Source organism: Anguilla rostrata, chromosome 7 (genome assembly GCF_018555375.3).
Source record: "Anguilla rostrata isolate EN2019 chromosome 7, ASM1855537v3, whole genome shotgun sequence".
In the NCBI taxonomy this organism is placed as follows: Eukaryota; Metazoa; Chordata; class Actinopteri; order Anguilliformes; family Anguillidae; genus Anguilla; species Anguilla rostrata.
In genome coordinates, this window is record NC_057939.1 from 39,521,297 (window position 1) to 39,665,475 (window position 144,179).

Consider the following 144,179-nt stretch of genomic DNA (forward strand, 5'->3'; position numbering starts at 1 on the left):
TGCGTGAGGAAGGGCATCCGGTGTAAAACATATGCCAAATCAAATATGCGGTTCGGATGATCCGCTGTAGCAACCCTCTAACAGGAACAGCTGAAGAGAGAGAGAGAGAGAGGGAGAGAGAATATGCATTTCATAAAGGGTTGTGAGTCTTTGATATCACAGTGATTTAATTTGAATCATGATTCATTGCTGGTGATTAAAAATATGACTCACTTACCCCAAAGGGATTCATTAGAGATGAATCATGGACATAACGTAATCATGGAAAATGTGCTCTTAACTGAAAATAATAAATGTGAACATGGACAAAGACACACACTTGTCTATAAAGAAACCACAATTTTCCATGGTCCAGACTGGAATATGATATTTTACTGGCCCAGTTTAAACAAATAATTTCAAGAGCTGGCAGAATCCCCCTAACTGCACAGGAAAAACCATAAGCACCGTGGACAGCGATAATCCCATTCATACAGGCTTCAGCCCCAAGGGAAAGAATCCCCTGCAGCTCAAGTCCCCTCTCTTTCCACCTGTCCTGCTTGATGAATCAGCTCAGCTGCTCTGCTGTGGTCCAGAATAAGAAGCAAACAGCATAAAGCTGGCGCATGAAGCCTCTGTGTGCCATTGTAATGCACTGCTTTCCTCTCAAGAGACTGAGTTCAGGCCTGTACACCCCCTTGCCCAAAATAGTCTCCAGATTGGCTCCCCAGTTCCTATCCTCCGTCTTTCACGGGCCCTATCCTCACTGGTCACTTTATTAGGTCCACCAATAGGGTACTGGCTAAGACCCCCTTTTGCCTTCAGAACAGCCTGAATTATTTGTGCCAAGGATTCAACAGGGTGCTGGAAAGATTCCTTTGGTTTATTGGTCCCTGCTGACTCAATGCCATCATGCAGTTCTTACAGATTTTTATGCCACACATTTGTTTGCTATTTAGAGCTCGTGTTTCACCTCTGACTCGTCTCCTTTGACTCCGTTGCTTGCCTTAGCCCTTCTTTGTTCGCTTTGTGATTTTGTGTGTTTGACCCTTCACTTGTATTCAGTTCTGATTCTTGCCTAGCCTCTCTGCTCTGTTTGCTGATTGGATCTCATGTTTGACCATTTGTTCTTTCTCAACCCCAACTCTCGTTTTTCCCTCTGCTCGCCATGTAGTGACTCTGGTTAGTTAGTGTGTTCCCAGCTGAACTATCAATTCTTCCATCAGGACACGATTTTGTTATTTCACTTTGTTATTTTTCCTTTATTATTTTTGAAGGCACTTTTAGGGAGAGTTTTAACAGTCCATTGGGAGCACGCTATTCAGACTTTTGGTTTCAGACCACTGATTAATAGCCCAAAGCTCAGTGTTCAAAGTCACTCCGTGCCCAAAGCCCGTTTTAAGTTAGATTTGGATTGGCAGATAGGGACTGAAGTTACTGGTTGTTTTGCAGTGCATTTCCCTTACCAATTACCCACACATTTCTCTTATCATACATCCTGTTACGGTCTGACCCCAGACCAGGTCGTAACATTCTCTGTAAACTCAAGAGACTGTACTGCATGAAAATCCCAGGGGGCAGATGTTTCTGAGATTCTGAAACTATCACATTTGGCACCAATAATCATATTGTGGTCGATGTTGCTTAGATCATACATCTTGCGCATTCTAATGTACGGTTGAACAAAAATAACTTTATGCAATATATAAAGCATGCTTTATACATTACAGCCACATGATTCACAACATCCAGGTATAAGAAATCTGTCAATACCTATTCTTGTTTGCACTCGTTTGTTATTGGCATTTGTCAACATGAGGACCAGAGTTGGGCCAATGAAAGTAAAGGAAGCCACTGTGAGGTGGATAAATAAATAAATAAATAAATAAAAACAGACAAAGACATTGGCCAAATCTTAGGCTTAGGCTCAAACTCAAACTGTTTCGAGCATCATGAAGAAGAAAGCAAGCACTGGTGAGCTCAGTTATTACAAAGGGCCTGGTAGACCAATGAGGTTTGAAGAATTCCCACCATAATGAAGAAAACACCCATCATTCACATCTGAAACGCTCTTCAGGAGGCAGGCATGGATGTGTCAGTAACTACTGTCTGCAGAAGAATTCACAAATCAGTAGCAGGGTTCACGCATGAATGCAGCTGCGGTTGAGGACAGTTGGCCATTACAAATTATGGTAGGAATTGCTTTTTGGGTGCATCTTGGGTGCTGTTTAAATGCCCCAAATTTTATGAATTAGAATACTTTGTTATGGTAGCTCTTGATTTGTAGGTATATGAACTTTGAAGTTAAAAACCTTCAAATCAAATCAGCCGTAATTGGGAGTTCATTGGAACACAGGCCTACTTTTTTCTACAACATTTTTCTGAATGGTACTTATCATTAAAATATTATTTGTGTCATTTGATATTATTGTACAGCATTTAAAGTTTTTATATCATTAGGAAATTATGACTCATATTCATTTTAACGGCATGTTACCCTTAGAATGAGGTTGATGTACTGTAGCATTACCACATATGCTACTTCTAGTTTCATATACATTTGGCTCATTGGTTAATTAGCTGTTTCCAAAGAATGTACACTGAGGAAAATAATATTATGATGTTGAATTTTGAATCTATTGTTTTTTTCACATTTCCAAATGGCTCAAGTGTCTGTTTGAAAAAATGATTCCGCACGTTTGCCCTTTAAACCACGTAGCCTCTCCTGGGAGTACACAGCATGTTAATGGTGGTTGTACTGTATTTCCATACCAATATTGGGGCCAATGACTCATGAGGTGGCAACCAGGGCAAGGTTTGAGGATGACACAGAGGTGTGATGCATCACAATCAGAGCCGATGGAAACCAAAGAATACCCAAGAATACTGATCATTAAAATAAATGATCTTTAAGGCTTTTTGCTTTACATTGGATTGTCCATGTAAACACAATCTTATACTGTATGTTACTGTCGTGTTGTGCAATCGCGTACTTTCCACATGCAGTTTGAAACTACTGTAACCCCTCCACAATAAACGTATGCACACGCAGAACTGATTTAATCTTTTCTCAATGTGTCATATCTGTATTTTAAAAAATCTAAAATGAAAAATTCAGAAAATGCAGGACTTTAATCTGGAATGCAAGACAGCCAATAAATTGTTTCTCCATTTTATGATCTAATTAATTATTAATTAATCTGGCTGTCAATTTCTTCCCAATTTCAAACAGTATCATTGTTCCTTTCAACTCAGATTCTTCAAATTCCTGGTTTGACAACACACCATATATAATCTTGAACCTTCCTTTTTCTGGACTATACTTTATTTGGGCCCTGTTATTGACAATTCATTACAGGTATGGAAGCAGAGTAATTAGACACTTCAATTTTTCTTGTGAAATTCAAGAACATTCCACAACAAAAAACATGCATAAATATGGAACAACAATCAGTTTCTATCTGGCTATACGCCTTTCAATTTTCCCAGTGGCCTCAGAGACCAACATATTTTGCATTACATTTTTAATGAGGGTTTGCATTCTTTTAACCATATTCAATTTTTGTTGATCTGTTCCTCATGGTTTCCCTAGCATCAATTCAAATTGCTCTACAAACACACACAGCCCCATAAGGCTCTAAATATAATTCCTCATCCTGTTTTTATTAAGCTTCTCCTGACAACTAGTAATTCATATTTTGGTCTTTATGGAAAACAAACATCAATTCTCTATCTGCTACTTTGATGTGGGTGAGAAAAGGTCTGGGTCCTGAATTTGCAGTGGCAGATTATTTATGACATTCTTTTTTTTCATCTTAGAATTCAGCCCACCAACATATATTGGAAATTTATTCATAAAGCATATATTACCCTACTTTGTTGATTCAGATGAAGCTCACTGATGACAAATCTTGCAAGATCTGTCTCCTTAGTGCTGCAGGGACTTGTTTGCATATGTTTTGGGATTGGCCAACAATCCGGGATTTATGTAAATATGTCAGCTCATTGCTTATTGATCTATTAATAACTGTGAAAATACCTCTTTGGCCTGCTCTACTGCTTCTAGGAGATGACTCAATACTACACTTAGTAGACAACAATGGCAGCCGTGATGCAGCTTTTAATGGAAGTTAAAAAAAAAATCCTTGGGGGGATGAGTCTGGAATTAATTTAAAAACAACAAAGCTCAATAAATTTTTGAATATGTTCATTCTGGTGTGATCCACAGCAAAGACACATGGGGCCAGATCAGCAACTATAATTACCTGGTCTAGGGCCACTGACTCTGTGGAAAAAATCAGAAAAGTCATGAATTTTTTTTTGTTTATTTAACGTTAAACATATAGGAATTTATTAGACCTTCTCTTTCTTTGATATACTGCCCTCGTTTAAAAAATTTAAAGATTGTACCCATATACTGTACAGCTTTTCTCTTAAATTTTCTCTCTTTTGGTTTTTCATGTTTTACGTCATGGCCTCATTATAATTGCTATGCGTGTTTTACATACAGCTGTCATACATTGATTGCTTTCCATTCTGTTGCATTTTCCTTATGCTTGCTATTCTCTTTTTTGCAAAAAAATTTGTATTGAGGGATCAGTCACCAATACAATTGTGTCTTGCAATCAGCCATTCTCTTAGTAAAAAGACTCCCGATGTTGTTGTTTTTGTTGCACTGTGTTTGTTCTATCAGTGTTGTGTAATTGTTTAGAATACATTTTTATTGTTTTTGTCTTGTTGTGTTTTGATTTTGTAAGCTATTTACAAAATGGTTTACTGCGAACACAACTCCTTGATGACTGTGTAGAATGGTTATTCTCTATCTCTGTATTTATACCTAATCTCTAGTCATGGTATAAGCAGAATTGATTTTGTTTTAGTATTTTGCTCAGTACAGCTCCACACAGGACTTAAACCAGCAATATTCTGGTTACAAGGCCAGTTTCCCAGCCATTGCTATTACATTACACTGTCAATCCATGAACATAATAAGAGACATGACTGGATCTGACCTGGAAGCAGGTTTAAGGCCTGAGCTGACCGAAAACAACAAATTGGTAATAAAAAATAAATGGACAAAGGCAGCAGAAGGAATTGAGTTTAGAGTAGCTTCCTGTGGAATGGGGAGAGGAGGAGGGATAAGTGTTATAGACTAACTTCTAAAAAGAGGCAAAGGAGGGAATGGCAGGGTCACGCAGATCACAGAAAGCAATCATGTGCTCTGAAGTGGGTATGTTGCACTGCACCCCCCCCCCACACACACATTCCTTGTTTCTCTCCTCTCACTCTCACATATAAGAAAAAAGAAAAGTGAGCAGATAGCCACACCCCCTGATGACATCAAAGCAGTTTGTTATTGTTAGTTAATTCACCTGCTCCCTTTCTTCATTAATTACTTCTGCAGTATGATCCCATTGTAGACCAAGGTGACAGAATGTTTTCCTGGGATAGCCTGGTGGAAATCAGCATCCCTCTGAATTTCAGTTATTGTGATAGGAGTCAACACCCACATCTGTCTCTGCAGCAAATCTACTGGTGTAATGCATGGGTGCTTTAAAATAAATACATAATTACACACAAACACAAATATAGCCCCCCCAACCATTCACCAAGATACATTTTTTGGCTATGTATATAAAGTGCCATTATTTCTACATGGCAAAAGCATATAAAAATACCCTTAAATAAAAGCTGAGAGTATGCATTTTAACGACATGTGAATTGTTTGATTATAAATCTAAAATTGTGGAGTACAGAGCCAAATCATTTAAAAAAAAATGTCTTTGTCCCAAACATTGTGAAGCTCACAGGAGATGTACTGTAATTAATCCGCAATCCTCAGGTGTTTTGAAAAGCGGTGACCATGGTAACTGGTACATTTGTTGTCAGATTGAAACAGGATGTTAACTGCATGTTTTGGAATTAAATGTCATTTTAAAAATGGCAAATCCTAAAAAAAATAAAACCTCTCTACATATTAATTAGATTGCTGGGGAAAGGGTTTGGCAAGTTTTGAAGCAAGGAAATATTTTAGATGATGATAATGTATGTGTTATATATATATATTTTTATTTTTTATTTTTATTTTATTTTATTATTTTTATTTTTTCCCCAATATGTGGCTCCAAGCAGAATGCACTTTCATTAGTTTCTCCCCTGTTACATTATACAGCACGTGAGCCCAGCCCCAGCCGGCTCATCTCACACTTCGATCCCCGATGCGGGCGCCCGAAGGCTCGAAGCCTGAGTGGGCCTTGCGCACGGCGCTCGTGACGATGCGTTTCACGCCAGGGCGACTGCGGCGCCAGCGGCGAGCTGAGTCACAGCCCCGGTCATCGCAGCTGATGACACACGGCGGCCGCTGACGCGCGAGGACGCGCCCTTCCCCTTTTCCCTCGGAACGTTCCGCCCGTGTCTGCATTTTCACGTCCCTTACGTTCCCCTGGAATTGCGTTGAAAGCGCGCGAAGCTGTGGTGTGCGTGACTGCGCTGACGTGCACTGTTAGTCGTACTGAAAGAAAAAGACGAGCCGTGATACTTTTCTTCCCAAGAGATTCCGTCTCTGGAAGTAAATTTTGAATTGGCTGTGTGCACTTAGCAGTTAGGCTGCTATGGCAAAGAAGAGTCCACTCATCCACTTGTCCAAAAACCAATGCCACCCCCATACTCTGTTTATACATATTATTCTTATATTCCAGAAGTCCAAAGAGGAGCAAACAGAGCTGAAAGAAAACAATTACCAGCATGAGACCTGGCAGAAAAAAGGATTTTATTTCTTTGACATAATACAAGTGCTTTGGATGCTGGGGGTCAGGAGAATATTATGCTATGATTTTTGTATGCTTATGAGCTAAATAAACCACTTTCTGAAATTGCCTTTAAGACGGAGGGGTTTCCAAAAGCACAAGTTAAGTTCCAAATGAATTTTGAATGTGTACACCTAGAAATTTAAATGAATAATTAAAAACCCGTTGGGCTTAATGGAAATCAACAAAGTAATCAATTTTTATTTATTTCATGTATTTGTCTCCAACAAAATACATTATTATTTACCTTTTCATGGTAATACATACTTGGAGCTCAGTGAGTCATTCTTTAATCTACTTTGACAAGCATACCACTTGTTTTTAATCATTCAGTATGGGCTTGATCCTGCAGGAGCTTAAATGTTTTTTTTAAGCACTCACAGCTATTGCACACATCCACACTTAACATGCACGATCCACTGAACTCCAGCAAAGGTGGTCCATGCTCAGTTGCCCTGAATATAATTAAGCTAAATTTACACATTCTAACCCAGGCGACATGGCGGTGCTGTGGGTAATGTTATCGCCTCTCTGCAAGAAGGTAATGAGTCTGAATCCCAGCCGTGGGTCTTTCTTCTCTCCCAGAGTTCTCGTGGGTTTCCTCCGTGTACTCCGGTTTCCTCCCACAGTTAATTGAAGAGTCTAAATTGTTCTTGGGGTTTAAATGTGTGTGTGTGTGTGTATATACATTTAATTAAAATACAACGACCACCATTGAATGAAATTAAACTTAGGTGAGTGGTTAATCCACAGCATTAAGCATTGGGAGGTTGCAGTCCAATCCTTGGCTTATATCTGTTGCAAAAGCATGTTGCCAGAAAATGTGAGATTGCAAACTAAGAGTGAAATACACATGGATGACAATGAATAATTTTCAGTTTGGCAGTGAAGTGCTTTTGTCACTGAACAGCGAATGTGCTTGTAGCCCAGCGCGTCTTAAAATCTACAGCTTGCTTCAAACCCGAGACCACGCCAAACCAGTGAGGCGGTTGTGTGACTGAATTAAACTTTGGACATTGATATTGATATTGATATTTGCTTCTGATCATACAAAACAAGCATGAGGACAGTGCTTAGGACTATACTGTTTCATAATTGTGACAAATGCTAGGAAGCTTTGGTGTCAAGTGTAGCATCGCTACTTAACACAATCCAGGTGTGTGTTCTCTCTACCGGTTCTCTCTACCGACACAAATTTGCTTCTCCTCCAGATTGAGTACCACAGTATGTTTAGCATATGGCCTAATGGCCTCATATGTTGATGTGTGCAGCCTATAATTTGACATTCAATGAGTTCTCAAAATTCCATTTTTCAAAGAAAGAGGAAAATGCACCTAAAATAATATTCATTTAAAAAGAATAAGCAACAGATTGGCATCCTTCACTAGCCAGTTGATAACACACTTACCATGATGAGTATTTAAATGTAGGCACATACATAAGTGACTTTTTAATGTCCCTTGTCTAAGGTCAAGTTATCTAACTTAAAAAAAAAAAAAAAAAAAAAAAAACGATTTCACTTGAAAAAGGCACAAGTTGGGTGGTAGGATCACTGCTGATAAGAATGCTCAGTTCTACAGATTAAAGAAGTTAAAGGATACAGGAGAACTCACTAAACTTCAACCATGAATCATAGAATAGACGGTTGGATACTTTCTCAGCTGTACCACTGTGAAGTGTTATGACCTGGTCTAGGGTCAGACCGTAACAGGGTGAATGATAAGGGAAATGAGTCGGGAAACATACTGCAAACCGATAAGTAACTCCGGTTCGAGGAGCTAGTCTCTGGTGGTAGGTGGCAAATGGTGGCTTTTTCAAGGTGCACAACTGGATACGGAAACGACCAATCAGATGACAACTGGAACAAATAAACATGCACAAAAGTAACAAATGTAAACACAAGCTTACTACTGGGGTTGTAACAGAAGGGAAATCATTCATAAGATAAACCATTACAGATACACATGAGTTCAGTAGCAGTAATCAGACATAAATATTACTGAGGAATTATGTGGCCAAATCAACATTTAAAAATACATTATACTTAACATGTGTATTATGTTTGTGTTGATAACATTATTTATTTGAATTGTATTTGATGTTATAATTATTCACACCCCTAAAAATGATTTTAAAGAATATCAAGCTAGAATAAATCTGCAATAACATTCTGCTTTTTTAAAGTTCATCTTGGGTAACTGTATTGTGGCCTCCCATGGATTCCTGTTTCACAGGGGTATAAAGAATGAGGAATAAACATGTAAAAAACAATGTTTCATCCATCGCCTTGGGGAAAAGAAAAGAACTCCCAGAAAACTAAAATAAAAATGGTTGGCCTTCACCAGTCAGAAAATGATTACCAAAAAAAAAAAAAAAAAATCACTATTATTATTTCACACTAGGTCAATAATAAGAAACAAATAAACTACCAAAACAGCGGTAATCATGTCTGGTAGAGGACAAAATTGCATCTTGCAATGAGGCAGATGGATTGAGGCAAAGAAAATATCAAGGGCCAGAGGTGGAGATCTACTGTACAAACATTAGTTGAGTCTTGGGGACACAAAGTCTTCAAATCCATCTTCAGATGCCACCTTCATGCCAAGAGGCCTTTTGGAAGAGTTGTCAGAAAAGAAAAAAAAACCTCTATTGAGGGCCAGAAAAATAAGTAATAATAAAATAATTTGTCAGCTCAAGTAAACTATCCTGAACCTGGGTCTCTTCTCTTTTTCTATACTCAACTTGGAAAACACTTCATTATGGTAACTTTAATTTGGCACAAGTGTACAGTAGCTTGTGCTAGTCTTTATTGGAGGTGGAATAGTCAATTTAATATGGAATGTGTGGGTGATTTCAGCAAACATGGATATTAATATAGTCACAATACATCCACACATGTACACATGTACATACATGTACACAGAATTTAAAAAAAAATCAATTACTGATTATCATTCATTCAGAAATTTTGGTTAATGGATTTATTCTTATGTTTGAAAGTTTTTTTTTATTTTTTATATAACATTTGATACCCCACCTAGCAAAAAAAACAGTCGGAAGTTGAGATTTTATGCCAAAAATGAGATTTCTGACCATTTTGGGATTCAACTGATTCTAATAAAATGAAGTCTTGTCTTTCAAAACTTCTGTATGTTATTGACAAGGACAGATTGTAAACATTGTTTTGAAGCTTATTTAAAAAAAGGGTAGCAAGCTAGCAGAATGTGTAAGCTTGCTTGAAAAGTTGGAAAATGGCCAGTTTTAGTCTTGCATTCCAATAACTGCTTTCGCAGTTTTTCTTTCTCACCTCGTAAGTTTACCTAAATAATCTCAGATCAATCTTGTCAACAACATCCAAACATGAATGCCTACAGGTTCAGTGTTTACACTATAGTTGGAGCTAAGGGTCGAGCATTTGGGGAAGCTAATTAGTAGACCTTTGTAATAATAATAGTAGGTAAATTAAAATGGATTGAGCCTTTTAACAGAACCGTTGTCTCCACAGTTAAAGCACTGCTTTGCAGAATATCCCTCCCTTGAATAAAAAATTTTACGCATAGCACCAAAGTACTGAAGTACCGAAACCCAAGGCTGTTTAATCTGCAATGCACAGGCAATTTTCAACCGTTGACCACAAGGAAATAGAGCTAGCTAACCAGCAGGATAATTTACACTTCCATTTTTTTTGCATTAAAAAAACCACATTAATTTGCAGGAAAACAGTTCTAAAATTGCATAATGACTTATTCATATGACTTCATGCATTTAACCTTATTTCTGTAAAATGTAAATACAACATAATGAAAAGTTGACATTGCTGTTTACCCTTTTCACTCACATTAACTGACATACATTCTATGACAGGAAGGTGTACGTGCATATGTTATCCTATTGATTTAAAGATTTCCTGGCTCAATCACTGGGTGAGTCTGCTTGCTGCCTAGCTAGGTCACAACTATTGCTACAGCCAAAAACTATACTAATATCAAACCATATAGCTGGCTAATGATCTCCTTACAATATAAAATCCACCTGTTGCCACCTTGACACTTGCTGTCCACAAAGAGTGAAAAGCTAGGTTTCTAGGGGCAATATGCGGTCTATATAGGCTACCAGCTATAGGAAGATGAAGCGGAAGCCCCTCTTAATGGCATTTCCAGTATACTGCTGCATGCTTTGCTAGCGCATTTCATCATACACGACAGCTTCATATAAACAAATTAAATGCATTGTTCCGCAACCACAAAATCACAAGGCTCCACATTATCAGCAAACGATCGATATGTAGCTTTTCATTACTTTTTAAAACATCATGTGTTACAATTGAATGGTGAGATTTGTGTACCAAATACCACAAGGATGACATTATCCATCCTCTGCAGACCAGACTCTTGGACAAGCCAAAGAAATTGTTTATTTTGGAAATTGTGGGATTTTTAAATTGTGATTAAATTGGGTTTTCAATCACTACAGACACAACTGCTGGTGGCAATGGGGTAGGGCCAATTGAGGAAATTTTGTTGATATGTATAGGGAAGCTCATAATGGGAGACTATAGTTTTAGATTATTTTGGCAATCTAAAATAACAAAACAGGGCATTTTAATAATTTAAATCCCCTGGTATTCAGCTTATAGCAATATATTTAAACCTTGAAACACATACTTTGAACCCAGACTAAAAATGCAACATAGATACTGAAAGTATCATTCCCAAAACTTCCGCTTCACCTCCCTGTAGCCTATAAAACTCCTAGAAGACAAAAAAACACATAATACCCAATATTGCTATAATGTGGGATCATAAAAATAACTGTACAACCATTTTATCCGCAGGTTAAGTAATCTTCATGATGAAAAATTATATTTTAGCTCACCTTGCTGTTTTGGAGCCTGCTAAATTATCTGGTTATTTCACTTTAAGAAACAGTGCATATAGATTATGGTTGTCAATATTTCATGATCGTTATTTCATAACTTTCCATAAAGACCTGACCACCTTTTTCTGCTGGTTTGCTTTCTTTTTTATTTTCTGAGATCCACTTTTGAGCTTAAACGTAATTTGATTCACATTGTGGAAGCTATGACTCCTTATTGGTTGTTTTCTCCAACATCCATACCTAAGTGATGTTCTAAAGTAACTACTGTAACACTAGTTACATTCAGCTGCTAGCAAAACTAGAAATTAGTTAGGCTACATCATTCTGTATCATGATATGTTAAAACACAGACATATGACATTGGACAACAACATATGCTGGCTTATTTCCCAGCAATCTTTGCAGAGAAAAGAAAACCGAACAGCTACTACCATCAAATAAAGACCACAAATTTAATGAATGGGCCAGTGTTTACAATACATTCTCTGAACAAGTTTGGCATGTTCGAAGGCTATTATAAATTTTACTTTCGGACAGTCTTCAGTTTTGTTAGATTGACACTTGTGGGGGGGGGGGGGGGGGTGTAAGGAAAAGGAAGAACTGAAACACCATTCATGAAACATTACAAGAGCAGCCAATTTACCCTGCATGGCTTTATAATTCCACACGTTAAATGATCAATCACCTCCAAAGCATGCTGCTGTGTTCAACAGTGGGCCACTTCACACTACACATCAAAACAATGTGATAATCTAAGGCAACACTGAAGTATTTTAGTAGCTTTTGTAACCTAGAGTCCCCCCTGGGAAACATAAAGCCATTCTATTATATTAGGGCCACAAAAAAGGCTGGGGTCCCGCCGCTGCCTCAAGTACTTCAAATAGATTCCCGAGTATGGCTGAGGTACGGGCATTGGTTTCGGCGAGAACCCCAAATCACCAGGCCTTGGACTAAACAGGGTTCTGCCAGTTATCTCAGTCTCTACATGTCTACATGTATCTGATGGACATGATCCCACTACATTGCCAGACATACCAAAAAGGATGCCAACCCAGTAACTGACCAGCTGGACTCCCAATATGGTCTTTAACCAATTTAGAGTTTAAAAAAATAAAAAATAAAAATAAACAGATGTTTGAAAGTATAAAATAAGTTGGTGACCTTCTTTGGAGGGAAACCCTTGATCCACTACTGACGTAAATAAATTGTATTCGTAATGCAACAGCATTACACATACAGTACTTGCAAATTATACATTTTCAGTGGCTGGAAGTGTTGGGCTGATATTGTGGTGAACTAATATATGAAAAGAGAAAAATCTTGATTCAGTTTTAATACTTTATTAAGATCGGTTGTCTAGCCATTCGGCCCGAAGCTTTAAAACAAAAAAACAAAACAAAAAACAAAACAAAAAAAAAGAGAGAGCAAGTAACAATGCTTATAAAATAGAACCTGACCAAGCAGGGATAAGACATCAGGTGGAATCATTTTAGACACCCGCATTCCTGTTAGTAAACAATTATCTGGGTTGCTTAAAAAAATAAATGAATAAACAAGTTCATCTGCGTAGGCGGACTCTGCTGTGGTTGTGAGACCATTTCAAATTAGCAGGCAGGTTATGGAAAATGTTCCAAGAAGGACTGGTTTGGAATCTATTTTATTTTATTTTTTTTAAATAAATAATAAATATAGGAAAGAAAAAAGTTAAAAACCAAGAAAAAAAAAACTATGTTCTTTTCTTGGTTTTTAACTTGTTCTGAGTTTCACTGAAAATTATTCAGATAACCATGATTTAAATAATAATAATAATAATAATAATAATGGCATTCCACAGCAGAGAATATTACAGGATATTTTACATCTATACTAGAATAATTTTCCTGGAAATGCGCTTATTTCACAAAATAAGCCATTACATTCCTGGCATGTACCATTCCAACAAGCAACATGTACAACTCTAACCAAATGTGTTTTTTTATTGCTTAAACAAACACTGCATAATCCCCACAAACTGCGCAATCCTTTCAGATAACTGGAAGAAAAAGAATATGTACAGCAAGCGGAGAAATGTTTTTTTGTTTTTTTTTTTTTTTTTTTTTTTTAACCAACAGCCCGCCCTCCCCTCCCCAAAGCCCCCCTTTTAAACAGCAAATTGGTACCGCCGGTGATATTCTGGTGAAAGCATTCCCTACTCCAACACGCACAATTATAAATTTTGACCGTGGTTGGAACTGGGGGTTTGAATAAAGAAATATTTAGTGTTCAGGTTTTATCATTTGTTCTTAGAAAATAGAATTGCTGTTATTTTGACACCAATATCATCATGCAAAGCACTAGATTCATTCACAAAAATCCATTGACCTCCAAAACAACACACCTAAAAAATCTTTCTGGTTCACAGATCAAATTTGGTTTTACTGATTTAAGAATCAGAAGTTTTTGTTTTTGTTTCTGTCGAGCAAATGGTGTACCGAGTTATGTTGTGTGCCACACCTTTAATGTAATAAATTACTGTACACTACTGTAACAAGTCCCACTAAACTACATATTTACTTACAATAGAAATGTTCATAACAAAGATCTTCCATGTTCAATTCAGCCAATAAAAAGGAATGCTAACATATTAACCCTTTTGTTTCAAAACATTTATCATAGATACTTCATGAGAGCTAACCATAAAGATACAGAGTAACAAAAAAAAAGTACAACAGGGCTCATTCTCAAAGATCCATCATGAGTAATACAGCCACCTGGCAAACTGTAAAAAAAGAAAAATCACAAAAATGTTCCCTGCAATGTTAGTTTGGCTCTGTAGATAAAACAAAAGTGTATACACTTATTCGGAACCATCATGTTTCAGACAATAGTTGTATAATGAGTTGGTATTACAGCAATGCATGGAAATACTGAACTCACATCAAATGTAATTTATACACAAATTGAGTATTTTTTTTTTTACATGTTTGCAATGTAAATAGTAAATCAGATACAAATTCAAGGTAACAAATGTATCTTAATAAAGATTTAAGAAACACGTATGCCCAATATACTGTATGTATAATCGGAGAAAAAAACAATATTTTAAAACATCATCTACATTAAACTGTAAAATATTGAAAACAAATACACATACATCAAAAAATATATGTTTGCACATTCCAAAACGTCCATTTACATTACTAAAAACTAAATATAAATATAAATAAAATATAAATACTGCTCAAAATATTTGTGTGAACTATCTTTAAGTGAAGCACTTATAGGTGTTTTGGTCCTTTAAGAGTTCACTAACAGAACCCAAGACTAAGCCTTAAAATTGTGGCCTACAGGAATTAATATTAAAGGGCATTTAGAGCCTTTTTAAATCAAATTATTAAAGATTTTCCTTGCAGTTATTGAAAATATGATGTACAGCTAATTTGACATTTGTTTTATGGATAATTTTTGTAATTATCCAAAAATAAATTGCAAGGGCACAATTTATTTGGGCATTGCCAGCACGCACCAAGTAAATAGCCTGACTGACTTTCACGCTTGCTGTGTCCAACAAAACATTTCTCCTCATTTTTATGTCCATGTAGAACCACTGTAGATGTCTTTTAAGAAGAGCAAAACATTGGCAATTGGACGAAAATAGAAAAAAAAGATTAATTGAGAAGCATAATTGCATACAGTACAGGGATTTTACCTTGACCTACATCTTACATTCCAAAATATTGAAAAAAATATTTTGGTTTTCCATTTCTAGGTTTTCTAGCATATCCAGCTGGTCCAATGCAGGGAATAAACACAACTGTTTAAAAAAAAGAATATATATGAATATATAACCATATCACCTCCCCACAAAATTAAATAAATAAATAAATAAATAAATATTAAAAATACAGTACACAAGAAAATGAATACATACATATTTACAGCCACATGTGTCATCCCAAAAGCACTGCTCAAATGTGGAGTAAAATAAAAATAAGCAAAACAAATAACAAATAAAATAAAATAAAAACAAGATCTAAAAATAATTGCAGTGCGTGGCCCATCCTACACCACTTCACCAAGGCTCGTAGCTCAGCAGTTACTGGTTGTATTTGGCATGTCTCCAGTCCATTTTAAAGGATACACTGCACTGTGATGGACCGCCTTACCGCTCTACTTTGAGGGCACCATATCCTTGATGACAGGTTCTCTGTTTAGGTACGTGGCCCAGTACACCAGGTTGAAGCTCCCAAAGAGGACGGGGAACATAATCCGGGACATGCGGTCGATTTTGCTCACGCTGTTGAAGGTCTTCTTGTTCTCCACGGGCTTGGCTTCGGGCTTGGCCTTGTTCGGGTCAGTGGCGGCGCCGCCCTTGGAGATGGTGGGCAGGACCGAGTCCTTGGTGATGTTGGGCGCGTAGTTGGCCACCGCGACGGCGTACGCGTTGTTCTTCTTCATGACCGAGGCCTTCTCCTTTTTCTGCGGGGAGGAAAAATACATTTATCAGAGAAGGACAATTTTTTCTTCTTCAGTTTTTTTTTCTTAAAGCCATTCACTGGAACTGCCATTGACAGATGTGACTGAGGGTCGGACTGAGTGATAAACCGTAACAATATTTTCCATTGATATTTTTTGAGGGTAATAACAATAATAATCCTTGCTGCCACGTCCTGCGTCAACTCTGCTTTCATCCTTCTTTCCATCATACATTTTTTCAGTCATATTTCTGTCAGAAAAGTTAGGATTACATACATTATGTTTCATTTTCCAAACCCAGCTTGCTTTTTTTCACTTATCCAACATGTAAAATATATTTACTTGATATAAATTGTCAATTAAATTGCCAAATTCATTGATAGGCAGATCAAACTGTTGGATCGACTTTTAGCAAAATGTACAACTCGAAACCAGATTAGAATTAAGAAATGTATTAGGTTGCGACAAATATTCATGTCTCACCTAAAGACAAGGTTCAACTACCTTAATAAAAATAACATGGGTTGCGAACATAGACAAGTTGCAGGCACACAATAAATAAATGAAAGAACAAACCATAGGGTGCTTGGTTAGAAATCCCATAGCAATCCAAAGATGTGCCAAGACCAAAATTTAAAAAAACTAAGATAGCAAAATATTAAAAAAAGACCTGAGATGAAATGTAGAATGCCAGACCTAGATGCAGAACTCAAACAAACCCATTTCCAACAAACTGTTACAAACTGACTTAGTGCCAAGCTGCTCAAAAAAACTGACTGCTGACTAATAGATATTTTATCTAGAGAAAGATAAGAGGGGGGAGGATCTCTTCTTATGACTTGTGTGCATACTTAATTAATGATCAGGGAGGATCCAAGGAGTAATGATTTATTCCCTTATATAATCATTTTTTCAGGTCAATCTACAATAAAAACTCATATTTTTAAGGTTATAGGTAAATTAACCCTCTATTCCATTTATGGGACATTACATATTAAGGATTTTCAGATCATTCTGGGAGGGACAGCTTTGGTTTCAATGGGAATATTGGTGAGCTGCTTTGTGGAGACACTAGATCAAGCAATAATTAAGCAAAGTTACAATGTCAGTACTGACACTCTATTTCCTGCTCTATTCTGTTATGACAAAAAACATAGTGCCTGTAGGTGTATTAACACATTTAAGATACAGAATCATATGAATATGAAGAATGCCAGGCCACCCCTGTTAACACACACACACACACACATGCATGCAGACCTACACTCACACACATTCAGACACCCCCCTCCGCCCCTCAGTGTTCCTGCTTTCGTATATCAAGGGCCCACAATGGCAAATGGTGAATTTGAGGTTCTTGACACTTGAGCTGAAACCTCCAACCGAATGCATCAAGTCCAGTAACCAATAAAGACCTGAGAAGGCTGCCATGGCATAAACTGAAAATGCAGACAGCTGAAGTCTACCCACCACACGTGCCCATCTGGTCTCAATCTGAGTGAGAACAATACGCCTGCCTGCTATCTCAAGATTCTAGTGCAGATCAATTAAGACACAAGCTTTCAGGAACCTTGAAAACATCTCAGCTGTAAAGTGCACTGAAGCGTGGATGTTTTCATAAGCAGGCACAGCATTATAATGAGCAGAAAAGTGAAGTTATCTAAGTGATCATTTTTAACACGCAGCTGACAAATGAGAATATTCCCACTCGGCATACTAACAAAGTTAAAGAAAGAAAAGCATGTTCTCTGAGTCATGCAATGAACCTGAATGGTCTGTAAAAGTGGAAGTAAAAAATCGGCCTACAACCGATCCAATTAATTTTTTTCTTTCTTTGTTTGGTGATACCTGGCCAAATTGTTTTCAACGTGATGTAGTCAAGATCATTTTGAAAAAAAGAAGGTGCCGGCACCTATTTAGCAACACCCATTGGAAGGTGATGCAGGAGCCACAGTATTCACATAGCAGAGACATTAGCAGCATAAAACCAGCATAGCCCAGCTTGTTCTAGCAAAAGACCAGTATTAACCACATTGGGACTCATGCCAGTCTTTCTTTTTTTCAGCAGGGCTTCCAAAGACAGAGGATGGACATTGAGCCAAGAAGAACACATCCACAGCTGGCAGCGAAGGCAGTTAGGCACACCCTGACTTTAGAGCTGCAGCAAAACATGACAAAAGCCCTCTCCAGTCATTTTCACGCACTGTGAAGCAAAATGGAAGCTTTCATCATTAGTAAATTAAAATGGAGCATAAATACACTCTATTCACTGAGCGCTCCACAAAGTAGTTCACAAAAAAAATAAAAAATAAAAAATATATGGTTGCACCGGCATTGAGTTTAATGGTTTACCTTTGTTTAACACAAATGGGGGACATGTAAAGTAATAGCATGTTGTTGTATGCACCAATGAAACCTGATTTTTTTAAAAGTTCTTTTACTAAAAGTACAGATAAAACCTGAAATGTGCAACACTGAAAGACACGTGTTTACCAGCGACCCATTTAGAAGGCAAGTTCCACACTGCTGACGTTCACTCTTGACAGTGCTGCTGAGATTTAGCTTTGGATGCAATGACTGTGTCAATGAAATTAGTTAAAAAACGGCAACTCTACAGGAAGGTTCCATGTGCCCTTTGAATATACTGTAACTGCACATAAAACTGGATGGAACAGGATGCCTGCTGGCCCAGCGAACTGTTCCTCACTTATGCTGATGTGTGTTCTGACTCCCCATTAATAGTGGGGAGAGAGTCAGCCCTTTTATTCCTTTATAGACTGTCAGGCACTTTATAGAAAGTAATTTTGGATGTCAACAATTTTACAACAGACTAATTCAGCTGTAAACCGTTGTGCAGCATACATTGCCCATGGGTACCCCATAAAAAGAAATAAATGCTTAACTTGTGATTCCTGTAGTGTTATTTTTTTCTATTTTGAAGCAATATTTAAGATTTGGGAATGCAGCAATAGTATTATGGACTCCTGTAGGTGAAGTACTATCCACCAGATTAACCTATGAATAACCTATGTTTGGGTTCCTTTGCTACTCTTAAACAAGTCTATGCTGTGCACCGGCCACAGAACAGAATAATGATGCTCATACTAATCTACATTTAAGTTGAGTTTATATTGTTTTTATTGGGAAATTTTAGTGACAATGAAAATTAATACAGGCTGGTTGTGATGAAGTGTTTCCCAATATGAAATGATCAAACATGAGAACTGCTAATTCTAAACATTCTAATGTAACTATGCTGGTATCTGGAAATGACACCCCTGAACTTGATCACATCTTGCAGATACTAATTTTCATGTTTCTTTTTCAGGTAGCATACCCTTGGTTAGCTCACCAATTAAAGAGAAGTGACAGAGGTGACCAGTCCTGATTTTAAACAGTCACTCCCACAATTCCTGTGGCAAGTGGAGGGTGGGCTCCCCCTCAATATTCAGATTCCTCCTGACATTTCTTCCCATCTGGGAGTTCTTTTTTTCTCACTAGTGTGTCAGTGTTTTATCTTCTTCTTCTTCTTCTTCTTCTTCTTCTTCTTGCCACTGGGGAGTTTTTTCTTCTTTTTTAAGTATGCAGGAATTACCACACTGACTAACAAGGGCCTATTCTCTATCAGGGACAGAGGACAGGAAAAGCTGCCTTTTTCATAATGTTCAACAGAGATCTTGACATACTTTCATTAAAATCTATGTTATTTACAGGAAAACGTAAAGGTGATCTGGCCAGCTGATCAGTTATTGCCCCCACCATTAAAATCTGGGATTCTGGTGGAACGCCAATTTTATAAATAAATTTTAATTGCAATTAAAGGCGCTACGTACATGGAGAAAGAGCTGATAAAATCTTCGGTCAGAAACAATTATATCACTATCTGTCTTCACGGGAAAATGGATCCAATGTAATGATATTCCAATTATCACTCATTTAAAATGTCTGCAGGCTCTGCTTTAGGGATGAAACAAACAGTGTTTTAGAACTGTTCGGTTAAATAAACAACAGGGTCAGCCCCAGAAATTTCTGCCAACCCAAGATGTAGGTAAACTGGCTTCCCTGACCCCATTTAGAGTTTTAAAAAAAAAATGTCTGCAAGCCTTGCTTGTGCTGAGAGCTAAAAATAAATGTCTGAAAAATGTCCACAGTCAGCCTACAATGCTACACTATTCTTCAAAGGATCCACAGACAATGTATTTTCCCATCTTTTCCTGAACGCTAATCCTTAACTATTATGGTAAACAAGCATGAAATCAATAACAAAAATTAATAATAAAAAATGCATTTGTGATACTTTATCCTTTTATTTTTATTTTTTTGACAATTTCATTGTACAAATGTCTGATTTCCAGAGGGAATCAAAAGTCCTTTAACCAAGAGCTAACTGAGGTTTCACGAAAGAGAACACTTTTCATAAAGAAGGAATCTTAATTCATCTGAGGGTCAGTGAACTTTTACGGGCTGGGGTAGAACTCATTTTAATCTGTTTTATATATTTTTTTAAAATATATTCGTCGCTGATGGCAGATTTCTGTATCTAGGTATTGCACTTTCAGTGCAACATAGAAAACTGAACAGATTATATTGTAGATTAGGAAAAAATGGCCTTTAACAGAAAAAAGTATATCACAGTATACTGAGCCTCCTGAACTTGAGGAGATCTGAGTCTACCATGAGACTTACACTAGACTGGCCCATATACTGCTGGATTCATATTATAACCTAAATTATAGCAGAGCATATAGGATTGTGAAAACAAGTTAGGGGTGCTTCATACGAGCAAAAAAAAAAAAAGCATGTGTGTCATGTAATGCTGTCCCTTCTCCCAGGGTCTGATTTATCTGGGCGGAGGGATAATGCCACCTCTGCAGTGAAGCTAGCTTTGAGTAGTTCTGAAGTCACACTCCTCTTTCCCTGCTGTCACTCTCTTTTAGCTTATTCCTGTTATCTTCCCAACACTTTTTTTTTTTTAGCAAGGTCCTCATTTTGACTCCGCCCACGGCAGGAGGGAAGAGAAATCACGAGGCCGCCGTGATGTCTCACGCCCATCACTGGCGTCCGGCGGTGGAGATTCTCTGCGAGGGAGAGTCAGTGTGCGGCTTGTTCCTGGAGGCCGGGTGCCAGCCCCAGGCTGCCAATCAGAATGTTTGATGGTAGAAGCTAATGGACAGAGATGGAAAGTCCAGGGGTCAGAAATAAAAGTCCTGCCATGGCAACGGTGGTAACGGTCAAGTTTTACTGTATTACTCGTTGTAATACAGAATCAAATGGCCAGCCACTATATAGCAAATATATTTAATTGCAGTGAAATACACTATATAAATAAAATTTGATTTATTGATACTGTGAGTGAAGAATTGGTGTAAATCACATGGGTAGGGTGCACAATGAACCAATGGTGTACACTCTTTTCTAACATCATCAGCCTTACATGAAATACCGAAACCCAAAATAACACTGCTATATGGGTACCCCCAGAGACAATGTCCACTCCACCCTCTACCTGCAGGCAGCTGCAAAAGGGCGACCTTACCTTATCATTTACCACACTTTTCCCATCCCAGGCCCACCCGCGCTTGGTGAAGTAGTTGACGGTGGCAAACTCAATGAGGGCAGAGAAGACGAAGGCGTAGCAGACAGCGATGAACCAGTCCATGGCGGTGGCATAGGCCACCTTGGGCAAGGAATTGCGGGCGCTAATGCTCAGGGTGGTCATGGTCAGCACCGTTGTCACACCTGAAGGAGAGAGACAAAAAACAAAGGCAGCGTTCAGCTATGGGGAAGAGACAAGTTACCAATGATCCCCAGTTACAAATAGTGTGTTTTTTTTCCAAACCAACTTAGCTCCCATGATGCAGGGAGACTTTGCCATTTTGCTCGTCTGTCATTTTTCTTGCATTTAATAAATTAAAATGACAAGCATAGGGAACCCAGTGGGCGGAGTCAAAGCTGTGCATACTGCAACAGTGAAAATGCCCCCATGGAAGCGATTATTTTTCTGAGCAGATGTTTCCTGTTGGAAATATACGTATGCCTGTGTAACTGTCATTTACATAAACTACCCAAGCTTGCAGCAATGTTGCAGGGCTGGCTTTCCCCCACCCCTTGGATACAAACAGATTTTCCCTTTCCTCCTGATACCCCAAAGTTTAAGTATTTGCATTCTTTTGACATAATACAAGTGTCTTATATTACTGTCTGACAAAAACATTCTGCCGTGAAAATATTTTCAAAAATACTATTTGTTTTATTTTTTATTTAATGTCCCAGCATTAGCATGTTCAGAATAGTACAGTATGTGGTTATTAGAAAAAAAAAGAAAAAAAAAAAGACCAGAGATTCATGACAAACATTAATTCCTGGATTTTAGGAGACTAAACAACATGGAATCACATGGGATCCACCTTCGTCACCCTATCTTCATGTGTCAATCACACATTATAGATTTCAGTAAATGATAGCAGGGCACCCAGGGCTATTAAATGAAACAAGATCACAAGGAACTGTGCCCCCTCAGACTGAAGAACAGTCTGAAGACAGCCTGTATGTAAACTCAAGGAACTGACTTTGAGCTTAAGGGCTCTGTTTTCTGGAATCAATGTCAAACGGTGCATGAGCGCAGTCAATGGCGCGGCATGTGGAGCACTGGGCGTGGCTTGTGATTGTTGGTATTTTTGAGACCAGAGACAAGCAGTGCACAATGTAAGGTGCGTGGCTCGCCTGCCAACGGGGCAGGATTACACTGAATATACTATCAGTGGGTGTGGTGTATCTGCATTTGTTAATAGCCAATCAAATTACCTCTTTTCATGCCCATTAAAGAGTTGCACACATTGCTCAAGGTGTGTTTGCCAATTTCTGTAGTCTACCGCTGCAATGGAAGACATGGATAATGATATAATAATCAGATGTTTCTCACAAGATGAGAGTTGAATCTCATTAATAAGAGAAATGTGTTCAAACTCGTTTCCTTTTCTTCCATCAGAACTAGTATTGCCTAAATGCTTATTGTGCGTTAGTTTTAATTTCCTATTAACCCTGTTGCTAATTAGCTTAAATACACTCTGCTATATCTAAGAAATTATGACAAGAGTATCTCAAATTTTTATTAAACACAATAAAACCACAGGAAATCATACAATGCCAGTGATCCCAGTCACAAAAGTAAAATGTTGCCAATGTAAAAAAAAGAAAGAAAAATTATTCACAACAATGGCACGGCTTAACTGAACTGTGCAGGATTGTATGAGTGGTAGTTTCATCATGATTTAAACACACATATTTCAATTATGTATCTCCTGATTTCAAATCAGCACAGGTTTGACACCTATTACTAACTCACAGACAAATGACGTACAGCCTACGTGCATGAATCGAATAAACTCATTGAAATGTGACCACTGCTGCTGATTTACACATGGATGCCAATCAAATGTTGTAATTTGTGTACAGTAGAAATCCTGTTGTGCACAGTAATACATGCCTGAACAATAGATGACCTTCCTGTACAACTGAAGGACACTGACACAAACACTAGCAATATTCAGTTTGTTTACTGTCAATTCTCGGCCATATTTCCCTGCTGCTTTATCAGATTGAATGGTATCAGCTATAGGCTGGGCTGTGGCACTGCGGAAAATGACTTCATCATAAAGCCAGTCAGATACAGGAGGCTAGGTGGGTGAAATCTTTCATTAGAATCCACAAAAATAGACCAGTTCTCAGTTCACTTGGGACACCATGCTGCAGGATTTGTTAACAAACTCCAGTCGTTAGAAATCCACAAAAACAGTCAGAAGTAGTAAAAGGGAGGCTATTATACATTTGCAGACCCAAATGTGCAGTCTAGTTGCATCAGACTTCATAGGTTCCCCAATCACTCAGGGAAGTCACATTCCTTCTTGTCCATCACAGCAAGTTATGCTAGTATAAAATTGTGTGCCAATGTGCGACATATAGCATAAGAAAATGAATTGTTACTCAGTATAATAAAAAAGGTGTTTATCAATCAATAAACAAAAGTGTGGCACAGTGGTGCAGTGGATAACACTGTCGCCTAACAGCGAGGTCTTGGGTTCTCTCTAAATTGCCCTTAGGTATGAGTGTGTGAGTGAATGGTAAGTGAATGGTGTGTGTGCCCTGTGATAGATTGGCAGCCTGTCCAAGGTGTATTCCTGCCTTTCGCCCAATGCACGCTGGGATGTTGCTTGTGTCTGAGAAAAAAAGAGCAATTAAATGGCTCGTAGCCTAATTGTTTTTCTTTAATGAGGGTTCTTTTTCTTTCTTTGACTTCACGTCATTTGTCAGTAACTGCATACACAGCTCACTGCATTTATGGCACAGCAGTAAAGCTATCCGTTTATATTTAAGTGCTAGCTATGCTTCTCTTAAATAATGTAATTATTAAGAATATGATTTCTTAGTCATTGTAATCATTAGGCCCAACAGCATTTATTACATCATTACATTGTTTGTTCAAAAGCATAAAAAGAACTATGATCACCTACTGGGACTATTCACGATGAATATCAATGAGCAGAATTTATTAAGCATTCAGATGTTCACGCATGTGCCCACTTGTTCCCACTGTAACAAAATGAGGCAGGGGAGTAATAATGATGACAGCATGACTGATTGGGAGCTCCATGGAAAAAAAATTTGCTCTTTCTTTGCAAAAGTTTAGACAAAAAGAAGGACAAAATGATCTTTTCACAGCTTGCAATTAGACCTTTTTTTCATGAAATGAGCCACAGCTTTTCAGGAGAAATTACTGACTTCTCCACCAAATACAGTAATGTGTTTCATGTTGGTAACCGCTGTTTAAATAAACACATGGTTGGTGTTTGACAGATTTGGATAAAGGAAAACATAAGCCAACGATTAAGTGCCTGATATACTGAAGATGATGTGTTCATATCGATCATGGCTTGTAGTAAGTTGATGGTCACATCAGCCGGGGGTGCCATATTGGAAATGGGGGGGGTGGTTTGGGGGGGATGGAGTGTTGGGGCCCAGTGTGAGATCTTTTCATCAGGCCCTAAATCCTTGGTAGCACCCCTAGTGGCACCTTTACCCCAATTGATGACAGCACACGGTTTTAAACTTCACAGATTTCCAATAAGCTACACACTTCAAAAGTGAACAGGCCTAAGTCAATAAATAAAACCATAAATAAAGAAATAAACATTTTTTATTATTTGAGTTCCTGTCACATTTTTTGTCCCATTATGTTTATTTATGACCATAAATGAAAGCCTCCCTTATTCTGTCAGGTGAGAGATCACTGCGAATGCCATATGAGATATATAAAACTGAGCAGATGATGCTAATTAAAGCATGTGTACTGCAGATATAAATTCAAACTGACATTCATTATGACTGGCACATAAAAGATAGCTGGCCATATGCAACAGAATGTTCTGAAAGCAGATCCCAGCATTTTCAAAATGATGCTCAGTGGTTTTAAATGAAACGGCATACATTCAGTACATACAATGAATAATATGTTTTTCACTCAGGAACTAGATGCTTTTTGTCCATAAATGACATGACTCATTTGATCATTTTCTGAAAGGCTTGACAAGACATCATTAGCACCCATTCATGCTTTTCTCACACACCCACACAAAGAATAATTCATCAATGCCATTGCTTAATGGATTCTCTTCAGATTAAGGTGGGGCAGCTCAAGTCAGGCTGAGGATTCAAAGCCAGACTACTGGATATGAAAAGTTCACATTTCAGCTGAGCAATTGATTAAAAAGTTTTGGCTCACTGATTACTCATCTGAATAATACACATATCTATCGTGTCATTTATGCAATATTTTTGTGTTTTTATTGTTAGAAAGGTGCATGTATGATTTTGGCTGGACCGCAACAGCGGGGCTAGCTCTACAAACGCAAATATCTGTGACTGAGTGACTGAGTACATTAATTAATATGGATTGGAACCTCGAGCAACACAGGCAAGTGAGTGAGTGATGAAGTTAAACCATTGGTCGGCTGAGTTATGAAGTCACACCATTGCTTGGCCGGATCACGTGTGTTAGGTCCAGCCATATACTAGGTTTCCTAGTCTTGTTTATCAGTTACACTGTCTCCTCTGTACCCCTTAAAAATGAATAGTTCAGATATTTCACTTAAATGTAACATTAGCTGTTCAATTGTTTTATTTGTTCAATATTGTAACAACTAATTAAGATTGGCAGCTGACCAAATGTACGTAAAGCGCAGATTTTTAACGAATACAAAGAAGGATACTATTTATTTATTCATTGATATAATTTATAGCTTAAAACAACAAAGCTATTTTTTTTTCTAATTCATGGTTAAGCATAGAAAAATTCAGATATTATTATGAAGCATCTCAGAGTAGAAGATATGTTCAAATCATGATATTCTGGAAATTTTATCATATTTTTTCTGGCCTATAATTGTCATTAGAATCACAGAATTAATTACTCTGTGGTTAACAGGCTTTTTTGAAAAATAAAAAATAAATAAATCCAGCCTCGCCTTGGGCAGTGGGAGTAATTTATGGAGCTTATTATGCCTACATTCAAGGTTCAGACCAGTTCTCACAAGTGGGTCTCAGCTTCTTTCATGGCCAGAGAAGTACTGCAAACATAAGGCTGTTTTTATGGTTTCCCCAAAGTGTCCAAAACATAATATTAAAAAGAATTGAGGCCTAAACATGAGGCCGTAGAAAGAAGTAGTGCTGTCATACTACTACAATTTGAGAACATGGGGAAAAAATAAGTGCTGCCACTCATATGAGCAAAGTCTAGAAATCCCAGTATGGCATACTGCTACATGAATTGAATTAGTTAGGTGTTATGCCATTTTATGAAGCAACTAATTTCACTGCACTTCCAGACATAATGCTGTACTGAAAATCCAACAGGGTCTACTTACATCTGTCACTTAAGACCAAAAAAGGAATAAAGGACAATTAAAAGTTATCATGGCTTCAAAGGTGAATGATGCTTCACTATTATACATACAATAGCCGTAACATTGCAATAACAATGCAATCACATAGTTTGCTTGTTTGTATTACATTGATAAAAATTTCAGGTTCAACCTCCTTCTTATATTGGAGCAGGTTATTATACAGCTTATTGTAAAAATGAAATACGTGATAAATCAATGCAATATTGGCCTGCATTCAAACAACCATTATCATTCACTGACTCTGGGGCTTACTTATTTGTTTATTTATTTTCACAAACACAGCTTGCCAAGTTTATTGCGGTGATTCCAGAACTTGCCAAATATTGAGCGACCACAGGCCATTGTCTCTATTTTCATGGAAAACATTATTTATTGCAAACATTTGTTAATTCACTGTGATCATGTTTATATCAATTAATGGCACAAAAGCAAATCTGGGCAAATGGGGGAGGATTTATCAAGGCTTTAGAGCTTTACAAGGCTCGTACTGCCAGTAGAATTGGGAAGTATGCAGTCTAATAAAATGGTGTATCTTTTGAAGTTGTTAAATGGGTGAAACGCAGTACTGCTTGTTTCTGCATTTGTTTTAATGTAAAATAAAAATAAAAAAGTTCAGCCATTCCTAATATAGGTCTGCAAGGATGTGTGAGGAGTGAATGCAACAAACTATGAGGTGCGATTTATCATGGCTGCTAACAATTGTGACTTACTTCATTGCACCCGATCACATAGATTTGGCAGCTGGTATTAGTGTTTACAGGGTACGCTGAATGAGTCTTAGTGCTACAGTGGGAAAGACAGTTCTCGATTCAACTATTTTAAATGCCTCGGAAACAATTCAGTAGAACCTCTGAAAAACAAGCGCGAATCCGCAATAGCTGCGACCGCACACGCGCACGCATCCATGTGTGCATGCATCCACGCACACACCCTCACACAAACACGTGACCTCTTCTTCGGCTCATGACCAACCTTTCCACAAAATCTTTTTGTGATAGGCCAAGCCCATCGCCACGCCCCCTCTTGGTCAATCGGCCTGAAAGTTACTCAGCTCTACCTTCGGTCATGACCAACCTCCATGCCAAATTTTAGCCTCCTGGGGCGAAAACTGTGGCCGCTACGGAGCGGGACACTTTTGTGGACCAACCGACCGACCGACCGACCAACCAACCGACTGACCGACAGACAGAGCTATAGAGCTGGGGTCGCAGCTAAAAAAAAAAAAAAACACTAGGAATGGTAGCTGGAACTCAGCTCAAAAATTTGAGTCCTTCATTCATTGAAATTAGAGTACAGAAGCTTTAGTTTTTTTGACTACTCATCATGTAGCTATAAATCTTTGTTTCAATTAGCAACAGTTAAACCAGCAGTAATACACACCTAATTAGAACATTAGTCTGCTGTCTGAACAATGTGTCTTCGTTTCAGTGATCATATTCAGGTAAAACCCATTCTTTGTAAAACTGAGAGCCTGAGAGTATGAAGGCTCTATCCTCCCTATCAACAAATAAAAACCCTCTTCTGAAAGTGTTCATTTCCACTATAATATCAAACAATATCAAGGGCGATATTTTTTATTCAGTCCAACTATTTCAGTTACATGCTTTCTTTCATTTAAAAAAATATAGAACTGCAGACAGCAATTTGGGGTCCCAACAAGTAGAATCTAAGCTTATGAATGACATTCAGTATTTTTACGGCAACACAAAAACAATTTTAATTTTTGTATTAGCGTAATTATGTGGAAATTTAAATTATACATAATTGGTCATTTTGCTGAATCAGGTGGTTGGTGCTTGGCTGGTATGACATATTCAAATCCTGCAAGATCAAGGCTTATAGCCCTACAGAAAATCAGTTGCACTGAATGCACTGCAGGACCCTAGCTGTGTCTAGAAATAAAGCCTATAATTTCAGCCAGATTTCCTGTTTATGTGCAAGCAGAAGGACAGTTTATTCAATTTATTTATTTATTTATGTATTCATTTATTGTCATAAATAAGCTGCAATACGTTTATCTGTAAATGTTATGACAGATGTTACTGATACATCATTTACCGCTAACAGTTTTATATCATTTGACATAAACTGACATCATCTCTTATGCCATCTTGTGAGTGCTGTTATGTCATGTGCATGCCAGCGCTATGTCAGCCTTGCGTCAAAGGGTTCAAGTAAAGTGTTACCATAAATAACAATGGCAACACATACTTTCCATGTCTTGAATTCACATGGATGGATTTCATTTATTTCTGCAGTGTAAAAATGAGAACGGTAGGACAGGCTTGCTCTGGGCCAAGTAGATGGAAAATCTTGCTGCACCTAAGAGCTGACTGATTTATACCCTGAGAGCACGGCCTCTATGACTGAGAGCACAGCCAACCTGGATGACAACAGCAGCGGGAAACCATTTTCATTTTTTAACCTCGCCACAGGTTCAGATCTGCTATCCGCCAATATAAGAACTTAAGCAAATGTTGGGAATGGTCCCCTCTTAATGCGCATGAAACGGTAAATAGTGAACGGATCAATGCGTAATCATGAAATGCAATTCAAATGCAGCGGGCCTGGCGGAAAGTGAATGGATCATGAAGGTCTATGGCTGCTTATGTTCAGTCAGCAATAAGTTAGTTCTCCTGTCTTGTGCAATCAGAGACTTGTGGTCCCATTGTAACGGTCACACACTGAATGGTTTCAGATCTATAGACAAAATGTAATGTTACACAAAGGGAAACTGAGTCAAAAAAAAAAAAAAAACAAACAAAAAAAAAACACTCATATAGTTATTATTTAATTTATTTAATGAAAAAAGTTTTCAAATATAGTACACATATCACCCATGTGGAAAAAGTAATATGCAGCAGCTTTAGCAGGAATAACTGCAACCAAGCACTTACTATAATTAGATATCAGTCTTTCACATCGCAGTGGAGGAATTTTAGCCCATTCTTCATCGCATAACTTAAATTCAGACAATTTTGTGCTCATTTCCAGTCCTGCCACAACATCTCTATTAGGTTCTTGTCAGGACTTTAACTAGACCACTCCACTGTAACTAAAGGGGCAATTGTTCACATGGATGTTGCGGGTGTTTTATAACTTTTTTCATTAAACATATTATTATTAATAATATAATAATATTATTATTATTAAATAATAATAATAAAATGTCTTTTGTGTGGAGATTGTTGACTATTAGGTAGGGAATTAAACAACTTGAAATAAGAAACGTGTTCTGAAGTGACAGTGCCTATCCATTGCATCCATGAATCCTGACACCTATCCATAACCTGACTTCACCAGCAATGGAGCAGTACAACAATCTTGCTTTCCTGCCATACGCAAGACTTAAATATTGGCAGTGCACTTCTGCGGCTGTGCTCATTACATCTTAGTAAATACCCTGCTAAATTGAAAACATGTGGCGATGCATAATTTTGCGAAGGTAATACTGAAGGTAATTTGTGGCATGCTTAGTGAATATAGCCCTTGGGCTATGTCCAAACACAGATGTCTCAGGACTTTACACAAATTAGCCCACATCACATAGTAAAACTTTCTAATTCTCTGCTTTCGATGAGCCTACACCTTTAAATTTCTCTGAACTCCTCCCAGGAGCATGCACAAAATGGCGGGGAAAACATGAACTCTGAACTTCGGGACAAGCAGGAGACCAGCTGGGGATCAGCTGATACAGAAGTCAAATTGAACATTCAAATCAAGATCTTCTAAACTCAACTAACTTTGAAAAGCTGTCTTAATATGAATCTCAGTACTAAAAACTGAAGGCACACTGCAATCAACCCCAGCTGACTGTAACAATATACTCTATTCATCATATCATAAATAAGGTATATTCATCAGTAATTCACATTGACGTAACATGATTTTATTTTTTATTTTTTAAATAAATAGTTTAAATGGGGCATGATTCAAATAATTGTATACCACTCCGCAAAAGAAAACTTTCTTTAAATGCTTTGCAAAATAAAAGGGAAATGAATATCTCTTTCATGGTAGGGCAATCTATAAGATAGCTTTGGACTTTTTTTAATGAAGGGATATCTATTCCACAAATGCACCCTGATCTGGAAATTCAAGATAATTTTGTAGTGCTCTGGGCAAGGCTCTGTTGGAATTAAAATGGATGGGGATGGGGAGGAGGTACAAAGAAAGGCAACCGATCTGCCAGATTAAATGTACCCTTAATTACCCAATTTACTTTAGCACTATGGTCTATTAACAAAATGTATATTGCAACCCTTGAGGATCTTGGGGGGAAAAAAAATAAAGGCAATTAGCTAAAATCCTACCTCATTTGACTTTTTACTTGTGTATACTAATACATTTAATGCTGACAATAAGTACTTTTGATAGTGACCAACGTGCGCCTAACATTGCTACTCTTGTTACTTGACATCATTTGCAGCTCTTGGCATTTACTCAAAACATGCGCCCACACCACTGTGACCCCCACCACAATATATACCAAGCAACACTACAGTAAAATTTTCTGAGAGTAATGATAATGGATCAGAGTGTAAATTACACAGCGCAGAGGTGGCAGTTTTGTTTGTCTGGGTTTGAGAAGGTTTTAGTTGGAGTACTGCCTCTTCACATTGGCACTGACGGCTGGGTCACTGGATTGCATTACACACATACAGCGAGCTCTATAATGTTTGGGCATATGGACATTTTTTATTAGAAAAAATATGTACTAAAATTTGCAATGAAACAATTCACACATGGTTATTCAAGTGCACATGCATTGGTTTTATTTAAGGGCATTTTACATACTTTTGGTCCACCATGTAGAAATGACAGCACTTTTTATGCATAGTCCCCTATTTTTGGGCACCATGATGTCAGGAACATATTAATGTTAAATGAAAGTAGTCATGTTAAGTACTTTGTTGCATATTCTTTGCATGCAATGACTGCTCAAAGCCTGTGACTCTTAGACACCACCACATGCTGCGCATTTTCTCTAGTGATGTTCTGCCAGGCCTGTACTGCAGACATCTTTAGCTTCTGCTTGTTACAACGGCTAGTTGCCTGAAGTTTTCTGTTCAGCATATGAAATGCATGTTCAATTGTATTCAGATCAGGTGACTGATTTGGTCAGGAATTTTCCAGTTTTTGGCTTTGACAACTCCTTTATTGCACAGAGTGGAGTGGAGTGGGACACATCAGCCAGTAGTAGCAATAGCAGTGTGAGGGGAAGAAAGAAATGTATTTTTGCTGTCCACAATAAATAAAACAAATAAATAAATGAATAAATTGAACTCCTTCTGCTGTCCTTCATTTCATAGAACATGCATAAAATTTAAGATGGCTGTTACGTCCCAGTCTTTTTTGGGCTTTGTGCTTTGTTGCTGCCGCATTGTTTCTGGCTCCCCTACAGACGGACATAATGACGTCACGGTACCGTGGCTGAAATATGGATCCACAGATGCGCCTGTGAGACGACGCACGACATCGCTTGGCAACCAGGCCAATGGATGCCCGTTGTGAGGATGCTGGGACCGTCGCAAAACAGCAATATTAGAAAGATGCAGGACTATGCAGTCACATATTTGTGATGCGCATCTTTCTAATTTCATCTCGGTCTTGATCTTAGTTTTGGTTAGCATACTGCCTACAGACCATGTTGTCTATTCTCTTCAAACATGTTAGATTGCTAATATTAACCTTCCTTGCTATAAAAATAAATAAACGCCCGAATAAACGCCTTCTTGCATTTTAACATATCACTTTATGCTTGACTGGGTCTTCTTCCAGGCTGTGGTTAATATTGAGGTGGCTTAGTATTATGCCTGATAGTGTACACCGGGCTATTTAACATAGTGTGTTACGGGACGTGACAATGGCTACTTCCATGAAAGCAGTTAAAATAATAAAAAAGATAGGAAAGTGTTCCATGTCATGTTTCACACATCATTGCAGCTTATATCTGAATGTTGCCTGAATTTCTATCCTCACTGACCAGAGAAGTGATCACTGCCAGCCTTTTATTTACAAGGCCTAGCAAGGGACACTTCCATTTAACCTTTCATCACTACTATAGAGAGTAGGAGCCTGCCACACACGGTCCCAAGAATAGCTCACCTTCCTCCTTTTAATTCTGTACTAAGCAGAAAGGCTTTAAAATACTATTCACCCATTAAATAGAATGACCAACATTAAGATCGTAAATTTACAGTTGGCTGTAGGCTGATTTCAGAACCTGAATGAAGTCCTATTTAATTGCATCCTGCACTTGTCATAAGTGATACTCAATGGAGCAGTGAGTTTAATTTATTGCTTTGTAGTTTTATTTTATAGCGTTTCATAATTTGTGATTATATTGTATATTATATAAAAACTGAATTAAATCCTATATTTTTGCATTTTATTATTTTTATTTTGTGATACCCTGTATTAATTACTGGTATGTTTTGTTCGCAGGGCAAATAATTTAAAGGATAACTTAGTTCTCATTGTACTACCCTGTTTAAATGAAGCTTATTAATAATAATAATAATAATAATAATACATTTTGTCTGGCTAAACACCAGAAAACTGTTCAAGTAGCAAGATCAAGAAATTTCTCCAATATTATTTCTAAAAATCCTGTTTACCACAATCAATGCAGTACTTCATCCCTCTTCAAGTAATAGTCCTCATGTGTCCTCTGAAACCTGTGAAGGTTTTCTGAAATTCTTTTTTAAAAAGATGAATGACACAAGGTCTCACATCTCACCTCCTGCTCACGACCCCCCTGATTCTCCTATGTACACTGCTGTTTTAAACCAGTTTTAGCCAGTGCCTCTCTCTCATCTGAAACATTTTCACATATGAAGCCCACGACATGCCCCCTTGACACCATTCCCTCACACTTTCTGAAAGAAGTACGACATAATCTGCCTCAGTATTTCATCAATTATTGATTTCTGTCTTGTTTCAGTCACTGTTCTCTCTTGCTTTAAACATGAAGTCCAGCCACTCCTCTGACAACCCAACTTTAACCTTACAATTCTCAGTGATGTTCAACCTGTATCCACAATTCCATTTTTATCCAAAGTCCTTGGAAAATGTTGCCTTTTCTCATATGTCTTTTCTCATATGTCTTTTTTAACCAAAATAGCATCCTTGAAAAAAATCTGTCTGGTTTTAGAGCACTTCATAGCACATAATATACTACCCTGAAGGTGCACAATGATTAACCAAGTGATTGACTATTGATACAGGGATTTGGGTTTTTTTTATTTAGTTAGACCTCAGTGCTGCTTTTGACATGGTCCACTATGATATATTAACTGACCATCTTAAGCATGGTGTTGGCATTCAGACCACAGCCTTCAAGTGGTTTGCCTCCTATCCTAAGAACCAAACCTTCTCTGTCAATATCAGTTTCCTCATCCTGATTCCTCATCCTCCTCTGCTCACATCACTTGTGTAATTCCCCAAGGGAATTTTTATATTCTTTTCTCTACATATACTCTCCCCCTGGGTTCTATCATTCAGAAATATAATATCTCCTTTCATTGCTATACTGATGATACCCAGCTTGACCTCCCTTTGAAACCCAGCGACAGGTATTCTCTAAAGCCCCCTTTTGATTGCCTTGTGGACATCAAATGCTGGATGACAAATAATTTTCTCTAGCTTAATGAGAGCAAGGCAGCTTATTCTATTTGGGCTGGCAAGCTAGGGCCGTTGTCTTCATACAAATCACATGCCAGAAATATTGGCATGATTTTTCATTCAGGCTCCATATTTGATAAACAGATAAACTGAAAGGCAACCTATTTCAGTGCAAAGCTATAGCCAAGGTCAAGCCTTTTTTCTCAGGATTTGGAAGAAATAATGTATGCCTTTAGCTCATGCCATCTAGATTATGGTAATTCTCTGTACATGTGTTAATCACTCATGCCTGTCTCAACTGCAACTAGTCCAAAACAATGCCGCTAGGTTCCTGACTCCCATATTGGCCTCCCTCCAGTGGCTCCCAGTTACTTGAATCATTTTATCTTGCTCTTCGAGTCCTTGGAAAATGCATTACAGTATATCTTGAGGTACCTTTAATGATTCCTATGGGAATGTGTGTCTGTATCTTAATGTTTTTTATTTTACTAGGTCTCTATTCAATCTTGCACATAAGTACACCATGGGAAATTCCAATGAGAAGTGTTGACATTCAGTGAAGTATTGATTTAAATGTGCTTTATAAATAAAGTTGGCTTATCTTAATTGCCACTCTGAGTAAATGAAATGCTGGAAAAGTATATCATTTGTGAGGGATATTTACTACATTTGCTATGTACATTGAAAACTTCAAACTGCTAAGAGTCATTTTCAAACACTTGTTCTGACAGTCCAATGCACTACTTATATCCACAAGTTAAATGACAAACTAAATCAACCTCTTAACAGAGCTTCACCTCTTCCTTAATTAAGATAGCTGATGTCGTTTCCTCTGTGCCGAGAACATGCCTTCCTAAAATAGCCCTGTTTATTCTGGGGTGAGAATATGAGAGGAGACAAAGACAAACCTCTCGATTGTCTTTGGCTGCGAGGACTAAAAATACTTTTCATATTTCATCCAGACCAAAATGAGTAGACAGCAGCTAGGAGAGTGTTAAAATAGAAGCTTAAGCTCATAGTGGTATATAATTCTGCATATTTAGGGGAGGACAAATACATTTTTTTTTTTTAAGTATGTATTAAAATATATATATATATATATATATATATATATATATATATATGCTTTTATTAAATATTTAGGGCCATATTTACTAAGGATTTGTGGGCATTTTCTAGATGCTAATGAGACCAATAGCATTCTTTCATATTTAATAAGGTCCTGGACCTGAGGTTTACGCTGGGAAAACTTGAGAAATGTGGCATCCCTAAAATTTGCATGTCTGGGTTAATGCATATGTATTTTCGGGCGTTCAGATGATAGACCGTAAACATATGGGAGGGGAGAATGGAAATGTATGCATATGACCTAATAGAGGTGATTTATCATGGCTGGTGGCCATTGTGACAAAGGCATCTGTTTTTTTATCATCGGCGACAAGAGGGTTTATTCATGAAAAAAAGCCTGCACGTAAACACTGATGCACAACCAAACTTTGTAACTTACCATGACATCAGTGGTACAAGTTTAAAGTGATCCAATAGATCTGATTGCCACACTTGCCATTGTCTTTCTGTAGCCTTGTGCCAAGCAATATGGACCAGAAATGATTTGATAACTGACATCTGTGAGCATAGCTCTGCAATACACAGTATGTTCACTACACATAACAGTGCATTTTCTGAGGAAATACAGTTACAGTTATAAATAATATCATTATTACACAGCAACTGCCATGCCCCATCCTGGGCTGACATTGGGAAGTCAACAAGAGAAACTGCTGTGCTGTTTAAGCTGTTAAGCAGCGCATCTCATTAAACACTCATCATTTAAGATGCTGAAATGAGCTCCCGGCACATATTAACCCAAAGCAAATTAAACCTGTCCAAACAAATAAACCAACACGCAAACAAAATGGATACCGGAGCATTACTGTTGAGAGTGGTGTGTACCACGGTAATCCTTCTTTTGAATTTTAAATGAAAGCAAAACTTTAGGGGTCCTGTAGTTCAAAAACTTAGAATGTATATAAGCATTGCTTGGAAAATATCAGACTTGGTGAATAAAGTTATTGTCTTGAGTTTAATCATAATCTTGGCTTTACTGACAGTATATCAGAAAAAGAAAGAAAAAATAATAATATCGGAATGATTTCACAGACAAGAACAGACAATGTTCATTATTTTCACGGGCAAAATTTCAAGTTTTTATGAAAGGAATGAAACCTCCAGCCATTGCTGTGGAGGTTAGTGGCAGCATTCCAAGATCATACAGCATTGATGTGTGACAATACAGTCTTCAGCTCCCGTCCTCACCAAAAATTCAAAGGCTGAATTACACTTTGCTTTAAAAATGCTGAAGAGACAGCTTACATTATGATAGCAGAACTGGCAGTTAGCTGTATTCCACTGCTCTCAGCATACATTACGTGAATTACCATCATGGCTTAATTAGAGTGAATATGTGTAAGTCAGCAGAGACCAACATTTCAGACTTTTAGACCCATAAGATTTCTCCAGGGGTCACTATTTAACATGCCCCTGGGCTCTTAAAGGAGGAGCTGTGAAATGCATTATGGGAATGTGTTGGTAAGAGAGACACATGGGAAGAGTTTTGCTTCATCAAGAGCCTAAAAATGTGGAATTAATTTAGCAGCCCTAATATATGACTTTGTAGCATGTAGCTTTGTGTTGGGTAATTGCTTCTTCCAAAGTTAAGAAATATCACCTGCTGCAAGCAGTTAGTGTCTCAAAGCAACACACTGCTTTTTAATCAAAAAATGTCTGAACACCAAAACACTATAGTACTTTTTCATGAGGTTAGATTTATCGACTGTTAGGGACTGAGGTGCTATATGGGAGATGGTTTTGCCCTGACATGCGATACAGCATGAATCCATGGATCCGCCCTGCCTTGTGTCAATGGTGCAGGCTGCTGGTGGTGGAGTAAAAGTGTGGTGAATGTTTTCTTGAAACACATTAGGCCCCCGAGCATCATTCAAATGCTACATCATACCTGAGCATTCTTGCCGACCACACGCATCCCATTATGAGCCACAGTCTACCCTCTTTCAAGCGGATACTTCCAGCAGGCTATTGCATGATGTCACAAAGCATCCATCATCTCAAGCTGGTTCCACAAATATTACAGTGACTTCAGCTCCAATGGCCTGCACAGTCCCCAGATCTCAATCCAGTAGAGCACCTTTAGGATAAGGTGGAACGAGAGGTTGTAGCATGAACGTGTGGCCAAAAAATCTGATGCTATCGAGTCAGCGTGGACCACAATCCCAAAGGAATGTTTCCAGCACTTTGTTGAATCCATTCTGAAAATAATTCAGGTTGTTCTGGAGACAAAAGGGGGTCCTGCCCAGTACTAGATTGCTGTGCCTAATAAAGTGGCCACCATGTGTATATTACATTGGAGCTACATAATAAACAATTTAACTTTCTTTACAATGTTTCTCACATAATTCCTCAGTTTTACTACTATCTTGGCAATATATCTTGTACACACCAGCTTGAGCTGGAATTATTTCAATATGCTGATACGGCATCAGCACACATTTTCAACCAATAAGACAATACGTTTTAAATGAAATATTCCAAGGTAGAAAAATTGCCAAGACTCCCATGACAGCACAATGCTGTCCTGACAAAAATGTGAACAGGAAAGGATTTAGTTCAGTCTGACTGTTCTCAGTGCTCCAGGTTCAAGTAATACAAAACCAATTAATCTGAAAATGGTGTTGTTTACACTGACCCGACCAGGGACCATTGATCATAATGACTGAAGCCAGTTTAGTTCAGATCCTGATCTTTCTGACATACCTTCATGAAAGACTTCCCTAAGCCTGGCAAGGTGAACCTCCATACAGCTTCAGTGAAAGTACTGAATAAGGAAAGGAGAGCTGTCTCATTTTTTTATAAACAGGCTAAGATCAAACAAACCAGTCATGCATATGCACACAGACACACATACACACACACATTCCCACACAAACACACATGAACACACACACACACACACACACACACACAAATGCATGCATAGACGAGCACCTGTACACACACACACACACACACGTGTACAAATGCACACACACGGCTGACAACCTATAATTGCCCTCACTAATAACAGCAAAGTGACTGTTTTCATTTTCGACTTCATCTAAGTAGAGTAGGTGCGCTGCTGATGTTTCAATTAGGTTTTTGTGTAGGTTAGACTTTGAGCTGGTGTTACCAAGGTGAGAATAACAGACTCCCAAAAGACTTAACCTTAACAGGGGATTGGCTGATTACGCTATGCATCATCACTCATTACGCAATATTAAGTGGAAAGAAAGTAGACAGTTATGCATGTATGAAACATATCTGTATTAGATACTTGTACTAATAAAACAACAAAAATTGGAATGATTGGTAAGGAATATAACACTTTAAATACAAACAAAAACTTGAAAAATGAACCTGCTTATAAACAGTTCCTTCAAAACTAGTGCCAAATTTGAAGAAATTCCCTCAAGGCGTTCCTGAGACATCGCGTTCACGAGAGAATGGGACGGACGTGAGGTCACAGTGACCTTGACCTTTGACCACCAAAATCTAATCAGTTCATCCTTGAGTCCAAGTGGACGTTTGTGCCAGATTTGAAGAAATTCCCTCAAGGCAATCCAGAGATATCGCATTCACGAGAATCGGGACAGACGGACGGACGGACAATCCGAAAACATAATGTCATTTCCAAATATGGTCTTTACAGGTGCACCCATATACCACTGTTCCCAAATACACTATTTTTCAACATGCAGAGTATACATTTAGGATGAGGTCACCCAGTGTAGGTTTATGTGCAATAAACCACTTTGTCCAAGTCAAAGTCATTTTCGTATATTTATTTCATAAAGTGAAAAACCTGTGGATTTGAGTCTGATCCTATATTGTGCGCTGACCTTTTCACATTAAGCTTTACAATTCAGGCGCGAGAACAATAATGGCTGCGGGCATAGAGCTGGATCAGTCTGGCCTTTCGTGAATTAATCATCCAGGTGGCACTATCCCTCCCCTGCCCGTGTGTCCCGTAACAAGCTCAGGGGCTCTAATGACGGGCTCCACCTGTGGACGTTCCTCCGGGGGAAGCGCCGAGACAGATAGACTCATCTTTAGTTTTGAGGACAACTTAATTCCCCTCCGCTCCGTAGAGTGCACTTAAGGTTAGGCGGATACATGTCGCAGGTTGGTCCCTCTCAGGCTGATTGTTTCACTCAAACATTTTCCCCACGACCTACAAGGCACAGGGGGAATGGGGTCACAAGAAAACAGACCCCAGGGAGAGAATTTGATTGAGTTTTTTGTTGTAATTCTTCTTGTTGCAGTTATAAATTTAGCACTGTGGCTTGAGGGAAGCTTGATACATCAGATTTTTTTTTTAACAGTGACTTTTCATATTTGCACAGAAATACAGTTTACCAAAGGCTATAATTACACACTTGTGTGCCAGTGGTCCTTTAACCAAGGAGGGACTTGTTTGTGGGGACTGGAGCCAGATCTGCTCACAATGCAATAAATCCAAGACCCATAGTGCAACATTTCCTACATTCTCAGTGCCTGTTGGCACCAAAAGCATTACTCAGCTACTCATTTGCCACAAGCACACGCTTAATTACCACACTGCAAGGCCACGGGGCACCCCATGGTTTTTACTCAGAAGTCACAAGCTCCTATTTGGAGCGGTGCTGGCATGCTAGGGATTGTAGTACCAGAACCAAACTGAAGAGGGCAAACTTCTATGGACAGATAAGAGATGGAATGATGACAGCACAGGGGCGTGATCAGCAGTTTGATCAGTGGAGTTGGGTGGGGTGGGGGGGGGGGGTGTTATGTAGGGATAACTGGGTTCAGCCAGACAGGCCAGTTAATGGTATACATGCACACAAGGACCTGTGTCTGATTGTTTGATCTCCAGGTCTCCTGGTCAGGGTGAACACCGCATCACCCCTGTTAATAAGAGCGGAGCGAAGCTTTGGTTGTCTTCTTACTCCTTAAAGAGCCGCTTCTCTCTCCCTCATTCCTACTACCTCTCCCATTCTTTTCTTTCCTCCTGTGATTTTCTATCACTCTTCTCTCAATCAGTCATGCTGATTCTCTCCCGCCTTTCCTTCTCCTGCTCCTCTCCATTCCTCTCTTCATTTTTTATCCCTCCCTCCAGTTCTCTAGCTCATTCCCTTTGCCTCACTCCCCGTCATCTCTTGTCGGCCCACTGTCTCATTATCCCTGCTAATTATTCAGTCTCATCAATCTCCGTTCTACTGCACTTTCCATTGACACTTCTTTCTAAACTTATGTAGTATGGGCATTTGAATACAATTTTATACATTGTACTGATGACTTTCTGTTTGTCCAGTTCACATGCAGGGGCTGCCAACCCTAGATCCAATCTTAAGACAGAAATTAAAACATAAGAAGAGTGGCCAAGTCTCCTTATTCACACATCCAAGAGTGGCAAAGAGGGGCATGAGTCTTCCTACATGCCATAGAAGGCCAAAAATAAGTGGGAACACTGAGGGAAAAAAAGGGTTGACACTGCAAATTGCTAAGGGCTGCTCATGAGGATAAACATGATAATCAGGGTGTTGGAACATGAACTGAGGAGGAGATGACAAAAAGGAAATAAAAGGTGCTGCAGTGCTGTAAAATAAAGGAATAAAACAGTATGGTTCAAAAGTATTAAAAAAGGTCCTCTTGGCTATGGGTTGTAGAAGTAAACTCAGTGGGGTGGGTGCGGGGGGGGTGGGCGCAAAGAGGCTTAGCAATGCGTTTCTGCAGATGTGCCTTCATTAGGTTACACAAGCAGATTGTGGCTGCTAAGTTAAATTGCAACACACATACTCAATCAGTACCAGGTGCAAACAATCATCAGTATCACTAATGGATAATAGCTTTTGTTTCTCACAGTTTCTGCTTGACTTCAAGACGGAAGCCCTGGCCTGTTTTCATCCACGTCACTTAAGGAATGTTGTGCTGCGGTGACAGCTCTGAGACAACGCGGCCACTTCAGGCTAGAGCTCATCTTTGTCTCTCAGCGTCAGGAAATGATGTCGCAGTGCACATAATAACTCCCAGAGCAACAGACCATTTAGCTCACGTCACCCCCCTCGTGCCGAGTAAACAGACTCAGTGTGGAGCCACTGCATTTGCCTCACAAGTGTAATTGGCCTTGACTGCAATTCCAGTATTAGGAAAATGAATTATAAATGAGATGAAAAATGACATCATGCAGAGTCTCGCTATTCCTAAATGACTGATCTATGGAGAATTCCCTTTCATGTGTCAATAAGGAATACAACTTTGATACTGCTTCATGTTGTCTTTGACACGATATTTATGTGTGAATGAACGCACCCACACACACGCGCACACACAACCTACGGGTGGTGTAGGTGGTGAGCCGTGCCAAGGATAGACCTCCAGAAAAACAGCCCTGTAGAACATGAGGAGGCATACCGCATGCGTGAAATGCCAGGGTCCCTTAAGGACAGCATGCGTACCTTTGAGCAATACTTTACTATGATTCACAGGCAGGGCTGCCTCATGCTTCAAATCCCGGAGGAAAAAGCAATAACATGCTAAGTCAGCCGAGAGCTGTGTGGCTATTTGCTCTCAGAGCAGGCTAACCTTTCTCTTTCTTCATTAGAGGGCAACTGAGGTCTTCCTAGCAGAACAAAAGGTTCCTATGTGCCAAGGCAGACATCAAGTCTGCTTTATGGTTGAGTAAGGGAAATTTATGGTTGAGCAGTGCATACCGTAGGTCCACAATGGTTGTATTGATGAGGAAAACAATCAACCTCAGCTGTGCGTGCATGTTGCCAAGGCTGAGGCTGATGCCATACACAATCCTGGAAGCCTCCAAAGCTTTGCGAGACTGAAAGAGGCCAAAGAGTCTCTGCTCTACCTCCATTTCTTCTGACTACACACAAGGGAAAAGGGACACGGGACATATGGGTCATGATAACTATTCCTGCTGACCAAGTTAAGCCAGTATGGACAGTCCCATTGAAAAGTAAATAGAATATATAAGTAGAAAAATACATAGAAAGTTTACTCCCACCCAGAACAACTTACAGTAAAGCAGGGGTGTCAAACTCCAGTGCTGGAGGGGTTCAGTGCCTCAGGTATAGTGTTTTCTTTTCAATCAGCAGCCAATTAAAGCCTTGAGAATAAGGTGTGTTGATTCTGTAGCCAATCAAAGACCTAATTAATTACTCATGTTTAAACACACCAGAAACCAGCAGAAAATTCTCAATTCACATTATTGAGAGGATCATTTGAAGTTTAAAAAAAAATTTTTTAATGAATGTCATTTGTCATATTTGTTTGTCTCAGGATGAAACGAATTACAGATTTTCATCATCATAAGAATTTCATCATTTTGACGCAAATGTGTTTTTTCCACTGGGTGAAGTGCTGGCTAACTTGTCATGAATTACTCATGATGTTGTCAACTGTCAAGTGAATCATGAAAATGGGTCAGAAAGTTAGACAGATGATGAGCTGTCAGAGTTTGGCATCTTGATTGTTAGCAGTGAGTATGGAAATATGGACTTCATTAACAGCCTGACGGTAATTAATTTTAATGGTGTATGTGCGTGCACGAGTGTGTTTATGTGTGTGTGTGTTTTGTTGAATCTCAAAGTAAAAATATGCTAACACGAGCTCTGCAGGGTACAAACAAATATGACACACTGTATTTCCGCAAATGTCAATGCACAATTGGTATTAATTTCCTAAATATAACAGTTTGAAAAAATAAAATGGTAAATGCAGCGTGTGTAGAAGTTTAGGCACTATACCAGTTGAATCCATTAGTATTTCTTTAAGGTCTCAAAACTTGATTGACTTGTTAGGCTATAAATAAAGTCAGGTGATGACAGTTCCAGAGCTCGATACTCCAACCCGTCAGGATGTGCTTGCTCAGTACAGCCAGCTACTCTAAGCAGCTGATTGATGACTTGAAATAAAAAGGGAAAAGCTATCAGAAGATGTCTAAAAGTTTCCAGCTTGGAATTTACACTGTCAGAAACATAAGTGGAATTTAAGTGGAATCGTTAAGTCAATGCAAGATCTGGAAAACCTAGAACAATTGGTGCTAGAACTGCTCAGACTGATCAGGGTATATAACATGAAACTCACACATCACAGCAAAGGACTTGCTGTTTAGCTGACACCTAACTAGTGATGCACTGGACTACTGTGAAGCATTGCTTACATAAAAGTGATCTACATGGAAGAGTTGTCAGAAAGAAACCTTCCCAGTGATCTTTTCACAAAAATATTGTAGGGTACACAACACATAGATAAGCCAGATTCTTTGGAACACAGTGTTGTGGACTGATGAAACAAAAATGCAACTCTTTGGCCACCAAAGATACATTTGTAGAAAAACAGGGGAGTCATTTGAAGAAAAGAACACCTTGACAAAAATTGAGGGTGGATTTATTATGCTTTGGGCTTGTGTGGTAGCCAGTGGCACAGGATTATTTTGTGGAAGGAAGAATTGATTCAAATATATTTCAGCAAATGCTAGATGTTAATGTCCCAGAATCAGTAAAGAAACCGAAGCTGAAATGAATTTGGATATTTCAACAAGACAATGATCCAAAACATACCCCCAAACCAACCATGAACTACTTAAATGACTAAAAGATTAAGGTTTTAGAATGGCCCCCTTTGCAGTTCCCAGACTTGAATATTATTGAAAATCTGTGGGAAGAGCTCAAACGTAGTGCGTGTGAACAGATCGAAGAATATTTCTGACCTAGAAGGGTTCTACAAGGACGGCATGAGTGATTTCCTAAAGAAAGACTATAAAGACTGTTCTCTGGCTACAATTATTGCTTGGAAGTTATGATTTCTGCCAAAAGAGGTGTTACTAAGTATGAATTGACAGAGTGCCCAAACTTTTGCATACGCCATAGATATAGACTGTCTCTCCTGCAATGGTTCAAACAGACACAATCTCTGGCAAGGTGAGTAACATCAATGCAAATTCAACCCGTAGCAATATTAGTTAAAGTCCCTGTGCAGCCTCCCTTTTCTTACATTAAATTGTTCCTTTAGGTACAATATATATGCATTTTTCTACTTATTAGACATTGAAAAGATAAAAAACCTGCTTTGATGTAAAACCTAAATTTGTTAATATAGCAGACTCAAGACTGGTCAGTTCTGTCCTAATTATTTATGCATTCACTTTTGATTGACAGCCCGGGCCGCTCACTCCCACTGACCTGGATCAGCGCTCACTCCACGTAGCGTCAGTTGTTAGCTAACGTTAGCTAGTTATCATACGACCGTAATAATGGATAACGAGTACAGCAATAACAGCATTAGAAATATTGAGCCGTATATGTATGAGCCCATCGCTTACAGCCTACAATATAGGACCCTAACGTTATAGGATAATCTACGTTAGCTACAATTGTTTTTTGCAACAATAACAGTCTGGAGAATAAAGTAACGTTACTATCAGCTAACGTTAGCTATATTTACAAAAGATAAGTACAACTCAGTGCTACATTAGCAAAATACAGCAAGTAAATAGCCAGACAGTAAGTAAAATGGGGAGATGAGGTTAACGGTAACGTTATCGTTTGTAGGCTTGATTCGATTAATAGAACGTCATCTAGCCCGAACGGATGCTTACCAGTACCGGTCCGTTCAACCGGCTTTCAACTTGGGAGCGCACACTACATAAATATTCATACTGGGTGAGTGTTTTTGCCACCGCACATTGGTCAATGCAAATTAGAAACATTTGCGACGTCACAAATTTGGTCTCATAACCACCAATACCAAATCCTCCGCCAGGCGGCAATGTTGAACATTGTACAGTTTTTAGGAAAAAAAATCTAATTCATTACATACATGTATGAAACACTTAAAATCAATGTGTAAGTAAACTTACAGTCTTTGGTCATAATATAAGCATTTTGAAAGCATGATCTTGACTGCACAGTTATTATTTTATAATAATAACTAAACCACCAAAATATCTAGTAGTACTAGCGGAATAACAACAACTGCTAATAATTTCTAGTACAATAATTAGTCTTTTTACTTTATTTCTGCTAGCATGCTACCATGCTTGGCTTTTCAAAGCGAACTTATAATAAAAACTTCCTAGTTGCACGTGTTTTTCAAATAACTATATATAACCTTTCAGAGACAAGGAACATTTTTTTATTGACAGAACATGTGTTGACATGGACTAGTGTGGGATGATCTTTACTCACCAAAGACAGTCCTGGCTGGGACCGACTCCCTATTCAGCCAGAAGGACACCTGGGACAAGATGACCGTCATGATGCAAGGCAGGTAGGTTTGGATCACAAAGTAGCCAATCTTGCGTTTCAAGTGAAACTGGGCCGTCATGACCGTGTATTCCCCTGGAGAGAGAAGGCAGAAGCGGAATGAAAAGCCAAGTGACACAGGGCATCATGTCTGCCCAGTGTGCACCTCTATCATTGGTGGAGAAGATACATACAGCTTCAATCTGCAATGTTATGAGCGATTTATAAGCTCTTTGCTAATGGTCACAAAATATAATGTCCTATCTCGGATTCAGACCAGAAATCCATTATCATTGAACTCCGCCATTACCATTCTGTCTTGGACCAGTCCATCAGTAAAGTGTTGGAAATTCTGACCACGGGGTCCATTCATAACTGCAGAGTCATCTTTAACTAAAGTGTTTCTTAATTAAAATATGAAAACTTTGCAGACCCATTCTGTTGTGAATTATAATGTAAATGTTTCCCCCTGCCTTGAATTGGTGGTTCTATGCAAATTGAAAGGTTACTTTATTATGCATAACTCATGCAGGATAGTCCCCCCTGCCCCCATTCTTTTTGAATAGAAATTCATCCTGGACCTGGACCTTTTTAAAGAAACACTTCATCTCTGTATCAATTTGATTATGCTGCCAACTTCTTATGCATCCGGAATATGAAGTAATGATTGGAAGTGGTTTGATGTGCTCCATGTGATGGGCGCCAACCCTCAGATCTATGCTGCACTACTGTTAGTTCACATAAAAAGTTGATTGGCTGAGTATTCAGTATAAGGTAGTTCAGAGCAAACAAGGAACATGGGGGTCTTTGCCCCCCAGTGTAAAAAAAAGAGATAATACAAAACATGTATAATACAGAGATACACGATAATACAGGAAGTCAAGTACACTGCACAGTACCCACATTACAGTTCATAATACAGTATACAAATTATGCAAGTTAGTGAAATGCCAGTAATGTAATATGATCCTACAAGTAAGATTTCCTGCAATGAACGTTTTGTATTGTTCATATAAGACGCTTAATATTGTCTCAGATGGAGCATTCGCACAGTTTATTCATATATAAATGCAGGAACATGTATGCTTTCCATCACTGGAATTGTGGTAAAGGTTCTGAGCGCATGCTCGTTTTGGGACATTTTCATCAGGGTGCTTGCAGAGAAAAACTGTATTTTAGCTTCGGGGAGGGTATCACAGGGCTAGGAAATGTTCCCATATGACCATCTGAAAGCCTGAATATTAATAAGCCAGATGGTATCCTGGCTGTATAATCAAGGTTCATGCCATCGTTGCTTGCTATCCAAATATAACTCATGTCATGCAAAAAAAAATAAAAAAAAAATAAATAATAATGATGACAATTTAAAAAATATATATATAGAAGGTCTATTATGTTTTATGTTACATGAAATTGGACTTGTATGTGATCCTGCTGTGAAAATTTGTCACAGATTTTAAAAAAAGCATGGTAGTTGCATATGCAGCATTCCATGCCCTCTACACTACTCTCTCCCTGAAGGAAACACGAATAGTGGACTTCCCCTGCTACCATGCTGGAGATGGCTTCTTTACTTTCGGCACTGGGTGCCATCACTCAGTCAGCCGGCGGAGGAAACTCCCCCTCTGCAGGGTGAGCCGCACAATTTTCTGCCTCATCCCACCGGATTTAGAAATGTCTCTCCGTTTTCGTGGGTAGCAATCTCCCTCATTCCCCATGTACTCTTCTCTCTCTCTCTCTCTCTCTCTCTCTCTCTCTCTCCCCATTAACCCTTATGTGAAACCTCTCTCTTGGAAATCTCCTGCACTTCGTGTGCCCCACAGAGCCCTTATCTCCCTGTAATTGAATTTTCGTGACTGTCAGCCCTGACCACACCTGCCCCCACTACCCTCTCCACCCGTCCTTAGTGACACACACACACACACACACACACAGACACCCTTCCCCCCTGCACTCACACATCGTACACAATCACATAAACATTCTGTCCCTGTTGTTTTGCGTGCTTCATATATATATATATATATTTTTTTTTTTACAACGGCTGCCATGAATATGATAAGTCAATCCTGATGCTGTCGGCGACATTTGTAGAATGACATCCCATAGCAAGAAGCTTGACACTGGGCTATATATAGCGTCCATGAAAGCCACAGCAAACTCTTCAGTTCTTCAAACAGAAAGGAGGACTCTTAAGTGTCACTCGAACAATCCTATTTCACATTCTGCGGTGTAGCTGCTCCACAGTTTACCCTGAAGACACTGCAGCTGTCGAGCCTCAAATGACACGCCATTATCTATGTGGACAATTGCCGACTCGCTTCCCAGATCATCGGAGAGCTCTGAGCGGGTAACCGTATGGAAAGGCAAAAACCAGACGGCAAGACTGTCAGATTCCCATTTGGACGCACTCATACCAGAACGGAATAGCAACACATTAGAAGGGTTTTGGCAAATGGATTTCACCAATTTTGTTTAAACATTTTGAAGTGGCTTTCACTGCAGGCCAGCATAGCAGAATATCCGCTATACCCATAGAACTAGATTCAAGAATTTGAGCAAACTCAATATTTTAGATGTGTACTAGTTATTGTCCTTCACAAAAAAAGGTATATGTCTTCAGATTTCAACACATTTTCAGATCTATTTGCTTCACTAGTGTTTCTTGTACTCTGCACTTGACTAATTACTTTGTTCGTCGGAAAGTGTCTGCTAATGCCGTAATTAATGTAATGTAATATTTGGCTCTGGATGTTCTTCTTTCTTCTTCCATTCTTTCAACTACACAGTAACTTAAATAATTAGCATTCAAAAAATGTTGAGGTGGCAAAGGTATTCTTTCATTTGTGGTCACATGCTATCACATTTAGAAATGGCATATATTACATCAAAAAGTAAATGTACCGTTTTCTTGTTTAGAAATTTAAAATAAAATCATCAGGTGGATTTACATGTAAGAACTCTAAATGTAAGAAATAAGCACTTCAAATGAAATGAGAAAAAAATGGTTACAGGGAGTTTATGTAAATCAAATTTTTAAGGATTATCCAGTGTGACTGTCACTGTGTTTCATACACAACAAATATTAGGCAACATTATATGAAGCTCTATTTGTAGACTTAGCTAAAGGAAGGCTACAGAGCAGAAGTCCCCAGACAATACAGACAATAGAAAAGACAGATATTAGCCAGTAAATAGGAATAGGCTACATCTACAACTGAAATAATATATTCTTATCTAGCAAACAAGTTGGAATTATTAGCACCTTATTGTGTACTGAGTCCTGACAGCCATCTTATTGAAGACATTTTATTGTCGTGTCAGTTTTATGACCAGTCCATAAAAATATAAAAACATGGTCAGCATGTCTTTTATGGGTCAGTAACATGCAGAGTAGGGACCACATTAGCATATACCTAATGTATTAACAATGCGCAGTTAACCTGTTAAAAAAAATATTCAAGGCTAACTTTTCTGGGCTTGGCATTCCATAAAGACTATGCCACGAAGAATGCTTTAAAATGTATTTATGCATTCGAAGTCCATATAACATACACTATCTCAGACGAACATTGCCCTTTGTTTCACATGGCAGAGGAACAACAGCACCTTGCTAGACTAATTAAGTAAGGTTTTTACTACTTCTTACCCTTCATAAGGGGCTAAGGGGAAGCCATTTGGGTGCACCATAACAAATTTCATCTTATTGCTAATGAAGACTGGGGAGATGTGCTCTCATTAACAACAGCTCTCAAACGACATCTCCTGGGTTGCGTAGGTGACTCTGTCTCTAACCTCGTTTGAGATGAAAATGTTACATAAGAGCAAGCCTGATGCTAGCGATATGCTCGGCTTCAAAGACACATTCTTTTCCCACATACTCTGTTCTTCTGATTAAGCCCAAAGCAAAGCACGCACGATCCAATTAGACGGGACTACTGTAGCTCCCTCACACGATCAGAAAGTCTCTGGGTGACGAGGAAGGGGGGGCACTGACAACAGGGGATTGAGAAGTTCTCTAATTTATGTGTGTGTGTGAGCGTGTGCGTGTGTGCGTGTGTGTGTGTGTGTTTGGGAAGGGGGAGGAGGGTAATTTAATGTCTCTTCCTCAGTGCGGTGCACTTTCTGAACTTGAGTTTCAATCTGATTTTCAATTTAACAAGCTACATGCTCCAAAGGTAATGAGGAGTATGTGGAACATACCAGCGAGACTGCGTTCTCAGGCAGAGACAGAGTTTAAGTGTTAACTGTTTGTGTTTCTACAATAAGCAACAAACAAACTTCTGGACTTACTGGTTACCATTAGCATGTGACATATTTTGGTCTGATGTAGCAGCGCTATTTCTCTCCATGCCATATGGCCAACTTTAAATTTTAATGAGTAAAATCATTACCAATAGCACAATATAATGTGGAGCACATTGCACCTATATAGTCTACATATACATACAGTCTCCTCCATAACCTGTGGCTCCAGTCAAAGTTCCTTTTAGGTTGACTGAAACAGGATTTTACACTCTGGTGAGATCAGAATTTATCTTTGAGGCCATGCACACCAGTTGCACTTTTAGCATCGGAAGAAAGATGCTTACGTTGAAAAGGACATCAATACATAATAAGAGTTGGCAATGCCAAAAAAGCCAGGAAAGTCAAATAAGCACAACAAGGCACAGTTACTTCACTTATGTCATGACGGTGCTTTCCTACTGTAGCTATCATATATACCCTACATTTCAGGCAAAGTTGGCTCACCATTCTGCAGTTTATTGTGGTGAGCTTCTGATGATTTTAATATCCCCCCAAACAGCCTAGTGAAATATTTTTATCAGAGTCCTCGGCATAGTAAGTCGCTAGCATTTACTTTTCACATGCATCGTTTGTCTTGATGATCCATGTTTAAACAGTAATACTAGGCTACATCACGTGCAAAACCAGATGAACTTTGTGTTGAGCATTCGTATTGATAAAACTGTTAATTATTTGTACCTTTTAATTATACATGCACACATACAGGTTGCCGGTGTATTAATTATTCACGATTGGATGCACATCTCCATTGCCATTTCCCCATTATACTAAAACATTCATAAGGATTGCTTGCACATCCAAATTTGTTTTCCTTACCACATGTTTTGGTGAATTTAGTTGTTAGTTAGTTGTAACTTAGATATACCTGCAAAATTACAGTAGGCAGTTATATAAGGCTAGACTGTTGGAAGTAACCATTCTCATAATGGCTTCAGATATATAAATCACTGTATTTTGACTTCACTTTCAAAGCCACAAACAATCCAGAGTCCAAACAACCCCTGTTCGTTCCTGCAGTGTTAATATTGCTGAGGTACTGCTCTATCAGGCTGGAACAGATTCCCTGTCTCCATCAATGCGAGAGGGGAGAATACATTAAGGAAGAAGGCTTTTCTGATTCGGTGATTGCCCTTCGGACTTGAGACTCCCCGAGGCTTTCCTGTTGTTCACGAGCTCTGGCAAAATGCTTGAACTCCTGTCTCTTGTGGTCCACATACTGTGCGGCATGGCAGTTTAATTACGGTACATGTGTATCACACACCAGACCACGGTGTAGGCCAGAGCAGCTGGCAACCTCGGTTTCTCAAGCCCCGGTGTGTCTCAAGAAATCCAATACATGTGCTGACAAGGTCCAACACTGCAAGCTGCACACAATGGGGCTGTTACTGCCAACTAAATGCTGTTGTATCAGATATCGCTGATATGCACCTACAGAATAATCAAGTCTGGTATATGGATAATTGACTTGGTTTTCTGGGTTCAATCAAGATAACTGAAGGATAGACACTATGAGCTGTAAATAAATAAAAAAACAGGAAGCATCTCAGAGACCTATTTTTTGAGATCCGTCCTCAAAATGGTAAATAAAATGTGTGTAGGAGTACATTATCAAGGGCTAACTAACTGTGACAGATGGACTTACCATTCAATTAATTCAATCAAATTTTAAATCTTTAACAATCAGTGTGTACTCTACTCCCATATTATACAGTTTATGTTCTGTTTAAAAAATGACTTCCCAAAATTGCTTATAGTGGTAAAAACTCAAATTTCATGGACAACTACTTGCTTTATTTATTTATTTATTTTTTTTAATATTCCATGTTGGATGCATTGGGAGCAATGGGTAGGACTTTTTTATTACCAAGCATTATAGATCTGTAAACACAATATCCATTCCAAGTCCGAGACATTTACTGTCAAATTCTGTTATCTCTTGATAGACAATAAAAGAAAATGAATACATCAATATCCTGGCTAGACAGAGGTACAACAAAGTAAACACCGTAAAGCTCAACCAGCTTGCCGAAAACAACAGTGCCCTCAGACAAAACAAAATGGCCCAATCATTCAAAAGTAATCTCCTCACCTGGCTTCTTCTGGGGTCTTTTCAATTAAAACTATACACATTCAAAGGTTTCTATTATAAAAAAGCTCTGGTGCCCGGAGTGCAGGCCCTCCCCTGTGCAGCATGGGCCAACGGCTGCTCCCCTGAGCCAGCCTCAGCCAGAGCGGTGGAATTTTCCGGCAGAATCCACCGGGACGCTTCCCTGCAACCCTCTCTCCTACGCCTTTGTATGCCAGTGTGTGTCCGCGCTGGTTCATCTGAGCGCTCCCACACTCAGCAAAGTGGAAAATCCTGTCAGGGCCGCACATCCACCAACAAGCCGTTTCAAGCCAGAGGGTTCATTTTATACCAGAGCGAAATGTGTCAAAGTTTGGAAGACTGTCTCTACAGGGCTACAGGGTTTTTTCCCCCCTTACACGTTTTACAGTGTATTTGGTCTCCTGCTGAAGACCCAGACATCCGAGAACAGTGACTCTTCCAAATCTGACTGTAAGAGGTATACTGGAGGTGGGTGTCCATTAGTTATTGTCCACTGTATCCACACCAGCCCGGGTTTGTAGGTGTAGATCTGGTGTAGCCCTGGGGTCTATGAGGATGTAACCTTGACACTTAAAGCATGGTGACCCCCAAAAAAATAAAGAAATAAGCTCCGCTAACACACAGTCTCCTGTTACCAAATCATACTTGTTACAATGGCTTTTTTAACAATTTACTTTCCTGCTCTAGATGTGTTTGCACCCCGCTTACCTGTGCTTGATTTAATGGTTTCCTTCCCAACCGTCTGTCCAAGCAGATCGTACTGGTTTAACCGCGACCCATCCTCTGCGACCACGACCGACTTGGAGGCGTTGTGGGTCCACGAGTATGTCACCTCTGCCATTGTGTAAGCATCTACAGACAGCAAGGAATAGAATGGGAAAGATTAGAAACAAGGGAAGTCTAGCAAAAAATGGGGGGGATGAGATGTTAACATTACAATGACAACATTCAGGGAATATACACATTCCATTTTAAACACCATATATCTTTCTCACAATAAATATTTTATTGAAATGCTTCAAAGCATCTAAAAATTGTATACCAAATAACTGTACCCATTTAATGAATAAATCTTTAGGCCATTTACCTGCCTGACATTTCTTACAAGGATTTTGTTGACAAGTTAGATGTGGCAAGCATTAACACTGAAATGTACTGTAGCATAATGCAATTAACTGAAAGTCGTTACTTACTCCTTTAATGCAAGACAATTAGCATTATTTCCATACTCATCAAGCCATTCATCTTTGCAATGAGGGATTTAGCACACTGCAACCCTTCTATAATACCCATCTCTATGTAGTTGTCGACAGACTGTTCTTGCTGATACAGTCTGATCACGTCCTGCACTGGCATTCTCAGTCATCTGAGTAAGTAATGCACGAGCATCACGGTCATAAGATGTCCGCTTTCGACCACGATTCCCGACCCTATCTACCGATGTTTTTCCCATAGATGTCAATGCAGGTATCACTTTAGTCACTGGAACAGTTCAATCCATTTTCAAAGTCTCTGTGATGCTCACATTATAAAGCCGTAAATAGAACACCTTCTATAGGGGCGAGGATTGCCGAGATTTGGCATCTGCGCGACGTGGCTGATGCATTTATCACAGGCCAGAGGCAGCATCACATTGTGGTTTCTGCTCTAGAAATTCTTCCTAAAAATTGACATGAGTAGCTTACAGTATTTTTTATTTATTGCATTATTATGACATTTAATCCAAACATATGCTAGAAACAATCATAGCTTTGTCCACTGCCATTTTGTTAATAAACCACAGCCATAATTGAAGGGTGTATTTATTTATTTATTTATTTACTTGCACAAGTTTGCTTGTTCCATTAATTTGAACGTACTCTGTTTTATTCAGGGATTTATTCGCTTTACTTGGGACCAGGTGACACTAGAGACTGGGCACGATGATCATAGTGCAGCATTTCTGAAGGATTAAATCCTATTTTTACAATATCATATTGGGGGTCGGACAGAAATTGCAGATTGGCAGTATCAGCAGAGCGATTTTCAAACATTTTCATATACTGTTTTTGGCTCAGGGACTGAATATTGGTCCTGATTTGATCTGAGATCCACTTTCCTCTGATATGGTGCAAATTGGATTCAAATGTGCAGTGGCACATTTATTTTGGTTTAAAAAAAATAAATCCTATTTGGCATCCCAAACGTACCGACACCCACACAGGCAATGTTTCAAAAATGTCAAATAATAAATAAATAAAACACTGGACTGCCTCATATAAATCAGCATTTCACAATATCCTGCGAGTTGGAAATATGACCCTCGCACCGCAAAGATTTATAAGGCCAATACACCTTCATCATGCTCTTGAAGCGAAGAGAACTCCCAGTCAACAAAACATTTTAATAGCATCTGTGTAACCAGATGTAACAGAACGCAATTCCCTTTCAAGCTTTGACGGGTTTCACCTTACAGTAAGTGTGCACTACGGCATATAAGATAATGAAATGTACTAATAATAAAGTGGTGGTATACTGTCGGCTGAGAAATAGGCTATAATTTAATATCCGTAATGTGTGATGACAAAATAAAGGAATGCTAATGGCGGTACTTCACGGCTGAAGTCTGTGGTAAAATGCTGTTAAGGAACTACCCTCGTGCTCTCTCAGCTCTGTCTGGGAAGGCTTATTGAATCCGTGAGCGTATTCCCAAACAGGCCCCCCCGGGAATGGGAGGAGGGGGGGAAACTTGTGCTCAGACACAGCTCCAACCCCAGCCTCTCACTCACCCCAGCTTTTTCACCTGTTCCTCTGTTTTTTTTTCGGACCGGACTGCTTTCGGCGCCCCGGGGGATTCCGTTTAACCGAGGCAACCGGCAGCAGTGCCCGTGCCCTTTTTTAATTGCAACCCAGAGAGCCCCCCCCCCCCCTTCACCCCCCACCCACCACCTTCACCCACCCCCCCCCCCCGTTCACCCCCCCTCTATGAAAGCAGCCTCAGATGCCTTCCAGTCCGTACACCTGCCTCATGACGGAGAAGGTGGGATGGCAAAGGGGGGCGAGGCCAAGGGGTTTCTTCCACTTGGGTGAAGAGGATGACATTTTCTCTCTGGGCGAGATATGAGCACTAAACAACACAAGCACAGGGACAGATATTTTCAGCTCGTGCTTCCCTTCTAACTTGTCGTGATTTAGCTTTTTGTTCTTTCTACAAATAAAGGAAAATGAAAAATGCAGAAAAAAAGTATTCTGATGGGTAATATTATTATTATATTTTCAATAAAAATGTTTGTAGGGCAGAGATATTGTGTAATTCCCCTGTGGGGAGACAATAGAAAAAAGAAAAAAAACACCTGCCATAGAGCGAATTCATTCTTATTTAAAGGGCACATGGAACTTTTATCTGAAAAAGTCATTTTAAAATGAGTCAAAGTGAAAGTGTCCAGTTGCACTTATCAAGTGCAAAACCCTTATAACACATTGGATGTTAGTTAGTACGTCCAGCCAAAGTTCAATCTTATCACAGTCATACATGGTGCTATTTAATCACTGTAATCAACACCCTCAATTAATGCAAACTGTCCCTCCACTTCATACGCATTTTATTGCCCAATGCACCATAGGAAATAATTCTGGGATCCAAGCAAAAGGAACCTCCCGCATCACAGATTATTTTTGTGAGCTGTTTTAATGTTATCACCTCCTCCTCCTCCACCTCAAGAGAGCTCTTTTGTCCAGACACACCACGACTACTCACAAACTGTTTTGCTCGCACCTCTCATAACACGCCCCCAAAAGTGTTAATGTTTGTTTAGCATCTGAGAGGACATTACAGTACATTTGTTCTTTTCTGTCCTAACATTGTACTCGTTATGTAGCATTTATGCTTCACTACTGACACCTGAGAGTGCGTGATTCTGCCCACCACATGACAAATATAGATCATTGGGTGTAGGTAATGATTGTGCTATTTATTTGTTAGTGGGAGAGCTTGGCTTTATTAAAAATGTCATCCCCCTCCTGCAGGCTGAACTACTTCAGAAATACCACGACTACACTCATGCATAAGGTATTCTGAGCTGTTTAGGAGATTGTGCCTGTAAGTCAGGGCCGCAAAATTCTACCCTTGCAGATTTCCAGGCACTCTTCGAACCCAAGAACTGGTGAGGATAGATAAAACGGTCTAATGGCAACGAAGATGAGATGGATTATTTGGTTACCAGCAGACTGGAATGAAACCCTGCAGACACTGTGACCCTGGACTGAACATCCTTGCTGCAAGCCTTTAATATGGCAGTATAAATCTTTAGAAGGATTACAACTAAAAGAAGAGACCATGCCTATGAAAGTCTGGATAAAACAGAGGATTGGGATGGCAGGTATGTAATTCGCCAAGTTTCTGCTTGGTGGGGCATGCCCCATACTGTACCTATACAGCACAGCAGGTTTGGCACTCTTCAGAGATTCCGACAGATATAACCCCAATGATTATCTGACCTAACGTGAACACACAGAATTCAGAATCTGAATACGACTTCACGTCGACTCGAGGGCGACATAGCTCAGGAGGTAAGACCCATTGTCTGGCAGTCGGAGGGTTGCCGGTTCAAACCCCGTCCTGGGCGTGTCGAAGTGTCTTTGAGCAAGACACCTAACCCCTAACTGCTCTGGCGAATGAGAGGCATCAATTGTAAAGCGCTTTGGATAAAAGCGCTATATAAATGCAGTCCGTTTACCATTTACCATTCACATGCTCACCCAATAAAGCCCCAAACTTGGGTTATTTGGTGTTTTCTCTTTCTTTTCCCTGGCAATTTTGTCATCACATATGCTCCAGTCTCACAATCAATAATTCTTCCCACTGGACTTTCAGCTACATTTGTGAATAACAATATCTGATCAAAGTAGCTTCAAAGTTTGAATGATCACATTATCTTCAGATAGTAATATGGAAACACACAGGGCCATGTTACATGAAATAATTTAAGAAACATTGGGTAGCACTGCTTTGGACTATAGCTTGTTTAATTTGTGTGAGCTAAGATTGTCAATGTTGTTTTTTCGTAAATTGGCCAAATTTTGATATTAATAGTTTTATCTTCTGACCTAGAAGTTCTGATTAATGACTTATAGACTGTGCTTCGGGTGCGTGAGTAACTTTGTACAATGAAAACATGTTTTTGTTGAGATATTATGTAACTGGCCCAGTGCAACGAATCAGATTCTGTCAAAGCCAGTAAGTGGCAAAGGTGACACATTTCTCCATCCTGGTCTAGTGCTGAAGATAGCACGGTGAGGTGGAAGGTCTCTAAATAACCAGAAATCATTGTGAGCCAAATATGCAACACAATGGAACGTAATTTGGCTTAGCTCAACATCATTGGGCAAATCTGTTTTTTTTTTTTTTTCCCCCAGTTTAGTCACGGTGCGGGGGTAGGCACTAGTTAGGGGTTTTTTAGGGGACAGTGAGAAGATGTTGGGGAATGTAAGAGAAATTAAATGCTTTCTGTAAAGGTAAACTCTGATTGCAGATTAACTGTATCGCATTGCTACCACTGCAGCAGTGACTTCCAGAGCCGACGCAGACTCTAGTGTTTATGGGTAGCTGCTCTTTTTACAGCCACCAGGAGACAATGACTAAAATTTGCCAATGACAGAGACATCGGGCATCTGCTTCTCCTGGAATGGAAGGTTTTGGCGCAGTAGCCATAACAGAAGACAACAAAACCAGGGAGGATATTATCAGTCAGCTCACTGCACAGTTTTACTTTGATAAAGACAAACTGAAACGTGACCTACTCAGTGTAAAAATTCAACAAGTCTATATAATTCCTATTTTTGGAAATTATATAGCAGGGGTCATAGATGGTAGTGTATGTGGCACACACACATAAAAACACACCCAGTAGACATACTATAGGTCATAACAGGTCATAGACAAATATAGTGCTGAAATGTTGATCCAAATAACACATCACAGGCAGTTAAAATAGATGTAGGATCATAAGACTTTAGGATTTCTTGACTCTAGATTGTGATATCCAACTACACCAATTTCAATCTCAAACACAGCTCCAACACAGAAACAACATAATCAAGACTGCCTGTTTATAATAGACCAATCCTTATTTAGGGTTTGTATTACAATTTGTACTTTGTATTCATTTGAATTCATATTAAGCAATGTAACATGCTACTTGAACAGACAGGCTAGGACAAAAATGCATGTGTATAAATTAACAATTGGTATTCATCCATGATTTGATTATTCGGTACAATGAGCCTTTCATGGTTCAAAGGGGTCAAATGGAAGTGTCAGAACTAGCATTTTTTTTTACAGCATTCAACTACAGATTGTTTTTTTTTGTTGAGAAAAATGAAAAATGAAATTGGCACGGTCAGATTCAGAAGAAATTAAGCATTAATTACTAATGTGACACATTTCGGTCTTATTTCCAATTCGGTGTCTCTTCTTTGTAGGTTTTAGTGGGATGTCTGCGGGGAAGTGTGTGGCTAATACATAAGAAAGCCATTAATCTTGAGAGCTTGGAGACTAATACATTTGCATTAGCAAGGCCATTTACTGAGGAAGTCAGGCCATGTGGGGGCTCCAGGCTTTTCAGGGGAATAAATGGTGCGTTAGAATAAAATACTTGTCATGAACGGATGATTCCCCCCCCCCCCCCCCCCTTTTTGGGGAGTCAGCAGGACCCTGATACACCTACAAGGCTCTAAAAGGCACAAAGACTATACTAATGTGACATGTGACACAGTTTATCAAAAAAAAAAGAAAAAACGAATTACTGGCTATCACGGTTACACGGTCATTGGTAGTGCAATCAGCTAGACAAGCAAATAAAGATTAATTCACATGTAAAACTAATTAGCAACACACCTGGGTATAACTACCTCAATCCCACCCAAGCCTCCAAGCCCCCAAATCCCTTCCCCCACCACCCCACCCCCACCCACGCACCTGCCAATTATTTGGTATTATCTTGTCCCAATTAATATAGTGTTTAACCAACTGTATTTTATAGTCATATAACAGTGCAAAGCCTCAGTTTTGATGAGTGTGTGTACTGTGGCTGTCATGGATACTTACAGCTGCCAAACTTCAGGGGGCAGGAGTGAGAGTCCATGGGGAAGTCCTCCAGGTGCATAGGGCACTCTGCCTGGACTGTCAACCTAGGAACAAGCACACAGACATACGTTGATGGTCCCTCGGTAGCACCCAGAAAACTTGGCTCAGCTAAAGTTAAAATCATGGTTCTACGGGTCAACTGTGCAGCATACACTGTACCTTCATGCACTGTGCATACCACAAAATATGTTTTTGACATTTTCCGATGGAGGAATTTCCGTGGAGGTAAAATGCATGTAAACACCTCTTGTTACAACAGTTTGTCCTTCATCTTATTAAACTTATGTTTCAGAGCAAAAAATAACCAACTGACTTTATTTATCAATACCTATATAATGCAAAAACAGTGACAACTAACAATTCATTAATGCTTATCATGTGCTGCATAGCAACTACAATCCCATCTAGGAACTGGGACACTAAAAATCTGATCTGAATCATAACTCAGAAAGCTACAGTTATCTAGTTTAACACCATCTATGCCAGAAACATGCATAACAGCTTTATCCCTTACAAGCATTAATCATGAAGTAGCAATCAACAGTAAGAAAGTGGTACTGGGCAGTGAGGGGCAGTGCGAATTAGCATGCTGCATTCTTATTGTATTCATTGTAGCCTGTTTCTCAGTCAAAACCTTAATTTCACATTGAATTAATGACCACTGTCACTGTTACCACTGGAAAAATGTCATTTATAAATTCCTTAAAATTGTGTTTACAGCACAGCTCCAGAAGTTTTTCAATGTCCAACAGCAAACTTCCATCGTAGGTATAGCCTATATGTATATTTTGTTTAAATTGTAAATTCACGAGATATTCTATGCACCTTGTTTACTACTGGAAACCTATTGTAGCTGGAGGTGTCTGCCTACCATGAGAGAACTTTCTGAGGGTGCTTCTGCTGAGGCTGAGGCCAACAGATGCTAAACAATCAACGGAGCAAAGTGCCTCCGTTTTTAAGTGCCAGCAACAAAACTAAAGGGCTGCAATCCAGCGGGTAAAACAGAGAGAAACAGGGAGGGAAAGTGAACTGGTTCAATGAAGACCACAATTGGTTCAATCAGGCAAAGTACGTGCCTGGAATGAAAACTTCTAAACAGTGCACCAAGACAAGGGTTCTGTAGTAGCACAGAACCAGCAGTGATTCATTTTGTATATTCAACATAGAGAGAGCATACAGAAGACAGAGTAAGACAAACTATCCATGTTATAGAGAAATATAGAGGTGGAGAGGAACAAGAGTGATACTGCATATGAACAATACAGACAGTTTATTAATGATGTGTTGGGCCTGATTCAATCAAACACACCTAGACTATTTAAGGACATATGCAATCCAAAAAAAAAACCCTAATTTTATTCTGCCATCTTATTTTCGATAGACTACTTGAGCGACCTCAATAAGGCCACCAAAAGTAGGAGATTCTCACTAATTAAAATTGAACGGAGAGATTGAGACTCACGGTTACAGTTGTTTCTTTATCTTTGCTATATCTATGGTCAAGAGAAATAATCAAGCATGTGACCTTTCATGTCAACCTGAATTTCAGCAATTATCCTACATTTGTAGCTGTAGGCACTACAAGTTCAGAAATAATTTTGCAGCATGGGCAAATATCTAATTGCACAATTGTGGACTATTTTATGGGTTTTAATCAGTTCATAAACTGATGATGCTATGGAAAAGTGTAGAGAAAATGGTACATCAGAAACAGGTGGATTTAATTTATTTTACACATGTTGCTACTCATCTGTCGTACAACATGGCATTTGTCAGGATAGCAGAGTTCACAAAGCAAATTTGAGCAGCTAGGATCTACCGGCAGTACAATAAAACAGAACAAGGATCTGCTAAGGTATTACACGTTAAACAAAGTAACAACCAAAACAACTGAAAAAGAAAAGATCATTCAATCAGACATCTCAGAAAGGCTGTGAGGATTTTTGACTATAATGCAGAAAGACCTCCAGTTGATTCTATCCCATACCATCACTCTTCAAAATATGAAACTTCAAAATAAAAAAGCACACTGAGAACAATGCCGAAATGCCTTTGTGTCAGTTCAGTTGCTTAATTGTATCATGCAGTACACCTGTATAGAAGCATCTGCATTTGTTTTGTTTCTACACACCTTTATTCAGGTTTTCTTTCCTTTAATTTGTCTCCCATTTGTCTATATACAATATTTATGGAGGGTAAATAAAATCGAAAAAGGTGGAATTGGGTTGTACAGTTATCATATAGTGAAATTCCCATGTCGCACACCTAGATCTTTCATTATCTTGTTTTGTTTGTTCTCCTTGCAATATTTTAACACCGTGGAGCACACTGCTCATTTGAAATCAACTCCCACCCCCTCAGAGAAAAAATGATTGTATGCATTCTCAGTGGACAATTTATCGAGGCATTGTCTAATTTGCCAAATACTTTGACACGTGATGAGCCTCAACTGGCATAAACATTTCAGTGTCATTCCCACACGTCTGATAAAGTACACATCGAGTGGTTAATTGAGGTGATACCTGCAATTAAGTAAAAGATTATTTGGCTTAAAATATGAGACTCTGTCAACGCTTTAGTTGTGGAGGACTGCAATGCATGTGGAACAGCAGCCCAATTGTTTCTCTGGACCCTATATGTGACGCACATCTGCCATAAGCCGTACGATGATCTGAGATGATGAATGAGCCCAGCAGGCAGGCACTTCAAATACGACAGCAGCTGGATTTACACACGTCTTCCCCTAAACCACTTCAGCTTGCGCGGTGCTTCTGTCATAGTCAACGGATGCCCGCTTGTCATTATAACAATCCCATCAGCGAACCGACGGAAGGGCTTCTGGGCCGTCGTGCGCAGTAAATCATATCATTACTGAGGGGCTTTGTGACTAAAATACTAGATTGATGGGAATCGGTAAAAATAAGGCAGGTGCACAAAGTGCACAACTGGATTCCTGGATTATGTGGCCTGCCCTGGTTAACAGGGGTCTGCTTACAAGTTTGGTTGCAAGTGATCTGTGCAGCATTATTCACTAGAAGCAGACAAAGCAAGTCCGTTCCCACAACCTTCAGCAATTTGTCTCCTCTTTTCGCAACATACAGGAAGCAGTTCAATTTGTCAAAAAAAGCAAGTGTAATGATGCAAGCTAATGTGTGCCAGGGCAGGCATGTGCATGTATCACTGCAGTATGTTTGCCGTGATGTGCGGTTTTTCAACGCGAGCAGTAACTTCAAGGCAGTCTCAGTCTCCCGGTTTGAGTGCTCAGCTGAAACACCCATAGACCCAGCTGTTAGCAATTCGCAGGCACGTAGGTCGAGCCCAGCGAGGGGGGACACAACCCCACATCTGTCACAGCACTCAATAGGCCCCACTGTAGATCAAGCTAATTATCACTGCCACTTTATTATAACATCAGAAATGTCAGAAATCTAGTTTTAGATTATCACCGTAGAGAGAGAGAGAGACAATATCATTTCATATGGAAAGCTTGGTAATAGTCCACTCTTCTATGCAGTATTCCATTGTTATTAAGTGGTCTTTTTTTGACCATAGGAATGCTGCCTGCTTCTCTCTCTCTCTAAAAAGACATGGGATATACAGGGAAATGGAAAGCATAAACAACATGGTAATGTAGAAACGGAGATAGGAATAAAATTGGGGATAGATATTGAGACAAGGATAGACACAAAAACCATAAAGAATGTCGTGGTCTGGAATATAAGCCCACTAGGGAGGAGTTGAGAGAATTACAGGGAGCCATTGAAATGCCAACAAGGTGTTTCCCTGTTATAAGTGCTGTGACAGCCTTGAACGGCGAGGGAATTCCAGAAAGGGCTAGCGACACACCCATCCGCGTGAATAACCCCGGACCCCTCTCTCACTGGGTGGGGGGAGGAACCACCTGCGACAGATGCAATGACAACAGAGAACTGTGAAGCCACTACGACTGCTTGCTTGTGAGAAATAGATTGTAAATACACCTCAAAAGGAAATTATCACTGTGTATGACCGGTATGTCATATTTGGGATAACTGCATGGATCCAATGCATGCACATCAGACAGCTGCAGAGAGACACAGGTTCGTGTAAAGACACTATGTCTCTCAAATCAGTTCAGCCAAAACTAGATAGTAGGTCTTTGCCTTAGACACACTTAGACACACAGTATGTTGAAGCTGAATGACAAAAAGGTAATTTTTTTCAGTCATTTATCTTGGTTATTTTACTCTGACATAGTAATCTATAAAGGTTTATTTTAATTTAGGCTCTTGATGCCAAAAGTGTTAAATGACGGGGTTCAATTAAGAGTCTGGATAAAGTTGGTCTTATGAACTGTGTTTAATTAATTTTTGTTTACAAGGACTGATGACTTACCTCATCACCCAGAACAAAAACAGGGAATGTAATAATGCAACTGTACACGAAAAAGTTTCTGACATCTGCTTTCCTGACCACAGGACTGACCTCCGCTTAGTCACATTCACAATTAACATTTCTGGTCTGCAATAAACTCACTGCTTGATCGATTAGGCACCAGTTTGGAGCAGAAACTCCGCCATTCACGAAGGAAACAGAATCTGATTTAATGCACCTTAAACATTAAAGCAATAGTAGTAAAATGTTTGATTGACAGCTCCAATACAATGAGCCAATCAAATGTTCAGGTGCCCAAAATCATCTACCAATGTGGCTCATCTTGGTGGTACACCACAACCCGCATCTTGTTCATCTTGATCAATGAGATTGACAGAGTTGGCCTGCTACCATCCAAAATAAACCAAACCGTTTTGATGAACAAGCACATCCAAGTCCTTTTGACTGGAGCTCCATCACGACCCCAATTTCAAGGAATACATTTCCGAGGAGTCTATGCACCTGTCGTGACCTTGGACCAGCTGACGAGCTGACACACATTTTATTTAGCACTGACATCACACGATGGGATAGTTTGAAACTTGTAATACCTAATTAGGACATTTTACTGCTGATTGTTGTTGTGTTTTGATTTGCTATGTTTGTGTTGGTCTGAAATAGCATATTCCCTGACCTTGTTGTTTTCCCTTGTTAAATCTTTATTTTATGAGACTGATTAAATGAACAACCACATAAATATAAAGTAGTGTGCCACCAAAACATAACATGAATTAACCTTTGTTAAATGGTAGTACTGTTAATCACTATATTAATAATTTCCTCTGATTAAGAATCGTATAATATCACCCCTCATATTATGCAAATTATTGTTTTAAATTAGCCTATTCATATATTCATTATCATAGACAATAAATATGTCATATTTCCAAACCATTGTTGTGTCTGCATTTTTTCACTAAATTTGGCTCTACAGATGTACAGAATTCTGATTGGTTGTTGAACTTACTTTGTTCTAAATATACCTGACAAAACCTCACTACAACCGTATGATGTTTTTGTGGGCGTGCTCCCTCTTGTCGAGTTATGATGCGGCCTATTAGCCTGATAGAATCCAGACCTGTCATTGCTGCTTGCAGCAGGGACTCCTGGGGAGTGTGGTATATTTGAACATAGTATAGCCCAGGGATGAAGGGCTTCAGTCAACAGAGTACCCCCCTCCTCATTGCTCAATATCACCCCCTCTTGAGGATAAGGTTCCTGCAATCTGTTTGGCCCAGCTGCTCAATCCTTTGGGGCAGCAGAAGGTAGCAGATTCCAGTGCTAGCTAAGAAGCAGCCAGCTTAACTCATATGTTTTGGGGAATTCAGGCAATTCCTTGCCCTTCCAAATTGATGAAGGACATTACACTGATTGCACAGGTCTACAGTTGCCATTGGCCATTCCAAATTTGGTAAAAAAAAAAAAAAAAAACAGTGGAAATGAAATATGTGTTTCATACATGTTTCATAAGGGAAAAATGCATTTTTATGAGATTTGATGTTTCCCAATAAGAATTGGCATTTAACATTGTAAATGTATGTTTTTTAATTGAGTAAGCCCACAATATAACAGTTTTATTTATTTATTTATTTGTTTATTTATTTATTTATTTATTAATGGCTTTGACAGTTCATTTGAGATTGGAGGATTAACTGAGCAGGCCTGTAATTTGGAGATGCCATCTTGAGTATGCTCAGTTGATTTAAAATGATCACTTTTGACTTCTGACTGTGCTACACTGAGATAACTTGGATTAGAAACAGGGTTTTCACTCAACAGGGACAGTTATTTCAACCAACATAACTATTATACTATCAACTATAAGCATAACAAGGCTGGAAAACATGTTATATAGTCTGCAAGGCATGTCCCGCCATGACTATTCATAAGAGGTGTCAAACTAGAATATTTTGGCTTCAATGGTATGCAGACACAACTGTCAATGTTAAGAATAGACCTGAGTATTATAGTAGGTCTATAGACTCCATGATGCCAAGCCCATGTTAGTAGCATCTCAGGTTTTACCTCATGGTGTACAGCAAAGTCCCATCCTCCTGGATCCTCAGCAGCTTGTTGGGCATAGTCATGTTGTGGGCCACTGACTTCTTCCCATTGTGGAAGAAGGTGTCCGGTGTCCATATCTTGCTGGCCATCAGGTTGTTCAGACGTAGAATCTCCATTGGACCGTTGAACCGTAGCCGCTCATCTTTCCAGCTCTGACGGAAGAAAACATCTATAGTGTACTCCTGTTGAAAAAAGAACATGACACAGGCTGTCTTAGTTAACCTTTAAGCGGATAAATATGGGTTCTGAAGCTTTGATCCACAATGGTACCATAGGACTATGGGTTTAAGCATTTAGGGTGACCCTAATACCTGAGCAGAGATTGAGCCTGTGGCCCTCACACAGCAACACATCCCATCTGAAAGGGAGTCTTTAAATAGCTTTGATGAGAATTTATTCTGCCAGTAAAAAATGCTATAAAATTGGGTAGATGGTAAAAAGTAAAGAACAGCAGACATTTTTGTCTTTTCTCATTTTATAGCTGAGATAAAATGTAATTACATATACATGCACAGCCATACATGTCCTGTTGAAAAATAATTTTGACTGGATCAATAAATGTTTGGAGGGAAAATAAATCACAAAATAAAAATGTGAGAGCTAATCTCGACTGTGTGTAATGCAGTTTCATATATTTATTTATTTTTATTTTTTCTAATTTAATTTACTGTATATTTATTGGAAATACATGGAGTGAAAGACAGGACTGAGATGGGTCAGAATCACATGCATAAAATGACAAAAGCCTCTATCAAGATACTTGAGAATTTTAAAATCCACAAACAGACAAGTTTCATAAATATGGTCACCAGCTAAAAGATTCCATACACCTATATGTTCTTTATAAAACCACTGATATTTGCATTTCAATGACAGATATAAAAATTTTGTTTCAAATACAGAATATATCTCTTACTACATGATAATACACACACGTGAACAGAAAAATGCACTTTGTAAATCTGCGTTATATTAAAAACAATTACATAATAAGAGGCAACAATTTTTTTTACTGATCAAATTAAAGAGTGAGATGAGTCAAAATGCTCCATGTATGTTGTTCAACACACATGTTCAAGTTCTTTCATCCATAAACTTAACACAATGCAGGTTTGGCTCGTTGTCTTTTTCTTTGTCTTTGAATTCTTCATTTTCCACCAAATGGCTAGTTTCCGTGGCCATGTGTCCACACTAACATCAATTAGGACCCTATTTAATCACCTCGGTCCTTAATTTGATCAGATAAATAGGTTTGCTGCCTCTTGTTGTAATATTTTGAAATATAGCACAATGTGGACATGGAACTTTTATTGTTCAAGGAATCTATAGGTATTTCTGACATAATGAGGCTTAAGAGGGTAAAAATCCCTCTAAATACGAAAAGCACCTAATTAAGAAAAATTAACTGCTTTTTGAAATGCTGGTATAGCAATTGTGGCTGGAACGAAAACCAGCATACACAGGGGTACTCCAGGACTGCGGTTAGAAACCACTGATCTGGTGTACATTGCAACATTGTATTGCAATTATATCCCTTGTTTCCTCTGCATCAGTGGAAAAAGATCAGATATTTTGACAAGCCTTCATATTCACATTGTCCTGGTCATAAACAACAACAACAAAAAAAATGAAATTCAATCCTTGGGAAAAAAGGTAGTGGTTTCTCTACTGGATTTTTCAGAGGAGGTGCTGTGGTTTTTAAAATGCACAGCAGACAAGCTGATCAAATGACAAAGACTAGAAGTTAAGGGAAGAAGAGCCACAGTCTGTGAGCTGTAAAAAGGACATTGAATCGTAATTTTCTCCTGTTGCTCTCAGACTGTTGCTGATGAAAATGCACCAGCTTTGTGAATTAAGCTTTCCATTAGCCATTATTGCACTTCCCTTCCCCTCAAAGCTGCAGACGGAATAAGGCAAACCTTATTCTTTCAGGGTAAAATGCTTATCTTTAAAATGTTTAACATTTAACTAAATTGGACTACTGGCCAATTTAATTATTTGCTGTGTGCTATTGTGTGAGACAAACATATATTTTCAATTTATAAAATGTGTTCCAATGATTCTTTTGCCTCACAAATTTTAAGTTTGCAAGCTGCCATAAGCACCAAGTGAGCTGTGCCAATATTTACTTAAACAAAATAATTAATTCTAATATATGAAAGACTGACCAATTTACCATTATTTTAAAATAAAAATAAAAATGTATAAAAACAATATGTTTTCTGAGGTGATAGTAAGTTAGGGTGAGGATAGCTGTAACATGAATAAAAATAAATAAAATAAAAAAAACAGACACACTTGGTTAAGGAATTGGTAATGCTCAAAAGAGGGCTAACATAGGCCTGGGACCTATGAGAGGGAGAGGGAGAAAATAACAACGGAAAATAGCAACAGAAAACCAACACAAAGCAGCAGAATAATTCTGAGAAAAAATAGGAAGATATAACAGAGAGAGGGAGAAGAGATACGAGAAACCGGAACATTCACAAAACCATTCGATATGGAGCATGTTTTAAAACGGCATTGAATTCTACTTTTAGCATTTTGCCTCGCCTTGCATTTTCCAAGTAATTTTGTGATATAATGTTAACTATGAAAACCATACTGATAGGCAAAGTGAATCATGAAACCACAAATTATTTCAAAACTTGCATACAAAAATTGTGCATTAGTCATGACTGAAGAAAAATACAACTGTATAACAAGTGTAGCCTATTGGAAAACCCAATGCATAGAGAGTGTAAAGACATGAAGCAAATGGAATTGGTGTAGGCATGCAAGCTCTGTTGCTCCCGCTTGCCTCTTATGAGCCACAGCTGCCACATATAGATGTAGATGGTGTGGCAATATTCATTCAAACAAAAAGTGTACTACAGAAACTGATGTTTGCATCATTTAATAATTTAATTTTTATTTAATTGCCAGATCAGCAGTTAATTCAATCAGATGTATTAGTTTTTTTCTAATGCTGTATCTACTGTATCAATCAACCCAGCCAAAGAAAGGGGAAATAATGTTTCCTTCACATTTTAATGCATCACACAACACATTGGCATATGCATTTATCAATCAACCCCTTATGTAGCACACCCCTTTTTAAACACAAGCCTGAAAATGATATGTCCAAAATAAAAAGCTTGCTAGTCTTGAACCGTTTAACAGGCATAACCCTGGTCTCTTCTGAAAGGTAACCCTTGGTGGTTTGTTTTTCAAAAGTCAGAATTGCTCTAAATATTACTAAAACAAAGAAACTCAAACCCAGTGGAAGTGAAAAAAATTGTTTCACCTACATTTTTTTTCTCAACTAAAATCGTGTGGCTGTGCCTGGTCAGAATAAAAACACAATGGAGCGTCTAGTGTCTCATCTAGTGTCTTGTGTCTCGTGGCGACATAGTGTCTAGTGGCGACATAGCTCAAGAGGTAAGAGCGGTTGTCTGGCAGTCGGAGGGTTGACAGTTCGATCCCCCGCCCTGGGCGTGTCGAAGTGTCCCTGAGCAAGACACCTAACCCCTAATTGCTCCCAACGAGCTGATTGGTACCTTGCATGGCAGCCTTTCACTGTTGGTGTGTGAGTGTGTGTGTGAATGGGTGAATGACAGGCATCAATTGTAAAGCGCTTTGGATAAAAGCACTATATAAATGCAGTCCATTTAGTCTCTAATGCACACTATTGGACAGAAATCACTCATATCTAATTAAAAAAACCCACTGGACATGGGGAGCATTAGTTAGAATTAGACCAATAAGATTTAGAAGGATCTTTAAAATGTATATGGGTAGGAACAGTAATGAATTAGCTTAAACCCAGATCAATACAGGTAGACTTCAAACAAACAGGATGAGGACAACCAACTGAGGTCAAGATCTCCAAAAATGACTAGCTCAGAGCATATAAAGGTATATAAATGTTCTATTTTACTGACTAGCACTTGAAACTGTTTGGAACAGAAACACTAAATGTGTTAGGCCATTTACAATGTAAGTTGCCCCCCCACAACCTTTAGGCGTATCGTATCTGAAAACATTACATGCCTTTAGCACAATGAAATCACCTTCAATATAACTGTTTAGCCAAATTTCAGAGAACACCAGGATTAGTATTGGTGACCCAGACGTCCACAACATCCATTTTGGCAAGAATGCTGAACACATTAAGGTGCATCAGTCCAAGCCCCTTCACCTTCATTTTTCTGGAAGTCTAAGGGTATATGCAAGGAGGGGGGCAGGTTAACTGGAGTAGAATAATTGAAATGAGTTTGCAGTGTCTAACACCACTGGATCTGTATACAGTACTCTTCTGAAGGTGTGACAAGACCCAGAAACAGTAGATAAAAAACACCTGGGATCTTTAGCTAAATGACCGGAGGGAAGTTGTTGAGCCAGGGATGTGGTTGGGCCAGGGATGCACACTAGAGGCCCAGGGCCCTGGCGTCAATAACTCAAATAACGCATAATTCAATCCTAGACTAATATTTCTGGATAGGATGTAGGAGCCATGGGGGCTGGGATGAATACCATCTCTCTTCAATAGCCCAGGTTGTCTCCAAAAAGAGGGCCAGTAATTTATAAAGCAAAGCCCCTGAGAAGCCCACCATTTTGAGAGCCATGGGTGGAATATACTGTAGCATACTGCAGTTGAAATACCTTTCACTACTGAGGATACATATATTTTTTGAATTTTTATGTGTGTGTGTGTGTTTGTAATCACCAGTGCTTTTTTTTAGACTATAATATGAAAAACTTTCGTTTTTTTCACATATCACATGCCATAAATGTTAGAAACAGACATTTGAAGCAACAATATTAGTTAATAGCTTTGTCATTGTTATACCAAATAAAACATTTATAATGGCATTTCTCATTTTACCTTTTTCTGGAAATGTTAGATTGTATTGATTTTTTATTGAATGTTTTGAAAAAAGTTCACTTGCCCTTTAAAAAAGCTCCCACCTGCAGCTGCTATGTCGACCACTAGGTTGAGCATAAGCCTGACACTTATGAACACAAGGTTGATTGATTGAGTCTGAAAAAGACAAGTCTTATTTTATTGAATTGCATATTCCCTTTCCAATCTGTTTCACTGGATTCGTTGTCCAAGCAATCCAGAGAACAGATCCACATTCAAACTAGTAGTTCTCTGCCCAGCCTTCCCCATATTTGATTCAAAGACCCTTGAGGTTTCAGTTGCGTCCAGGACACAAATTGTACAACTGTCACATACAAAAATGTTCCTTTTTGCCAGACAAATGTTTTTTTTTTTTGCCTGTCGCCAAACAATTTGACTGCACACCCTCTGCCTGACCCAACTTCTTGCCGCAAAAAATGGGATTTCAAACAACTACTTGCGCCATGCGAAAATTAGCTGAACAGATCTTGTAATGCCTGGGGGTGACACACACACACACACACACACACATGCCCCATTGTTCTAAATCTGAATTTTACAGACCTTCAGATTCGGTAGGGGTAATTCTACACTTTATCTGTTAGCAGCAGGAGGTTGAGAAACCAAACTAAAATATTGCGTACAATAAAGACATAACATAACAAAACAGGCCATTCTGCCCAATGCTCGCCATTTTCCTGACTAAATTAGTGCTTGGATTACCTACAGACTAGAGAGTATCTAACACCGTTTCAAGCCTAGTCTTGAAAATCCCCAGAGTTTATGCCTCTACTATGTGACCTGGCAGGCTATTCCTCACATTAACTACTCTCTGCATGAAAAAAAATTCTTCCTAATGTCTGTATGGAACTTACCTTTTGCTCATTTCCATTTATGTCTCCTCGTTCTACAAACATAACTCAACCTGAAGAATCTCTTGTAATTCACTTTGTTGATCCCCATTATGAATTTACATGCCTCAATCAAATCACCCCTGAATCTCCTTTTACAAAGCTTTAAGAGATTAAGCATCTTAACTATTTCCTCATAGCATTTATCTTTCATATCAGGAATCAATTTGGTTGCTCTTCTTTGAACCTTTTCCAGGGCCTCTATATCTTTCTTGTAGTACAGTCCCCAGAACTGCACATGATACTTCAAGTGTGGTCTAACAAATTTATTGTATAAGATAAGTATAATTTCCTTGGATTCATACTAAATACTTTGGCTATATATCCCATTATTACAAGTCTTTCCAAATTGAGCACATTCCAATTTTGTTTGTCCCATAAATCCATTGGGGTGACCGCTTCTTCAACCTATTTGGAATAAATTTACATTGTGCCTCAAGAATAACCCGTTTCGAACCTGTCCCACTTTGTATTCAGTCTTGCAGTTAAGAAGTTGCACCCAGTCAAAATTACTTAAATGTTCTTGCATCTTGTTGAAGCATGTCCAGTAGGGCTTTCATCATTCCCGCACAGTCTAAGTAGTACTGGACATTTTAGCATTCCCTCTCACGTGGCTCCTATTATGATAATACAACATGCTTCAACATCTGGGACAAGTGCCACATATCTCAAGACATGCTGATCTCATGAAACATTAACCGTCATGCCTAATTTATGCCTCCCTATTTTATTAACTAGACAGAAGCCTAAGCCATTGCTTAGACAGCTTCAATGTTTCTTTTCGATTTACAACATATGTTCATATGCATCTGGAGGAAGGATGGGTATTATCTACTACCAGAGGATCTATTTATTTATTTATTCATTTAACAGGTCACTCAAGCCGGATTATGGCCTCTCTCTAATCAAATACAAGAGAAATTGGGAAAGGTTGAAGTGACCCAGGCAACATTTAAATAATTCCGTGGACGATACCATCCATGGAATACAAATCTTCTCATCTGGTAGCAAAAGGCATGAGAGATTACATTTCATAAGCCTAATTTTTCTTTAAAAGAAGTCATACTTCTCAAAAGACAGGTACAGAAAATGAGAAGGAAAAAGGTAGAGATGTACAAAATGCAAAAAAAAAAAAAAATAATAATACAGGCAGATCAGCTCCTGGGAACTTTGGAAGGGGAAAAAAAGAAGAACAAGTCTGGCTTTGAAAAAGCACTGAAAAATATATCAAAGGGTATCTGTTTCTGACGTGAAACTTATTATGAGAGAGACAGATAGTGTGTGTGTGTGTGTGTGTGTGAGAGAGAGAGAGAGAGAGAGAGAGAGAGAGTGAGAGACAGAGAGAGCAAGAGAGAGAGAGAGAGATTATCCAGGACGAAGGGAGAAACCACACAAATGGTATAAATTATACATGTGCCTTATCTTTCTGAACATATCTGATTTGAGTCTTCTATCTTCTTACCCTACCCATACTCCCCAAACCTCTAAATATTCAAGTGCAAAATCAACTGAGTACATGCATGGACTCCAATTTGTTACGCCAGTGCGGAGTCCCAAAGACCTGAAAAAAAAAAAACAAGCAGGTAACGGTCTCCAAGAATAGAAGAAACAAATTGTCAGGAGAGAAGAGGTCCCTTGGTTAGGGCTGAACCAGGAGTCTTTGAACACCGGCAGGCGAGGCGCTATCTGAAGAAGGCAGGATCACCGTGCTGTACAAAGCCCTGTTTTTTTTTTTTTTTTCCTTTCTGAAATTCACAGACCCAAAACACTAAATGGCCTAGGAGGAAGAAAGGAGCCTTTCTACACAATTTAGAGGGTCACACTACGAAAGGCTCAGCCTGCAGTTTACAGTGTCTTTAACATGTGACTGGAACATGGAAATGATAAGCCTTCCAGAAGGCAGGAATATGCAAGAGAATATGAAGAGATGTGTTTCTGTGTTCACAATTGGGAGCGTAGAAATCGAGTGGACAGTCCCTCAAAGTGCTGGGTACACCCCCCACCCCCCCCCCCCAAAAGAAGGAAAAAAACAATGTTCCTCCAAGGTGCTTTTTCTGAACAAACGAAAGGATGGAAACACACAGAGGATTTTGGTTGCTATCTTTGAATTTCCTTGTTTTGCAGAGAGGGGGAAATAAAGGTTGGACGCGTAGAAGTGAATGTTCGCCATTGCGGAGTGGGATGGCCTTGATTTCCCAGCAAGCTTAAAAAGAGGCCAAGCAAAGGAGCCATTAAGTCCATTTCTGACAGCTCAGAGACATGTTTTCTGAACAGTTTTCCCTCTTTTTTTGTCTTTAAATCTACAAAAATAAGACTGCAGAAGGACTGAACACAGACACAAACACACTCCCACACCTGCACACTCATCCACGTGCAGACACACATACATTTGATGAACAATTATCAACTCTGAATTACACATACATGTGTGTTACAATAAAGCAAATTGAGAAATGTAGATGGGCAAGTTGAAAGCATCAGGTGGAAAAAAACATGACCAGATGTATAGAAGCCAAATAATTAAACATTAGAAGAAGAACGATCAAGAAAATGTAGCACATAAAACAGACTAAATAAAACAATTCAGTAAAGGCAAACAATTTAAACCCTACAAGAAAAGCAGGACTATAAAAATAAGTCTTCAAATGAGATTTAAATGATGACGCTGACAACAGTTCTAATGTTAAGAGGAAAGCTATTCCACAGCCTAGGAGCCCTGATTTTAGTCCAAATTTCTAAAGATTATGTTATTTTCTGCTTATTATTTGATGTGTGCATGTGTGTAAGACATCACAAACTGTAAAATGCCTTGTAACCAACATTTTAAATCAATGTCAAACTGTATTGGGAACCAATGTGGAGATGCTAAAATGAGGCAGTACTATAGTCTATCCATCCATCCTTTATCCTACCCGGTTATTCCTGGTCAGGGTCATGGGGAGGCTGGAGCCTATCCCAGCACGCTCTGGACAAGAGGCAAGAATACACCCTGGACCAGTCACAAATCCACTGCATGGCACACACACCATTCACAGACACACACTCATATGTATGGGCAATTTATACTCTGGTGCACAAAGCTCCAAGACTTTGGACTGTGGGAGGAAACCGGAGCACCCAGATAAACCCACGCAGGCACGGGGAGAACATGCAAACTACACACAGAAAGGCCCCTGCTGGGATTCGAACCCAAGACCTTTCTGTGAGGCAACAGTGTCATCCACTGCACTAGAATCCCCAAAAAATTGTTATTTTTCTATTTGAGTAGGTAATACCATGCCTGAATAAGATTGATACATTATTCAATCCAAACATAATCCAAAATTATGTTTTGGATTGAAAAACACACCAAGGTTTCTGGAAAGAGGCTTAATGGAAAAGGTCTTACAAATAAATGTGGGTTACCTTTTTTTCAATACAGAATTGTTTCTTTAAAATCAGTTCCTGGTTCAGGCTTTTGTCAAGTCTGTGAAAAACATCTATTTCCTTGGCTGTGTCTGACTAATCCAGTATAATGGGTTTGTATCAGCTTTAATTAAAAAAAGTTTACATAAAGGGAGACATAATGAAGCACACCATTGTAACCCTTTGTATACACATGAATCATTCGAGGAGCTCATAAAATCCCAAGCTGATCACCAAAAAAGCTGTTGATTTTTCAACAATAGCAAGCACATTTGTGGCCCGCTTTCATGGTAATCCATAGCTTCATGCATTCCCACCACACCTGGGTCAAATACGTATTTGTTTTATATTCAAATACCTATCTGTGCTCAATTCATCTTGCCTGGTGTAATTGAGCCAGCCAATATGACCAGAAGGCACAGCTTGCACCTTTTGAGTGTATTTCATTGGTTCCAATACACCAGCCAAGATCAGTAAAGCGTAGAAAAGTATTTGAATCCAAAACAAATACGTATTTGACCCAGGTCTGATTCCCACGCAGCGATAATTGAAAACACTGCCATGTGTGAACGGCTGTTTTCAGCCGCGGTCCCACATTATACCTTCCAGTACATTTTCTCTCGACTGGATAGCCAATCAAATTACAGACCAGCGCTGAAGTGTCAAAAAATAAAAAAAACTGCGAGCAACGAGGCACGGTCAATGAACGGGGAGGGAAAAAAAAACAAACGCAGCGATTTATCGTTTTTTAACCGACGGCGAGAGTTTGATGCGTCCCGCTCCGCTGGGAGCAGATAAGCGCCTCCGCGGCGCACCGGGGCCGCGCGGCGGAGAGAGCGAACCGGGGTGACCGTCGGCAAAGTGGGCCGCTGATTACTCCTCCGGAGCGATAGCCGCCGCTGTATCCGATCGATGGCCACGAAGCACAGCGACGGAGGGGAACCCCTAGCCGAGTCGCTCGTCCTCACTGCTGCACGTGGCGAAAGCGGGGGTCGCGCTACTTTCACGTGTGGAGGAAGAAAGGAAAGGGGGGGAGGGGGAGTAAAATCTAGTTCTTCGGGGAGGAGCGGGAACATTCGACGGGGAGCCCTGCTCTGCCTAAAGTCACTGAGCCTTTCGTAAAGGACCTTGTGAACAAGGAAGGTCTGTTAAAAGCCCTGAGGATCCTCTTGGCGAAAAGATCACAAAACTGGATTACAAGATAAACAAGGTTGTTACCCAAGCTCTGTGAAATACACAGACCGAATTATTGTGCACTACTAAACACGCCTGCCAAGAAAAAGAAACTTTTTTTTTTTTGTTAATTGCACAAAATGTGTCCCACTAAATTCAGGATAGATGGTTATATTTTCATTTGCAGTAAACTTCAAGTAATATTTATATGTTTAGGTTTACTTTTATTTATTTTATGTTGTCACAGTTTACTCAACTAATTGCAAAAAAAAATAAAAATGCTATTCAATACTGCCATGTCTTACCCCCAAACAAATTAAAACTGCCATACTTTTTCCACAGGCAGGTGAAAACTGTACATATTATAGCCCACAGGTTTCTGAAAATGACATTTGCTTCCTCTGTTCAGAAATGTCTTCTGAAATTATGCACCTTCTGTATGACCAGGAATTCTATTTTGACATTCTGGTTTAGACTTACCCTGGTTAACTGCTTGCTTTTCTACTGTATGTCTGAGATTTTTTTTTTTTTTTTTTTCTGATACACTGTGGTTTATTTGTGAAGCATAAGGCTTTCAGGTGAGAGCACTGGACTTGAGGGACTCTTGCTCAAGTGACATCTGCTCAAGTTGCAAAAGTAGCATAGTATTTATCTGAACATGGAGGACATATTAAATCTTCATGCCATTATAATTTCCAAGGCAAAACAATGGTGACTTGACCTCCTCAGGAGAATCATCCTTTTGCTAATTAGTCAGCAGGTCTGCTGCTGTGGTATAATACATGCAAAGGGATTATGCTGTGTCTGAAAGGCCTTGACCCTTTACAACAGGCTCCACCTCTTTACAACAGGCCCCGCCCCTGTATGGCAGGCCCAACCCACACATTACATGGAAATATCTGTCAGTCATTGAGGCATTTTCAGAGACAACTGAGACATTTTAAAACAGATCTCACCATGTCAGTGTCCGAGACTGGGCCAAAGCTGGTAACGTAGATGTTCGTCTTCACTTCCGTTACACGATCTGTAAAACACACATCAATGTATTAGCATTGTTGTTACACAGTAATACTACACTAAATGGCAAAAGGGACTTAAAAAAAATCCCCACAGTGGTTAAAGAAATGGGATGTGAAACCATGAAGCGTTGACATCCAAAAACTATGCATGTCTTTTAGTTAAATAAATAACTGTAAAATAAATAAATAACTGTAATAACTTTGGTTGGGTAGTCAGCTGGAAAATTAAGCTTTAATAAGCCCTTCTCTTGCCGGCAATGGTTATCCCTAACATTAAGGTTATATGACACTACACAGCCATGGTAATATCATGTTCATAAGAAAGCTTTTGAATTCATGGACATCCATCTGCCTCCCTGCTCTGTACATTGGGAGGTCTCTCTCTCTCTCTCTCTCTCTCTCTCTCTCTCTCTCTCTCTCTCCCTCTCTCCCTCCCTCTCTCTCTCTCTCTCTCTCTCTCCTCCCTCTCTCTCTCTCTCTCTCTCTCTCTCTCTATTTTTTCCATGTTTATTTTATGAAAAGTCCTCTCTAATGAAGTTTGTGCCCCCGCGAGCTGGGCTAATCCCGTGAGCTCTCAACGCTTTCCCTTTGTTCCCTCCCCTCCCACACGCAGCCACTCGCAACAAATTGACCTACATTTTTAGCAGGATGTCTGTTTGGCACGAACAAGCATGGGTGCTCCTCAAAATAAAACATCGAAACTCAGAGAAACAGGGCAAGCCTCTTCATTTCTTAATTAAGTAAATGTATATGATGGGTTACAATAATTATTATTTAAATTTTTTTTTTAATTTTTTTAATGGGCATCTGATTTTCATGGACATTTGGAGATGCTCAACAAAAAATGTGAGCTTGGGTGCTTGGGCGCACGTCTTCACTGTTCTTATAAAAATATGTTGAATTTGGTCAAAGTTCAGAAAATGTGGAAAGAAAACCAGACATAGAGCACAATAAGGTTTACCAATGTTGTCCTGCTATGTTTTCAATGCAGAAAATTAAAATAGAAGATTTATGCCACTATAATTGACTCCAGTTCAAATTCTTCAGGCAAAACAAAAATAACAGAGGTTTACTTCTATTATTTCTATAAACACAGATTATAGTTTGTTTACCAAAAGTATAACTGATTTTTTGTAATTCATCGATTTTCATTGGAAGCAATCAAAAGTGAGTGCTTGAAAAAGAACATTACCTCAAGCTGCAGCAAATGGCTACAGCAATGATGCCAGTAAAACACATACTGAAATAAACAGCTAATAAAATGCCTACACTACAATTCAGCCTTTCGTCATGTTTGTTTCTTGGTGAATAACATCAAAGGTAATGTTAGGGAATACAGGACGAACACACGACTAACACGTGTACGCTAACTATTTGTTTGGATGATAATAACAGAAACCCTCCGTGTTACTGTTTGTGCATGAACACGCTTTCCAATGGAAAATAAAATGGACATTCTCACCCAGCAAGTATGCAGTGGTCCTCTAGTGGCCAGCTGTCAATCATCTGTCAGTCTGGCATCATTTTACAAATCTACACTTAAGCAGCCAGGGAAAATGAGGTCCAGCTTTTAAGAGGATGTTAAATGGCTTGAGAATAGTCCTGGCACCAGCAGAACTGACAACGCGGTGGCGTGATGGCGTTCTAATATGTGCTTCATTGCCAGGTTCAGTTCAGAAATGTCATTAAATGGAGCCCTCTGATTCCTGTTTTGCCCTTTAAAAGGAATATAAAAAATTAAATTTTGAGACAAAGGAAACATTAAAGATCAGATAAGGCCTGGAATTGGATCTTTATCGGTGTATGTATATGCTGTGGGCTACATGGCAAGGTTCAACATACAAATTACGTACACAAAAACCATTATAAATGCATGAAATGCACACACATGATACCAGGAGGGTAAAGTGTCTTCTTTTTATATTATGGGAGGTTCCAACTGTAAATATTTTGCACGCAGCAGCAGAAAGGTCACAGCAACTTTACAAGAATATTTAAATTCCAGACCCTACATTTGGTCAGGCACATTAAGAATTTGTAAACCAGCACTATTCATTTAACACGTGTTTGACTCAAAATTAATCACCCCAGAAGCTCATTTCAATTCATATTTCCAATCAGAAAAACTAAAGATCTATTTTGAGCTCCAATTAGAAATGCAGTAGGAATCATATCCGTCAGTTAAAATACTATAAATAGTTTAGTTAACAGCCGTAGATGTCCTATAAACAGGAGACTAGGTGTGCACACACAAATAAACACACAAATTAATAAAAGTCACCATTACTCAAGTACCTTTACATTTTACCAACTGCATTTTACATAAATGCTACATTTAATGAAAATAAGGGTTAGTAGTTGCTACCTGTACAACACAGTATTGTTATTTGAAGTACCGGCAAGATACAAGAAAAAATCCATTAATAGCCAAATAAACATAAGTATGTACATGCTATACTGTATGACTAATAATAGCAACAGAACTGAACACAGCCCTTGGGATTATTTATTTATGTATTTATTTATTTCCTGTTTAAGAGTCCATAGAATTGTCAAAGCCTGGGGATATGAAGCTCTTTTTTTTATCTGGGGTCATCGATCGTGTTGTGAGAAGTAATCTGGTTATTCAGCAGTGGAGGCTGTTGAGTGAAATAAGATAAGGAAAAATATGCCTGCAACAATTTAAACTGCAGATTGCTTTGAACCTATTTTTGATTATTTTGTGTGACTAACAATGTACAATAGGCAGATTCCCTTCCCTTGACACTCTCCAAACAATTTCTCTCTGGTCAATTATAATTATATTATAGTTTCATACTGAATTAATATTCTATAAATTGCAATAAGTAACGTATTGTATCAAATACAAAACTAGCTAGCAGTCAGCATCTAATGGTATGCTTACAAGATCATACCTACTAGGCTAGTGTTAACTAAGCTAGGGGTATTGTATAATTAACAGGATGTCAACCAGGAAAGGTAAAATAGCTACGCTAACTTAACTGCATTGGCCATAGCACTGGGATGCAGTCTGTATTACGCCCATTGGATTGCTTCTCTTCTGATACTGTAGCCTTACTTGCTCTCATATAAAACGGCACATTTATATTTTCCCACACAATTGTAACGAACAACACGGCATCTCTTTACCATATCTATTTACTCATAATAGAAATTCAGCACTTTTCCCCCCTCCTTGTCTTTTGCTAAGTGTCTCAAAGCTAAGTTACCCAAATGTCCAACATCTTCCATCTCTGGAACATAAGTGTCTACATTCTAACAGTGATTCAGCAACTTAAAAAGCTTTTTGTACTTGTTTCATTAATGAGATCCCCGTATCTTTTGCAATTGCCTTTAAGCACTTGTCAATTAACTCTCATTTCCCTGAAGGAAGACTACTAATACTCCCTCAAGAAAGGAATCAAAGCTTTGGAGTTCAGTACTGCCTTGGTACTGAGACCATATACATCAGATAGTCATAACAGTCAAGCTGATCGATGTTATTGCTCCCAACTCTACAGTCCAGGTGCTGAAACCTCAGATTGTATGCCCTGTAGGCAATTACTATTTTGTCAATCATCAAAAAAGAAAAAAATGTGCTGCTGGCGTGGAAACGCAAGAATCACAATCTGAGAGACAATTAATTTCCATTAGCACATCACAAATGTTGTTTAAAGAACACTTTCCACACAAGCATAACAGAAACTGCCCCATAACCAATTGGTACAAACTACAGAGCCTGTATATACATCCATATGGGGTAATCTCTGTAGGAATTACAGCCCTTTTGTTACATAGTCCCTCCCATTTTATCCAATGCGCTGGACTACAGAACCAAAAAAAAAGTGTCACTGTCCAAATACTTAGGGACTGCACTGTATGTCCATTGACATGGTTTGTACCAGCGCCACCACAAATTGCAACTCTTTCCCGGAACCCACATTTGCATATTCATGATCGGGTCCAGGGCTGACAGATGTGGGTCGTGGTGCATTCCTAATCTGTGGGGAGGCTGAGGCAGCAGAGGTGAGGGGGGCCAACTGGAAATGAGGTAGCCCACTGTGACGTGAATACAGGCGTCTGCCCAGAGGGAGCAGGTGAGGATGGGTTTCCATGGCAGCGGGCCTGGTGTCAACGAGAGATAAAAATGACACCTCGTACAATGCGCACGATTCTTCCTCCCCCGCGCAGTTCACACAGATAAATCTCAAAAGAAATGTATCGCGCTATTCTAGTTGTCTAATGTCCAATACCTATCTAACGCCTCAGGCCAAGGCTCAGAGTGAAACTGCCTCGAATGTCCTCAATGTTGGGCAAGGAATCTGAGCAAGAATGACCTTTTCAAAACATTACGTACCCTTCCACAGACTGCAGAACATGTGGGTTTGTTTAAGTGAGACACATGAGCATGTGGTTAAACAAGTGAAGCAGCTCTGAACAGAGTACACCACACACCCAATCTGGACCAGAACGCCTGAAAGCTTGACACGTTGCAGCACCATCTTTATTTCATGGACGCTCACGGTCAGTAGGGCACCACACAAGGGTCTGGAAACGTAGGCTTGCGAGTCAGAAACTTGTACATTTTACTAACGATTTCATAGGGAAGGAACCAGGGGCATTGTGGACCTGGATTTTTTGAGGAGACACAAACTCAACGAGCAAAATGTGGGTGTTTAATGTTCGTATACCAAATATCTTTTCTTCAATCATTAGTTTCAACTCTGTTACTAAGAGTGACAGTATTACACTTCCAGCAGTAACAATACATTGTCACATGGGCAGGTGGGGAGGAGGGGGAGAGTGGTTGTTAGGGTTGGCTGGAGCGATCGAGGACCAAGAGCGGGAACACGTGCTGTTTCAATGGGCACGATGCTCCTGGAATGCACAGAACCATAAATGTGCCACAGAACTGGGACAAACGGGAGCTTCCTCCTTGTCGGGATGCCAGAGGGCATGGCAGAGCTCAGAAGAGTGCATTAAGTATGGATATCCCTCCTGTCCTGACAATGGAGGCAAGGGCTCTCCCAACCTGCACCTCTTCTTCACCTTCACCATCCTCCTCCCCCTCCTCTCTCTCCCTCTCTCCTTTCTCTCTCTCTGTTCCCTATCTCTCATCGAGTTCCTTTTCTTGTCAATATATTGTGTTCTTCTCACTGACACGTGCGTCTGCAGATTTTCTGTTACTAGTTAACAGTGGTACTTTAGTGGTACTTTACATATTTACCATTTCTGGACGAGCAACCTGTTTCTCATTTGCAAACAACTACCGGTTTCCTCAGTTCACTGATAAGTTCCTCCTGTTCTTTCCCTTTGTTCACAGAGTTATCCGTTCATGGACATCAGTTTGTACAGAATCTTCCGTTCTTTCAGCATGTCCATTGATTTGTTAAGTGAACGCATGAAACGCATCGACGCATCAAAGCTGGAAATGTGTTCACTGAAACTGCTCGCTCATTTGGGGGTATAAATATTCAGTGCGTCTTCACCAATGAGATTTTTAATATACACAGCCCACTGCATGCAAAGGTATCTGTCTTGGTATTGACTGTGTCTATTGCCCCTTCACACAAAATATTAAAAGAATGCATGCCTGCTTCAAATGAAATTAATTACATGAGTATGAGTTCAAAAAGATCAAAACGCATTCAAACAATGCACCCATTGGAAACTAAATGTGTTGTTAGGAGCTCAGCTGGATTGAACACCACTGAACAAGGCCTATCCTCTGCCCCAGATTGAAGAAATTCTGGTTAAAACAGCAACATTCTGCCTTGCATACTGTGAATACACAGGGTACATGATACAAGATATGCCACAAGGGTCTGTGCCCACACACAGCCATGCAGAGTGTAGAGTAGACTGTATGCTGCCTCACTCACAGAGCCCCCCCCCCCATACAGATGAATATAAATTGAATATTCCATGTTTTCTCTCTATTGAGGATATTAAGAGAGAGAAAAAAAAAAACACATTCTACCTGCTTTTATGAGCTAGATTTTTAATAACAGAACAGCTTTGGTGTGGATTTGCTGTGCGCATCACAAAAGTAAATTACCCAGAAGGATAAAAAATGCAAATGCAGACTAAACACACATGCACACACAGCATGATGACAGACTCACAGATTGGACAAACACAAGAGCATGTTCCCACCCAGGACATCCCCCAACAGACGGACGCACACACACGCACGCACACGCAAGCATCAACAAATCAGCAGCTCAGAACACAAACAGTCTGTGTTTGATGTAGAAGCACAACCAATAAATCAATAGCAAATCAAGGTGATCATGATTAAAGCAGTTGCTGAAATCCACAGTAGTGCATTACTTGCATTTAGAACCCGCGCACAACGGCACCTTACGGTACGATCTGAAACCCTTTAAAACACTCAAGGCTTTTTGAGCGGCCACGGTTCGTAGCAAGAGTGGCACAGGTTAAATACAGAAAATCGGCTAATGGGAGATAAGCAAGCGCTGGAAAACCTGGAGGGTCTTCAAAGTGTCCGCTGATATGGATGCCGCTGCCTGCCGTCTCACGGGAATATTGACCGGTGCATTCCGAAGCACAGACTCCCGCCTGACCCAACGCCGTGTCTTCATTGACAAACCAGCCCCTTTTAATCCCTGTAAATTGGCCAGACAGTTCAGTGGCAAGGAAGAAAGAATATGCCGGCTGCTGTTGCACAGATCTGGGGGCCTATTGCTCTTGCAAAAGAGGGAAATAGCAAAGTGTTGCATTAAATTGCCACACATTGCTATTCTCTTTTGAAGGAAGATCTTGAAAAAAGAACAATTGGACTATCGCCACGGAGAATAAGGATTTGATCCCTTGGTTGAAAGTAACATAAATTGAAGCTAGACTAGCCTTAGAGCCAGTAGCTGTTCTGTTGTTCTCAACATCAGAGATTTACCAATACTCTCTAACTTCCATTATTTCTATTTCTTAAGGAAAAAGTTTAGTAAAAAATTAAGCTGTGCATACTGGTGTGGGTAAGGGAATCCGCTAAGTAAATACATAAATAAACAAATAAATAAAAATTAAATGTCTATGGTTTTTGAAGGGATACCCATTTTCTCATTTTCAAGTGGATACTTATTACTGATAGTCATCTGTCCATCCTCATCAGTCAGCAGAATGATTTCACATTGAAAGGCTCTACCTTCACTGACAGCCACTTTATAGTAAAAATCTCTTTTGTCATTTCTCATAAAATTACTCAAAGGCTTGAAAACATGGGGGTTCCCTACTTTCTTTCAAGTTGATACACTGTGGACAAAGATAAGTGTGTTAACAAATCTCAAGTGATACAATATAACATGGGAGTTTGAATTGAATAATATAAATAAAAAATAGTTATCATATGAGTTCAAAATAGTGAGTTCCATAATAACACGTGCCATACAACCTCAGAAATATGAAGCTCATAGTTATGGACTGACCCACCAACCACAGCAGATAGGAAAAAGGATGTACCATGTGAAATGCATTCAGATGCTCTCAGATTCTCACTCATTGTCTCAAATGCATTGATTAACTAAAAATGAAAGCATCCCATCGACTTGCCTGTTTCAGCAGTATTGTTAAATTATGCAATGTGGGAAAGCCCAGGGTTTGATATAAACCAAATATTTATGTATGAGATCAGACATAACACTCCAATCAAGAAAGGACTGAGTCTTAAAATAGGTATATTTTCATCTCAGTTATGAAAACTTTAAAAATCCAAAACCTCCATTCTCTGTACCAAAAAAAAAATTGGCAATGTGAGTTAACTGCAACAAACTGCTTCAATTGTTCACTCAAGAGTAACAATATAACCCTGCAGATGCTGTGGCTCCCCAGAACCAGGGTTATATAATAAAAATCAAGATTAATGATACTACCTGTGGAACAAAAATGCAATTCTTGTGAAAATAAGCATAACATCACTGAACCACAGGCTCTTGGATAGCTCATTCGGTTAAGGCACCATGCTGTGGATGAGCCTCATGGCCTCTGATGGAATTTGAACCATGCCAGTGTTGACTGTGGTCAGTAGTTCCATCGGGAAACGTGTAATTGGCAATTATGACATCCAGAATATGGGAGGTTTCTGTTTGTCAGGCATCCATGTTTATCGCTATCTAGTGACCCTCGCTGGTCACTCGGGTGCCTGTGAACTACACGTGAAAGCCGCATACAAAAGGTACTCCTCCGACTCTGTTCTGTGTGAGCTTAGCTGTAGTCTGCGATGGGAAAAAAAAGCAGCTGGTGACACCATGTGTTCAGGAGGGGAACCGCAGATCTTTACACGCTGCCAAATCGGCAGTGGGGTTCAACCGCACAATGAATGCGGTAGGCGATTGCCCATTCCAAACTGCGGTGGGAATTGGAGATTCTCTGCTCTACGGTGGGTGCAAATAAAAGAACAAAAAACAAATAATTATTTAACACACAGGTGATTAGTTGTGGAGAAGGGAACAGGGAGAAATGATGCAACAATGTCAATGTGGAGAAGCTGGTTGGAAAACATGTTCAGTTTGGAGCGACTTCTTAGGAAACACAATCAATATGAAGCAGCTCACTGGCAAACCTGGTCAAAGAGCAGATCATTGGAAAAGTTCTCAATGAAGTGCAGCTTGCTAAAAGACAGTCAGCTCAAACACAGTTGGAAAACTCCACCAACAATGTGGTCAAGAGTAGATTTCTGGAAACCACAGTACTTGTGAAGCAACTAATTACAGCCCAGACTGAGGCAGGGAATGAAATGGGCTGCCTCCGCCATCATCTAAATAAATTAACAGTAACTGTCTGAAACAATACCTTGCACAAAACAAAGCCACAAATTAGCATTTTCTTAATGTAACATAATGCAAGACAAAATCCTTTACCAAGACGTATTTGTTATTTTAAAGGTATCTTACCCATTGAGAACAAGGGTTGGAATGAATCAGAGTTAATCGTGTTAATAATCAAGTAGGAGGCCATATCTCTGAAGGTGAAGTTCAAATTCTCTCCTGACAAGGAAGAAAACCCATGAGCCTTTGCATAGGTATGCCGTTCTAAAGTAACAAGATGTTAATGTATGCATGCCATTCAAAATGAATAAAACAGTGAGGTATATGTGCCTTTAAATTACCAGAGTTCTAAGGTAGTGCTGCACACTGTGCTAAATTAACTGGATTGTACTGTATGCCCTTCTATAGTAATTGAATGATAATGTATATACTTTGTATACTATCTATAATGTGTATACTATCCTTAAAATAAAGTTGGGTATGTGCAATGCCAAGGCCAAAATCATCCATACGTTTGATAAATATGGACAAAGAAGGCTGTTTAAAACAAACAATACAGAAAATGAGCTGTATTGTATGTACCATAGTGGCTAAATGATCAAATTAAAGAGGGAAAATATATATTTGTTTATAAAAATAGTCCATTTTTTTCAACTTGTCAAAATAAAATCCAACAAAAATAATTAACACGCTACCTTTGTAAAGTCAATCTTGGGGAACTGCATCGTGGCCACTCAAGCCTTCCAGTATCACTGGGGTAGAACAACGAGCTGACTCTATTACCATGGGGAAAGGCAAAGAGCATGCAGAAGAAATGAGACAAAGGGTTGTTCATCTTCACAGGTCAGGAGATGGTTACAACTAAATAAAAAATAAACATACCACCTTCCATTATTAAGCCAATGATTAAGAAGTTAAACTGGAACAGTGGTAAAACTGCCTACTAAAAGACATAATTGCATCGTTCTCCCAAGCACAGTGAGCAAGACGGTTTGGGAGGCAAAGAAAAATACAAGGGCCACCGCTGGAGATCTACAAAATTTGGTTGCATCTTGGGGACCCAATGTCTCCAAATATACCATCCAACAACTACATGCCAAAAGGCTGGAAGGACTGCAACAAAGCGTCTATTTTTCAAAACTTTCAGCAAGACAATGAGTCTAAACATACCTCAAACAAGAAGTGATTAACTGACTAGAGCATTGTTCTATTATAATGGCTACTTAGTCTCAAATGTGTGGTTTAACTGTAAGAAGGCTGTCAGACCAGATCTGAAGTACCTTGAAAGATTCTGTACGGCGCCGTGGCCAAAGTCCAAGAAGTGAGGGTGAAGAAAGAGCTCACAATAGGGCTATGACTAATTTTGACACATATCTTTTTGCAAAAAAACATTTTTTTTTAAACTTGTAAAGAAAAATATTTTCCTCTACAATATAGCTCATTGCATCTATGAATTATTTTATATAGTCCTCTGGGCTTATTTTTATCAATGTTTAAAACAATAGGTAATCATACTTTGGTCAAGTATGATTGCCTGTAAAGTGTAAAAGGACGGTATTACAAACAGACTTGCGCAATTAACAGGATAACCCAGTGAGAAAATGTCATAGCCATAAACAAAATGTGAATCTGAAATGTACATCTGGTTTGTATTGGCATATGTGCACACGCGTGCACACATACACAGACACACACACATATGCGCACACACATGCATCCTCTGTATTATTAAGAAGAGTGTAGCTATGCACTCATGCATATGCCTTGCGCTAAAGATTTCACAATGTTTAGATGGGATCAATTCAGTCACAAGGCAAAACATCCTCAGTACTCACTCAGTTCACAGTAACATCCTTTGAAAGCAACGGCTAGCCTAAGCTCAAAGGCAAAGTGCATGTCAATTCTTGTAAAATTTATAAGGAAGACATGAACACACCGTACACATTATGAAAGCCTTCACGTACTTGTCAGCCGCAGATAACCATTCAGCGGCTCAATAGCGAGAATGCAGAACGTGCAAATTATTTCCATTACAAGCAGCAGAGACACGCTCGCTTTCCACAAACGATGCCAGCAGAAGCAGCTCTGAATAAATGATGAGGACGAGGCGCACTTCCATCCAAGGTAAAATAGGCTTTTGTCTGGACTAAAACTGCATTGTCATTGATTATAATATAGATGGCCAGCACTTGACAGGGGCATCAGATGCTGAAATGGAGAGTGAACATCCTGATGGGTGCACTCCACGCCATTAGACTTTGGGTATTTTTTACTGGCACTGGGTTGCCTTTGGGATCCCCCCATATCATTCCCGGCATTCGAAGCTGTCCTCCCACATGTTCAGTTGAGGTCAGTCATTACAGCACAGCCCTGTTAGATCAGGCGTTCCACAGTATTTCACAGCTGAGCGACAAGACCTGCACCACTCACACCGGTTACGAGACACAAACTCGCATTTTGTTGCCATTTCCCCCATGCGGCCATTTCAAATAATTATAATTCCATTGGCAAATGAACATGTCTCTGCAGTGTCCTTCAAAAGTATGGTCCGCTAGTGTGAACTGTGTTATTTTTGATACATACTTATGTAATTTGGATCTGAGATCAAAAGACGAATGTGAGACATAAAGGAAACATTTACCAATTGTTTGTTTCCCTGGACAAAGACAATGATCTTGGACTGACAGCCTGAGACAGACCAGTAGAGGAGAGTAGGAACAATAAAGCTGCTTCAAGAGGAAGCTTTCTGTCCATGAAGATTTTGGGCTTCCCAAGAGAGCAAGTGAAGATCGTCACAAAGGGGAACAATATTACCATGAAGGCAGTCACCTCTTCTACTCTGCGACATTTCACGCACCTGCTGTTATGAAAGAGTACATTTGTTCTAATGAGGTATCAGGCAATGTTGTGTATACTGAATGAAGCTAAGGTTAATGGACCCATTAGATATTCCAGTACTTGCAGCCCACATCTGAGGCACAAGCTGGTTACAGGAAATACGGCCCCTCCTAACAGCACCCACCTATCCCAGAAATCACATGCAGCTCATGTGATCCTCAGGTTAGTCAAATTTTACATCAAAAGACAATTTTAAAGAGTGAAGTCGTGGGTAACCTGTGAGTTCAGAGATGTTAGCAAGTAAGCACATGAACGTCCACTATAGAACGTGATGTCACACCTGAAGATGCAATAATGGTATGATTAGATCTCTTAACTAGGAACTACAGATCTTTACCTCTGTGAGCTATTCGAATGTGTGATTTGAAATTTGGAGCAGGCCTACCCATATTATGCTTGCAAGAATGGAAAACAGACTGAGCCAGATCACTGATCCATTTTCAATACCAAAATACCTCATGGCCAGTAAAACCCCAAACTAAGAATTTTAAAGTCATAGTCCTTTAAAGTTCCTTCAGAGGAGATGAATCAACATATGTTTGAATCCAAAAACTAATGTTGGTGCCCAGCTTTCAAAATTGTGCATGAAACATTCTGGGTCACCATTTATTGTGTTTTTTGTATAAGTAAATGTACAGTAAACCTTCTGGAATGGCATTAAACTTGTAATACTCAGGACATTGGCAATACACAGTAAAATGTCCAGTATTAATTCAAAAGTGTTAAATCTAACAGTGTATAATTCAACTCTTAACAGATAGCATTTGGTCCCGCTTTGGAATGTGGGACCAAATGTTATCTGTTAAAAGTTAAATTAACACTGTTAACGCTGGACATTTTACTGTGTACCTTTGGACATAATATAAATGAATCCATCTTCACAAAAATCTAAAATGAAGCGAGACACAAGCAGGTTTGTTTTTTGTGGATGATTGGGGACAGGTTTATGAGGTTTATGATTCAAATCCCAGGTACTGGGGAGCTTGCATTCGCTGTCACCTCCCACCGAGCTTCGCGTTTGTGGTCCCGGAGATCAACCGACAAACAGCATGCCCCGGCTTCCCAGCGGGCGTGCTGCTGGTGTCTGAAGAGGGGGAGCCGCAGTGTAGGAGGCGGGATAGCAGCCCTGAATATCACATGCACCAAGTCTGCCCACAGGCTCCTACATTCACAGCTTCGCACAAGGTACTGCTTCAGCAAATGGCAGCAAATTGTGAAAACAATGCACATGCCAAAGTATGGGTGAAAATGCCACTTATAGGTGCAGTATTTTTCAGTTGCATTTGAGAAAAACAGGGTGGACCTGATGAAACTGCTAGATGAACTAGCCAACCTACTGTATTCAAATTTAGTAGTATCCTGAGTGGTCACAGCAGTATCAACAGTATCTATAGCAGCAGTAGCAGAAGAGTACTAAGAGCAGCGGTACCAGCAGTACTAGTAAAACCAGCAATAGCAGTAATCAATCAGTAGCAGTCCCAGCAGTATTAGCAGTAGTGTTGGTAGTAATAGCAGTGTTAGACTAGTAGCAATAGTAATAGTACTTTTATCAGTAGTTACAGAAGCAATACAGTAGTAATAGTGGCAATTGCAGTTTTACTAAGTCATAGTAGTCGTAACACTCATAGTAGTACCAGCAGTAAAACCAGGGATACTTATAATGATATTATTGTAGCACATTAATACCAGGAACAGCTGTGACTGTACCTGGAGCAATAGTTGTAGCATGAATACTAACAGCAGCAGTAGTGGTACAAGTAGTGATAATAGCAGAAATGGTGTCTGCAACTGCATATCATAACAGCAGAAGTAGTAGTAGTAGTTGCAGGAGCTGTCATTCAAACAGTTTTAGTACACTGCAAATAAAAGGCACAATTGGATAAATCTAAAAGGTAACTTTAGTTTGTTGCACCAAAATGTTTTAGGTTTTTTTCCATTGGAAATTTGTAGGTTCATTCAACTGAGCCTAAAAACTTTCAATTGAGAAAACCTAGGAAAAAGGTGTAACAAATTTAAGTAAAATCGTAGATTTATCAACCTATTTTTTTTTTTTTTTGCCAGCATAGCAGCATTTGCCTTGGTAGCATTGGTAGCATTGCTAGCATTTCTTTCTTACCCCCAAGCCCAGGTCTGAGCCGATTATCATAGCCATCCAGCAGTCTGTCCAGGATTCTGGTGAAGAGAGTGATGTTGTTTTTGAAGGCGTCTGTCGTGGAGTCAGCTATTCCTGACCTTAAGGAAAAACACACTTTGGTGAGCACATACATGCCTATTTAAATCGTACAAGACTATTTATGCAGTTCTCAGCATTTTACATCAATAATATTCATTTCTGATCCACTGTCTTAACCCATAACTGTTGAACAGTGGACAACTTTACAGAGAGCTAAACACAGCGCAAGGTAAAAAGGCAGGCAAATTGAAAAAAACATGATAGCACTTCAGCACTTTTCTGGAAACTAGTATATTACTGAATGGTGATCAAATCACCCCATGTTCAACACATGGCAGGTCAGTGCATTGGTGAGCATTCAGACATTCAGACACAATGAAGTGGGCCTATTACTGAGGTGAGAATTGTGTGCAGTATGTGTGCGAGCGTGCATGTGTGAGTGCGTGTATGTGTGGGTTGGGGGTCTTGAATAGATGGTTTTCTTATGTAGGGAAACACACATGCATTTTTACAAAACAGAACATTTACCAAACTATTACAGATGTAGCAATGTCACATAGTAATGGGTGAAATAAGATAAAATGTATCCCTGTATTTTCACCCTGAAGTTAATCTACACATGAATTAGTTTTACTGTACATATATTTTTTTGTTTACATGTAATTTATTTATTTTTTTCCTGTGGGGTGATACAGATGTAAAAAATGACACAACAATTAACCTTATAAAGGTCATTTGGCAGAACAGAATAATGAACCCATCAAATGGATGGAAAATACAAGATGAGTTAAATGCAGGGTAAGTAAGAACATGAGTCACACACGAATGCTAATTCTACCGCCATTTGAGAAGCCTGACCTAAATATACATCTCGATATGAATCATATCCTTAAAATCCCACACTGTGCCTAAAATTATGATAGATCAGATATAAAGCAAATAGAAACCACAGCTAGAGTTACATGCAGACTTCTTGTAACAGGCCCAGCCCTGCTGTATCATAAATATTCCACACTCAGGTGTCTGTAACTTAGTCACCAGGGGCTGTGCTCTATAGCATGCTGATATCTTGATGGCACTAAGTCTTCTATCACTAGGTACCTAGTTGCCAGTGTTTGTCGTATGAACCCAGGGGACAGACAGCAACTATCAAACATCTGTTTACTTGAACTACCTGCGCTGGTAAAAATGCTTCTCCTCCTTAACACTTACAGAGGTCACAAACGCCTTCTGCCAAACTTTGCGACTTTGGGTTCTTTGTGATTCCCACCATGGAAGTCACCAAGTCATGCAACACTTCATTACATGCCCCTGTTAATGAATGCACAATCACAAGAACGGCTGCTTTTTCTCCTCATGTTCCTACATGTCTCCAGCATGTACACAATTGCTCAGTTCCGCTCTGGAGTAACATTATCGTTTTTTTTTTGTTTACACACTGGCAGACAATATTAATTCATGTGCAGGTTGCTAATCTTTGCGATTTGCAAAAAGCTCAAAACTCACTCTTTCTAAATGATAAAGCCAATGATTGAACCCTAATATTCCTATTCTGCACATCTGCACATTTGGTACACTATAAAGCAAACAGAAAATTTAACTACAAATACAATTTTATGGATTGCATAAGGAATGCCTAATGAATAAGACTTAAGTTGGTGTTGTGGTTTAAAATGTGTTATGTGTGTTTGTTTTTAAGAGGCAACATATCAGCATGTTTGTTAATATATGGATAACGGCTTCACCAAATCACCCTCCCAACCTTTCTACATATACCATAACATTGTATTATAAAGGTTCAGATGCTAATACATTTTAGTTCATTGCTGTAAGAAATTTCCTCATATCAGTTCCCAGAAAATTGAGAGCAAGAGGAAAACAAAAAATAAAATAAAAAAACTTCCGTCCCCATCATAGGCCTGTGTGACATGGTTCCGAATGATTTTTATTTATTTATTTTGGAGGGGTGGTGATGGTTGGTCAGGGATTGACAAAATAATTTTATCACTCTCACATCTCAGAGCTGACTACACGGTCACGCATCCAAACGTGCGCATATTTCAATTAATTTACATGGGAAATAAAAACAACACTTTAGGTTTCCATTTAACGCGTTCGTAAAGTAAAACAAAACATAAAGCATGCCGGAGCCTCAACTTAGATGTGTGTTTCAAAATCACATCACGAGTTACGTCACGTAACAACACATTCATTGTTTCTGCTGCAAAGAGAAAGAACAGTAAATCTAAACAAATGAATAAAGGGCAACTCAAAGTATCTATTAATTTAAAATAGTTATATGACTAAACTAGCAAAAATGTTACATTGACATACGTCTTCGGGGACAGATTGACAGAGCAGCAGCAAGTGTTTCTGGGCGACTCGACCGACTAGCGTTAGAAACCATTTAGCGTGAACTCTGGTTATCCTGGCATGCACATACTTAATCATCAAGACCGTTTCCCCCTTTCAACTCTGTGAGATTGTATGCTATCTCCACCTAGAGGAATCCAGTCCAAACGTCAGCACAGCTCAGTAATACCGCCAGGCACATCCTACGCTTATCCTCCTCTGTAAAAGACTGCTGTGTTGTCTATCCGCTGTTCCTCTCTCCTCTGAACTAATTGCACGTAAACTCAATCGCTTTGAGTGACCGCTTAATGCACTCAAGAGAGGAACTGATGCCGGCAGGAGAGGCCGTCTGTCTGTCGCTTGCATTCTCGTGGCATGCAGTTGCATATATGCCAATAATTAAAAAAAATAATACAAGAATAACACTTACCTTGTCTGCCAAAACACCACCAAAGACAATGTGAAAAATAAGTAGCGAATACAGCGCTCCCTTTCCCTCATAGCTGATATGTACGCCTACACAGAAGAGAGAAGAAACATGAAATTCAAACCGTTACACGATTAAAACAGAAAAGAAAAAAATGTTCCTTTCTGCAAACTAATACATTAACTAATATTCGACACTTGTTTCGAAATGTATTCCAGAATACACAGTAAAACAACCGTCTGTCTACACTGAAAATGGCTGTTCAGAACACATCTATGTAGTTCTATATTTGTGGCACTGCTTAGTAAGAGAACATAATTAGCATATATTAAAACGTATCACGTCTGTATTTGACGATCATTTCTCCTACCCTTCCCTGAAAATGGGGGATTCCATGAGAAAACTTTAGAAGATCAACACATTCCCAGCTGATGTTTCGAACGCATACGTGCACAAGTGTACCTGCTTTTGGTATTGCCTACCACTTGTTTGAGAATTTGTAAAATGTGTAGAAGAATCCAGGGATTGCATGGACTGCACCCACTACAGACAGTACCCAAGGAAATATCGCATCAAAATGTGTTTGAAGCAACTGTCTTTTTGTGCGTGACGGGTATACCAAAAGAGCAAGCCTACCTGGAAAGACGAATTTCTTTCCTTATCTAGGTCCTGAGGAGGATGGATAAGACGGGAAAGTTGTGCCCAAAAGCACGCTGCAGCAATAAGATTGTCTTCAGTGAGGTTTGGGTAAGAACGGGGGAGCGCGCGAAGACGAGAGCGAGCCTGAATAAATTCCAAACGCTAGGAAATCACTCGTAACACGGGTCGTTTTGCCACATTACAGTGTCTTTCAGCCGACTCTTCCCATGGACATCCCAAGATTTTAGGTCCTTTCTCCTACTCACACTCCGCACACTCCGAATTGTACGTTGCTCGAGCCAGGGAAACAAAACTACAAAGAAGGAAAAAAAAGCTCAGACAGACACCGGGTCCTAAAGCTAGTTTAGTAGTGGAAAACAATCGACACACAACACTTAAGAATGCCGCTATTTCGACTCTCAAGGTATTGCCCTGTATTGTATTTGTTTAATTGTAAACTAATACTATGTGACTTGCGGATCTATTATTGTATCATTAGCAACCATGAAAAGCCAGTAAGTAAATATCTCTATCACGACGTAGAGAGACGAGCACCCATCCAAATCCTACGATTGAAGCATCTATTGTAATGCCATCTATTTTGCTAGTTTAAGCTAGGCTACTATGTTGATTCTAAATTCAGCAGCGTTCAATAAATATATACAAGCAAATAATAGGCTTTTGTTTATTTATTTATTTGATGTCACCGATACAACACGTTGCAATGCGTTGTTCTGTGGGGTAACTTGCCATGACAAGACAAGAGGGAAGTCTGCAACAGAATCCCGTCTAATGTCTCTGTATGATTCATTTTAGGTACTTGGTATCTTGCGTGGGCAGATAAAGATTTATTTATTTATTTATGTATTTATTTATATGTTCTCCTCCAGGCTTTCGGTTGTGCGACATATGTGTCGTGTGCGTATTGTGGTTTTGTGTTAATAGGTTCAATCACGCAGACATTAAGACAGTCTTCCCTCGCCGCGAAATGAGTTGCATAGCATAATGCCTGGTATGTGTCTTCTTGAAATGAACAAATATGAATTTCCCCACAACAGCTGGAATTCTGTAGGACCACTAATAGATGTGTGTAGAAATCGAGAGACAGACAGAAAAGATAAGAAAAATGAAGGGGTGCAGCTAAAGAAAGAAACGAGGTGATTCATCACTGTTTTTGGCATGTATGTGATTTTCAGCGTGCCTGCGAGGATATGAGTGCCAGAGTTTGCCTTTAGAGTACAACGGCTTATTATGAGACAGTCAAGGTGTAACGAATTATAGACTAAATGTTTATTTTTGTTTATAAACGTGGTAGTGAATACTGATCATATTTGTTCAATGCAATTTCATTTTTAGCAAGCTGATGTTGCTGAAGAAATTGCGTCACCGTTTTGAGTCTGCACTACTTGAACTTATTACCCAACGTCTTGTATGGAATTACATTCATTGGTAACTACTTTTTGGTCGTTCCATTCGAATTTAATCTAACATTCGTTTTCGAACAGCTGACACATAAACATGATGCAGCGAGTGAAAATGAAACCAAGTCATGCAGACATTCAAATTTAGAACTATTTTTTGTGTTCGATATGCAGATCTGCTCTGCGCTAGGCTACCTGTAACATGTGCTATGCTAGTCTCATGAGAACAAAACCGCTATGGCTGTGTTCCATAACGATTTAACAACATCGGAGCTGTCCTTTCAGAACCATGATTGACAGCGCATTGCCGGGTGGTCATAGCAGGCTGTGTCACAGCACATCTACTGAATAACTGAATAATTCCAAAGTCTCGAATACGGGCAGGAATACATCTAATTCCCGTAATATGTGTACTTTGTCACATTTTTTATGGGATACGAAGGGACCCCCCACTAAAAATCACAGCGGTTTTCCAAGTTGGCTAAATATGAAACGAAAATACGTCTGTACAGTAATGTTAGCGCGTGTCCCTTCTTCATCTTCGATGTGTATTGATCCCGTTGATACGATCTAATCAATTTATATACATCTAAACCCTTTCTTAATCAAATCCCTTCAGTGAAAGTATTGCTATTTTTCATTTTGAAGTGGCCAAGTATTTAATCTCGATGCTCAGTCATCCGCCCAGGAGTTGACAGGTTAGAGGTTAAATGTGAACGTCTTGTTTAAAATAATAGCCAATGAGTGAACCCTGATAATCGTATGCTGCATTGTTGCATTACAAAACAAGTAAAACATATATCCAGGTTCACTCAGTATAATAAAATACATCCGCATTATAGGCACAGCGATTACCTGTGAAAACGTTTTAAAATATCTCAATATATCATTGAGTTCCCATGGTCATACATGTTATGTGGCTGTGATTCAATCATCCTTTAGAGCTCAGAATGAGGTATATAACGCAAGTGCATATAAAATATATAAAATGATACCATAACTGTCAATAATAATAATAATTTCTCTTTGTAATATTTCAGCATATATTACCATGGAACATCTCTGCTGATGATTGTAAATTATTGTTTTGTTTGTTAATTGTTTAATGATGCACATCACGTTGCTAAGGTAAAATTAAAACATAAAAAAGTGATTCCAACATACAAAAGTTCTTACATTCTTTGTAGGAAGCATGTGTGGGTGCTTCACCCTTTGACCCAGTTAGCAAGTTTTTTTTAATGAAAATTAAATTATGTAATGGTGTATCACCCATTGTCTCTCACATTAAATAGTTGGGGCTCACATGAAGGATGGAGAACAACTCTAAGGTGCGTGTGCCATGCTCCATCTGTCTAGCTGGATGTCCTCCATCCAGATCTCATAGAGAGCTGGGTGACCCCACTCTGCTTCCACCATCATCAAAGAGTGTAGGCACCTGGGATGTGCTCTGGTTTTCCAAGATAACATTACCACTAAGCTTCCATCCACCACTGGCCTCACCTCATATTTGTGCTTACAAAACTAAATAAATATTAAATGTATTATTCCGGTTTTACTTTCCATGGTCTCCACACTAGTATATTGTTATACTGTTCCCTTCTATTTCTGTGTCTTAAGCCAAGCAACATTCTAGCAGAAGTGCTATTACTTGTTTAACTGTCCAACTGTGTTCCAAAAGGAATAAGGAGAAGGTATGTACAATAAACTCCAAAATACAGATGTTCTTCAACCACTTTTTTAATTTACAAGTCTGTTGTACAAATCTGTTGCTGTGATCCAATTTTGAAACAGATTGAAAATGGTAATGTGATTATATGAGAAATGCAAACATTGCACCAACATTAAGAAATGGCACCAGTACCAAAATGGGTAAAATTCTGCCAGGAAACTGCTTAAAATCTGTGCTAGGCCTTTTGTTTGGTTTAAAGTTCTTGTCCATGTCAACAAAGTACTGCATTTACAATCAAAACCAGCATGCTCAGTAATCTCAATTGAAATTACAGGTTAATGAGAAAGCAGACAGGAAGATACACATTAGGCAGGACCAAAATGTTGTTTGGCTTTAAAATGATTTCATTTGGCAATTATGTTTACTTCTGTCAGCTGAAAACCAGTTTGATTGAAATAATGAGCCAATTCTTGCATTAGAGTCGTCTTAGACTGCACACATTTTACATCCAGCACAGAATCTCTGAAACAGTACAAAACATTTAAAAGTCTGATGCTGGCCCAAGATCAATACTTGGAGCCTGCCCAATGCAGGGAATTGTAGATTTCTTCACACATGGATAACATGCATGCATTGCTGAGAATATTGAATGATTTTAACAATGAGAGTGTTTTTAAAATATTTTATTAATTGGCACAATGCTAACCCCAGTGAGTGTGCTTGCTTGAATGCTCCAGGCATTTATAAACAAGCCATCTCAGGGTCCATAAATTGTAGCCTCACTGTGCTGTTGATAATAGCAACCTTTGGATGTTATTTGATTACACGTGAAGCTGTATCACACAAAGCTGTTAAGTCAATGCCATGAACAGTTCTAATGACCATGGCTGCAGAGAGCTCTGCAAATAAATAGAGCATTATACATTAACATGATGTGTGACATGTTAGTATTCTTGTATTTTTATTATTAGGCAATGCTGTATTTAAGTTACTTAATTTTCCAAAACTGGTTGGAACTGAAAATAATGTTGCATTGATAATGCTTTTCTAGGTTTATATGCTGTTGTGAAGTCACTTGCATCAATGTCAATTTTGTCATGTGAAATCACATCAAATTACTTTTTATACTCCACGTAATGTTGCGTGTGTTATGACATGAGTGTCAAAGACATCTTGTCAAGTTTGTTGATCTCAGATATTTATCACCTGCCACGTAGCTACATACATAGACAAGCTTGGGCTTGACCAGATGAACAGACATAAGACAGATGTTTGCATAACGGTGTCCAGCTATCTGGTTGATTATTGGAGGGAGCATGTTACCACATACAAAAAATTCACAAACGATACAATATGTGTAGGTCCAAGAGGAGGCACAAACATGTCAGACTTTTTTTTTTTTCTTTGGTGGGGAGGGGGAGACTCCAGGTCCATATGCAATGCCTGTAAAATGAATTAGGGTATAGCTATCTGCATAGCTTTTGAGATCAGATTCACTGTACATATTTTGGGTAAGTCATGGGTAAGGAGGGCTGGAAGACTGGACACATGATCAAGCTCTCCAAAGAAGGCAACCTCAGAAACAGAAAGTACTGCAGAGGGATAATGCTTCTATCTGTCCTACGAGAAGTCCAGAATTGGGTTATTCCAGAAATTGAAATCAACAAGGCTGTTGAAGGACCACCAAGCAGGCTTCTGCTAAAACCAATGCTTTCATGAAACACTATATTGAGTGTGAATTTATGGTGGATTATAAAAAAAGCTGTTGACTGCTTAGACAGGGACAGTCTGGAAGCAGCTTAAAGACTATGGAGTCCTGGAGAAATCTGTCTACTTCATTTGTAACACCAAGGATGACTTTACATGTAGAGACCTGAATACTCACAGACTAATTCAAAGTGTTGCAATGGAGTAAGACAGGAATGACTTCTGTCAACATTTCTGTTCCTATGAGCTATTGATGGTAAGCTATTACATAGTGTCCTAAGGCCTACAGTACTATCATGGATGTGTTGAGTAGCTAGGTAGTAATGGTGGAGATTATTCAGGAATTTATTTTATTTTATTTTTTAAACTGGGGTCTATGCCTCTTACAGGCCCAGCAATCAATAATAACAACAACAGCAGCAACAACAGCAACAACAATAATGATTATAATGATAATAATAATAATGATGATGACGATAATAATAATATGTAGAGGTGGGGTGTGGGCTCCACTTACCTGAGCAATCTTAACCTTCCTTTCCATCTGATTGCCTCAAGACCTTATGTTTTCCTACACACTAGACATTTGAACATATAAAATTGCTGATCACTACATTCATTGAATTTTGAGTGGTTTAGTTAACTTTGTCACACATGTGGTGTTCCGGGTCTAAAATGACCGCCGTAGGAAATGAATGGGTAAGACTATATTATGTTCATCCAGCAGATGGAAAACATCCCCATACACACACCCACTCACCCTCACATCCACAACCACAACGCCCTCACCCCCCACCCATCCGCCCCCCACCCTAGTTGAAGACACATTGTTTCACATCTTAAAAAGGTGTTAAACAAAATTTGGTGATGATTTATGGTATATTTGTGTTAATATAAGAGCAGTTAAAACATACCAAATTTGGACGCAAACACTATAGTAAGGGGGGAGCAATGAACACTGGAGAAAGGTTAACAAGACAAAATGGAGCACAGATGAGGACATCCAGATAAGTACCTAGAATACCTGTGGCACATCTCTCACCTTAATAATTGTCTGGGACACAAAGAGCATACTACAACAGAACAGACTATGTTCTCAAAGTCTAATTCTACAGGCCAGAAACTAAGAAAAACCAAGGCAACAATGCAAAAGTGCACCAAACCAGTAACAGAAGGTGCTCAGGAAGGGTGCTCTGGAAATTGAGTCAATAACTCCAAAACGTACTGGAGACACCTGGACAAGTTCCAGTAAAGCAGGAGATCTGCTGAAGGAATTGGAGCAATTACACATTCTAAAAGTCCCATAACACAACGGAATGCAATCCCTGTGTGTAGAAAACATCCCAGGTGTCATTGGCCCACCATTTTAGAGTGTTCTGCAGGAGAAATAGATATATAGGAAAACCGTACCGTCATCTACCATGCTAAGCGTTAAACTTTAGCAAGGGCTGTTGCAGAAGATGCATAGCTAGTTCTGATCTAGAGTGAGGAATCAATAAACACCAGAAAATGAGAATACATGGCAGTCAGGAAATGGCAAGAATATTCCATGCTTATCATTAAGCTTATTCATTCATTCATTTGTTCGTTTGTTCATTTTGTTTGTTTGCGTGTTCATTCATTCAACTAGCAATGCTCTAGAGCTTATTTCTTACCCTTGGCTGCCGTTTTAATGAGTACAGAACAACATTCAATTGAAATGTAATGCAGCAGAGACATGGACTGTGGCCTGAGACAGGCTATCCCAAATCAGTGGACAGTAAACACCTATCGCATTCTGCTTTCCGCATTCTGCAAGGATCTGCATTCAGAACCTTCACATTAGAACTGAAAATTTAAAATGAATTATCCCTCTAGAAACAGCAATGACATGCATAATCTATTGTGTTTAGAATGTACTTGCATTTTTATTGAGATTCATCATATGTTCGATTGGTAAGAAAACAATTTATTTGTGTCATACATTTATGGTGTCGTCTGTATGCAACAGCACCTTTTGTCAAGGAAGAACACTTTTAAATGTTTCCTTAGCCCTGGCTAAATTCTCGACTGTGATTTGCTAAAGTACTATAATTTCCACTATCAACCAGGAAACAGGAGAATGACCCTTGATAATTATGGCATCACATAAAGTGATGCACTTTAAATGAATGACCCTGAAGTCTTGAAAACACTAAGTTCATGTGATTCAGAAGGATGTTCTTATGCCAGTCCTGCATATAACTTTACTAACTACAAAACTCTGAAAGAAAGTTGTACACTCAGTTGACACTTTAATAGGTATACTTTTCCTGGTATACCAGGTAGGACCCCCCTTTGCCTCTAGAACGGCCTGAATTATTTGCTGAATGGATTCAACAATGTGCTGGGAGCATTCCTTAAGGATTTTGGTCCATGCTGACTGGATGACATCACACTTTTCCTGCAGATTTTCAGCTGCACATTCATGCTGCGAACCTTCCACTCCACCTCCTGTCAAAGATGATCTCTTGGATTAATATCAGGGGACTGTGCATGCTGTTGGAGTAACCTGAAGTCACTGTCATGTTCCAGGAATGCAACATGAGATGATGAGTGCTCTGTGACATGGCACATTCTCCTGCTGTAAGTATTTGTTTGAAAAAGGGTAGACTGTGGCTTTAAAGAATGCTCATGTCACACACTTTTTAGGTATGTTGTGGGTAAAATTTAAATGATGCTCTATTGCTATTGAGGGGCCTAATTTGTGCCAAGAAAACACTTCCCACGACATTACACTACCACCACCAGTCGGCACCATTTACACAAGGCAGAATGGATCTGTAGATCCAAGCTGTTTACACCAAAAGCTGGCCTTACCATTTGCTTGCATCTGCAGAAATTAATCAATGTCCTCAAAACACATCAGCTTGAGAAAGTCTCATAAATCAGCTGCTGAAAATTAATGAAAATTTGAGTCGAAATATAAAAGTACATGTTGCTATTTGATAGGCTATATAGGCTACCAAAATTGTTACCAAAATTCCTTACCTGAAAGTTCATTTTTTTTCTTGGATCAGATAAAAGAATGTTTAAAGCCATGAGAATCAATCAAAGCTCGTTGGCATTGTCATCTCTTTCACTTAGTCTTTCGGCTTCATTCCCTAGTACTGTATTCGTGGAATCCGCGCACTGAATTTGGATGAGCTCGATTGAATAGATGTTGAATAGATGAAAATGCTTTCACTAGGCTAAGTAGGGGGAGGGGTATCGTATCAGCAGGGAAACTACGCTCTCAAAGTAATGACGGTGACAAGTCTTTTTTTTTTTCCTGTTATTGCTAAAAGACGAGATGCGAGTTGTAGCCTAGGATGGGCCTTGGCAAGACGTGGGTGGGCCTAGGCCCAGCCAGGCCCACCCATAGCTACGCCCCTGGTTGTAAACAGCTGTTATTTCAGCATTTCTGGCATTTGTGTCAAGTTATATTAATGAAGTATGTATATTTTGTCAATACAACCACCACCTACAAGCTAAGTACAATTGTACACTCTACAGGCCACTCAGTACTGTAGGGGAGCCTGCACCAATCATAGAAGAGGCACAGTTATTGTAGCATTAAGCATGCATGTATATTTTATGATATGCAATAATATTATATAACTAGCAATAAATAAGCACCAGGTTTTTCTCACTCTTTATATAAATAATGTTCAAAGGAATCACACTGCCAGAGAGATAGAGAAAAATGGCAATCCCAAACATAGCCCACAGCTACAGAGAGAATGAGATGAAACATGACATTTGTATCTGATAAAATCTCCAAAATCCACGTCCCATCTCTGACAACATAGGATGGGAAGGGCTTTTAGTGTGAAAGAGCCAAACCTCACAGTGGGATGTATCCTGTTACCACAAAGACTCATTGTTAGCAGAAATGCTTTTGGCCAGCGTTCCTAAACCTTGGTCCTGGGGACCTACTATGAACACTGGTTTTTGGTCCAGCCATGATAACAGGCTTTATATTTTACTGAGCTGCTGACTATCCTTAATTAGACGCTAATTGTTCCTATGTAGACTTTTCATGTCTGAAGGATGATTTACCTTCTTAAATACATGCTAGGCAAGAAATAGCTATGCATGCTATAAAAATAAATGTCCATTATGCACATACCAGGAATTTCAATCGATCTGACCAACGTATGCTTTCATTTACTGTGCTATATGTACTCTATGGCAAGTAATCACAATTGAAATAGATTTAATTGATTCATTTACAAACTGACAGGTGAAATCAGTTAGGTCCCATCTGCTGAGAATGTGGAAACCTGAAACCATTAGTGTAAGATGAATAGAGTTTACTGACAGCAAATGGCCAAAACTGAATTGTGCTAAAATAAGTTCAACCACACCAATTATCACAGGAACTTTATCACATTTTCAGCAACCTTAATTCATCTAGAGGTTGGCTTTGATTAAAAAAAAAAAAAAACTAGCATACACAGTGGGTCCCCAGGACCAGGGTTGAGAAACACAGCTTTAGGCATTGTGCTGAATGGGTTTCATCTTAGCAGGCTCATTCAATGAGGTGGCTTAGAGCCCATTCATCTCTGAGAACAGCCCTTTTTTGAGAACAGACGCTATGTACCAATTTATGAATGGGGAGAGAGATGGTTATGTAAGTGGAATAAGTGTATCACATGGTTCTCCCCACTCTTTCTTCACCACCCGCTTTCCCCCCATAGCCTCTCTTTATTTCAGTCTCTCTGAGAGTAATGTAGACGTGTGTGTGTGTGTGTGGACGCATGCGCCACACACACACACACACACACACACAAACACTTAAAGTTCACTGTGCAAGAAATTGAAAATTTATCCTAAGGCAAGTGGTTAGTCAAACACGGCAAGGTCACAGTGTCTATATAGCCCTTGCCCTGTTGTAATTACAAAGAACTGCATTTAGAAAAAAAAGCATCTTGCAGTCTTTCCTTGTAAGCCTTGACAACTCAACTATGATTAAACAGCACAGTATGATTTCATCGGCACAAACTGCACTGTCCATTTCCTCTTTCTTTCCTCAGGCTTTGTCTTTGCCAATACTTACGCACTGAACCAGCTAACACATTATTGTGCTGTGTAGTTATTACTGCTTAATAAAGCATCAATAACACCATCATATTTCCTTGAAAATACATTTAGTTCAAAATTAGTTTTTCCAGATTGAGAACTTCCATATTAGTTGTAATTAATATTGCTGGTGATTAATTTGATTGTCCTTCACTTCAATGTATTATGTGTCAAAGGGACAAGGCACATGCAGTAGCAGCAGAAATTATTATTCTAAATTGCCCATAGGTATGAGCGTGTGAGTGAATGGTGTGTGTGCACTCCAGTAGACTGACAGCCACAATGTGCCTTGTTATAGATTCTACAAGCCTCTGAAACTCTACCGGAGGGATGGAACAGCGGTCTTCCAAAAGATATTCCCTCATTTGGTGTTTTTATGATGGTGGAATGGTTGGTCCAAAATTTCCCAGAGGAGATCAATTGGGTTGAGATCTAGTGACTGCACCTGTATGGAAACATCTGCATTTGTTAAGTTTTTTCACTCATTTATTCAGGTTTTTCCTTTACGTTGTCACCCATCTGTATATAAATCCATCCTGGTCAGGGTCTTGGGGGGTGCTTACAACATGCTGTAAGCCTATCCCAGCGTGCATTGGGCAAGAGACAGGAATACACCCTGGACAGGCCGCCAATTTATCGCAGGGCACACACACAACTGGAGTATCTGGAGGAAACCCACAAAGGGAGAACATGCAAACTTCACACTGAAAGGCCCAGGTCTGTATAAAATATGGAATTAAATATTATCAATGAATGCCAGCTTGTCAGTTCTGTTGATATAGTTGTTTGTCTTTCTATTGTTGTTTCACATTGATGTTCAAAAATTGTCTTCAAATTTAGCAAAGACCACTTTTTTGTATGTTTCTGTAATTATAAATACTGATAAAAATCAAAGCTGCCCATTTTTTTTTCTGACGATGTAGCCAAATCTGAAACTTGCATCTTAAACCCAGATTGAGCATGATATGATCAACTTCATGGGTTAAAACTGAACAAACTCAAGATCAAAACCTGGTGTATGTGCATATGGATGCGCACGCATGTTTTTGTGTATGTGTCTGTGTGTGCGAGAGAGAGAGTGCACAATTGAATCTTCCCTAAATTCAACCTGTGTCTTTTGACTTTTTCAATGGCTGTTTTCTGGGCCTATTTTCCCAGGTGCAATTAATTACACCTTTATTTTGTCAGTGAATTAAAAGATTACTCAACACGTGTTGCAGTGATAAACACTTTCTGGTTAGATCTCTTTTAATGCTGAGTCGATCTGAGCCTCTGCCAACACTCAGGTCCCTCTAAGGGTTGTAAGCTTTAAAAAATATACTCATATACATTTTTTAATGTGGTTATAACGGAGCAACAACAGCTGGGAATGTTTCCACAATGTGACAGAAACATGAGTGAAAATGGGAATTAAGAGCTCCTCAGTGAACACGTTCTCATTCCCAACTCATCAAATATTGCAGCTTGGACAAGGGCCCTTCTCATCACTATTCAATGCGCTGGATAAACTTGAACATCTTCGGTTGATGAGTGAGGTAGCCCATTGACTACTAGGCTACTGAAATAAACTACGTCACCCAGCACGCATTAGCCTAGGTTAATGTTGATGTTTTTTAAATAATTTTCTGTGTAGCCGATAGTATTAAAATAAAATAATTTCTGGTATATTTTGGTATGTGTGTATGTGATTTTAAGTAATTAAATTTGAATAGGTCACAATAGTATTGATTGTCTACAAATAGGAGCTCCGAATTTGCGCTGAGGTTCAGGCTACTGTCTGTCCATAGCGTCAAAATCCGCTGAAGTGGTAATTTAATTCAATGGGCTACCTCACTCGTCAACCGAAGACGCCCAAGTCTTTCCAACGCGTTGAGTAGTGACGAGAAGGGCCCTTGCCCAGGCTGCAATATTTGACGAGTTGGGAATGAGAACGTGTTGCCTCAGTGGAATTGGCCCAGTTGTCTGATGATACTTTGAACTGCAATTTTATCAGCTTTAGATGAGGCAAATATGATGTTTAGAGTCTGAACCTGGAGCTCATAAATCACACTCACAGGCTGTTTGCTGTGTAATGACCTGTTCCTTCATTCCTATTTAAAAGTGCTGTGGCCTACCAGTTCCCCCTGTCTTGTACTGACAGGCTTCTTGATTTCCCTGTATCTCTCCGCTTTCAAACGCATTGATTTGTGTTCAAAAGCCATCGATTATGGTCTTTTAATGTAAGTCTTGTTTCAGAGAGAGAGAAAAAAAATAGAGTTTGCCACCCATGGATAGATACAATCAGTACTTCTAAAGTGCAGCGGCATTTTCCAGCTGTGTATCTACAGTAGGACTCTGCGGCCAAAAGCTTTCGAAATAAGCCAGGTATGACATTGTTTTCAACATGCATCGATCTTCTGAGGCCAAAGCTGAGTTTTGTTTGTATCTGTCCAGCAGTGGAACTTGAACATGTGACTGGAACAGAGTAAATGGGAAAAGTACTACATGTGCTTTTTTATTGTTTAAGAATGCACACAGCCTTTGTTCTAATTTGCGATATGCGGCCCAATGTAATTGAAACCACTGTCATAGACCTTCATTTCATGTAATGATGCCACTCAAACTCCTAGGAAAGATGCCTATATCGGAATGAATGGGACTGAAGTGACTCTAGAGGACCCCTACTGTCAAATATGTAAAAACATTACTTCCAGGCACAGCTACAGATAGCAGGTGGAAGGAGGCCAATGCGGAGCTGCAGATTGCTTCGAGCAACTCGCTGCAAAAGCTCAGGTTGTCATATCATAATGATGCCCCGCAGTGGGAATTTTTGGGCCATATGAAATGACCTATTCAAGTTACTGCGCACCTCAAAATAGTCACTTGTCCTAACATTTTCATCTTTAAAAAGGGCTCACATCATTTGTGCCTGCAGTGGCTGTGTAAATCTTAGCAATGTAAGCGAAAAAAAGCGAACACATTTTGAGCAAATGCAGATGATGCAATTCCTAATTATGATTTGAACTGAATGCATACCTGTTTAAATTTATATTTAATAAAATTTAAGTGTCACCAATTTAATAATTTTGAGAAGTTTTAAAAAAGTGTGATGGGTGGTGCAACCACATGTAAACACTTAGAAACTCAGAGGAACCAATCAGACTGTCTAGTCCGCACAAGAACACTAAGCATCTGATATTTCTGACTTGTAAGAGCAAGCTGCACTTTGTTCTTTGCGAGCACATTGCAAGTGGAAGATCTGTTTCATTAAAATTTCTCTGAGCGCAGCCACACCGCGTTAGACGAGAAACAAAATGCCACTCGCCTTTCGTTGAGTCGATGGCAGGAGCACTTCTTGATTGAATTCTGACCTGTTGCTGGTACAGCTTTGCGTGTCACTCATACCGTATGATTGATCCGCCCATTTCAGGACTGATGAAGGCTCTCTCTCCCATCGCTGAATGTCAGCGCTCATGGGTACTGCGGTTTGGTTGTCAGAGCCGTGGTTTATTGTTGAAGCCCAGTCACACCTGAGCAGTGGACCTGGGCGTGTGCGTGGGTCTGTTGCTTAGACGCGGTGTGATTGATGACCACAGCTGTTGAATGCAATTTCAGCCTTCACTTGATCTTTGCTGATCCTGCACCTTTGATAATCATGAGAATAATTAAAGATCTCATCCTATTAAAAGCATGCACTGAGACAAATGGTGCTCCTTACGACTGCAGTGTCTTTAATGAAAATAGCGCTGCGCTAGAACTGACAGTTCTTCAAAGATGCAAGATCTATCATAGGATTATAAATTCCTGTCGGCTTTACGTCACATGCTACATCTGCATTTATTACCCTTCCACTGCTATGACAGCTTGAAATGATGCACCTAGTAAAGACCATGCAGTTTTTTTTTTTTTAAACATTAGGGATTGTTCAAGTAGGCTGTACCTGAGATCCCTGACAGTTATGACATGAATCTTTCGATCATTTTATATTAGTTTTTCTTTTATATTTAGCTCTGCCCATGAAGAAACAGACACAAGGGAATCTCAAAGGGGAAATAATGTAGGTTTTACAGATAATGAAGCAATGCTTCATTTGAGTTATGCTCTCACAATGATTAAAGTACTATGGTGAGCTGGGGTTCCATGGACAGAAAACCAGAAGAGAAGCTTGGAATTTAAAGGCTCTTTATTGGCACCAGTGTAACACCACAGCATGCACACACCTTGATTCATCTGGATGAACACTTCCCCCAATGATTTATCTGTAGTTTTTTTTTCTCTCTCTCTCCAGAAAACGCTCTGGAAAAGAACACACTTTGCTCTACAAGTTTTGATGTATTATGCACAAATTTAAAAAAAGAAAGACAGAACACAGTCAATGACAAAGGTGGATTCCCAGGGCAAGGTAAGACGCTGGACATTTTTTCAAGGGTGTCAACAGAAACAAACAGCGGCGGCAGTGACAAGCCGGTGAAGACATCACGGCGGATGATAAAGTTAACATTATGGGCACATATATCTCTCTGGTAATAATGGCAGTGACAGCATAATGAGAGACTGTAGAAGACTGACATGCTCTCCATCTAGATTTACTGATCTGATTTACCATTGAGGGCGGGTCATCGTTTCTGACTTGAGCACATGTAAGAGGGTCAGCTCTTTTCCTAAGGATAGCTTGCTCTCACCGAAACTTGTGGCTGGAATCTACATGTATGGCCTTCGGGACCCATGGCCACTCTCATATGTTTATGTCACCCTAACCCCAACTGGCTTTCGTGGACCTTTTGCGAGACTCAATTGAACCAAACAGCTATATGCTAAAAGTGTTCTTTGGCTGAAATCTGAAAATGACCAATGCAAGAGTGGATATCCAGCTGTGATAGAATGACATCACAATAACATGAGGGTGAAGTGAACGCTGTGTGCTATCAATGACACCCTTCCCACTTCAATGATTTTTATGAGAACTTTTGTCATTTTATTTTGGAAAACACCTTCATTTCTTTCCCACAATGTTGTGTTATGTTGTGAAGCAGTTTATTGCTTTTTTTATTATTCATGGTATATAATGTCAGCATCAATCCTTTGCCCAGTAATTCTATTAATAGATGCCAAACATTAATTGTATGTTGATAACTGAAATTAGCTGCATGTGCACCCACCACTAATTGCTGTTATTATAATGAACAATTGAAGAAATATACTGTAAATACATTTCTTCCAAGTGTACTTATGGATGTCACATTACCATAGAAACATGTGGCTGATATTTAACCATACATGGAAATGCTACAGCAGTTCATATTGATTTCTTCTTTATTTTTGTTTGATTTTCTTGACCCTTGATTCTTATTTTTTTTCCTGATTTGTGAGGTAATGGCAGTGTCTATTATGTCTGATTGAATATAGTACAGGAAAACATTTTGAGGATTGTGTTTTGTCCCTGAATTCACTTGAGGACATTCCCTGAACTGTCAGTCAGGAGAATTTCCAAAACACGTAAAATATTCCTGTAAAATAATTTCCCAATATCAGGAACTCTCTAAACATTCATTGGCATTGCCACGGGGATGCTTAACATCAGCCCATGTGAAACTTTACACATGGATGAGTCTTATTTGCTTTGATGTAATAGATTTCATGGCAGATTGTTTTCACGTGCAGATAATTCTGAAGGGTAATCTCTATCATATCTTGATTATGACCGTTTTCACGCTTCCTAATGGACCGTGGAATGGCTCAGATACTCCGGGCCTACTTGACATTGAGGGACTACAGCATGTGACCCCTATTCCATCTCCCTGAAGTCCAATTTGCTGTCACATCCATCGTGTGACACGTCTGCAAAAGCTGCATATGATGACAGATGATGAAGGTGTGTCCGGAATCATAGCCACTGTCGGATAATATATGGCCAACGGTCAGTATGGAAAGGGTGATTAACTTAAAGGTATTGACCCGGATGGATTCATGTGTAGATGATGCAATTTATGGCATAAACAAGGCTTAGACCTTTTGAGAATCATGTCTTGGAATGAAAGTGAAAGAAAGTATTTTGAAAAGAAAAGAAAAGAAAAGAAAAGAAAAACCTTAGCAGGATTTAATATGTATCTGCTGCAGATGAGGATCAGTGATTTGTTTTCTCGAGGGCTTTTGTATTATAAGACATTTTCAGCACTGCATATGACTCATGCCCTTGCAAAACCAATGTGTATTATTTAATCTTTTATTTTATTTTATATTTCCGCAGAAAATATGGTATTTAAAATAAAAGAATGTAATGTTGCTATTTAATTAGAAAAAAACTAGGCTTGCTTTTTATTAATACATATTTGGTTTTCAAAAGATCATTTTAAGTGCTAGCAGAAGCTGTCACAAATGGAGAAAAAAAAATCATCCCACTTAATTTGAAAAAAAACAAAAAGGTTTCATTTTCTCTACAGCTTTCATTTAGCTGTTTTTCCCTGAAGACCCCATTCCATTGCATTATATTGAATTCATTTAGCAGATGGACTTATGCAGAGTAATTTAAATTTTAGGAGAACATAAGTGCTTTCACCTGATTATATGAGTAATACCACTAGCAATAGTCTTGGCTAACAAGATTCGCAGACCAGTGAGTATATAGGCAATACCACTAAATCACTAATGAAAATTAACTATGCTGTGGTTCCAAAAAAATAAAATAAAAATCATCATCATGAAAAAATAATAATCATAAAAAAATTCCATAAACAGAACTAGTACAAAAGAGTGTTAGAGGGTAGACATGACAGGGGAATCAAGATGCAGTCAGAAGAGGTGGGCCTTTAATCTCTCTCTGAAGATAGACAAGTTATTCTGTCCTTACCACAATGGGAAGTTCTTTTCATCTTTGGGAGGCCAGCATAGACAGGGGTTGTGATTCCGAGCAGCAACAATGGAGGAAGGCATAGCCTCATTCCCAGGCTGTGGAGTGGAGAGACCTGGCTGTAGCGTAGAGTTTGAAGGTATGCTAGTGCTATTCCACATCTGCCCTGTAGGCTGCTACTAAGGTTTTATTTTATCTTAATGGGAGTAGTAACAGGCAGAAAATGAAGGGAGATGAGAAAGGGCATGACATAAGCATGCTTGGGAAGTTTTGAAGACAAGTCATATGGCACCATTTTGTGTTAGCTGGAGGGGTTTAGTGGCAGAGGCAGGGGCTGTTGACTAGCAAGAAGGGTTTGTACTTGTCTAGCTATTGACTAGCAAGAAGAATTGTACTTGTCTAGCTATTAGAGGACCAGATCCTGGAGTAAGAGCTGTGTAGACTAGAGGAGGAATGGGCAGATTCCTCAGATGATGTATAGAAAAAATCTAAACTACCAACTGTTGCGATATGGGACAAGAAAGAAAGCTGATTATCTGTCATTACCTTGAATGAAATATATTGCAGTGGTGAGGTAAGCAAGCATTTCAGTTTTCGCTAGGTTGATCTTCAAGTGATACTCTGCCATCCAGCATGAGATATCATTCAGGTAAGCTGAGAGGTGTAACACTATCTGTGTGTTAGATTGAGGAAAGCAAAGAAAAAGTTGCATATTGTCAGCATCACAGTGGTATGAGAAACCATGGAAGGAGACTAAAGGCATTACATGTAAAGGGAAAAGAGGAGGGAGCCAGGTACAGAGCCTTGGGGGACACCTGTAGGAAGACCATTGGGATGAGACAACCCACAATCCCAACAAAGCCTAAAGAACCACTCAGAGATGTAGGATTCAGTCCACTTTAGACTGTTGCCTGAGCTTCCAAGTGTAGTCAGGGTAGAGGGAATGAGCTAGTGGTTTTTTGGGTCAAATTCTGCAGAAACTTCTGGTAGGATTAGTACAGAAAACAAGGACGATGGGGCTGACAAAACTTCCTCAGTGATTATGAAGAGGGCTGTCTTCAATGAGGGTGTGACTCTGGCCACAGTGCGTGTAGCAGGCATACATATTATAGAATGTGATGTATTGAACTTGGAAGAGATTAATTGATATATGTTGGATGTGACTGTCTGGAAATAGAAAAGAGAATGGGGTCCAGAGCACAGCTGGTTGGATGATGTGTTGGCAGAAGTTTATAGATGTCAACATAGACATCTCTCTATGGATGAGAGAACGCAGAAAGAGAATGTAGGTCAGGGGAAAGTGGATGGGCGGAATAAGATGTTGGGGGGTGTAAGGGAGGGCTGTGATGTCTAGAAGGGGCTTCAGATGTCTGTGATCTTCTTGTTGAAGTGGCCTGCAGAAGGTGGAGGAGAGGGAGGGTTGAGAAGTGAAGAGATGATGGAACAGATTGGAAAAAGTATGTAACATGAAAGAAGGAGGGAGAGAGGAGAGGTTGATGAGTGGATAGGTCAGTAGGGGAGGTGAATTTCCTCCATTCCCAATCCTGAGTTTGATTCTGTCATTTCAGAGGAAGTCCGTAAGTTATGGACTGGGAGGAGAGGGTTGCGCAATATAAAGAGTAAGAGGGCAGGGAATATCAAACAGGGGAGCACAGATGCTGCTTCAACAGAAGGAACGGTAAATGACAACAGTGATGGGAGAGAAGCAAGAACATTAGAAGAAAGGGTTGCAGGTGATGCGTTACGTACGTTGCGGCAGTTTGACGGAGGAAGTCGCTGGGTGGGGGAGGAAGCGAGAAAGGCACAATGCAGTAGACAGACACCAGAAGGGGAGTAAAAGCAGGCTCTCAGGACCCACTGATGCTAATCCTCCTAGAATACAGCCAAATTGTTTATTGAACCGAGGACTCTTGACATCCTCTTTCGAAAGCCCAATGGCAGGTTAGTCATTTGAGTTCAATAATATGTGATTTTTCTCTGGGGCAAGCAATAAGGTTCTGTTTTTATCTTACCAAAATTGCAGATCCATTTCACTGAGCGAAGGGTAATATGTGCAATACAAGAGACAGAGATCTGCCCCCAGAACTGCTTACCTTTATATGATTTTTAAAAAATTTAATAAAATAAAAAATGTATCTCCCGGCACCCTAAGTCATTCTTTATCAGTAGCATCAGATGTACCAGACTAATGCACGAATGTATCTATAAATTTACGCTCCCATTTACTGTTCATCAGATTACTTATCATTGTGAACATGCTTGATGCAAACCACAGATAAAGGGAATACATGGTCTATTCAGCTGCTACTTTCTCATGTAAAGCAGAATGCAAAAAGGGGTCAGAAGAGCAGGTGTATCACATAGAGGTGTGGGCGGGGAAATGTAGGCGCATGAAATAATTCCAGCATTTTTGTTTCTTTTTTTATGGACTGATCTGCTTTTAGAACAGCATCAACATTGTTGCTGTCGTGTTTAGGATGGAAAACAAGAGCAACCCGTGAGAATAGGCCTACATTAGCGTTAATTACCATAACACAGCCCTGTTCTGCTTCCTGTGAATGTCACACTGGATGTCTAATATGTATGTTTAATGCATGATTAATATTTTGGTCTGAACATTTTTTTCTTTGCGCTTACATTTTTTACACTACTTTTCACACGCGACTATGAGAGCCAAGCAGAAGAGTGTGTCTTCCTGCACTGCTATGGAACATCTGTAGGGAAGCTCATTGGATTCCCTCCATTTGCTTGATGTCTAGGGAATCAGGTCCCATGGGTGAGGCATCCTGGAATGATTGTGCAGTGTCTTTCCATGATTCTCTCTCTCACTCTCTTTATCTCATGTACAGAACTGTAGTTAAACTGGGACTGAATGTTTGCCGTCGTCAGTCTATATATATATATATATATATATATATATATATATATAAACATTTATTTCTTTTCAGCTATTACCCAGTGTCAAGCTTTTGTTTGTCCAGCGCAATTATACTGAGTGCAATTACCACATCACTGCTACGCAGCCACACTTCGGCATCGCAACGGTCCAGTGACTCAGCTGAAACCCACACGTCACCGGCATGTCTAAAGGACTTGGTCTGACTCTGAAAGACACTGTTCATTTTCCTTTCTTTTTTTTTAAGATGCAGCGCAATCCCCCAAGCGCTGGCCTGCCAATGCGGTCTCAGTCCGAGGGAGAACACGTGTGTCCCCGCATCGTCACGCTTCACAGACCCGGTTTTTGCTTCGTTAAAACGAAACACGGGGGGAATAATAAACAAAGCTTTTTTTAAAACTTTTTTTTCTTTCCCCCCCCGCAGTGTTTCATACATGTCTGGTTGCTGTAGACCTGAGTGTTCTACAGCTGGAAAACTAGAACACTTTGAGAGGCAGCATGTTTTCTTTTTTCTTTTTTTTTTTTTTCTTGTTCATCTTTGATTTAGCCGTCCTCCGAAGACACGGTCGTTATGTTATGTGAAATAATGTCAGTGATCTCTAATCAAACATGGCGGCAGTTTATGTGGTCATCAAACTGGTTCACGATCAAAGCACACTCTTCCTTGGAAGAGAAATGGAAGGTGGACGTCCGATGATTTTATTTTGCATTTCATATGTGGAAAGTGAATGCATGGCTGAATATGCATAAACTGCACAAATGCATGAAATGGTCCCAATTTTAAGGTAATATGCAGTAGGCCTACCTTGCAAATGTATTCAGAGCCCTTGAAAGTTATCAAATGTTTATTGATTGCAAACTGTACTTAGACATATTTTTTCCAGTTAATATTTTTCTTGTAAACTTGTTTCTCAACAAAAAAAAATGTTTTCAGCTTTAAAAATGGAAAGTTACTCATGCATAAACACATTGTCTTTAAGTCATTAATTAAAACTTGCTAAATCTAGGCCTGCCGTTAAAAGTACTGATACCAAATTGAGACAATTTTACAACTGACAATATTGGTTATTTTAACTCGCACAAATTAAACAAGCTCTATTCTAAAGCAATGTTACCCAATGTTTTATAAATGATTTAATGTAACTTGGCCCTGTGTTTTTTTATCTTACAGTGGGATCTTAGCTGCCAACCCAATGCCCGAACAATAAAATGTTAGTTATTTGATAGCTGATATTTTTTAAAAAATGGAATATGCTGCTTGCATAAGCTACCACCCCCACATATTAATGTTTGGTAAAGGCAAATTTGCTTCAGGTTGATCTGGTTGGTTGGATTATTTGTGTAGTACAATTTTTAAAATAAATAAGAACTTTGACTAGGCCACTTTAGAGCATTCACCCTTTTGTGAATGTAAGATCTTGAAGTTTCTTGAGGCAAGGGCAACGTTAGGTTTGAGCCACACATAGTGCTTAGAATTTTGGCCAAAAACAACAAAAACAAAAAACTATCATGGCCTCATCTTCCCACAAAACCTTTTCACACATCTTAATTGGTCCATTCCCATGTTTTCCGGCAAACCCCAGGCATTCTGTTTGAGGAATGGCCTCTGTTTGCCACTACAGGCCAATACAGGCCAGTTTTGTGCAGAGCTCTTGCTGTTGTTGACTGAGGCACCTTTAGTCTGCTTTCAGTCACTGATCAAAGTGACTGTTGGCTTCTCCTTGGCTTCCTTCATAAGTCTCCTTCCTTGGATGCTGAGTTTTAGGCAGTGCTTGGGTGGTGTGATGCAGCTTTCACTATCAATACAATAGTTCTCATTGAGTTATCCAAACTTGTGTATTATTTTGTACTCTTTTCCTTATCAATGCATTTTAATTACTTTATCTTAAACTTCCACAGAAAGCTGTTTGGTCTTCATTTTCACACCTTTCCGTTCGATCATCAGCCTAACCAATGATCCTTAAATATAGTGGGATTTTTATCCAAAAAATGTGACAGTTACTTTAATGGTTCAAAGGCAGAGGGCAAAAATACCAATGTATAAAATGTCTATGTATCATTCGGTACTCAGTAAAAAGTTAGAATGGGCCAAGGGTCTGAATACATTTGGAAGGTGCTGTAACTGATGCCACCAAAGAGCAGAACATGTAGGTCATCTTCTTCTTCTTAAGATATTTTATTTCATTTTTTTTAATCCAAGTAAAAACATATTACCACTCATCCATCTCACAGCTGGTCAGCCAACCATATGCCACGTCATTCCCAAAAGCTGCGCTCTTTCTACTGCACAGCTGCACAAACAGCATCGGCGATCACACTTTGATCAAAGCCGTGCCTTGCAAAAAGCCACAGCAGCGTCGGCTTTGCCGAGAGATCAATGAGGACGCAATCGAATTCCAGCGCTCTTGGCACAAGGCGCTGGCCTTATTTCCTCATAAGAAATGCATGCGTGTCGGACATCGTAAGTCAGTGGTGCGCTTTGCAGAGATCACGCTTTGGGTGCCGGTCTGAGTTCTCGTCTACTCCGCTGTCACGTCCGGAGATTCGGGTGACGGGGGTAGGCGGAACAGACGGCCACGTCGCTCCAGCGGGCGATGGCAGCCTGTGACCGTGAGATTGGCTTGTTAGATGGACCTCTTCAAAGAACCCCCTCTCCCACCACCCCTCACACAAATGACCACCCTCTGTTACCCGCTGCAAGATGCCAGGAGGCAGATGGCACAGCGTAAAGAGACACGAGACATCATGGAGATGCAGGCATTAACGGCGCTGCGGCCAACTGCGACAGCCCCGCCCTCCATTGCTGCCGCAGCTTCTCCTCTAAAATATGAATCCAACAAACCCCCCCTCTCTCAATTCTGATCTCTTTCAGCGATTTTGTCATGGATTGAAGCACATCTCTAAATCTCTCCTATTTTTACAACACTGGGGACCCCGCTCTTTTAGTGGGGAAAAAGAGCCTTGCTCCTGGTCATCTCTTGGCATGGTGTATAGAATGCAAAATAACAAGCACTGGGTTTGGGGGGGAGGGGTGTGCTGAAATGATGGTATTGATTGGGGAAAGCTGGATGGGGCAGAGCAGGGACATTGATGGTTGATTCATCGCTTACCTCCTCAGCCTGAGAGCCCAAAATGATTCAGAATGGAGCTGTGGTAATAGCCAACTGGGCTTTGTTTCGAAAGGCCATCCTTTTATTAATTCATACCACATTTTCATAACAGCCATGACCGAAACAAATTGTAGCTAATATTGCCAGAGAGCAAAGGAAAAAAAAAAAAGATGAAGAAAGCTAATAATAGAGGTGATTTCACAAATGACGCATTAGCCCAATAAGTATTATTTGATTATTTGAAATCCAAGAGCAATTTGAAACGATTGGCTGAGGCGTTTATTACACTGGGAAGTATTCAAATTTGCAGTCGATGAGAACAGCAGATCCATTATTCATGGGGTCGTAACAAAATGGAGGAAAATCAATGGGGGAGAAAATGAAGAGGTCTGGTCCCTCTGTGCAAGTGGGTTAAAGCCCACTGTCAGAAACACCTTGGGGCTCTGAACGGATCAATGGGTATTCAATAGACAAATATGAGAACAAAACGGGAAGCAGACCCCGCTCATATTCAGGCTATTTGTCAGAGCGTGATACTGTACCTGCGCATGGGCCAGACTTTGAAGTCAAAGTGCATCTTGAATTTTACATCTTGAACTTCAGGTGAAGCCTACATCTTGTGGGTGATAACGATTTACACGTCGGCCTCTGTCCTTTCGCTGATGCAGCCTGAAAACAATTATGAATGCTAATGCCTGTCTGCATGTCTGTGACAACTGCATATCTACATAAATGTTACCAAAAAAGAAACCATCAATCTACTCTTTTCTGTCTTCCAGGCCTGCAGCGATCAAATTAAAAATGTATCATCAAACACATATAGGGGCTTGTGCCATAAGCCTGCCCATATACGGAATACAGACTTCCATAAAAAAAGATTGCTTCCATCATATTATAGGTTGTTTCCACTGAAGCCTGCTTGCCACGTAATTAATTCAGAGAGATCCTGTGGCCCTAATTAGGGACCAGGGGACTGCTCATTTGAGGATGTGGCTGCTTGAATACAAGAGATCAATACAGGTTCAATAACCCCTCCTTTCGAGTGAACAGCCCACAGGTGTGAGCAGGGACTAAGGGTGCGGTGGGGGGTTAGTGAATCCAGCAATCAAGGTTTAAATCAGAGCTACCAAATGAAACTTTTTTTTTTTTTTATTCCGCCCAAATAAGGCAATCAGAATGTCATGCTGCCTAAATAAGGGAGTTAGAGTTCTGTGACACCCAAATATGGTGAACATAACCTTAATCATGCCCCCCATACCATTATTATTCAAACTTCCATGCTTTTGAAATTCCAGTGCGTGTCGATGTACGTAAGCCTAAGTTCACTGACTGCACTTGCTGTCCAGAGACAAGGGATATTCCATAGAATATATATTTGCTTAATTTGCCTCAGAACACAATTTTGTTTGCATATAATAATGCTGTAATTTCAATACATTAAAAAAAATATATATATGAAAAACACCTGAGATGGTTTTCTGGATTATCAATTATAGACATTCTTGCCACCTGATTTGGCTTGAGTGTCAGTCTTTAATGGCTGTTTCCATGTGAAATGCACAACTCCTTTCACTTCACTGGATGTATTAGACTGGTAATTGATTAATTGCAGCTGCTATAGGATGAACACTGTTGAATGTCTAACGACCTTGGTCAAGGTCCAATGACCACTTCTTCCTAGTATCTCAAAGTATACTGACCTACAAAAAGGTTTTAAATCCTGTGTTGCCAATTCCTTGCGCAAGCTGAATAAGACAGCAATAAGTCCCAAGAGCACCTCTTGATAGGCACCTCTCCCTTAAAGTTAAAGTGCAGGATGCTCATGGATGCAATTATTTGTGTTCCCAAATGAATGAAATTATTTGTTGCTACATGGTTCATTTGGGAGGGTAAATAAGAAAGTAAAAGTGATGAATATGGTGTCCTGTTTGAAAGTGAAGTATTTTAACAGATTACTGGATCAATTCAATGTTGTACTGAGAGAACGAGGAGGTTGTATGGCTAGAGTGACCTCTGGTGGTGGGAAATGGACGCACCAGATCAAGTATAGGGTTATAAATTGCTGCTGACTCTTCTTGTGTTTGACTCTTTTTGGAATGATGCGACATGTTCCACAGCCCCCTCTATGCACAGATCACAGTCTGCTTCTTAGAACAGCTAACATTCATAAACGTGATGCTCCTTATATGCCTGTTCATGTGTCATGAATGTGTCATAAAATAAAATAAATTCTGATCACCAGGGCAACATAAATAACAACATAAATACATAATTTAATATAAAGCACATGCATGCATAATGCAGGAGAATCAGTTATTGACTGTTTATTTTTACTGGAAAACAACAAGAAAATAATAACTGTTAAATATATAAGTAGTTCAAGAGAATGTCAGCTGAACTAACATATGGAATCTAACACAAGCTGCAACACTCTTTGGCTTGCTAAAACCCGAACCATTCCCAAGTTGCTTTAAATTGCATTCAGTCCGTTACAGAAGAGGTGAGGGGGAGCTCTCTGTATTGGCTAATATGTGAGTAACAGCCACTACTGGTATGCAGGGCTTCAAAACTGAGTCAATATGGAGCTAATCATGGTTAAATTCCTTAACTGGGATTATAATTCCAGTGCCCCAGATGGGAATTGAACCTGCATCCAGAATTACAAGTCCAGTTCTCTAGCCATTACATCACACTGCAGGCTGTGTTGCATGGTGAAAGACGAAAACGCTCAGCCACAGTGTGGTAATGGGGAACTGTAACCGACACTGGCTCTAGCTTGTGCCAGCCTAGTCAATGGTGGTGTAGTTAGCAATGCACTTGTGCAGAACACTTTAGGATACCTGAGGGCTTCATCTTGTCTTCTTGAAATGCTAAACAGTAACTCAAGTGAATGTATTTCACTGGTTTTAAGTCATAGATGAAGAATAGCATGCAGTTTATGTATGTTCATCCTCCTGTCGGCTGCCACAGGTGGTCACTTCATACAGCTTCACACAACATCCCTGTGGTCAGATGTTAACCTAAAAAAGGGCAGGAGGAATGGCTTTATAACATGGCAAATGAATAAAACTTTACAATACAATTTTTGATACAATACTTTTTATGGATGGTCTGTGAAAATTACCAGATATATGACAATATATGAACATAAGCATAGGTAATTTGTTTAAATGCAGAAAGTGTCATTTTGGGCCAATAGGCTGTCTGCCCAGGCTGGGGCGACATTAGCTCAGGAGGTAAGAGCAGTTGTCTGGCAGTCGGAGGGTTGCCGGTTTGATCCCCTGCCCTGGGCGTGTCGAAGTGTCCCTGAGCAAGACACTTAACCCCTAATTTCTCCCAATGAGTGTGTGTGTGAATGGGTGAATGAGAGGCATCAATTGTAAAGCGCTTTAGATAAAAGCGCTATATAAATGCAGTCCATTTACCATATACCGTAGTGATGACAATGGTTGAAACCAGGCTGTAATCACACCTATTGCATTATGTCACATATTGACAAAGATACAAGAACCATGAAGCCGTGTTTATCCAGAAGCGAGACACAGCCCTGTGCTGTTATTGCTGGGACGATAAAACTTGTTCGGTTCAGCGGTTCTCACAATTGACAGGCGAAACTGGCTCAATACAAACTTCTCATTATCACGCCGTTCCACCATGTCATCTCAACTAACTGAACTCATACCCCTACCTAAAAGAGTGGTGCCAATTTTAGGATCCTGTAAACTCTCCGCTAGCCTAGGCTATATAGCAGTTTCAATCAAGAACCTGTTTTTTTATTTTTTATTTTTTACTATTTGAAAAACAAACTTTGCACTGAAGCCTGAAATAACCATGAACAAGGTTGCTGAATTCTTGTGGAGAGTAGTTTCCTTCACAGGGAATACATATCCTTGAAATGAATAAATAAATAACTGAGACTAAGATTTACCTTGTACAATTTGCTAATAATTTGGCTCCATTTTTAGTGCTAGATAATTAGATAGCAGCGCTCTAAAGCTACTGCATTGTTGGCTTTGCCTTTTGCATATCATTTTAGATCGGATTTAATATCCTTTTCAAAATTAAAATGACTGTCAGCTATCCTGAAAATAGATTTTTTTTTTTCTTTAGAATGACATTTGAAGAAACGCTTACTATGATTAATTCCATATACAAGCACATGGGAAGCAGCTCTTAGCACCAGAAGTCAAGGTGTTTCTGTCCGGGCTAGTATCGCTTGAGCTCAGATGTGCATGGTCTGGTCCATGGGAGAAATGGTTCAATAGTAAAGAAGGAGCCTTGGCATTTCGTGTCAGAGCCCAGGCCATTAATAGAAGCCCCTGAAAAGAGCAGCTGGCAGCAGCTCAGTTTTTTTCCCCCCACTCAATCAGTGTCTTTTCTGTTCTTTGGTGGAGATGGAGAAGATTTATCAAGAATGCACAGCCTGAATGGTGCGCAACAAGGCCTGGCTACTGTTGAGCATTAAAAAAATCATCTTCTCACCCATTTTTTCTAGTTTTTCTTCTGTCTCTCTGATATCAATTCTTCTCCCCACTATTTGCCTGATCTGCCTCCCTGTCAAATTATGTTCTGCTTTTTTGTCTACCCTTCTCCACTGCCAGATTTTGCCCCCTTTGTTTGGCTCAATCTTCCTCTATGCCAGATTCTTCACAGTTATTGGAGATTGCTGATGGGGAGATGCTGCGCATTGTCAAGAGAACTACCAACAAGATTTTTGGTCAGAAACATTTTGCATACGTTTGCTTTTAAAGGAGTACCATGGTGGTTGAATGTGACACTTCCCAGTTGTCTTCAGGCAACAACAAAACAAATGTGCATAATTTTTTTATTCTTCAGTCATTTCAATGTACTTTAAAACATATTTTTCTAAGCCTAAATTTCCCACGATTAAAATTCACCCGAACCGTCTGGGCGTGTTAATGAGAACTGTCAGTTAGCTATGATTGACAGACCGTGCCCCGTTACCATAGCTAGCCCCATGATAAGCGCTATTTTTGGGAGACTGAATTTTCACAAGCTAGCTAGCTTAGTAGTATATCAAGTATCGATAGATAGCTAAGGTAAGGACGTTGACTTATATCCAATTATAATTTTTGCTATCTAGCTAGCCAAGTTAAGATAAAAGCACAACTATAACGTCCTCATAAAAGCAAACTAGCAAGCTAACGTTATCGATAACATTGCCTTATGAAAGCGAACCTCCTAGCTAGCTAACGTTAGCTAGCTAGCTAAATTAATTTAACCAGAAAGAATCTAAAGCCACTCTAACAGCAGGACGGTGTTTTCCTGTCAGATTTCTTTACGGGGCGTGGAAATGGGAGTGGTTACTGTATTCGTGACGTAGCAAAATGACAACTTTCTCAACCGGTTGAAAATAGGACGATGAATTTAAAACGCATATTTCTCCAAAAATACAGAACGGACATATTTAATACTTTGCTCATTGTGTTTCTTCAATGCCTCTTGTGCAAATAGCACATAAAACCGATAAAGTGTGAAAATCACCATGGTACTCCTTTAAATCTGCTTGGATTAAACTTGACATCTAACACACTGCAAACTAAAATCCTGCACAAATCCACTCAATTGATCTGTTTTGGTGGGGGGAGGAGTGTTCACCAGACTATGAGATTGAACCACCCTGCAATTGTTTTTTTTTTTTTCTGTGATTAATTTAAATATGATATTGCTACTATATTAACGTCGTAGGTGTAGACCCCTCAATAAATCTTTTTTTCTTCTCATAATCACCCCCAATGAATTCTATTGGCTCCCTATGGGAAGAAATCATATGGGCAGAATGCCAACTTTCACACCAATTAATTTTAAATTCAGTCAGTCCTGCAAACTGCCATTCAATTCATGGATTGAAAACATGTGTTTTGTTCATGGGGGTTTTTCAATTACAGAACTAGAGTTATTGACTGAGGTCTGAGTTGCTCTAATGGATCCCTCTTAAAAAAAAACAAAACAAAAAAAACAACTCATATCCTATCACTCTCTAAACCTAAACTTGCACAACATTTCTGTCTCAAACCAGCAGGGACTTTATCCCTGATAGGAGTGCAGTCAGAACTCAGTTAATTAGCATTGTTCATTTGCCAGTCAAGGCATTGCTCTAGCAGGCCCACTGGGGTAATTCACAGCCTTTTTTTAACCGGGATACAGAGTCCATTCAGCTGTGACTCACTTCAATAACCATACAGTGATGCTGTTGGTAGGGCCACCCAATGTGCCCTCACTCCCAATTTTCTAACATTAATGAGTATGCCTCTTAATGCATCCCTTGCTTTCAAACTGAGAAAGCTCATTTGACAGTGAGTTGATCACAAAAGCTTGTTGTTAAAAAGCTTGAAATGAGTAGAAAGATACAAATACTGAGAAAGAGAGAGAAAGAGAGAGAGAGTGGGAGCAGGGGTAGGGGGGTGGAATGGAGCAAACTACAAATTAAGTTCCCTGGAACACAGCCTACAAAGTGGGTGTTTAATTAATTACTACATTCACAATAAATTGAGACATGTCTCCTGTGTCTGAATAGAAAAGAATGGAACAATACATAATGGAAAGCTTTTATTTTTTGTACAAGTTTGAAATGTGCACTGCATCAGCGTTGGGAAAAAGGTTTGTAATACAACACCAGTGAGCACAAAAACAACATTTGATTATTAACATTATGAATGAACAGTTGACTAACAAAATTATGAATGAACAAAAGGCAAAAAAGACAGGACGAAGTTTAAAACAAGAGCACTACGGCTTTTTACTATAGCTACATTCTGATAAGGTTTGTACGCACACACATGCTGATTTAGCTTCCAATTCTGAGATTGTCTGGAGGAAACTAGCTTCATCTTCTAGTTCTGAGTGCCTGGATGAATCTCGCGTCACCTTCCAGTTCTGAGAGTGTCTGGAAGAAGCTAGTTTCACCTTCCAGTTCATAGATTTTCTGGAGTAAACTCATTTCACCTTCCAGTTCTGAGAAAGCCTAGAAGAAACTAGTTTCACCTTCCAGTTCCGAGTGTCCAAAGGAAACTAGTTTCACCTTCCAGTTCTGAGTGTGTCTGGAGGAAACTGGTTTTATCTTCCAATTCCCATAGTGTCTGGAAGAAGCTAGTTTCACTTTCCAGTACTGAGAGTGTCTGGGGGAAACTAGTTTCACCTTCCACTTCTGAGATTTTCTGAACTAGTAAATGGATTAAAGGGCCACTGAACTACACCCTTTCTGTAACGTTACTGCCCCCCATCCCACCACCCCGCCCCCACACTGTCACCTCAGTCCCCTCCGTCATGGGAAATCAGAGTGCCGAGAATTGATTCCGCTGACTTCAATCCTTCCACTGAACCAGCAATCCCAATGCCCGTCGAATGCGGCAGTGCAATTGGAGGCCACCTGGGAAGTGTCTTTGATAAAGAGGTGCTGAGTACAGGTTCCTGACATTTTCCAGTGATGTCTTTATATTCTTCGGGGAGCGTGGGCGTAGAGAATAGTGTGCCATCAAATAAAATGTCAGACCTTTCACCGTCCCCCTCAGAGAGAAAGGACAAAGCTCTTGTGAGGAAACATGTGGTTTTATTGATACTGATGAATTATATATCGCTTTAATAATTGTAGAGGAGGGAAGGGGGCATAATTTAATGTCGTGCCTCATTCTGGACGCATTCGTTTGTGTATGCCTATGCTTGAGAACTTGGCAGTCTTTTTTTTTAAAGTTAAATCCCCCCCCCCCCCCCACTCCCCCACTCCCCCTGTGCCCACAGGCTTGTTTCATATAGGGGAGGATGTTGCTAGTTTTGATGAAAGTGTAACAATTTGAACATGTGCTGATAATGTTCTGTGGGAGAAGTCCGGTTTCTCCCAGAATCCCAGATGTTTATCATATACCGAAAAAGTGTTTCACCAGCAAAGGAATACATTGTAATTCATAAACTGAAATTGACCATAGTATTTTCTTTTCCTATCGGTAATAAAACTAGTGGCCATCTTCCACAGACTAACTGAATTTAAAATCTCGAGCCAATATGATATAATCCGTCTTCCAAAGATGGCAAAAATTATTACACATAATGCATGGCATGTACACGTACAAAGACAAAAATACCGTCTGGCTTGTCATGAATCAGAAATGGTATAATGGTCCTGTTTAGATGTGCTATTCAGGAGACCTATGGTGCATTGTGGGTTGGTAGGGGAAAAAGAAGGTCAAAGAGGCAGGTTGGGACAAGAACAGAATGGCTTACAGGTAAGTAGACTTATACTCAATCTGGCTTTGACTGGGAGTCGTGGTGGATCCTTAGAAACTGCAATAATGTAATTCGATGGGCCAGAGGGCCAGACTTTGGAAATGTTCTTAAGGCGGTAATTTGAGGCTCTAATGATGTTCCTGATGTAGGGGTCAAATGTTAGTGATGAATCAAAGCTAAGGTAAAGGTTGCAGGCAGTGGGAGAGGAGAAGGCATCTTTAGGTCAGGTTCCAATAGGTTGTCTAATATAGGTTTGGGGTCAGAGTTTTGCTGTATCCTGAATGCAACTGCCAGCAGGAAATCTGCAATATGGGCGAGTCATAAATTAAGGCGGTGCACTAAACCTGTAATGACGTGCTGATGACAAGGCTACATAGAACATGTCCAGGAGGCAGCATGTGTATTATGCAGGGAAAGGGAGGCTTTGGGGACCCCCTGGATGACAGCTGGCAGGACAAATGTATGGCGGCAAATTATTTTCTGCGTGTAAGGTGAAAGCAAAATTACACTATCAGATATTGATATTACAATATATTGTAAGGAAACCAATCTGTAAAATAATGCGGGGTATTTCATAGTTACTTATATATACCAAGTGTCAAACACTATTGCCAACAGTATTTCTGGGGAAAAAAATTATGAATTACAGATAATTATTTTTTAATTTGAAAAAAAAGGCAATGTAATACATTACCAGATAAACATCAGTTATATATCATTGCAAAATATGTACGATATGCATATGTGATATGAAATATAATGTGCAGTCATTAGTTCACTGTATTGTAAATGCCAATGGTTTATTATCAACAAGTGGTTGGTTGTGCCTCCCTTTTCCACATACATTATGCAGAGAGCATTAGAGCGCGTGTGACTTGGCAGCAAGTCAGGCAATTACAATCTGTGTGAATGCGTCGAAAGAGCCACTGTTATTTCAGACTGATAAAACTGAGGGCACGTCTAAACATCAGCCCATTAGATCAATTTACAGGCCTGCTTTTCGTCTGAATGCTTCATTTAATGTCACAGATTTACACCGAGCATCTAATAACCAGTGATTTGCCCACGTTGCATTAATTGCTCATCATACTGTTCTCTAATATGTTTCATCGTAAACTTTGCTCTCTTTGGCATTGCTAATCCTCGATGCATTTAAAATCCCCCCTTAACGGAAGCATCTGCAAACTAACAGCAGCAATGAGAGCAATCATCGTCATTATCATCCTCGCTATCGTAATCAGGTCAAGATGTGCAGCTGCTTTCTTTTGAGTAATACAATCGACATTTGATGCAACTGTCAATCCTAATCAGCACTGAAATGGTGAAAATGTCTTAATTTCTTATGCATTTACTTGTTGTATCTTGCATTATTAATATTATTATTATTATTATTATTACACAAAATGTATATAAAACCCTCTGACACATTGCAGTTATTTTCCTGGACACATAGATGTCCAAGCATAAGCATTTGATTTGAAGTGTGTTGAACTAATTGTTTAATTATTTAATAGTAATAATAAATAATTTCATCTGCCCATGTTGATATATATTGCATTACAAAGCTCAAAGGCATCATGTGCCAACTCACTCTATAATCTCAATGAATAGGACTGAATAGGAGCCCTTTGGGCAGTGCATGGATTATAGTTATATCTGTGAGTCCCAACATCAATCACAGCTTTTGAAATTGCTTTCCATCACCTTTTCTGTGGTCTGCTATTTTTCGTCTCTTTAACATATTGCCTTTATATTATGTGTGATTTGTCTTTGCATTAAACAGCATTGACTTTTTCACGTTGTAATAGGCTGCAACAGTGCTAAGACAAACGCAATTATTTTTCACTTCATGCTCAAATTACTGCAACAGTGATAATGAGGAGCTTGAGAAGATGTAATTGTGCATGCTACCACCATTTTCATATCTGTTCGACTGACCACTCTGTTCACACCTCTGAGGTCTATCTAGGTTCTCTGCATGCTTTGTCCGAATAGTCAGCATGGGATTGAAAATCTGCCAAGTTTGCTGATAGGATAGCAGCAAAAGCCAGTCTCTAGCTTCATTGCATAAGTATCTTATGTGACAGTCAGAGAAACATAGCTGTGAGAAGATTTGGGTCTAGACAAAGAGGGTCTGAAAAGTTTGCCACTGAGGCATAAGTACTGAATGTGAGTTTAGTGTTTTCCTTATTATTTCTTCTTATTCCTCATCAACATTCTGTATGCCACTCATCTAAAAGCTTTTCAGCAAGATCTACCAAGTTTTGCTAGTAGTTCACCTAGTTGCTTGTGCTTTTTGTGCAAATAGCATAGACATTTTTTTAGATGTTTACGATTTCACATTTGATAATTTCCCATTGATTAACACGTTCGGAATGTGAATAACACACTTGCAAATGTAAGCTGTGATTGGTTGCTGATGTTGCCATAGGTACAGAGTGTCTCTTCTCTCTTTTGCAAAGCTTCTAATGGACAAATTATCTGGCAATAGGTCAGAGACGTTCCCAGCAGTAATGTTAGCAACAGCAATGCGCATTCAAAACAAACTAATATTAGTTTTCAGGTATACTTTCTGCCAGTTAATGCACATATTTCAGCATTGAACATAATGTTACTTTTTGTAAGATATTGACACTTAAAACATGTAAGAATTGATCCTCCTCTTTCATCTGTTCAAAATATGTGCTTTTGAGTGAAGAAAATTTGTTTTTGTTTTATGGATTAAGTGTTCAAAACATTATCCAAAATGTGCTATTTGGAGAGGTTTCGGGACATCGTCAAAAAACCATGGCAAAATTTTACTGCTTTTAGTTATCTACACAATGTTTTTTTGCAGTGGTAAGAAAGAGGTTGGGGGTGAATTTTATGTAATAATTTTGACCCTAGCCCATGTGAATTTTGTGAAATAAACAGTATAGTTGCATTTATATGTACATTTTGTGTATACCATGAATAATTCTTTATTCATATTTACTAAAAATTTGTCACATAGTCTTGATGGCACACATGTGCCCTCCAGATACTACCATAGGCTCTCTGCTGTATGTTGCCACAAAGTTGTATGGCTTTATTTAAAAGTAGTACACCCAGGTAAAAACTCCCTTTATAAATGCCTAATGAGAAAGGCTTAAGTAACATTAAGTTCCTTTTCCTCTCCTTACCTTGTGACCCAGGGGGGCATTTGTTTTGGGGGAAGTTAAAAGGAAACGTGCCATCCTCATTCACCTATAAAGCACAGAGAAGCACATCCTTTACAGGGCTGTGTATGACGGCAACTCTCACAACACTTTTTTTCTGAGTAATTGAAAGGATGCTGGGCAAGTAAGGGCATAAGCATATGAAGAATGTAAGAAAGATACATTAAAAACAATGTCGCAACTACAAATTTATAATTCCAGATGAAACAGTCAATGTGTCAATATAAAGTGAAATGAACAAATATCTTTTGTAGAGGGACATAAATAAAAATAGGCTTAATAAAAGTGATTACTTAAGCAATTAATTCAAAATTTCATTTTCAATACATACATTTGTATTGTATTCATAAACTAATTGCCTGTGGTGTTGTAATTATCAAGTTCACAACATAATATAAGTGCTACAGGTTTCAACTATCCTTGTGGACAGCCAAATCAGCTTGAAATGAGCTTAGAGTGAAAGCGTATGTCTAAATTCTTGGTAAAAGTAAAGAAAAAGAAACTTTGATATACAAAGGTAGCCTATACTTTCATACAGAACTTCCTGCCTCTAAAGGCTGAACACAGATTGTTTGAATTTGAATTTCTGTTGGATATGAATCCTGCCACTTACTTGTAGGCATGCACTCTGTATACTGGGGAGACAGGAAGTTCACTGAAGCTATATTTCATTAAGCTAAGTTATGCCATTTATAGGCATATAGCCAACTATTCTTGGTTTTTACCTCAACAATATGATTTAAAAAACCTTGCTAAGACATATTTGTGATGCACTGGCAGTCTCTGTTTTTACACACTTCCACAAATTCATGCACCTTTACCTTTATGTATTATCTTAAAATGTGTTTGGGAAGTTTCTGGGCATGTTTCTCTTTTCTGTATGGGGCGGTTGGGTGTGGCTACAGATCCTGCAATTTGGGATCAGATTTCAGTGGGGTATTTGTTTCTAGCACAAATACAGCAAAGCAAAAAGACAAACCAATAGGGCTTGTTCAAGAGCTAGAGTTAATCTTGGATTTTCTTTTCCTTTGTGGCCTCCGCTGAAGTTTGCCAAGGGGTTGAAAAGTGACACCGAGTTCGCCTATGAGGAACATTACTTGTGGTTTGAACCTAAGTGGTTAGGCAAGGGCCTGAAAACAAAAGTCCCAACAATAAAATGACTGTTACTTTCAACAGTGGGATTACTTAAACTATATGCTCAGCATAAGGTAATTAATTAAGGTATAATCGAATGTAGCTTCTTACTGTTGTTCATGGTCACTCATTTGGTACGACTGTAATGTTATGTCTAGCGATCCAGCTGGTTGCATTTGGTAGGGTACTCAGGGTGAGTGGGTGGGATTGAAGATGGATGAGGAGACTTCTTTGATTGTAAACACAGGACCACTGCATGGCTAAAAAAATCCTGCATAGTGTGCCTTTAAGCTAATTGTATAAAAAAATATATTTTATCAACTTAGAACTTTGCAACACGTTTTTTTTTTATTTTGTTATTTTATTTTTTCCTAAATTTATAGCTGGAATTATGAAATAACTGGTTTAAATGCACATCAAGCAATTTTAATTTTCAGAAAGCATGTACTTCTCCCTGGCTGCATTAAAAGTAATCAATAACTCTTACGTGAATAATTAATTAAACCCATTTTCACTTCACACCACGAGGCTTGCTGAAATCACACGATACCACATCCTCAGAAAAAAGGTATAAACATGCATCTTGGTGGGAGTTCTGTACAAGAATAAGAGATATTGAATGCAATATAGATATGACATACACCAAACTACTCAGACACAGTTGAACTGCATAAAGTTCTGGATCAGGCTAAAGGCAAAGCCTACTACGGCACAACAAGAGGGGCAGTGGTGTGATGATAGAATATTCCACACCACCGATTGCACCCCATCCTCCATTTTGCCCCAACTCTTGCTGAGTTGCAGTACATTGCTCAAAGAAACTTTTTCAGAATATGAACCATTTGATCCCATTTTCCAGGTAAGACATAGCAGCTTCATTTTCCGATACTGTTTGGATGTTTTAGGATAAAAGACGTAGTCATCCAGAATTTACTGAAGTGTGATGAGCTGATGGGTTTTCTTGCCCCTGGTTTTGTTGTTGCATTTTGATAGATATGCATGCACTGATACTGTAGGCAAAATTGTCTTAATGAACTAATAAAAATAAAACATTAAAGCACTCATTAAACCTACTCAGGCCAGATAACACAGAGAATGATAGTGATAAACAAGAAACTATTGCAAAATTATCTCCCATTCGTTAGCAGTAAAACCAAGACATTGTTTTCTTCCCTGCCATCTGTCAATCAGTCAGTATCTTTCAATCTCTGTCATGAGCTCTGATCTTTCCTATGATCATTTTTTTAACAAAGCACATTTTACTGACATCTAATCACTGGAACGTTGCATAATTTCAACATTTCTAATTATTAGCGGTATTGGTACACCAGTGCCACCAGATTTTCAAGCTCTTGGGGAACGTAAAGCCCTGTTCCACAATATTTTGATTTCAGGACACTTGTGAGTCGCTGCCACTCACCTCTGAAGAAAAATGACTACTGGCACCAGGAAGCTTGGGTTGATATTAACCACAGTCACAGAGCAATGATTCATTTCTCTGCAGCATGTGTGCTGCTTGACCTCTGAACATTAGGACGTTATCCTCGCATTCACCTCCTATCATGGATGCCATATCTCACACATGGGGAGCAGAAAGCTGTGTTTTAATGACAACTTTCATCAGATTATGCAGCGGTAGACTGAAACCCTCTGACGAATTAACTTGCATCGAAGGTACACGAGGGAAAAAATTACAGTGTTCAACGTGAGTCAACAGGCGCATTAACCTTAGAAGGCGATTGGCAAGTTGTGAAAAAGGCTTTGAGAGTAATTAATGCGAAATATAATTGTGATACACTTGCTGCTTTGTCTACATCCATAGGCACAGTAATTAATTATTCTTTCCTGATCTTAATTAACAAATTCCATTCCAGTTCCATCTGTGTAAGGTGCCAGGCCCTGACGGTGATGAGTGTAAATAGTGGAACGGCACATGGGGTGATCCGCGTTAAGTGACATAATTGATTTATGCTTTGATATGGACACCTTTCAGCTATTTGCCACTTGCAATCATTAACATCAATCACAGGTCACCCTGGAAGCTCATGTCTGAAGTCCTTCCTGAAAGGTTTTGCAAGTAGCCATGAGCCTGTTCACTAGAGTTTGACTTAACAGCCAATTACAGAACACAGGCATAAGAATTCAGTATTCAGGTCTTTGGTTACGTTCAACATTATATATATTAACAAAAAAAATGTACCTACGTGCTATTGCAAACAATAAGAGAAGGAGTGCTCAACAACCGTTACAAAATGCTGAGACAAAAAGGAATCCAAGAAAGGCTTCCAAATTGGACTGATTCCTGGAAAAAGTGTAGTTGACGTATGTAGCAGTCGGTCAGCCGGAGAGGCGGATTGGTCTCGGCTGCGTCGGCTGGTGGAGAGAGCACACGCACCTGGGCTGCGTTAGCTAATCAGCCCAGGTGCTTAAAGGTGCGCTGCTCGCCACAATTCGGGGCTGAGACTGGGAGCTAACACCAAGAGCGCAGTTATGAGGTCCATTTCGTTTTATTCTGAGCACTGGAAAAAGAAAGCAATCCTCAGCTGGTATTCTGGAGGAGCTGGACCTGGCCGGGAAGGCGGGTCAGCTACAGACTTTTCTACTTTTTTTTGTTATTTTAGCTTGTTGTTTTAGTTTATTGTTTTTCCCCTGAACCTGTGGGAGGGAAGGGTGAAGTGGTCCGTTTATTGTATTTAATGTTTGTGGGTGTGCGCTCCATGCGACAGAAACTGTGTTCCCCGGTACTGCCGCATCTCCTCTCCCTGAGGTGTCACATCGGCATGTGACAAAACTATTCTTTGTGACAAAGGCTGCTCAGGCTTTAATCCAGAGAAAGGCAAATCTGATATTTCAATGTTGCCTGATTTTTTCACTATCCAGTTTCTTTTCTTTTTTTTTTTAATGAATCATGTCATTGTCATCAGTGTTATTGTGCACCCTTATCAACCAACAATACAGCTGCTTAATATGTCTGTACGCATATCTCCAGCTTGACAGCATGCCAATCTTATGTAGTCCAATAGTTTTTTTTTTTTTTTTTTTTTTCCCCCATTGAATTATTAGTCGCCTTCATTTGACAACCTCTACAGTATATGTGAGATGTCAATTAGTATTTATTTGCTGTCCCCCTTAAATGCATACTTCATTTACTTAAGTCTCCAGTGGCCCATAGATTTACCCCCATTTTGTTTAAACGTTTACTTGTTTTTGTCTTAGCCCTTTTTTTTTTTTTTTCAAGTTGGAAATGTGTTACATTTTCTCAATTTGCAACTATGCTATACAGATGTGTGACAAATTAAAGGAAAAATCTGAATAAATGAGTGGAGAAACTTAACTAATGCAAATGCTTCCATGCAGGTGTACTGCATGATACAATTAAGCAATTAACAATTAGGCGCTGGTCTACAGAGATGTGAAAAAAAAGTAAAATGGTCATCCTTCAACATATTCTCTACAAATGGGCGAGTGCACACAAAGAGAACGGTACAGGCCTGCATGCTGGATCCCTACAGTGAAGGGTTCTCTTATGCTGCGGGGGACGTTTTCCTGGCATGGTTTGTGTCCACTTGTCCCCTTAGGGACAAAGAGATCAATACAATGCAAATCAATACAAAGTTATTCTGAGTGATCACCTTTATCCTATGATGAAACCTTTCTATCCTGATGGGAGTGGTCTCTTCCAGGATGACAATGTGCTCATCCACAGGGCACGAGGTGTCGCTGAATGGTTCGATGAATACGAAAATTATGTGAATCATACGCTATTGCCTTCGCAGTCACCAGATATCGACCCAACTGAACACTTGTGTGAGATTTTTGACTGGCGTGTTGGACAGCGTTTTCCACCACCATAATCACCACACAAAATAAAGGAACATCTTTTTTTATGAATATATACAGTATATTAAAGGGTTGGAGACTTCACATATGAAATGCATCCCAAAGCAGGACCGTATCTGCCCACTGCCCACCCAAAATGTTTGCTTTGCACCCAGGACATGGAAAATGTAAAAGCGATTTAGCCATGGTTAATTAATTTGTATAAACGCATAACAAAGTAAAATAAAGTTCAGTTTCACAATTTTGTCTTATATATTGTGTTTGCGTCTAAGTTAGCACAGTAATTGAGAATGTACCGCGTGGTTAGCTCTTTAGCTTTTGTATTGGCTACTTACATTAGCTGAAAAGCTAATCATGCTGTACGTTCTCAGTTACCAAACTTGATTGGTGCTACTGCTGTAGAAGCCCTGTCATGTCTGTTGATATGGAATGAGAGCCATGTCTGATCCAGTCCTGTGATTATTTGTAAATCAAAACATCTTGTGTGAAAACATGTGGCACAAATAATAATATAGACAATTTTAGATTTGTTTTTGTGCTGTATTATTGCATGGTATATCCATCCAGGCCTTTATCATTGAGGCGCCTGGTCTGGAGAACTGAAGTAAGCCAACGTCCTTTTATTGTGCTCTTTGATGCATACTGATTTTAGTAGTAACACCTTAGTGAAAATTTTTATTTCAGGTCCAGATTAGTATAACCAATACTTACACTAGCAGACAGATTGCACAAGAGACGAGGTCAACTGAAAGATCAAAGAAAATGGCGACATTAAAATGATACCTTTTTCATGAATAGTTTCAGCCAACATTAGTTTGCCCCTCCAAAGCATCTCATTGCACCCCCAACTAAAATGTGCTGGAAACAGGGCTGTCACAAAGTGTGGCAAAGCACACAACACATTGTGTGTGTGTGTGTGTGTGTGTGTGTGCATGCATGTGTGACTATATATAAACAAAATAAAACAATAAAACATATAAGAAAAACAGACAAGGACAGGGAGGCATTTCACATACAGTATATTAGCATTCTGACAAGGCACTCCATCGTTACAGGCCAAAAATCTTAAAATAACAGGTATTATGTGGGACTAATTCAATAATAAATACATAAAGCTAGCACACATATTGATATAGAAGTTTCTCTGTATCATATCCATCATCTGTGAGGATAATTGATGCTCTCACGCAGTTCTAGCCCAAGCCTTTTTGTGCCTCTAAGTGAGACTGTATTTATTTATTTATTTTGCTGATGATTAATGTGTATATTTTAGTCTAACAAATTCTCTTTCCCCTTTTCACAATGATGCATACTGATCTGGGTAATAACAAGCTCATAAACTTACAAAATGCATGAGCATTTCTGGATAAATGTGTATATATAATTTCAGAAATTACTTTAGCAACAGTAGAAAACTACAAGACCCCCCCAGGCTTACCAATTTGAGGGAACAAATTACTAATTTGAGGGAACAATTTATCAAATTTTTCTCCCTTGAGACCTAGGGGTCTCTGTAGAGAACCACGCATGGAATTCCAATCTGAAAATACTGTGTTAGCATAACAACCGCAATTACATTCTGTAAAGACAGAGGGACGTGCTTCTCCTGCTCATTCACAGAGTACAGATATCATGTACAAATCACGCTTGAATTTTGCTTTGGTACCAAAAAAGAAACAGTCATCTTACAGCGACCAATATAAACTCAAATTTCTAAGTTTAATCATGCTATTTTAACTGACAACAAGGACAAGTGCTGTAAACAACATTGACAGAAAATGGTAGCCAATTATTTTTCATGCATAGATATACAAGACAAAAGTTTTCAGTAGAAAATATGGTTAGAACATATGTATGCAGTAGGGAAAAAAAATGGTTTAGGGTGTAATGAGGGCTTGGCGTTCGGGAGGCTATTTTTGTTTTATTGCCCTGAGTCTAAGGAAGAGCTTGTAGGATGTGTGCTTATCGAATATAATTTAATAAATTGTTGATTTGTGATGATTCATCATTCTGTAGCTGGTACCACCCATGCCACTACAGGACCAGCGATAAAGTTTAACTGGCAAAAATGATTTATTATTCTGATAAAATAAATAAAGAAAAATGGAGTGTGCATTATTTACACCTTAATTCTGGGCTTGATGGTGTGGGAAGCTTCATCTTTCGCGCACCTGGAACCAGTTGCACCAGCCATGTGTAATATACTGAACAAAAGCTAATTGGTTAGACCAGCTCTGTCAAACATCACCATGTAATCACTAGCAGTAGCTTAACGCTTGCCTTTATTTTGCGTACAAACATAGCGACTGTAGATAACACTTAAAAATAACACTTAAAAGACAGACAGACTTGTGGCCAGCCCATAGCACTGGTGGGGCTTTGATCCTCCCACGGCACCTTCTGAACTTCTATCCCTCCTCAGTGCTACAGTATGTTGATCTCTTTTGATGTATTTTTGCTTCATGGTCAGGTGCTTTCCAATGGCCAATCAGATTAGAGACAATAGCTTTAGGCAAGGGTGTGTCCGTCAGTTTTTCTGTAGATAGATAGACATGAAAAACGCAGATCAGGAATGTTTTTTTCTTCTTTGGAAAATGGCTGAGGAAGTTACCTGTAGATGATTAAGGCATTTGGAACATCAGTGGTAGGCCCCTTCAGTGTACCTACAATCGGCACAAGGAAGGACCCCTGCTCTTATTATGGGCTTCTAGAATGTTCTGTCACTGAAATTTCTCTCACAGAGACAAGGGATCTACGTGCACTGTCGCTGAAAAGGGATCTACGTGCCATTTTAAAGTTAGAAAACGATACCAACAACATTTACATGGCTTTGCACAAATGTGCACTTCTTGAAAACACTCAGCCCTCATACAACCATGTCAAGGAAGTATTCTCTGCCCTGAACATTATCCCTTCCCTCCCAGGGCATATTTCTATGAAATGATGAGGCCACGGGAGGTCACAGGCACCGTGTTTTAATGCGCCGTTGTCTCGCTGGAAGCGCTACTCGACAAATGAACCACAATAAACCTCGCAGCCGCCTGGAGGCCCCTCGCTCGCGGAGTTCATTAACCTTTCATCTCCTGCGCAAGCCTTCCTCTCCCAAAGGTACCTCAAACATGACCCCTTCGCACCGCCAGTGGATATATTACGAAATGACTGTTGATTGCTATCTGGTCCTGGGGATTTCTGATGATGGGTGGTCTCCATGATCAAAGCTGTGTTTCTTCCCACATGTTGACCGCGGGCACATCAGGCACCATCATAGGGGCCAAAGTTGACACCCATTGGAGATCCAGGATTCAAGTGTCCCTCTTTATTCTACGGTATACAAATGCATCCCTGCAAAAGTGATCAATATTCTCTTTCATTTATTTTTTCCTCATTTCTCTGCTGTATGATTGCTGCAAGGATTCCTCTAGGATTACTCTAGAGTAAAACCATTAACTTGATTGTAATCAAAGGGAAAAAAGATGCTTTGGAAATAATATTTTTTACATGCAGTATTAGTCAGTGGACAGTTGGCTGAAATGCATCTTTGAACATGGCCTCCTATTGTCAGAAAATGGCTATGGTTGCCATTTTCTGTTAATTAATCCATTAATGGGTACTGAAAACAAAAGGGGAATATAACTCATAATGGTATGCTTGGCAGTCTTTCATTACCATGGCAAACTTTTTCTGATGGATGTCAATACTCCAAAATCCTTCTCAGAAAGAAAGAAATGTGGCAATAATATTATTATTATTATTATTAAGAAGAAGAAGAAGAAGAAGAAGAAGATTCAAGGAGATTAAAATACATTGATGCTTGTTTTGTTTTATAACCCCAAAACCCATCTATAATAAACCCCCTAGAAGATTCTTTTGTTATTTTCTGAGATGATGCCTTTACCTCAAACAACATACAGAGCTTGCAGATTCATGTACCTCCATTAATACCACCAAATATTTAGAGAAGCAATTAAGTTTATGCACCTTGCAGAATGGTACAACTGCAGTGTCCTAGCACAGAATTGAAGATTAAATTCCTGAGCTGTGAGACCAGGTCCTTTTTCATTGCACTATAATGCCTGCCTTTACACTATACTGCCTCCAGATACTTACACACTGCTTTTATTAATACTGTTATTTTCATCAGGCAAGATCAAAGCCAGCTTTCAGCTGGCCTCATGCACCAATGAGGTACACAGCCTACCTCATGCTAAGCTAAAAATTGTAACCTGGAGTCTGATTTTGCTTGTACTTTCATGCATGTGATGAACTATACAATATTTCCCAGGAACATTGTTTCTCCAAATCAGTAATGCAAAAAATTAATCATGCACTTCTTTCCAAAATGGGAGACATGTGCAGTGACCTTGCATTTTTTTATTTCTTTTTTTATTTGCTATTTCTTTCCATAAGGATCTCTGAACACTTTCAATTGCTAATTTACTTGCCGTAGGCTTTGGGTGGTTGCCAAGGAAACAAGACTTGGGGGAAATATATTCCATGAATTTCTATTTTTTATTTTTATTTTTTTTAACTGGAAACCAAATCTGTGCAAACTGAAAGTAATGTTTTTTTTCTTTTCTTTTTTTACCCTTATCAGAACAGCTGTGTTCATTTAGCTGAGCAAATACATCTCACTCTCTCTCTCTCTCTCAAAAGGGGAAAGACAGATCACTTTCAGTGAAGTGAATTAAAATGCACCTAGGGCCGTTGCCAGAGAAACCATCATCACTGTACACAACGGCGCTCGTGTGATGCTCATTTACATTTTTTTGTTTGCGTAGTCCTTATCTAGTGTGGCTTACAAGGCTTAGAGTGTTATCCATTTATACAGCTGGGTATTTACAGAAACAGCTCAGGTTAAGCATCGTTCCCAAGGGCACGGTTGTAGGTTGCTGGCTATGTACAAAGCTCAATGTTGCTCTGTATTGCAGTAATCTTACAAGAGACTGCTGCTGACTCATTTGAACGAGACCAATGCATTTGTGTGCCTAGCATACTGTTGAGGGAAATGTCCAGGAAAATGCAGGAAGGAGAGGCAAAACAACGACGGCGTCTGGGTCAGCATGCGGTGAGACTGCAGAAACGGCTAAGGCAGCTAGCAGGCTAGCAACCACGTGCTAGCACACACCGTAAAATTTTCAATGTTAAAACAGCTCTTATACAGTTGGTACCTAATGGACTCACGTGTAGCTTAAGAAAGGTATGAGCATTAGGCCACGGAGAAAGACCACAGTCATTTACAATAGGAACACACGACAGGAAAGTCTTCCAAGGTTTCCTGTTTCCTTAGATTTATTTTCCCATTGTATGATTCATATGATATCTTATCTCTCCTCTCCCATGTGTCCCTTGGCATCCATAAGATTACCATTTGTGGTATATGGAAATGGACACAAAATAAGTATTCCCTAGGACTTAAAAAGGACTGATATGATGGTATCTGTTGTGTACTGGAGAATATGGCATGGCCAGTCCATATGTGAATGCATTTATAATTTCACCTAACCAGTACACTGCAAAAGCAAGGGAATTTTTTGAGGGATCACAATATGTGTGACAAGCATAAGGCTGAAGGGGATGGCAGCGTTTAGGGAACTTTGCACTCACAAAATGGCTACAAAGCTTAATAAAAAAAAGTCATTATTTATTTTTTTATTTGTTTTCTTCAATGCAGAATCATGCACAAACATTTCAACATGTTGCCTTCTTCAGTGTGCAGGTACAATGATTAAGACATCTTAATCATTGTACCTGCACACTGAAGAAGGCATCACGCCGAAACATTAGTGCATGATTCTGCATTGAAGAAAACAAAAAAAAATAGATAAATGATGACATTTTTTGAAGCTTTGTAGCCATTTTGTGAGTGCGAACCAATTTCTTTTCAATTGACGATATTTCACTGGTTTCAACGCACCAAACAAATTAAAACGGGTGAGCGCGGTGATTTCTCTTGCTATGAAGTGTTTAGGGAACTGACAGGGGTTGCTGGTTAAATTCCCATTTGTTCAGAATATATCCAGCTGCATACATGGATGCTAGGTAGCATTTGCATAAATTGATCTGGATAAGAGCATCTCAAACAGACTCTGTGCTGAGACAGACTCAGAGACAGTTTTAAATATGTACATTACTTTTTTATTTTATTTATATGCTGTTGACATCTGTAATATGTGTAATGCAGATCATTTTAGCATGTAGAGTTTGGGCCAGTGTTCTCTTTCATCAGTTTATTTGTATAGTTCCCTGAAGTCCCCACATTCAGGGTTTGATTAATATTTTAAGATGTACAATTCATCAAGAATATATATTTTTTTCAGCTTTTATTGATTGAAACTGTCTGACAGGGCTTTTAAAGTAAAACGTTACAGTAAAACATACGGTGTACACAGAGAAAGATAAACAAGACACAGTATAATTAACCTTTTGACCTGTACTTTCCTCAGTTTGCAGTTTTTCAGTGAAAAATTATGAACATGAGACACAATATCACAAAAAACTAGGTTCTAGTGATAACACTTCCAAACCAGTAGGTGGCATTATTTTTTCATTGTGACATTAAACCAGGGAACACTTATCTGCTAAGTAACTGTCTTCTCCACAAAGCTTTTCTTTGTTAGATACAATGAATGGTTTGACATATCAAATGAAGATTATCCAAAAAAAGTTTTGTCTTTCAATGTCTACCATGACTCATTACAGATCACTATATAATATGTCATTAAGATTGTAGAGCTTAGTGTAGAATAGCCTGAGGCAATCAAGGAAATGAGTTTAGTTAGTTCAGTTTGTGAACATTCATCTGACTTTCATGGTCCATTTATAGTTGCTATTTTTTCTTGATGGCTCTGTACTCCACAATTTTAGATTTATAATCAAACAATTCACATGTGGTTAAAGTGCACATTCTCGGATTTTATATTTATACATTTTGGTTTCGCACTGTATAAATGACAGCGATTTTTATAAATAGTCCTCCATTTCAGGGCATCATAACGTTTGGGACAAATGGTGTCAGAGGTGTTTCGGATGAGTCAGGTGTGTTGAGTTGCTTTCCTACTGCAGGCATGAGAGAGCTTTCAACATATAGTTTGCTTCTAGCCTTTTGCTTGCCTGTTACTGGCATTTGTCAACATTAAGACCAGAGTTGTGATATTGAAAGTCAAGGATGGCATTATGAGGCTGTGAAAAAAAAGCAATCTGCAACATAGGCCAAACCAGGCCTACCAATATCAACTTTAAGAAATAAGAGAGCATTGGTGAGCTCAGAAAAAATAAAAAAATAAAAAATAAAAAAAATAAATAAAAAGGTCCCACTAGTACATCATGGCAACAGAAAACCTGAAGGAAAATTCCAAACAAGCACTGAGTGAAAAGCCTGAGTGTATATGCCCTTTCACAGAGCTGTCAGAAATGTCATGTTCTTTTTCGTCCTTCCCTAAGGCCGAAACAGAGCTGAACATAATTCTGTGAGTTATGGGCATATGAGGAAATCTGTTAAACCTACTCTTGCCAAGACAGAAACAAAAGCAGACTTTTTTCCCCCTAAAAACCGTGACCGCTCCCCATAACTGTTCCAGCATAAGAGTAAACCTTGTCCAGTTCTTTATTTATTTATGTGACCGGGAAGATAAAGCACACTGCTTTATTATTTGAAAAAGTAAAGAGGCACGGTAAGTCCTTTTGATGTATGTTCTCTTTGAATGATAAGCACTTTGTTTATTCTGACTCCTCAGATTTATAAGACTAATCCTTAGACTAAAAGATTTGGTGACACATTGCACCTGTCCTTGTATGTGTGTGTGTGTGTGTGTGTGTGTGAGGGAGAGCGAGAGTGAGAGAATGTGTCTCACAGGTGAAAAATATGGACACGTGTGTGTGTGTGTGTGTGTGTGTGTGTGCCCAAGAACTAACCCTAGATCAGATACAGCTTATTCACACCATAATCGAGCTGACCTAGGATCAGGTAATGGATTTCTCTGCTATCGATTCTTTTGCAGTTGTTTCAGCAGGTGGGCCTGTGTTCTTGGCGGTACATGCCTAACTTGACAATGATGTAAGTGCTTGACACAAAGACAAATTCCACTTCTACATGCAGGCACATAGAGCCACATCTGCAAGATCAATGAGAGATTTTGGGAAATGGGGAAAATAATAGTAATTAGTGTTAACAAAACCAGAAGAAAAACAATAGGTGACAAAACTGAAGAAATAATCTAGAATGCAGAGCAGTAACATGTCATTGGTTAATAAAACAAAATGTTTAGTTAGTATTAATTTACATGCTATATTATCTTTTTTTACTTGTTTATCAGTGATTACACCATTTAGTCTGCTTAACAAAGTGCGGCCACATTCAAAAATGAGGTGGGATTTAGTTGACAAGGATCAGTTAGTTTAAATCAAATGTACAGAAAATGATTGGTACATCTTTAACTGAGCAAAAAAAGAAAGTTTACATGATTGCACCAACGCAAAATAAAAATGAAACATGTACAGGACTGCTCTATTTATAGGCATGCTCAGTCCATTATATAATTTGCATTAAAACTGAAAATAAGCTTTGCATAGAAGGCACCTTTCTCTTGAACCATGCTATAATTAAGAATACAGGTTGTGCATGTTGATGAGTTGATAAATTGAGAAGTTTGATCCAGGCACCGGAAAAAGTCGCAAATTAGAGCAAACAGATAATTGTTGCCTCTGTCAGCTAAAACTGTTGCGTGCCTCTCCAAAGGGAATAGATTAATTGTCCAGATTTTCCTCACACAATTAATTGAACATTGAACGGTCATGATATTCTAAAAAATTTTTCAGAAATGACATTCTCTGGATACTAAATTCATTGAATTAGTCACAATAATTATTAAAAGACTGGAAAGAATTTACAAAATTCTACATTTACTTTTGTATGTATTATTATTATTATTAGTAGTAGTAGTAGTAGTAGTAGTAGTAGTGGTACTATAAGCTTTTGTATGAATTATCAGTTATAAACCACAGGCTTTCGCTGATATAAATTGTATACACACTTTTTTATGACAAAATCTGTGTTTTTTTATACGGTAAACAATAGAATCTATCCACTAAAAAATGACAACGCATATTTGAATCACTGCTTGGTCCCAATGCTATATAAACACAGAAGATGACAGATCACCTGTCATAGGACAGAGAACTGTTTCTTAATCACAGTTAAATTGCTATGCAAATGTGTCTGTCTGGAGAGCTGAGGATTGAAAAGTGCTGTCATATAGTCACCAATTCTTATCAGTACTTTGAAGCCTGGGTTGTCATGCCATCATCTATTGCTTTGAACCGAGTTGACCTCTCTAAGAGACAGAAGCTGACATATTTTATTCTTTACTCATGTCTAGTTATGCCACTATGTCCTGTTTTGGATTTTTTTTTAAATTATTTTTATTTGTTTTATTTATTTTCTCATTACTAACTAGACGATTTGTTCTGTATATTATTTGTATTGTGTTGCATGTTACCCTATGGCTGGGTTCCCCAGTGTTTCTTATTAGTTGTTTAGCACCTTTATTTTTTGAAAAGCACATTATAAATAAAATATATTGTTTGCGGAATAGCTTGTTTGAAAGGTTTATTTTCAGTTAGACTGTGTCATCGGTTAGAAAGGTGGTATTTTGGGATAATTAGCTTTCTAGCCTTCTAAAATGAAAACCAACCTCTGCTGACCTCCATCTCAAACATTCCTCTGATGATCCTGTTATAACTCTTTAAATCCCACTGTTGCAAATTTCCATTACTGGACAGACATTTCATTTTGTGCCCCTAACCATTCTCCTAAAAATCTATTTTAGGCATCAAAAAATGGCATGACCCAGCACATCAACCCTTTAGGTTAAGTAATGACAGAGATAGAACTGGATATCTGGAAAAATAATTTTGAATTTGGTTTGCATATTTTCGCACCTCAAACATGGATTAATAATTTATTTGTTGTTGGCTTTGTTTACAGGTGTTGCTAATGTCGAGGAAGCATTCTTGGTCCTATATTGCTTTTATTATATGGAGATGAAGGTAGCTTGTTCGTATCCTTTATTTTTATTTGGGAAGTGTCTAGAAATGGTTAAAACATTACTGCGCCATGAGCTCCAAAAAGCAGTTGGCTATGTGACTGTTAGAAACAGATGAAGGCCCTAGAAAAGGAGGGAGTTGAGATGTAGAATTGCATTTAAAATCATGGTGTTTATTTGATAATCCACCGAGTATGCTACAAAAATGCAACAGAAGCGCCCCCGTTAATTCAATGGGCTATCTTGTAGTTATCAAATGTTTAGCTTGGATATACTGTAGTCTGAG

At 39.2% G+C, this 144,179-nt stretch overlaps 1 protein-coding gene and 1 long non-coding RNA gene across 2 annotated transcripts; both read right to left on the reverse strand.

Annotated features, from left to right (window-relative positions):
• Positions 1-12,987: 12,987 nt before the first annotated feature.
• LOC135259680 (gamma-aminobutyric acid receptor subunit alpha-2-like) lies at positions 12,988-95,352 on the reverse strand. Its single transcript, XM_064344296.1, has 10 exons — positions 94,728-95,352; positions 94,095-94,180; positions 91,256-91,371; positions 77,396-77,463; positions 66,027-66,247; positions 59,550-59,632; positions 53,174-53,317; positions 45,994-46,146; positions 21,655-21,857; positions 12,988-16,121 (listed from the first exon to the last, which is right to left on the reverse strand). Exons 2-10 carry the CDS (start codon positions 94,163-94,165, stop codon positions 15,813-15,815), a joined length of 1,368 nt encoding a protein of 455 aa, XP_064200366.1. The 5' UTR covers positions 94,166-94,180; positions 94,728-95,352; the 3' UTR covers positions 12,988-15,812.
• Positions 95,353-123,998: 28,646 nt separating this feature from the next.
• On the reverse strand, positions 123,999-131,926 carry LOC135258614 (uncharacterized). The gene is made up of 3 exons (XR_010331041.1): positions 131,434-131,926; positions 128,844-128,907; positions 123,999-124,968 (listed from the first exon to the last, which is right to left on the reverse strand). It is a non-coding gene; the product is annotated as an uncharacterized LOC135258614 (long non-coding RNA).
• Between the last annotated feature and the right edge of the window lie 12,253 nt (positions 131,927-144,179).

What these genes read in the sequence shown, in the direction of transcription:
- LOC135259680 (XM_064344296.1), bottom strand. Translation starts at nt 94,165, where the DNA reads ATGAGGGAAAGGGAGCGCTGTATTCGCTACTTATTTTTCACATTGTCT. An exon ending in CAGTCTCGGACACTGACATG is followed by an intron (nt 66,248 to 77,395) that starts GTGAGATCTGTT and finishes TTTTTTCAACAG; the next exon opens with GAGTACACTATAGATGTTTT. An exon ending in CCCCCTGAAGTTTGGCAGCT is followed by an intron (nt 53,318 to 59,549) that starts GTAAGTATCCAT and finishes TGCTGTCTGTAG; the next exon opens with ATGCTTACACAATGGCAGAG.